At 38.7% G+C, this 123,688-nt stretch overlaps 5 protein-coding genes and 2 long non-coding RNA genes across 14 annotated transcripts; 4 read left to right on the forward strand and 3 right to left on the reverse strand.

Moving 5' to 3' along the window:
• The first annotated feature begins 2,911 nt into the window (after positions 1-2,911).
• LOC104595541 (uncharacterized) lies at positions 2,912-19,605 on the forward strand. Of its 4 annotated transcripts, none has more exons than XR_734900.3 (4): positions 2,912-3,191; positions 3,370-3,627; positions 18,543-18,985; positions 19,226-19,605. It is a non-coding gene; the product is annotated as an uncharacterized LOC104595541 (long non-coding RNA). The 4 variants fall into 4 exon arrangements; XR_734895.3 differs by having other exon boundaries at positions 2,916-3,191; positions 3,366-3,627; XR_016084672.1 differs by lacking the exon at positions 19,226-19,605 and adding an exon at positions 19,172-19,225 and having other exon boundaries at positions 2,919-3,191; positions 3,366-3,627; positions 18,543-18,830.
• Positions 19,092-20,596, reverse strand: LOC148800951 (uncharacterized). Its single transcript, XR_016084673.1, has 2 exons — positions 19,673-20,596; positions 19,092-19,506 (listed from the first exon to the last, which is right to left on the reverse strand). It is a non-coding gene; the product is annotated as an uncharacterized LOC148800951 (long non-coding RNA).
• A 3,403-nt stretch (positions 20,597-23,999) lies between these two features.
• On the forward strand, positions 24,000-27,740 carry LOC104595557 (xyloglucan glycosyltransferase 4). 3 transcript variants are annotated; one of them, XM_088900618.1, is made up of 5 exons: positions 24,000-24,109; positions 24,426-25,175; positions 25,859-26,167; positions 26,254-26,658; positions 26,750-27,740. In XM_088900618.1, the coding sequence occupies exons 2-5, from the start codon at positions 24,540-24,542 to the stop codon at positions 27,386-27,388; spliced, it is 1,989 nt and encodes a 662-aa protein (XP_088756744.1). In that variant the 5' UTR covers positions 24,000-24,109; positions 24,426-24,539; the 3' UTR covers positions 27,389-27,740. The 3 variants fall into 3 exon arrangements, with proteins under 3 accessions (XP_088756744.1, XP_088756745.1, XP_010254632.1); XM_088900619.1 differs by having other exon boundaries at positions 24,018-25,175; positions 26,750-27,218; positions 27,336-27,740; XM_010256330.2 differs by having other exon boundaries at positions 24,018-25,175.
• A 15,666-nt stretch (positions 27,741-43,406) lies between these two features.
• On the forward strand, positions 43,407-50,490 carry LOC104595573 (nucleobase-ascorbate transporter 6-like). Its single transcript, XM_010256357.3, has 14 exons — positions 43,407-44,468; positions 44,996-45,093; positions 45,187-45,363; positions 45,460-45,560; positions 45,942-46,017; positions 46,229-46,288; positions 46,463-46,644; positions 47,638-47,734; positions 48,366-48,452; positions 49,114-49,172; positions 49,266-49,357; positions 49,447-49,524; positions 49,624-49,784; positions 49,921-50,490. The coding sequence occupies exons 1-14, from the start codon at positions 44,348-44,350 to the stop codon at positions 50,134-50,136; spliced, it is 1,605 nt and encodes a 534-aa protein (XP_010254659.1). The 5' UTR covers positions 43,407-44,347; the 3' UTR covers positions 50,137-50,490.
• A 10,993-nt stretch (positions 50,491-61,483) lies between these two features.
• Positions 61,484-63,365, forward strand: LOC104595592 (uncharacterized). Its single transcript, XM_010256382.3, has 3 exons — positions 61,484-62,104; positions 62,209-62,357; positions 62,937-63,365. Exons 1-3 carry the CDS (start codon positions 61,843-61,845, stop codon positions 63,045-63,047), a joined length of 522 nt encoding a protein of 173 aa, XP_010254684.1. The 5' UTR covers positions 61,484-61,842; the 3' UTR covers positions 63,048-63,365.
• LOC104595584 (protein PLASTID REDOX INSENSITIVE 2, chloroplastic) lies at positions 63,126-79,533 on the reverse strand. 3 transcript variants are annotated; one of them, XR_016084388.1, is made up of 4 exons: positions 79,074-79,533; positions 78,790-78,888; positions 65,146-65,245; positions 63,126-63,666 (listed from the first exon to the last, which is right to left on the reverse strand). XR_016084388.1 is itself a non-coding variant. In XM_010256368.3 (3 exons), exons 1-3 carry the CDS (start codon positions 79,326-79,328, stop codon positions 63,472-63,474), a joined length of 549 nt encoding a protein of 182 aa, XP_010254670.1. In that variant the 5' UTR covers positions 79,329-79,531; the 3' UTR covers positions 63,126-63,471. The 3 variants fall into 3 exon arrangements, 1 of the variants encoding a protein (XP_010254670.1); XR_016084389.1 differs by lacking the exon at positions 63,126-63,666 and adding an exon at positions 63,673-64,259; XM_010256368.3 differs by lacking the exon at positions 65,146-65,245 and having other exon boundaries at positions 79,074-79,531.
• A 13,629-nt stretch (positions 79,534-93,162) lies between these two features.
• Positions 93,163-96,917, reverse strand: LOC104595600 (cyclin-D1-1). Its single transcript, XM_010256395.2, has 6 exons — positions 96,512-96,917; positions 95,884-95,970; positions 95,017-95,115; positions 94,712-94,913; positions 94,426-94,559; positions 93,163-94,336 (listed from the first exon to the last, which is right to left on the reverse strand). The coding sequence occupies exons 1-6, from the start codon at positions 96,752-96,754 to the stop codon at positions 94,127-94,129; spliced, it is 975 nt and encodes a 324-aa protein (XP_010254697.1). The 5' UTR covers positions 96,755-96,917; the 3' UTR covers positions 93,163-94,126.
• Between the last annotated feature and the right edge of the window lie 26,771 nt (positions 96,918-123,688).

Here is a 123,688-nt window from a genome sequence, read left to right on the forward strand (position 1 = left end):
TGTTTGTATTCTTGGCTCTGCCGCAGATTTGAAGCCATTTCCGGAAATAGATATGAAGTCACCGGCTTTACCATAGTCGAAGACACCTCTGGATGGAAATGCTTAATCGGAGAGCCAGTGTAAAAGTCTCGCTCATGGAAGGCGATTCTTACTCGACTTATAGAAGAGGGCGGAGGGTAATATTAGATTTTAAAAAATTATAAATCACATGGTGTCAAGGATTTTAACAGAACTTTAGCGGATGCTAAGAACAAGGTTAGAATTAATCAATTGCCGAAAACAATAGAAGTGGTTTAAGACAATAATTAAATAATAACGGTACAATTTATCGATTAACTAAACAGTAATGTAATTTAAGAAATTTGTCCTAATTTTGATCTGCTGTCTTCTGGTTGTTTCCATTGAACTGGAGTTTTACTTGAAGCATGTGAGGTAGGTTCTTTGTTGCGGAACACTTGAAAAAATTCAGTACTATTCCATCTTGTCCTCTCAATCGCCATTGCATTAAAAATTTTGTTATTCCTGTTCTGCCATAGTAGCCTAGCTATGTATTCTAGGATTAAACCTACCCTTGACATTTGAGCACAACCGTTTCCACTTTTAACCTCCAGGCCCTCCACTTTCAAAAATTACTTTTATTATGTATATTTATTTTTCATTACTTGAACCTACAACCTGTTAAGCTGGGTAAGGATTTTCTATCCTAGTTTTGCAACACCGGCTGAACTCATTCATCATCCATAGGTTTTTAATTCCCCACTCTCCATCACTTTTACATTTGCATTGGGGTGAATCAAGCCGAGCTGTGTCGAGTCAAATAATACAAGGTTCGAGCTCGGCTCGAGACTGTTTTACAAGGTTTGAGTTTGAGCTCAGTTCGAACTAGAACCTTGAATTCGAGTAAAAAATTTATAACATCGAGTTCGATTTTGAAAAAAAATGTTTTATAAAAATAAAAAATTATATACAAAAATATTTTTTATTTGATATTTAAAAAAGTAAGAATTATAATATTTTTATTATATATATATATATAATATGTACTCAAACCGGTTCATGAACCAAGCTCTAATAGGCTTGAGCTTGGCTCGTTTCATAATCGATCCAGTGAATTGGGCTCGAGCTCGGCTCAAAGCTCGGTTGAAACCGAGCCGAACCGAGCTCAAGTAGCTCGTGAAGAGCTCGGTGCCACCCCTATTGCATACAACATTCCATTTGATTAGGTGAAAAGATTTCTCATCGCTCTTGCCCCACAAGAATTTAAAGAATTTAAAAGCTATCATTACAAATTGTGGAACCATAAAGATAATAAATATAAGGAAATTGACTCTCTTTGCCAAAGGTTGAGTATTTCTCTTCCTCCCAGCTAATTTTGTATATTTTTTAAGGTGTTTTTATTGATCTTAAAACCCTCGAGATCACTATCTGCAGACATTTTATGAAAACATTAGAGATGATTTGTCTGGCCGGACGCTGATGCATATTTCTCCATGTTCGGAATTGGGACAAAATTAGAGGTGATATGGTACTTTGGAGTTTGGAGCAAGGTTTTTAAAATTGGATCGGACAGAGAATCATTATAGTTCGGTTCTTGGGTCGAATGGTCTGATTGTTCGGTCCGGACAAATGGTCTATTCTAACAAAAAAAATTAAAAATTTAAAAAACCCAAAAATGCCCAAAAATCATTCTCAAATCGAACAGTTGAATAATTCAATGGGTTTGACTTCCTCGATCAGTGGTTCATTGACCAAATCAACGTTTTTGGCCAAATAAAACTTTATCCAACTGTCTGATCCGGTCCGGTTCTGAAAACATTGCTTTGTAGTTTGGAGAATAGCTCGTTTAAGGCATGAGGACTTTTATTTTTGTTTTGGGCTTAATTTGCTTGGGCCGCTTGGCCCATCTCTGCAGTGAGGTGAGATGGACAGGTGGAGAAAGTAAGAAACAATACAATATAATAACTCATTTGGGCCACCTTCAAAGCTGATGTGGGCGGTCCCACCAATGATATTGAATTTGATTATTGTCCGTGGAATCTCTAGAACCATCTCAATCGACAGCATTACTGATGCTGGCTCATGATAAAGACTGGTTGTTGTTATTCAGAGTTTGAATTATTGGATTTGGAGCAAGTAAACTCCAACTAAAATAACCTCTCACGGTCTCACCTCACCATATATTTAATATTATATTTTATATTATAGTGAGAGATAAGCCCTCTCATCTCATATTCCCATACATCCATCACACATCACATGGGCCTGACAAACGACATCCATCAAATTCATACCTCAATTTATTGTCCCTGTCTCTTATAAACGAGGCAAGTCGTACTCTTTAAGTCTGATTTGGATATGCCAAAATTGCATCTACCAGCATGTCTAGCAATAGGGCCGGCCCCGCAATATATAAACACCCTTCTTGACTTTAATATATGCCTCAATTTAGTTTTAAATCCTTCTTTTATATATAGAGTCTGATCCAAAGTTTTTAAAATCAAACCGGACAACGAATTAATCAGGGTCCAATTCCTGGGTTGAACGGTTTGATTGTTCAAATCAAATAGATAGTTCGTTTTAATAAAAAATAAAAAAATAAAAAAAATAAAAATGATCAAATTATTGAACAGTTCAAACGCCTGAATAAATGATTTGTTGATCAAATCAATAATTTTTGGCAAAATAATGATTCTGGAATAAAACGGACTAATCACCTGACCGATCCGATCTGATTTTAAAAACCATGGTCTGATCTGATAGACTGATACTTGCCTCAGCCTCAGATCAGGCTCGTTAGTCAGTCCTGTGTGTACATCTGCTGCGATTACGGACGGTCAGAGCACTGCTTTGTGACTTGTGAGTCCAATCAAATACCAACACACCAGCGATGGAAATAAAAAGGGGGTAGTTCACGGGATATTTTGAATTTATTTCTATTGCTGGCGTGTTGATGTTTCATTGAAGGGAATCGCAGCAGATGGAACTCTCGTCCCAGAATCGTGAAGGGAGACGTTGATGCGTGTGGCGTCAGCTCATCTCAGTTCTCAGCTCAACTAAATGCTCCACTTCGCAGTTGGTTATTTCTTGCTCGCCATTTACATTTAGAATACTACGATAGGGGAAGAGTTCCAATGTCAGATTATCAGTTTCGACAGACATTCCAACATTCTCGTTCTTTCATATCCTTTACGGTACGAATTTCTAGGTGGTTCCATTACTCATAGATTTTCCCTTCTTCTTTTCTATAGTCCATTACTTTATTCTCTAACGAGCTTTCATCAGCACAGGAGGGCTCCAAAGCTGGCCCTCGTCGAAATGTTCGGTTCTTGAAAGCTAACTATATCAAAGAATTCATTCCTTTTAAGGCAGGAAGAAGACCCACTCGATGTAAAGAAATGCTACCTCGACCTTAATACTCTTCACGCCAGGGAGGAATCTGCTATAAGGTGATAGCGTTTTGGAGAATATGTTTAGTTTTTTTTTTTTACTTTTTTTTTCTAATCATGATTACAACGTTTTCATGAGAGGTTGAGAGGTGATCGCAGACAAGCAGAGATAGAGGCATAGGCGTGGGCGTTACAACTTTACAAGCGAGGCACAGAACATCTTCGTTGCCTTGTACAAGACGTAATTCTCTTGCCCTTTTATCTTTGGTATCATTTTCCGCAAAATTTAGATTTTCTTCTATTTCCATCCAACTTTACATCTTTTTTGTTTTAAACAAGAGCACGTTTGTTAGCTTTCTCATTTCCGGATGCATGATGTATTGATGACTTGATGTTGTGTTCCCGATTAATAAAGCGTAGCACAGTTAACTTCTTTCGCCCTGCGGTAGCCAATGAAAATGCTGGTCTTTTCTTTCCCTCCCCCCAAAACAAATTGTCCGGTCATTGGCTTTATTTGCAGTGCAAAATCTGAACCAGATACAAATTTTTATATCTGTTTGTTTGTAATTATGATTTGCACTCTTATCTGATACAAAATTTGTACTTTTTGACTCATTTGCACTCATTGGCAGTGCACATTTTGCATCTTAAAAACTGATGCAAAATCTGTACACCTTCCTCTTATCTTAATTTTCTCTCATAGAAAGTGGAGACCATATCATCTTGCTAAGCTCCCAACCAAATAACTCTCCTCCTATCTCCATTTTCTTTTGTATAATGTGGCCCCACATAATTTTACTTCTCACAAAACATAAGACAAAGACAAATGCTGAAGCAAAAATAATCCAGATTTTGCACTCAGCCTATTTGCACTCCCATGCATTTATACCAATGCAAAAGAGCATTGCATACAAAAGAGTGCAAATGCTGAACTGAAGCGAATTTGCACTCCAGTTCAGCTTTGTAAGCATTTGGTAAGAATATGTCCATACTGAAGATGATAGTAAATTTATTTTTTCTGACATGTTCGCATTCAAAACAGGAGCAAACTGGAAGTAAACTTTTTCACTCAAAGTTGATCAATGTAAAGAAGGTAGGTTCCACTCTTGGAATTCGTGCTTGCAACCAAATATGTTTAGTAAGAATATGGGATTTATTAATGCAAAGCTAAACCAAGTTTGCATTTTCATGAACCATACATATGGCCTATGTTGAGACCCAAACACCCCCTCCAGAACCCACTAGGGGAGTGGAGCAGGCCACCACCTATCAGCCATTCACAAGAAGACAGAGGAGACAGGCGGCAGAGCCCCAGAATTAGTTACACTCAGAGTTGGTTACTCTGCCACCTGAAGATATTCCATCCATGTTATCTGCCAGAGTTAGTTATCCAGAAATCAGAGGATATTCCCTCTGATATTACACCTGTAGGCCAGCTATATAAGGCCATCATCATATAATGAAAGTAATGAATGATTCTCCCTCAATTTTCTTCTCCCTGAGTCGAGTTTATTCCTTCCCTCCCTTCTCTCTTTTCTCTCCATCTTCTGTTTCAGGAGGTCAAGCCTCCCTCGAAGAGGTTTCCAAGGTGAGTGGAAACTCACCAGCCTAGCTTGGTGTAATGGTAAAATCTTGGTCTGGAAAGTGTGAGGATACAGATTCGAGTCTGAGGGTGGCCGGTTTGTGCAGAAAAAAATACCAGAGGTTAGGACCATACCCAGTCTACCCCCCCAAGACCCTAGATAGCTGGGACCAACATTGGGCAATTGCCTTTAGGTATTTACTACCTAGATTTTAGCAGTCTTTTTAGAGGCATGCCTAGGGTGTTTAGTCTCAAAGGTGGGGCTCGTTTTGTGGGTTGCATCTTACATGGATTGTTGCCATGTTTTGATGAGTTGACCTTGAATTTGATGTTGATCACACAGTTTAGCATATTATAGGTTGTGCCTATGATGCTTAGAGTTAAAAAAATTTAGCATACATACGGCCAAGGTTTAAAATGTCAGTGTTGGTGGTAATGTCGGTTATCAAAATATAGGAAACACGTTGGAAATGACATATGGAAATATTGTAAAAATTAGAGACATGGTGGAAACATTGTGAAATATGTGAAAATATGGTATGATATTTTATGAAATGATAAAATAAACATAGGTACAACCTTTTAATTTATTATTTTGTTCCAAACTATTAAACAAAGTTGAGAAACTAAGGTTAACAGACAAAAAAAATGCTGCGAAGTTGTCCGTTAAACTACATAATAGAATGAGTTCAAGCAAAAGTTTAACTTATATAAACTGCAAATGATTCTATTAGAGCAACCAAATAATTTATTATACAAAAAAAACCAAGATTTAACTTCTTGTTTGAGAAGAACTTCAAGTTGGCTCAAAGTGGTAATCATGTTCATTTGGCAGGCAATAATACTGATACTCTACATATCTACAATATTGTTCCAATTTATGCCATATCACCATCTCTTATGCTCCACATAACACTAGTTGTTTTCACTGGGGAATATGTTAATTCCAGTAATATTTTGTTTTGGGTTAGAAGTAAGTTGGTTAGGGATTCTTGTTGCAATGATTCAATGAAAATTTTAATCTGGAATGTGAGGGGTTTAGGAGGTGAAATGAAAAGATGTTTAGTAAAAGATACTCTTAAAAGAGAAAATCCAAATATTGTGATTTTGCATGAAACAAAAAAGAAGTTGGTTGACAGGAAATTAATTGAGGCAATTTGGGGAATAATAGGTAGAAAGTGGGCAGCTCTTCCTACTATGGGTACCTTGGGAGAAATAATTATTGCTTGGAGAGAAGAGGAGGTGTCGGGAATGGAAGTAGACATTGGGGAATTCTCCATTTCAGTTCTTTTTACTAACAAAAGAGAATTCAATTGGATTCTTATTGGGGTTTATGAGCCTAATTCGTCTACTGAAGGAAACATATTTTGGGAGGAGTTGGACTCCATAAATGAGCACAGTGATATTCCTTGGTTCATTGTGGTTATTTAATGTCACAAGATATTCCTTGGTGCACTTGGATCACTGGCCAATTACCCTGCAAATAAATGTGGTGAGAGCAGGAAAAGCACCATTTAGACTGGAGAAGGTGTGGACTCTACATGAAGACTTGGAAAAAGGTAGCTGTTTGGTGGGAGGAGTGTAGGGTGGATGGCTGGGTGGGGTTTTGATTTCTGTGAAAATTGAAGTTTATGAAAAGGAATTTAAAGGCTGGGGGTAAAGAGAAATTTAAATCTTTTGCAAAAGGAAAAAAAACAAAAGTCTCCTAGAGTTAGGTAAACTTCAAAGCAAGGTTCAGAGTATTGATACACTCAATATACATGAACATGTGCATTGGGTGTTTTGATACTACAAAACATCTTATTTTTTTAATTTTAACTCTAACATTTTCACAGAGGGGTCAGTTTTAAGGGACACTTAAAAATCTAAGTTTATGGAAAAGCCTTAAAGAAGGTGTTTTGGTCAGCCAACAATATGATAGAGTGTATTGTGTCGAAATTTTGAACCTTGCTTCAAAGAGCAGAATGGTTTGTTGGAAGCATAAAGCAGAAGTAGAAGGGCAGCCTTGAGAAAAGATTGGGAATTGATAGTGAGGAAGGAGGAAGTATACTGTAGACAAAGATCAAAAGTAAAATGGCTAAAAGAGGAAGACAACAATTCCAGATTCTTTTATAGATATGCTACAAGGAGACATAGAAATAATTACATCTAAAAATTAAAGGTTGGGCAAAGGGAAGTGGGGGACTTTGAAGAGATCTTTGAGGCAATCCTTAACCATTCCAAAGATCTGTGCTCCAAGGAAGGCAGGAGAAATTTTAAGTTAAGTAATTTGGAGGGTTTGATGCTGCTGGAAGATAAGGTGAACAAGAAATAAGGGAAGCTGTTTTCAATATGGGCAGGGACCAAGCTCCAAGGCTGGATGGATTTCCTTTGTTCTTCTACCAACTCTGTTGGGACGCCATCAAGTCGTATTTGTTGGAGGTTTTTAAGGACTTCTGCCAAGCTTGTATTGTAAACAAAGGCAATAATTCAACTTTTATCAGCATAATTCTGAAGAAAGAAGGTACTTTGGAGGCAAAAGACTTAGATCTATCAGCTTAACTGGAAGTACCTACAGGATTTTAGCAAAATTTCTAGTAGGGATATTGAAAGAAGTGATGGGAGAATCTCTTCTAATTGGTATGCTTTCATAAAAGGGTGCCAAATTGTTGATAACATATTAGTAGCTAAAGAGTGCAGTGGAACGGTTGAAGATAGAAAGAAAAAGGGCACTCTGAGTATTATCATTAAGCTTGATCCTGAAAAGGTTTATGACAAAATAGTTTGGGGTTGTTTGTTGAGATCATGAGGCTAAAAAGGTTTGTCTGAAGGTGGATTCGGTGGATGAAAGGGTGTATAAGCTCTTCTTGGTTCTCGATGATGATTAATGGTGAATTGAAAGGATAGTTTAATGCTAGTTGGGGCCTCAGACAAGGTTGCCCCCTCTCCCCTCTTCTTTTCACTCTAGTGGTTGACGTCTTTAGTTATCTTGTTGAGAAAGCAAAGAGTTTGGTGTTGGTGAAGGGTTTTGAAGTGGGGAGAGAAGTTGTGCATATATCACATCTTCAATTTGCATATTTTTGTTCTTTTGTTGGGTGCAAAGCTGGAAAACATTGGGGCTCCAAGTTAACTTCTCAAAGAGCAGCATTGTGGGAATAAATATCAATGATGGAAACCTTTTGGAAAGCTGAAAGGAGGTCTTGGATTGTAAAGTGGAGAATTTCCCCATGTCCTATTTTGGAATGCCACTTGGAATCCGAAGAGTCAAAACTTTTGGGACACAATGGTGGAGAAATGTTAAAAAAAAGTTGGCTACGTGGAAGAAAAATTACCTTTCAAAGGGGGCCAGCTTATCCTCATAGAAACTTCTATAGGGAATCTTCCCATTTGTAGAGAGACTGGGCTGAAGGGGCCCTAGTATCTATTCTTTTATTTATGTAGTGTATTATTTATTTTGTTTGTTAATGGGCCTGTTACTTCTTTTTATAAGTTTATTTTAAGTTCTTGTTTAGCTGGCCGCCCACTTAAGGGCATACTTGTAATTAACTTAGAAAATGAAGATTAACAAAAGGATTAGTGATGGGAGAGAGGAGATTATCGAACTCTTCTTCTTCTTCCTCTTCTTTTCTCCATCTTCTTCTTTTGTTCTGTTGTCTTCTACATTTCTTCCACTTTCTTCTCTATTTTTTATTCAAGTTTATATCAGTTTTAGAGGACTGATTTACTTCTTGGTATCAAAACAATTTTTTCCCTTCTCTTCTTTTTCTTTTCTCTTTTCCCATACACCCTTTGATTAGGAGAGTGTATGGAGAGATAAGTTCCCTATAGATAAGAGGATATTTTGCCTAGTTGGTAGAGGGTTTGGAGAGTTGAAGTTTGGCCGAAAAATGCCAAGAAGTAATGCTGTATTTTTTCTGCTCAAAACCCTAGCCAACTAGAGAGATTTGAAGTTATAGGTCAAGGAGAAGCTTTTGGTGTGGCGCTCAGTGTTTGGGAAGTGTATTTTGACTCCTAGAAGTGTGCGGTTAAGACTTGAAGGAGGTTGGGAAGCTCTGGTAGGAGCGGCTGCCTCTTCTCTCTCCTTCCCTGACAGCCGAGTGCAGTGAAACCATAGTTTTCAAGTATCTGGGTATTGTTTTGACCTCAGTTAAGTTTATAAAGTTTGAAAATCTAGTTTTTTGATTTTTGTTTGATCAATAGAGCAATATGGAAGTGAGTCCAAGCAGATGCCGGTATCCGGGCTTGGCCTGGTAGATTCCTTTTTGACTGGAGTGGCCACAATTAAGTTAGATGGAACCAATTACCTAGCTTGGGCATAGTCTATACGGATTTATGTTTGTAGTAGAGGTAAATTAGGGTATCTCATAGGCAGTAAGGTGAAACCTGCAGAGATAGGCCCTGCATATGAGAAATGGATGCAGGAGGACTACACAGTAATCGAATGGTTGGTCAACTCTATGCAGCCCCATATAAGTCAGCATTATCTTTGGATGTCTTCAGCCAAGGAGGTTTGGGACAATGCTACGGAAACCTATTCACAGAAGTTGAATGTGCAAGAGACTATAAGCTGAAGAGTGATGTGAAAAATCTGAGACAAGGGGAGAAGAGTGTAGCAATCTACTACTCTATGTTGAAATCACTATGGTAGGAAATTGATGTTATGGAGATAGTTGTATGGGAAGTACTAAGGATGTAGAGACTTTTAGGCAACTGGTGGGACAAAACAAGGTGTTTGAGTTTCTTACAGGACTCAACCCTAAGTTTGACATTACTAGGTAGAATATTCTGGCCAAGGATGAGGTCACTCTTGCCTAGGCATATGCTATGGTAAGCAATGAAGAGAGTAGGCGGCAGGTTCAGTTATAGATTCCACCTACAAAATACATTGCACATGTTGGAATAAAGCCGAAGGGTCCGACTGAGAAGAAAGAAGTGATATGTGAATACTGTAAGAAACCGAGGCATACTAAGGACACTTGCTAGAGCCTGGAAGCTTCATCCAGATCTTCTCTCGGATAGGTTTAGGAATAACAACAGTTTTAAGAAGAATGGTCAGACAGGAAAGCCTAAGAATGCTAATGTTGCCACAGTGCCTGAAGGAGGGAGTAAGGAGAGTGAAGAAAAGTCAGCCATGGAGCAGTTGGCAGCAGTGAAGGCATAGTTTGAAAAGTATGGAAGGTTATTGAATCACTTGGAAACCATTGCATCAACATCCCACTCTTCGGGCAACACATCATCATCCGCATTTGCTCACTCAGGTATTCGTGCTTCTACAAATCATGCTTCTGTTTTAGGTAATCATAAAATCCCTTGGATTATTGATTCTGGTGCATCAGACCATATGACTAGTTTGTCTAACCTTTTTTGTTCATATCATCTCCTCTCTGGTAAAGAGAAGATATCTCTTGCTGATGGGTCTCTTGCTCCCATCTCTGGCAAGGGGGATATTAAGACCTTTGAAACCCTTGTTTTATCCTCTGTCCTTCATGTCCCCAAACTCAATACCAATCTTTTATCTGTTAGCAGCTTGACTAAATCCATGAATTGTAGCATAACCTTTTTTCCTATCCATTGTGTTTTTTCAGGACTTGAAATCTAAGAGGACGATTGGGAGTGGCCATGAGGCGAATGGAATATACTTGTTGGACACACCTGATAGGAGTCTTGGACCACCTCATGGAGTAGCTTTGGAGTCTGTTTTGTTAGAGTCATGTTATGTCATTTCCGGTTTGGTCATTTGCCTTTTTCTGCTTTGAGTCATTTGTTTCCCGATATATTTAAAGGAATGTCTTTATCGAGTCTTCATTGTGAGTCTTGTGAACTTGCAAAGCATTGTAGATATTCTTGTTTAGTAAGCAATAAAAGATCTATTTCTCCTTTTCATATTGTGCACTCTGATGTGTGGGGGCCATATCATTTGCCTACTATGGGGGGTTACAAGTACTTTATCCTTTTTATTGATGATTATTCTCGTTACACTTCGATTTATCTCATGAGATCTCGGGATGAAGTACTGACTATTGTGTGAAAATTTCATGAACTTATCCTTACCCAATTTAACACCTGGATCAAAATATTCCATTCTAATAATGCTAAGGAATATTTTGAGAAGAACCTTTCATCCTACTTTGAGACTTTTGGGGTTATTCATCAGAGTTCTTGTTCCTACACTCCACAGTAGAATGGAGTGATAGAAAGGAAGAACCGCCATGTGGTTGAGGTTGCTAGATGCCTCCTTTTTGCATTTCATGTTCCTATTAAATTTTGGGGAGATGCTGTCCTTACTGCTACCTTTTTTATTAACCATATGCCTTCCCGGGTTTTGGGTTTCAAAACCCCATTTAGCCTTCTCTTTCCAGATGAGCGTGGAAGAAAAATTACTTCTCAAAGGGGGCCAGATTACCTTCATAGAAACTTCTCTAGGGAATCTTCCCATTTGTAGAGAGGCTGGGCCGAATGGGCCCCAGTATCTATTCTTTTATTTGTTCAGTGTATTATTTATTTTGTTTGTTAGTGGGCCTGTTACTTCTTTTTATAAGTTTATTTTAAGTTCTTGCTTAGTTGGCCGCCCACTTAAGGGCATACTTGTAATTAACTTAGAAAATGAAGATTAACAAAAGAATTAGTGATGGGACATGGGAGAGAGAGGAGATTATCGAACTCTTCTTCTTCTTCTTCTTCTTCTTCTTCCTCTTCTTTTCTCCGTTTTCTTCTTCTGTTTTGTTGTCTTCTACCTTTCTTCCACTTTCTTCTCTATTTCTAATTAAGTTTATATCAGTTTTAGAGGACAGATTTACTTCTCCATTTGTTATCTCTCAATGCTTTGAATTCCAGTTAAGATTAGAAATCAAATTAAGAAGTTGAAACAGGAGATTTTGTGGATGGAGGTGGTGAAAGTAGAAATCATCTAGTAATTTGGGAGCAAGTGTGTAAGCCTAAAGAAGAGCGTGGACTAGGAATCAGTCACATCAATGAAAGGAACTTGGCACTCCTTGGTAAATGGTTATGGAGATTCTCTCTAGAATCAAATGCATTCTGGACTGCTGTCATCAATAGCAAATATAGGATAGATGCAAATGGTTGGGACAGCAAGATCCATCTAAACCGGGTCAAAGCAACAAATCCTTGGAAAGGTATAACCTATACCTACTGTTATTTCATTCCTTTCATGATATAAAGTAGGAAATGAGAGTATAATACAATTTTGGATTGAACTTTGGTGGGGAAATTCCACTTTAGCAAATTTCTACCCTTGTCTTTTTAGCCTTTCCCAAAACCAAGAAGCCATCATCTCTTCCTGCCTTTCTTCCCCTGTTTCCTTACCTATAACCTAAACCTTAGAAGACCCTTAAGGGAGGTGGAGGTTGGAGACATTGCTGATCTCCTCCAGTCCTTAAGGGAGGTTTACATTTCCCCCTCCTCCCCTAACCAACACATTTGGAAACTCCACCCTGCAAGCAAGTTCTCTACCAAGTCCCATTTTAAGGCTCTGGTTGCAGATGAGCAAACCTTGTACTTCCCGACAAAGAAGGTTTGGAGTCCACACATTCCTACTAGAGTTTGTTTCTTTGTCTGGAAGCTTACTTGAAGATACTTAACACATATTAGAAGAAAAATAGGGGAAGGTTATGAATTCCTCCATGTTTGTTTATTATGTCTTCAAGATGGGCAATCGCTTAAAATCTTCTTATACATTGCCAAGAGACCAGAAAAATCTGGTACCATTTCTTAAATCTTATTGGTTGTAGTTGGGTTGCTCCCAAGCATATTTTGGACTTTTTTTGACAATGGCAAGGCAGAGGTCTTGGTAGGAGAGGTAAAATTTATTGGAACATAGTAGCCGAAACAGTGATGTGGGGGTGTAGGAAGAAAGAAACAATTGAATCTTCAAGAATAAGGCTAGATCTATTTAAGACCTAATTTCTCACATTTCATGCCTTCGTAATTTGTGGGGTGTAAACTCTGAGGCTTTCAAAGGAATGTCCCTGACTGGTCTACAAAGAAATGCTTTTAACTTTCTACACTCCTCTCTGATGAGCCCAACCTTCCCCCGAGGTATTGGAACAAGATTAGAGGGGATAACGAAATTAAACCTTGATGGAAAGGCTTCAGGTAATCCGGGTGTTACTGGAATAGGAGGTGTAATCAGAGGGAGAGATTGTAACTTGTGCTGGGCTTTTAGTGGCTCAATTGGGATCACAGTTTCTACCAAGGCTGAGGTCTTGGCAGCTCTCTCTGGGATTCGAATAGCTAGAGACCTGGGCAGCTCAACCTTAGCCATTGAAGGTGATTTTGCAAATACAATCAAATGGCTAAGAGCAAAGGGCGTTTATCCATGGAGGCTAGCTATCTGGCAGAGGCTAGAGATATCCTTTCTACCATGTCTGTAGTCCTTTTTTGGATTCCTAGGAATGTGATCAGACCATGCCTTTGTAATATTTAAGGAGTTTGCTTGTTTTTTCTGTTGTACATCATCTCATGTACTCCTCTTTCTTTTTCTAATACAAGTTATCTTCTCTCAAAAAACTTTTAGGAAATATATGGACATTTTATTGTGTAGGACTTGAACATACAAGGTTATTTTTTGATAATTACTTGAAAATACAAGGTTTGACCTTCATGTTAAAAACACGACACTCTAACCATTAAGCTAATAGACTTTTTAAAGTACTTTGATTATGTGTCTCGCTTTTAAAACACTGGTTGGGCATAGCATATTGTATTTTTTGGTCCTCTATACGCTAAATTCAGGAAATCAGGACACCTGACCACTTGTAAAGGTTAATACCCCTCTTGCAGATATCCTGACTCAATTCTTGAACCTTGATTATTTTCTAACTATATGTTTTAGCTGTTTGAAACACCCAATATGCAATTTTTTGCGTATTGAGCATATCGATACTTTGAACCATGAGAGAACCTCAGCTCCAAGGCCACCAACTTTTACAACAAGTGGAAGATTATTTATACATTTCTAGCATTTAGGTTATTTCTTGAGGTCCTTAGGTATGCCCTTTCTTACCCATCTTTGATTAACCTATCTTATTTGAAACTGAAAAAGACCGATCTGCTTGATTACAATTCTCATGGGGGAGAAGGGTTGCCTCTCTCAACTTTAAGAGAATTGGAACAAAGAGCTAGAGCTTAGCTGGCTGGAAAAAAATTTGCAGCATAAGAAGTGGAGCATGCTGGTGAGATGGTTCCTGTAAATGCTCCCAAGGAGATTAGACAACTTCCTAATGATTTTTTTGAGCAAAAGGTAAAGTCCACAAGATTTAGAGGAGGAAGGAGAAATGGGGAGGTGGGTGGGTAGTCTGCTGGTGACTAGTTTCTTTGCTGGTTCAGTCGTTTTCTGGTCTGTCAGGTTGATCAGAGGTGGACTTCTTGGGAGGGTGGTTGGCTTGTTTGTTGGATAGTTCATTCGTTTGTTCTGTTCCCCCTAGGTATGTTTAGAGTGGTAAATGTTTTCTGTTTTCTTTTTCTTTTTAAGTTGACCCTTCTATTTTTAAAAGCCCGTAGGTAAATATCATTCAACTTGACTCATTAGAGATTCTAGAGATGCCCCTTACAATAAAAGAAGATAAGAAATCTGGTAAGACTGATCACCTGTGAGGTTTTCATCAATTTTTCTCCCATGGAATTCTATGAGATCCTTATTTTCCGCTATATCTTCCTTCCTTTCATATCCTTCTTTCTGGCTGGGCTTCCAAACTAATATAACCAAGCACATTCTGCTGCATTAGAGGAGTACCTTGTGTAAAGGCAAAGATAGGCTATAGGGAAGCACCTTGTCACCTTGGCTTCCACCCAAGTAATGGCCTTTATAAAAATTGAGAAACTTATATCTAGTTTGCCTAGTTCCTTTTGATGAGTTAGTCTTTCTCCTAGTTGAAGCCGCAACCAAAAGCATACACAAAAATGTGAGAGAGACAGAGACAGAGGTTCAGAAAAAATAAAAAAAAAGGGAAAAACAACAATATTTTGTATGTGAAAAGATACAAGAGTGTGGGTAAGTATATATGTCTACTTGCAGAGAAGGGGGTAGAGACCTAAATGGATGTTCCATGCCATAAACATGGAAGACAATTGAGAGGTAATTTGGAACAACCTTTTTTTATCAGCAACATCAATCAGAATTTTACTACTATGGTCAAAGAAAGAGAGGGAAAACCGCTGATACTTAAAGGAGTTTGGTATGCGGGGAACCATCAAAAAGTTAGCCAAAGGCTGATAATCCCTCAATAGAAAGAAAATTTACAAGTTGGGTCCTGGGCCTCTCTAGAATTTGTGAGCATTTCCTGTCTTTATGTGGTGTTAGGCAGCTACTCCCTGCAGATGTTAAGCTTGTTCATGACCCAATTTTCTTCCCCTCCCCAACCCACCCAAGGAGAAGAGGTAAGATCACGTGGTCATTTTATGGACAAGATGTAGCTTCCAAATCTCATTGATCTATAGACATACTTTTCGAGAAATAGAAAGCATAACAAGGGAGATGGATGTTGTCTTTAAATGGGTGAGAAGATCAGCAAATGGGATGGCGGATGTCTTGGCTAAACAAGGGACAGCTAGGCACAAAATGTTTTGGAAAAATTAAATGAAAAAGTTGCTCTAGGGTGCAAAAAACCCCCACCTAATTGTAATATTTGATCTTGATATTAATGAAATCTCTTTTTTACTGATTAAAAAAGAAAAAGAGGTAAGGTCACATGGAGGTGTTTCAGAGCAGCTACCCTTTGAATAATATGGGAACAAAGGAACTTCAGAATATATAGATAAAACTGTAACTTGCTGAGAGGGTGGTATATCTATTTTCAGCCAGAGTGGTAAGTTGGCAGAAAACAAGAGAAATTCAGGCATTTTGACTTGGATAACATCTCGAGGGAATGGCAGCATTTCTCCTCCTCTTTCATCTCATGAGTGTCCATCAAGATTGGGAACCACCTGCAATGCGTAAAGTCGAGCTTAATTTTGATGGATGCAACCTTGGTAACCTTGGAAACTTACGAAATGGAGGCATTTTCAGAAACCTTTTAGGTGAGGTTGTAACAATATAACCGGTACCATAATACCATTCATGCTGAATTGTTCTATCATACAAGGGCTAAGATTATCTGTATCATTGAAACACTTGAAACTTGGAACTGGAAGGGGTTCTGAAGTTGTAATTGGCCGGCTAAGGGGTGATAGATCAGTTCCCTCCACATGACGGAAGCAGAATCTCTTTCAACTACTTTGAACATTTCATTTAAATGGATCCCTAGGAGTGTAGAGTCCATGGTTGACTCTCTGCATGGGAAGGGAATAATGTTGTACTGGAGCCCTGACTTGGCAAGCAGACAATTGTAACATGGAGCTGTCTTTTGGGTTTTCATGACTGTATTTTGGGTCTTGCTAGCTAGCTCTAAGCATGCCTTCTTCTATTATTAATAAAATTTCTGTCAACCTTTTTCTGATCAAAAAATTTGGGTCCCAGACCTGGTGCCCTCATAAAATGGCTCATCTCTACCCACCTGTCTTTGTTAAAGAGTCGGCAACAGCAAAGATGTTGGCTGATCTGGGAATCCACTCAAACAAGTAGTTCATGCACGAAATCCTATTCTTTCTTTATCATGAATGTAAGGGCCCAAGGCCTTGTGTGCATAATGATAGCCATCCATTTACCACCTGGCAGTCTCTTTCAACAATCACATCAGTCCAGATGGAGAAGTGTGTCAATTTTAATCCTTGGAGAAGGGCAAGAAGTTCATCCCTAAAAGACATCCCTTCACCTGCTAGACCTGAATAGCTGAGTGGGACACTTCCATCTTGGAACTATTATTGGGTTGGTTCCACACAATATTTTATAAATCTAAGTTTCATCTCAGTTAAAGACATTAATCATTTGGTTAAAAATTTATTATGTGCCTCACTTTCTGGACACTTGAGAGATGATTTAATGGATCCTACCAAAAATATCTTGATTATTATAATGTATTGAACACTAGACAATTAGCATTTGATAGTAGAAAATAAGCATTTTTTAGTTTCTTTTTTACGTGGCATGAATAATATACAGACACATGCATGCGAGTAACTATTTCACTCTTTTATATAGGCATTTGGTCTTTCAATTGATGTTGTCATCCTTTTTTCTATTCCATAACAACAATTTGGTCAGTTAAAACTTGTGATAAATTGAAAGTTAATCACAAATATGTACTATGATAAAATCCCATTTGAAAGATGATGAACTACACAGGAGAGAAAGTACCAAAAGGAAAGGGGGTGAGCATGATTAAAACCTCTATCATATCAATATCATGTCTGAGACTTTTCATAAAAGGATCCATCAACTGATGTGCTAACTGTTAAGGATACCAATGTAACATTTCTTTGTTGGAACATTCAATTAGAAAAACAGAAAATTGTCTACTCCTAGAATACCGATTAATTTACAACAACAAAAAAAGGGACCTCTAGAAATCTCTCTGATATTTTCCTAAAAATGCTTCATATGGATTAATTTCATTTGATTGTAAATTTCTTTTGGAATTTAATTATGATCTTTGAAAAGAATTATAATGATGACTGTTGCCTGTGAAGCTCACAAAGCAATAGATTTGAATAACATGAGGGGGTGGTATCCATATCCCATATCTTACACATATAAGACACTCACAAGAGGGGGGGGGGGGTGAACTACCACAACATAATTCAATTTTTTACGCATAGAGGACTGGATTAAGGTTTTGAAATGAAATGGTTTGTTTTTACTCTGATGAAGCTAAGGTGCCGCCTGTTATGCTCTTGCTCTGAATCAGTAAGATAATGGTTTTAGGACATTTGTTCACAGACACATTAGTGGAACCTTTGCACATTATAAATGTAGCACACCTTAATATGTCAAAGTGGAATTCTGGGCTCTCTTACATTTAAGGAGGAAATGTTTTATTCCTGATTAGTAGGGCCTGTGTCTGGCTCTGGCTCTGGCTCTGGGTCCGTCAACTAATCAACACAATTAGAAATCAGGGGTTTGCCATTTGTACCAGCAAGGTGCAGTTTTTAAGTATATAATTATTTTTCTTGTCTCTTCTGAATTTGTAATTATTTTCTTCCTTTTATAGTAGGCATTTCTTTTCCTTTTTTTGAGATTTTGTTGTTTTACATTCTTGGGTGTAGGATATCTACAATTGGTTAGGGTTGGGGCTGTCTCTTTCATAATTGAATTTAGTAAATTTCAATTTGGCTATTTCTAACCTCGTCTGAATTTGGAGTTTGTTGGGTTGGGCATTTTGTGACTCAACCAAACTTTTTTCCACCTTTGTAGTAGTTCTATGATCCATTTAGTTTAGAAGAGGGTCCCTGGAATGTGCTTGATAAGTTTTTCAGAAAGGGACAAAAGTCTATCAAGATTTGTGATCTCTGTTTTACTGCTGATATTACTTCTCATTCCCTTGGGGGTATTTATAGTATGTAACTTAACTAGGAATAAAATGAATTTTGTATTGAAGGTGCATGTCTTCCTTCTGGGATAATGTTTTATCAGAAAAAAACCATGACTTCATGATTACCTTGCATTTGTTTATTCATATATATCATTTTTCATTTTCTCGCAGGTTGAAGATGAGTCTTAACGTATATGCATGAAATAGACATTCACTTTACCCACTTAAGCTTAACATTGCATCCTTTCTATCAAACCCATGCATTCTGGTTATGCAATCTCCCTTTTATGATCAGGCTTCCATTTCACTGGGAAAAACTGTCATAATTGTGACAAACGAAGTGTGAGTTAGCCGTCCATATCTCCCTGAAAATGTTAGTGGAGCAACCCATGTTGCCAATGTGCGAGCAAAGAAAATAGTGAGGCTTATTGACAATGAACTGACATCGAATCTTTTAATGTGAGTAAACGTTGATGAGAAATTTTCCTTACTTTACCAATTTGTAGCTTGAGTTAGAAAGGAAGTGATTTCAATCCCATGGTCATGGTCAATGATGATATCTCTCCACTACAAGTCATACTAGATTTCATATGATGTGGTCATTGTGCCTTGAGGTATGTGCTGTGCCGGCTGGGTATTTTAGCTTGTAAACAAAGTTTACCTCAAAAGAAAAAAATTGCTAAGCAACCTTTTATTCACAGTCATAAACTGTATACAATATGCACCAAGTCACTTTTTTTTTTGCATAAATTTATTTATTCTTTCCTTTTGTTTTGCTCCTTCTGTTCTGAATATGACAGATTGTAGTATCTTGCCTGGGGACTCATGCAAGGCTTTTCTGACCTTGTTAACAGGTAGGTTTTCATAAAACGCAAATAAAAGGAGGGAAAAACATATCTTATTGCGCACTCATATTGTAGGTGCTAGATGGAGAGGTTGTTATAGCTTGCAGTTGTTTAGGTTTCCCTAGTGGAATTATCAGCTAAAATGAACATTTTTAGATCCAAATCCAGTTTAAGTGGATCCAATTTTGAACTCGAACTTGATGGATGAGATGACCAGGTAAAGTTGATAGCCTTAGTCCTTGGGCCAATTATCCATGATAAGTGTAGCCGCCCCCTGATCCCAACTTTTGCTGAAACAATAAGTGAACATATTGAATATGCTATAGCTACCAAAATTGTATGCCGAAATGAAAATAAAAAATGCAGTATTGGTCTGCTTTTCTCTTTAACTTGTCCAGGTGGCTAACACAGGTTTGAGCCAGTAATAATATCCAGAACTTGAAACGATGTACTTACTTGCAGAATGTTTTTGGCTTATTTCAGAAAAAAGTTGGTCCCGTCCCTGAGATCTGTGAACTTGTTTTCCGTGGTAGAGAGTGCTACTTCTCACCAAGCTTTGGCCATGGCAGACCTTGGGCGCAGAATCCACGGGTTTAGTTGTCATGCACTCATGCTCTATCCATCTGGGGCATTTTGTTAGTAGCCTACCTGCCTTCCGTTTTCCTTAACCCATCCACCCTTTAACATTATCTGATGTGCTCGGCTTCCATGCATGTGCGGGATCTTGAATTATGTCGTCTAATTGCCATTCTCCCATGTGCTTTGTTTTTGTTAGATTTTGAACATTGGCTTTGTTCATCTGGTTGACAATGCCCTTTACCCACTTTGATCTAGACTACAGACCACTCAGCACTTTCATGAAATGAATAAAACATTGCGGTGGCAACGGTCCATGGTGATGGTGGGATGCCGGTGTGGGTTAAAATCAACCAGTGATGTAACTTGCTGTGTTCCTCCAATTGTCAGTTTCAGTTTTATTGTTATATCATATGCATGGTTTCCATTCCTGAGGTTATATGCTCCGCTGCCCATATGGTCATGTTCCTTCAGCCACCGATACGGACCGTCAAAAGACTAAGCCGCAGCATGCTATGGACCCTCATCTACCAATTGAAAGGAACAAGAATATGGATTATGCAAAGTTTATCCATATTTGTTTTCATGTTGTAACATCCTTGCACCAATTCGCCTTGACTGTACAAACTAGTCTGACCTGAGTTTGCTTGTTAAAAGTAAATCAATTCCCATTTTCACCAAGGCAAACTAACTTAAAGTGAAATCATTGGAATTGGACAAGCTAAAGGCATGGTGTACCAACATGCAACTGGGTTGAATGGGGCAAGTTTTACATGAATAAGATAACTTAATGGTTGTGACATACGGAAATTTTTTTCCTCTTTTCGTGTGCACGGGTGTGAATTGTGATATTAAGGTCTGGTCGGGCATATCTTGGTTGTTTAAATAAGGCCTCGTTTGGCATGTCTTTTTACGTGTGCTGTTGGTTTTTTAAAAGTTCGGCAGTCTGTGTTTTAGTCTTTTTTTATTTGGTTGGGAAAAAGATTTAGCCACCGAAGGCTAAAGCCTTGAAAAAATACGAGAAACCCGTTTTGGGCTATTTTCAAGAAATTTCAAATTGAGCTTTTCGCCTTTTTTTCAATTCATCTTTATGCAGAAAGACACATCTTAACTAAACGGTCTTCAAGCTAGTAAGATCTTGATGCAAAAAACTCACATCATCTTTTGATTGTTAAAACTTCCAAAAGATCTTTCAAAAAAGACTTACCAAATGGCCCCTAAATTAGCAACCATACAACTACAAGTGAGGCGGTGGTTATTATTAGAACATTATCAAATCGAATTGGACCACTTGCCAATTGGTCCAGAACTCAGCTTCAGTCAGTACAAGGCCCGTTGGAATAGCCTTAATGGCATTGCATTAGGAATATCTCCCCATGAAATAAAGTATATAGGTACGGAGATATTCCTATTGCATGGCTGAAAAGGCTGTAGGAGAATGGATAAGGCCATCAGGAACAAAAAAATCAAGTCAAGGCATCCGACTTCATGGACAATGTATTTGTTTCCAAAATCCAATGGTGATGATGGATCATGAATGACCTATAGAGATATGTTCCCCATGGGCCATGCTTCATATGATATAAATGTCATATACATGTGGCCCATATGCCTATTGATCAAATTCAAGGCCGTATGTCTCTTGCCACTAGTTGGCAATCAAACTGTTCATCTTGATGTGCTGATGGATCAAAATATTAGATATCGTCATTTCTATCTTGAAGTCAACTCACGAAGCTTTTAATGGTCGTGTCTTATCTGTTATTGAGTTACCATGGGACTTAGAGTTTATTTGTCTTTGTGATGCCCATGGTCCAAATAGACAAATGTGTATACTAGGTAAATAATGCTAGAGTGCAGCAAGCAGCAAAAGAAAAAAAGGCTGTAAATAGTCAAAAACCACCCATGAATTTGATAATTCACCAGCAACAGCAGGTCACAGTACAACTATGACCCATCATTTTTACAGGGGAATGGCGCCATTGGCAATCTGCATCATAGTTGAATTGAGATGGTCACTTGGTGTCCCTTCAAATATGTAGTTATGAAATCAAACCTGTGTAACTGCAACTTCTCTGTGATAATTATTGGATAACATCAGCGGATCTCAGGTGAATAAAAGAGTCTAGATATGAATGTGCTGATCACAACGCATTACTGGCTAGAATCCGATGTACGACTGTGTGAATGTGGCAGCAATGTTTTGTTATCAACCCTACTCTGTACCCGCCCCTTATTCCTCTCCGATGTAAAACCTGTTTCGACTTGGACTCTGTACACGTATCAGACATGGCCAATCAATGTTGACTGTACAGCTATGTAGGCCGACTAACATGGTAGGTCATAACTCAAAATTTCACAATGCCTAGTCATTTTATTGAGACACCTTTAATCCAGCAAAGGTCTGTCTTCTGTGGGCTTCCCTTCACTTGACAAAAAACTTCGTTGATCGATGGTCAGCATTGAATATTGGCTTTCAATGGTCGTGATCAATGCTCGTGTATGTCATATTGGAGATGGGCAAAGAACTCCTGTGGGGTACAAAGACAAGTTTATATACCGAGTACATTATCATAATTCATACATCAAGCTGAGTATCTGAGAGCAGGAGATGTACAGACAAGGCTGGGGCAGTTGATCACTTGGGAGTTGTAGTAGGACAGGAATCCCTCTCATCCCATCATCCCATGTGACAGTACCAAAAGTCTAAGCCCAAAACAACTTCATTCACACCCAAACTCAAGCCTTATCCTCTCTCTTGTGGCAGTGTGTACGCTCAATGCATAGTTGCTAGGGTACATAAGTACATAAATAACCATCGCAGAACAACATCAGACCCCATCTGGTTAATAGGAAATTGATTGCTTTTATCCTTGCCTATGTAACGGTTTTCATTCTAGTCAAGCTAAGTATTCTACTGTTTTACCATTAGTGCTTGTTTCACCATTTTTGAGTAACCATCTAATAGAAATGATATTTTAGGCATGGTTTTCGAACCATCATTGACCTGGACGGTTGGACCGTTCAGCCCGGGAATTGTTCAGGCAACCAATTCCCTTTTATTTCAAACTCGGTCTTTGGCCAAAAATCATTGAAAAAGTCAACAATCCATTGACCCAGATAGTTGAACTGTCCATTCGTTTAATGGTTTTTGTCCATTTATTTTTATTTTTAATTAATTTTTTTTGTCAAAACGGCCGTCCATTCAAAACAGACGGTCAGACCATCAACCCAGAAATCGATGGCCAGAATGATTCCGTTTCAGAATATTTGAGATCGTAGGCATATTAACGTATATATATATATATATATTTTGTAAATAGTCCTTAGCCTCCATTTGGAAAGAGCCTAAATGTATATATACATTTATCAAGAATGCATTTGTGTCTTGACATTAACAGCAAATACAGATTCTAAGACATGTTTACAATCAAATTGAGAACAATGTTTGCAATTTTGCATCCAACCTTTACACTCAAAGTTGATCAATGTTAAAATGATATACTCCAGTCTTTGGGATTTGTGTTTGTACATGTCACAACTAAAAATCAATTGGTAAGAAAGTAAATTTATCAATGCAAAATTAAACCAACTTTCATTTGCATGGACCAGAATGTACTCTATATATTTGTCTTCGCGCTCTTGCCAAATGGTGCCTTAGGCCCATCCATTCAACCAAAACAGTGGTGCATTCTAAAAAAGGATGTACTTTTTATTCAACTTAGGCTGCATTTGACATTCCTTATTTTAAGGACTTATCTCGTTTCTGCAGTTAAAAACTTAGTGTTAACGGGGGCATTTTAACTGCAAAAAAGAAATAAATCCTTATAATAAGGAATGCCAAACGTAGGTTGCAAAAAGCAAAGGGTGGAGTGGCAGTCCCCACAGATTATTTACCATTTTCCTGCATAATGATTCTGTAGTTTTGAGTTTTGACTCAACGAGGGACCTACTCACGTGAATGAGACTAGAACCTTTCCAACCGTTAACGTCCATAACCACCATGTTGTATCCTATGGTTAAAACTTAAAAGCGGAACCTCACATATGGGGCCCACTCATGGTATTGGAAATCTCGATAATATTAATAATAGCAAGTTAGCAACAGTTTTCAGGGTATTGTTTGGGCCTTTGAGGGGAAGGGGATTGATTGATATCTGTAATTTGGCTGTATCTCCATCTTGCTGCCACTTCCCTCAGTTCTGTATTTATATAAATACCAATGGATGAAATGGGACCTTCCATTTCTCAACACTGGGAGAGTGAACAAGAAGCTACGCACTAGCTAGCTTTTTCACTTGCCTCTCAAGTCTCAACGGTAAGCATAAGCCCAGCAGATGAGGTTATTTTGTACTCTCTTGCTTTCAAGTTTCAGCTCTTTTCAGGCCTTATTTTTTCTTTTCCCTTGAAGCTTTGATGTTTCAGTTAACCAGTTCCTCGGCCACCCATTTGACAATCTCTCTCTCTCTCAAAGTTCAAAATCCAGATTCCAACGAAATGATGGACTTATCTTTGTTTTTTATTTTCTCTGCGGGAATCTTGTAACTAATTTCACCCTTTCCTTTCTATTACTTGTTCTCCAAGATCAAGTATGTACAGAAATTTTAACCCACATCCACTCGTATGTCTCTCAGGGATAATGATGTTTCAGGCTCGGTTTATACTCTAGATTACATTATCTGCTCTACAGCTTTTGTTTCGAAAAGAAAGTCATTCAGTTCTTTATATTTGGTACTTCTCTTGAAGAGATGGCTCCTTGCTCACTTGTAGTAACAATGGAGAATCCCAACAGCTTCTCTGTAATGGAGATCGATGGTCGTTCTTCATCAGTATTTCCAGAAAAAGCAAAGGCTAAAAACACTAAGCAGTTTACGTGGGTTCTTCTCCTCCGAGCTCACAGAGCTGCTTCTCGCCTTTGCTGGTTAGCCACAACTTTCTGGATAAAGCTTGCTACTGCTAACAAACGAATTGTCTTCTTGAGAAGAACAGAAGAGCCCAAGAACAGGGGAAGGTTGTTGAGGTTTATCAGAGCTTTTCTTGCTGTTTCAGTGGCAGCTCTCCTCTTGGAACTGTTTGCCTATCTCAATGGCTGGGATTTGGGTCTGATTCAATCATTGGAGGTTCAGGGAATCGTGCACTGGTCTTACCTGGCTTGGTTGTCTTTCAGAGCTGATTATATTGCTCCCCTGGTTATGGCGCTTTCAAAATTCTGCATTTTACTTTTCATGGTTCAATCACTCGATCGACTACTTCTCTGTATCGGGTGTTTCTGGATTAAATATAACAAGTTAAAGCCCACGGTAGAAGTAGATGCATTTGGCATTGAGGACCCTTCTGGTTTTCCTATGGTTCTTGTTCAGATTCCCATGTGCAATGAGAGAGAGGTAAGAAAACTAATCCAAATTGCATTCCTAAAATTTTCTTCTGAAAAGCATTTGTTGGCTCAGTGTATATTTGCCTAGTTTATGATCTCATAGATGTAATATAAGTAAAATCTGGTGAGTTCTGCTGTCCTTTGGTTGGTTTTCTGTTCTAGACTGAAGGAATCAGATTAAGAGGAAAAAGACTTCCAATTAGAGAACTTTGAATGAATTCGAAAATCTGTTACCTTTAAAATCTAGAACCCCCATACAGAAATATACTGTATCCTGGAGTTTGCAATAAACTTCTGGGTGGGTCTTTCAACAGTGAACATTTACTTTCAGTTTCAAACAGTGGTGTATTATAGAACAGTAGTTTGAGTTCCACCAACTTCTCAAATCTTTGTTTTTCAAATTAGAGTGCATTATAAACTTGTCCTTTTCGAATGATAGTTCATTTAAATCTCCTTGCAACATGCTTGCGGGCTTGTCAACCTTGACCTTTTCACTTTTATAGGTGAGTGTGTCTCTACAAATCTTTCAACTATAAACCTCTTTAAGGTGAAGTCCAGGAATCCTCTTATTTTAGGATTCCTGCTGTACATTTTTTTTGGTTGCTCACTTTCTTGTTTCCTTTACAAGTTGTCTTCTATGCCATCTTCTGAAATTGCTTACTGAAGAACTGATGAGGTTTGTATCACATGTAGGTATACGCACAATCCATTTCTGCTGCTTGTCAATTGGACTGGCCAAGGGATCGACTCCTAATTCAGGTCCTAGATGACTCTGATGAAGAGAGTGTACAGCTTCTAATTAAAGAAGAAGTTAACTCGTGGAACCAGAAAGGGGTTAAAATAGTTTATAGACACAGATTCATCAGGACTGGGTACAAAGCCGGCAACCTCAAGTCAGCCATGGCCTGTGACTACATCAAGAATTACGAGTTTGTTGCCATATTTGATGCAGATTTCCAGCCAAATCCAGATTTCCTTAAGCAAACAATTCCTCACTTCAAGGTAATTAATACATGATAAGCAATTCCCATCTCTGTGGTCTTACCAATGGACACATGCTGATTAAATTGTGACTACTGTCGCTCCAGGGCAATCCTGAGCTAGGTCTTGTCCAGGCTCGGTGGTGTTTTGTGAACAAGGATGAGAACTTGCTTACAAGGCTCCAAAACATCAACCTATGCTTCCACTTTGAGGTGGAGCAGCAGGTTAATGGACTCTTCCTCAACTTCTTTGGCTTCAACGGAACTGCAGGAGTGTGGAGAATCAAAGCTCTTGTGGACTCTGGAGGTTGGCTTGAGAGAACCACCGTTGAGGATATGGATATCGCAGTTCGGGCTCACCTCAATGGTTGGAAGTTCATCTTCCTCAATGATGTCAAGGTACTCTGTGAACTACCTGAATCTTATGAAGCATACAAGAAACAACAGCACCGTTGGCATTCGGGTCCTATGCAGCTCTTTCGATTATGTCTTCCCAGTATTATAACTTCCAAGGTTTTCTCGTTTTCATTACATTTGAAAACCATCTTTAACTTTAAAAGCCAGAAGATAAAATTCTGATCAAATTGTTTTTGTGTTGGTGCAGATATCTATTGGGAAGAAGGCCAACTTGATATTTCTCTTCTTCCTTCTAAGGAAACTGATTCTTCCCTTCTACTCCTTCACCTTGTTTTGCATTATCCTGCCACTGACAATGTTTATACCAGAGGCTGAACTGCCCACTTGGGTGATCTGTTATGTTCCCATTTTCATGTCCTTTCTGAACATTCTCCCAGCCCCCAAGTCTTTCCCTTTCATAGTACCATACCTTCTGTTTGAGAACACCATGTCCGTGACAAAGTTCAGTGCCATGGTTTCAGGTCTGTTTCAATTGGGAAGTGCTTATGAATGGGTTGTGACTAAAAAGACTGGGAGATCATCAGAGTCTGATTTATTAGCAGTGGCCGAAAAGGAATTACAAACTCTGAATCAAAAGCACCTACAAAGGAGGGCTTCTGAATCTGGTTTGACATTGTTGAACAAATTAAAGGAAACCAACAAGGTCCCTCTTGCAAGTAAGAGAAACAAGCTCTACAGAAAGGAGCTTGCGCTTGCTTTTCTTCTACTCACTGCATCTGCAAGAAGCCTATTATCAGCTCATGGTGTGCATTTCTATTTCTTGTTGTTTCAAGGGTTGTCATTTCTTGTTGTGGGCTTGGACTTGATTGGGGAGCAGGTCAGCTAAGCAGATTTTCTACTTGGAGTTCAGTGCCACATATATTGCTAGAGCTACTGCTGAAACTGTCGGATCCATTTCTAGTTACAGCACTTCATACTTGGGTTAACATTGGATTTCGGTAAATATAGTGATAATCAGGGAATATGTACGTATAGAGATTACACCACTCACCAGTTGGACTGATAGAAACCTCTTCCCAATCTATACTGGTTATTAATCATACAAGTATATCTGTATTTAAGAATTAAACCCGCTTAGATAACGAGGATCAATTCATATTGAAGAATGTATTGATGTTTTTTTTATTCCAAGAAAAGATGGAAATCAAACCCACTCAATGGGGTCAATTTCATGGGAAATCCCCTAAATGGTCTAAGATTTTGTTTCAAAATAGATAAGCCAAACCTTCTACAAAGATGGGGGTGCAATATCTGGTCCAACGGGAGCAATTTTAGCTTCAACTTGGGCTTGGGCTCCAATTGTTATTTTGCTGCACCACAAATGCCCTTTAAAATGTCTCTAATCAAAGGCCCTCTACGACTTGACCAATGCCTAGTCCCATGTGTGGTAGGGGTGAGCATGGGTAGGTTCAATTTGGTTCCATGGCAGAACTTGGAACCTACCTTATAGGGGTCGGTTCCAGGTTTTTGGAACTGGAACCTACCTTGTGAAGGTCGGTTCTAGCCTTAATGGTTTAATTTGGGGTTGGTTCCAAGGTCTACCCGTGAAACTTGTTATTTTTTTACTCTCCCCTTTCAAAAAAAAAAGAAGGAAAAAAAAAGGGAAACCTTGCCTTTAAAAACTTGATTTTCAATAGTGATAATATATAGTTTAAAACTTATTGTAAGTATATGTAAGTCAATAACATGAGGATCATAGAAGAAATCGTAGATAAGAATTGCATGGAGAAACCCTAGACGGGAAGAATGCTACAGTCAAGTCGGGCAAGACGATAGATAATGTTTAGGGTACCAAAACGACTAAGATAACTTTGCAACAACACAACAACACTTTACAAAGGCAATGCAAGGGTCATGCACTTGAGATGAGAATAAAATGTCATCTAGGACTTGCGATAAGCATAAAATGATAGTCAAAAAGTGTGATAATCATAGAACAATGTCACAGGCCTATGGCAAATGATGGGCATTGTTCAGGTGACTAACGCTTAAACACCTATTCACAGACAACTTACACTTCTTGCAGTCACAACAAGTTATAACAAGGTGTCTCAAGGATGGCTACTAAGATACCTAAACACGTCAGTCGACTAAAATTTTGTCCCTAACACATGGCCACAAGAGAACCCATGAAGGGATGTAGTCAACCCGTGTTATGCGATAATCCTCAGGGAAAATGAAACTTTATTCTTAAAAGATCTCATTAGATACCTGGTGAAACCCCAATGGAGTTTACTTGATGGTTGACGTGAGATGATCTAAGATCCCCTTCCCTAATGGGAAAAGATCTCTTTTGGACTCTTCTCTCTAAAGTCTTGGGATCTCTTATATAAAAGGGAGAAGATACAAGCCGCAGAACACACGAGAACCCTCACAATTCCCTAGCCGAAAACTCCCTAATTTTCTCTCTCTAGAGAATTAAGCCTACTCATAACTTTGACTCGAGATCAACCCCATCTTTGTATTTCAAGAAGACCATTCTCTATTGCCTTACCACCGTACTTACACTTATATTGTCTTTATTGATTGAATTGAATAATTTAATATGTAGATTATCATAATATATTAATATATGGTTCAAAATTTGTCATATAATTTAAATTTTGTAAATATTACCTTTTATATTATTTATTATACATATTCAAATATTATAATAAAAACAAATGGTCAAATCACTTAAGTAACTCAATGGTCAAGTGAGATCATGACTTCTGTAACATGAGTGTTTGGGTTCAAATCTTCATATCATTAAAAATATTTTGGGGTTTATTTCAAGTCAAGTTTGGTTTGAAGGCCAGTTCTACCAAGGCCAACCCTCCAGATCGGTTCCAAGGATTTGAAACCAGACTCTACCCTAACTAAAAATTGGGTAGGATCAATTCAAGATTGATTCCATTGAATTCCGGATAAAACCTATGCATTTGCTCACCCCTAATGTATGGTTATATAGGCTTATGCCTTTTACCCCCTCCCCTATGTGTGTAAAGAGACCCCTTCTCTCTTTTTTAAGTCTCCCTTTTGTCAGGTAATGGGGTGGCTCAAAATAATGAGACTCTACTAATTATGAAATGAACCTTGATATGGTTGACGCTAACTTCATGCATTGTTAGTTTTGGACTAGTCTGACCCATATTTTTCTCTTCCCAGTTATTACAGAAATGCTTCACATGTGCGCGTCTATTTTCACGCATCAGGACCTTAAAGACAAGGGCCCAGCCCATGAGCTGAAGAATGGAATTGAAACCGATGCCTAATAATTAAAGGATGGAGTGACCAAACGTTACTCGTTCTACTTAGTGTGGTCAAACCCTTTCAATAATCCAAATCCAACACCTTAATTTAGAGACAAATTTATGCTCGTAGAGAGACCAAATCAGCCCCCCACAATATTGTTCCCCACAGGCGGGGATGTGCTGTGGGACATTGTGGGGAGCTATCTTGTGGGGGCTGATTTGAACTCCATTATAGAAGGCAAATAATAAAAAAGGAAAAAAAATTAACCATTATTAGCTAAGGAATTTAGATTCGGTCTACGAACTTAATTACAACCCACTAACCCTTTTTACCCACCAAATAAAATGGAGAAGTCCTAGTTTATAAGGCCCAACCTACTTTACATTTTTTAGCCAAACTTGGGGCAAATTAATCGAGGCGAGGGCATTTGTTAGGATTTGCTTGATCGCATGGATGAAGATTTAGGGGACATTCTATAACATGAATTGTTTTTCTTGTTGCCGGTTTCAAAAGCAAATCAAAATTATTTAGTTTGAAAATAAGTCATTTCTCAAAACAAAAACACGAAAAGCATGTTCTTGGTTGTGTTTGTTTTAATTTTCAAAACTGAAATAAAAAACAAGTTCTTGAATCTGATTTCAAAAATATGTTTTCATCTGATTATTCAACTTCCTGTTCCACATAAATCATATAATTTCTATACTAAAAAATTTGTTTTTGCTTTAAAAATCAATATTATTTTTTGTTCCAAAAACATATACTAATTTTAAAACAAAATCAACTTGTTTTTTTTTTTGAAAAAAAAAAACAGAGTCTTTATTTATTTATTTTTTGCTGATATGACAATTCCAAAAACAAATAAAAACAAAAAACATTCATGTTGTAGAATGCACCCCTAATTGAAACAGTTTCTAATAACATTTTCCTTTTTAATTGGCCGTGATTTGTGCTGATAGAAAATAAGAGAGGAATAGAAAATTGACGGAAGGAAAAGTTATGCTATTGCTACGAGACTAGGTAGGATGCTTAGAAAGTAAGGCCTGGCTAGTCCTAGTCTCCCACGCCATGGTCCAGGGGTAAGTGGGTAACATGGGCTCGTCTGATCGTGCACCTGAATTTCAGGGTCTCCAGTCAGCAAATTAAGAAGGGCGTCTTATGGTATAAATAAATCAGAACCAATAGCATACAAGGATGTAATGGATGACGAAAGCAGAACAATACTTAAATTAGGAGTGTTTTCAAACCACGTTGATCCTGATGGTTGGACTATTTGGCTCGAGAATTGTCTAGACAACCTATTCCTTTTTAACCTTAACATGGTCCTTCGCAAAAAAAACACCATTGATTTGGTCAATGACCTATTGATCTGGGCTATTGAACTGTTGACCAATTTGATCCGTTCAATAGTTTTGACTTATTTTAATTATTTATTTATTTATTTTTTGTAAGTTAGAACAAGCCATCTATTCAAACCAGACAATCAAACCATTGACCTAAAAACCGATGGCCAAAACGGTTCTAATTCTAGATCATTTTTTAAAACCTTGCTTATTAGACATGAGAAAAGTGAGTTCAGTATCAACAGGCTTGGACTGGTTTGATTGGGCCGGATCGTTAGAATGCCTGGTCCACTAAAACCTAGACTATCCCAATACTGGGTTTTGAAGAGCCTGGTCCTCTACAGTCTAATACGCTTCATATGATTAACTATATTTAGACTTGAGAGATGTTATGCTACTTAAGTTTTTCTTTTACTGTATTGAGGTTTAATTGTCCTTATGTTTTTCATGAATTCAGATTTGCTCCTCATAAAATAGGTACTCACACCCACTTCAAGTTCACACCGGCACCCCACAGGGTGTGCCCTACAATGTGTCACAACACATCTCAACTGTACATTGAAAATATTTACCAATGACAAATATGGAAGATTTTTCCAATGCACTTTGAGATGTGCATGTAGAGCGTGTGTGGGGCGCTGATGTGATTTCACCCACTTTATAATTTTTGCAGCTGTACATCAAAAACATCTCTGTATTTATATGTTTTTAACAATTCTTGTTTTTGTTTTTAACAAAAACAAAACTATTCACATTAGTCTAACAACACTACACTTAGGGGTGCCAATGGACCGGTCCATCCAAGTCAAAATCCATTTGGACAGACCAATAAAATATATTGAATTTGGACGGACTGGACAGACCAATATAACATATCGGATTGGACCTGGTCCGTCCATAATGAATTTATATTGGATTGAGCCAATATCTAGTCCATTGATAGAAGATAAGAACATACATATCAATGGACCAGATTTGAGTTGAAACCAATTTAAATTAACAGGAATTTAAACAAATTTGGACAATCTCTGGACCGGTCCAAAATATTCATTGGACTGAATTGGATCAGGTCCATTTGTAATGGACTCATATCAGACTGGACCGGATTGGACCAAATCCAATCCAATTGACACGCTACCTACGCTGTAGGTTGCCATGGGAATAGGATAGCTCATAAAATAATTCAAGAAGCCAAATTTTTTATCTGACTCTTGGTGGAGGGTTGATAATAAGTCATTCGATTCCCTTTTACTTCTCCATATAATAAACCAACTGTTGACTGTTTTTCTTTTCCTTCTTTTGGCGTACCATAAAGTAAATCATAACCATGTGTTGAAATGATAACTAGGTAAAAAGAAGAACTCTTCTCTCCCTTGGGAATTATTAAGACATAGTTTCTTGAAATTTTCAATTTGAACCTCAAAAAGAATTACTTTAGCCCTTTCATGTTTTCTCACGGCTCCCTAACAGCATAAGAAATTCAGTAGATAAATTTGATCTGTTCAGGATGGACACTGCTGTTAATTAAGAGAGTGAATTTGGATATATTTGATTTGGGATCCTCCGACCTGGATTTATATATGAAAATGGCATAAGAAGGCCTATGAATGTTGGTCACAGCTATTTGGGGTCTTGGAAGGAATAGACTGGACACCATCTTAACTCTTACTTTGCATTTTCACGCTTATCAATGGCATATATATCAATACAATACGAGTTTCGGTCATATCGTATCGATACTTAGAAACAGCTGAAACTTTAGTTTTTTTTTTTACATTTTAATTTTTTGGGAAGCTTTTAGCATACCTTTTTCAGAAGATACGATACAATACGCCCCATATCAGGCATATCGTATCGATACTTTGAACCATACTCCTACATCAACTTTCTAGTTAGCCGAAGGTCCAGATCAAGTGTTTGACCCAAGGTCCAGAACAGTTTGGCCAATTGAATCGAAAAGGCAAGAAACCAAATAACCAATAGACTTGCTACTGCTGGACCCAAGGTCCAGAACAGTTCTATCTTCCATCTAAGGTTGCTTGAATTTGGAGGCCTTGATTATCAGCCTGGGCCCTGTGTTGTAGATCTAACCAGGCCCACGTTTGGCTTCGTGGACGCTATGCTTTTAATAGCCATGTAAAGCCCAAAAAAACAGAACAGAAAACACTCGTTCAAATATGGATCCGTTTGAAACTTTGAATCTTGGTCTAAAATGTGGATCAATGAGGAATCAGCCAATTTCGGCCTTGACCTACACAGACATGGTTGGTGTATGGTGTTGGTGATATCACTTTCATGTAAATCCAAACTCGAATGAACAAAGACATTGATTCCCTGCATATGTATGGAGATCACTAAGGCATCATTCTAGCTGTGATGAGGTATTAGGTACATAACATGTATGACATGTACGTATGAAATTAAATAAAATTTCAAGGATGGAGCTTTCCCACATGATACCTCCTATTTTTGCCACATGGACGGAAGATTCAGACCATCCATCAGATAGATGACTCACTAGATCGGCCACATGTTCAATTAATCCCAAAGTCAAAATATCATCACTATATCGTACCTTGTATTGATGACTAACCATTCTAATTTATAATTTTTTAATAATAAACATGAAGCTCACCTAAAAAGGACAAGTCATGTGTTCTAGACAAGCTTTCTTTAATGGAAATATTTTTAATTAAACATTAAAAATTAAGAAGGTTATTATTAACTAATCAATCTAGGATTGAAATAGGGTTGGTGTGGATTGGATTGCAGAATTAAATGCATGATCAATTCAGAGGATATTCTATGAATGGTCTGAACTCTGAATTGTCTGCATGATTCCTCCACATGGTTAAAGTAAGTAGGGCATGTAGTAGTGTAGGAGGTTCTCTACTTCACCATTATGAAGAAATCTTTCAATGTGAATATGTGATGTAAGCCCACATCTTTTTTCCCTTACCATTTTGAGACACAAGGGATTTGTTATATCAATTGAGAAAGAACAAGTTATTTAGATTTTACAAAATTAACACACAATTTACAAATTTATCAATATTGAGATAATTAAGGCACTATTTGGGTAAGCTTTTTCGCTTCTGAACTTCTGGAATTGAGCCAAAAGTGCTTTAAAAGTTTAAGAAGAGTTGCTTTTGAAAAGTGAAAACATTATAACCTGTGCCAAAATACTTTTAAGCCCCAAAGCATAAAGCTCAAAGTTGGGGTCCTGTACTTATGAACTTTGAAATTAAACACAAACCCTGAACTGAAACTCCTCCAAATGCAACCTAAACAAACAAAAGGGGGTCGTGAATCAGTAATGTAATGGTCTTAAATAGGTAAAATAAATGACTGTTTATCTCTCTGTTTTCTTTTGACTTTGCCGTGACTTTTTTCTGAGCATTACTCTGAGTTTATCAATGAATTTGGTCTTTTCAGGCTTCAAAAAGAATAAGGTTTCAGGTATTCTTTTTTCCCTTTTTCTTTCTGGTAATTCAAGCTTTAAGCATTATATAAAAGGGGACTAAAAGGAGCAGAAACAACTAGAATTCAAGAAAGTAAAGGTATGGAAGTCTGACCCTATCGATGGCCTCAACTCAACAAGTGGCCAGCACCATTATCATCCCTACCAACACTAATAATAAAGCAAGACTCCAAAGGCTGTAAAGTGTAAATGAAAGACGAGAATAATAACAAAGCCCATCTCTTCCCTTTCCTTTTCAACGCTGCAATCACCTCGTTATCAATATATTCTCAAATCTCAACGTTTGCAAGTAGTTATTGCTTCAGCCATGAGAAGAGAAAAGACATGGACTTTCCCTGCATCTTGGCAACGAAATGATGAACACCCCAATTCCCTTAACATCAAATCAAAGCGACTAGCCATTCCGGCTTTGAAGTTTGAACAGGAACAGGATGACGCACTAACAATATTGCATTAAGTTATAGTAAAGATGTACAGATTATATACACAGATGGGTGTCGGACTTGATTTTAATCGATGTCAGTTGCTGTGCTGAGCATTTAATGTCTTCTCTTTCCTTTTGCTGTTTTTTTTTTCAATACTAAGCAGTTCCAGTGTCTTCCCTTGAGGCTGATGAAGAAGAATAATGAATGTGCTTTCGTTTTTGGTGTCCTGACTGAACAGCACTATGCTCAGAATAAAGCTGCTGATGAATTGGGGGGGATCTTTCATCTCACTGTTTCATTTTGGAGTGAAAATTCCAGAGGGAAGGGAAAGAAAAAGAGAAAAAGAAAAAGGAGAATCAGATTCAGAATCGTATCTGTTATATTTATATCTGATCAGTTCAAATTGTTCAATCACTGGAAACACAGTCATCGAGTTGTTGCTTCAAGGGTCAGAAGGACTTCATTCTAATGGGGGACGCCCTGTAAGCTGTAGGTTCAAACCCCTGGCCCTGGGAAACAGAAGCATACTTTAGTTGTTACACTGTGGGCCGAGTGTCAATCTCTCTAAGTCGGCCCATTCAGCCCTTGTCCTCTTTTCTTAGGGGCCGTTTGGCAAATCTTTTTGGGAGGATTTTCTAATAACTTTGACAGTCAAAAGACACGTTGACCTTTTACATTAAGATCTGAACAGCCTGAAACCCATTTGATTAAGGCGTGTTTTCTACGTGCCTTTTCATGATAAGATGAATAGAAATAAACGCAAAATCTTCATTTAGAGCTTCTCAAAAATCATCCAATTGAAGCTTTTTGCATCGTTTTGGTGCATCAACTTTTGGTGGCTAAATCTATCGCAAAACAAACGAAAAAAACCGAATCATGATCTGTAAGACATATAAATAACGGACAGAATGCACAAAAAGATACATCAAACGAGACCTTAGTTATTTGAGAGTTGAATGTCAAGCCAGATGGTCGTACGTAGGTGGATTGGAGATTATCATCATCCCCTTTTGAAAAAACAATAAAAACATTTTTCATGATGGACAACTAAAATTAATGTTGAAAGCAACTATCATTAATGCAGAATAGAAGGTTCCCTCCACCAATATCTTGTATTATTTGAGGATATATGGTTATGACAAAAGAAAAAAAAAAAGATGGTTCTAGTGGCTCTGGATATCATCTATACCTTGGGGCTAATACTTTGTTGTGTTTCATTCCCAATTGTCAAAAGAAAATTCCAGCCAAGCCCACCCCACCCCACCTACTACTAAAATATTAAGAAGAAATACTGCCAAGAGCAGTTGCACAAATAAAAGCCATTTGCCATTTGTGTCTAGTGGGTTTCACTGAGGTGGGTCTAGTGTATATTATTGGAGCTTAATTCTTTCAAAGTAAATCAGAGTTGCACTTGTATACGGTTTAAAACGAGAGTTATTTTGCAATCAAAACCTTCTTTGCAACAAAACTCAGAACATGATGATGACCACCATAAATAATAATAATAATAATAAAATTAAAATATTTATGATTATTATTCTCACACTTGTACTTATCCTGAATTCCAGTTAAGAGATAGACTGAAGCCAGAAAAAGAGTTTAAGAGATAAACGGACAAAGAATGATGGGTTGGTTGCAAATTGCAATTACATATTTGGACCATATTCATTTGAACTAACGGTGGAAGAAATGTCTACAAATCATATGGTTACTGATATCCTTTTGTCATATGTTCCTGTCTTCTCTAACTGTTCTCTCTCTTTCTCTCTCTAAAACACTACAACCTTTCAAAAAGAAGAAGGAAAAAAAAAAAAAAAAAGGTTGTAAAGGTATTAATAATTGGCACGGAAGAAAAGTTCCACCGTCCTCAATGATCTTATATACCTTTGTATTGCATGTATTCCGTGAATATATAACTACTCTGTCAATCCAATCTATTCTCAATTTTCATTAATTTAGCAATTTGTATACATTTGCATTGTGCATGTACATATCTGTACTCGTTTTAAACTGAACCTTAAAATCATTTGGTAGGCTCAAATTAATAGAGGGCTTTAAAGCCCCAGTGGCCCACACTTTTAGATAAATAATACAAGAATAAGAAAGTAAAAAAAGGTTGATCCATCGTATCGATGGATGTTAATATATACATATTGTGAGCTGAAACGCCTCTTTCAAAAGGTCTCGCCAAGTGAATGGTTTGGATCTGTGATTTGATTTGATTGGGAAGGTGGAGGGGAGTCACTTTTAGTCTTTTAGGTGAATCCCTTGCCCTTCAACACAAGCGTCCATGAAACTGACCACCTAATTAATAATTAATCTTTTTTTTTTTGGTTTTGGTTTTTCTTTATTCCTCCTTCATGCAGTGCTCTTTCCTTTCCTTTCCTTCCACAGTAAATTAATTAAATAATTAAAACAAGATTTCTCTCTTTAGAAGGCTCTACTAATACACTTTTCCAATTCACCTCCATCTTATGCTATTATTCTATGTCAACCACCAATTAAATGAAATTAAGATCAGAGATGGAATGGGTGTTGATCAGATGGAGAGAATTTCCTTTCCAGTGGAATTCCCCATATTCACATATTGAGTTTTCTTTTGTTATATATTTGTGTTTGGCTTAGAAGTAAGAAGAGCATTTCTTGTTTTTGTGGCAAACACAAAAACAAGGCACATGAACAAATTGCTGAGTGGCCAACATGCATGTGGGAGCCCTTTAGGGCGCAACCTCAGCTTCTCCTCATTTGATATTCTTACATCTTAATTTATTCCACCTCTTGTTTACATATTTATAAAAGAAAAAGAAGAAAAGAAAAGAAGCCATTCGATATAGAAGTTGAAACCATAGTACCAATCTTTTGATCTTTCCAATGCATTGAAATTATACAAAATGTGTTTATTAGTATCAACATGCCCTCACAGTCACACAACCGACTCCATGCTTTGGAGTTTGGAACGTGTGGAATGATCTGTGAGATATCATGGGCTTGTGTGTCCACTCAGCAGGCAAAGTCAACATCTTGACCCTGATGAGCTCAGAAATTAAAATCGAGTGGGGTTGGATGGATCCAATGATCAATATAAAGATGCCAAATACTTTGGAACCAAAGGGGGCTCCACATGTGATCAAACAGTATATGATGATCCTGAAAAGGTGTGAAGTTTATTTTAACTTTTTGGGATAGAGGGAGTTGGTCAATCATTCAACAATGTGGAAGTGGTTTGAGCGTTAAATTGCACCTGAATTAGAATTTAGAAGAGAGAGAGAGAGAGTGAGCAGGAGAGAAAGAGAATGAATGAAAGTTTTTATTTATTTATTTTTTTTGGGAGAATGAATGAAAGTTGAACAGACACCAAATTTCAAATGCTCAAATCCCAAAATCTCCTCCCCACAATCCGTGATGAGTGATGAGATAGCTTAGGAAGGGAGGGAGGGAGTGGAGGAAGGAAGGAAGGAAGAAGCCACACAGCCCACAGGGCTTTTATGCTAGAGTGGGCCCTCCACGTGGGGGTGGGTGGGCATGGGGGTGCGGTGTAAAGGAGTGAAAGCAACACCCACGTTACTCTTTTGTTCTTTTCTATGGACTGGACGCTGCTCCACCCTCCCCCGCTCCCCTTTATTAATAATATTAATATAAATAAAATAAAATCCATGATTGCTCCTTATTTACCTCCAAATTTCAACTATTCCATGTTCATATATATATATATATATATATTGATTATGGCATCCGTGTTAAATCTCACACGTGTAATCTTTGATAAAGAGAAAATAAAAGTTGAAGTGATGAACACTTAATTAGAGTAGAGGGTCCATGTACGTGAGAAAGAATTAAAAACTAGGTTTGATATACAAAGCCTTGGGTGAGAAATAAAGAGTGGGGACACAAAAAAAGAATGAGGAGATCAATTGTAATAGTTGTAGATGAAAAAGAAAAGGTCTCAAATTCCATAAATAGGAAGAGAAAAAAATAATAATAAACTAAACTCTGTTTCATAATACCATACATAATGATAGTAACTGTGGATTTTATGCTTATTTGACCACCAACTTTTCTTTTCAGAATTCATCGGATGACTGTGGATCTATGTCCTTGTCAATTCTGACCTTCACCCTTTTTATAATTCATCCAAATGCACACAGATTTTTACATATTTTTCTCCTCTAATATGTTGGCTTTAAAAATAGAACAATTAAAATTAATTAAATAATAATAATAATAATAAATAAATGTTAACGCTAAGGGCATATAATAAACCTTCCTGCGCGTTAATTTACTCTCCTTCCAGTGTTCAGTGGTTATTAATTATTTTTTGTTTCATCAACGTTTCAATATCCACTTGTCACTTTATCTTTCTTGACCTTTTCTGTTGATTGTAGCAACTTGTTTTGTATCGTGAGTACGTATTTTGTGAATGATAATTTCCTTATAAGCTGAAAAGAGAAAAAACAATACAAAAAAAAAAAACGAGTAGAGGAGGACAAATGGCACCACTATACATGGAATTGTGCCGACAGCTGTTAGGTAATGTGTGACATTCAATGGCTTAACAACCAAATACCGTGGACAAATTTGCCACCAACCAGTGGATGCATTGGAGCGTTGTCAATTATTGCACCATCTCAGTATCTCAAAAAGAGTAAAACAAGGACGAACAACTTAATTAAACTTGTGTAATAAATGTAGAGAAGGAAAGGAAAGGGAAATTGCATACGGTTTCAAATGGAGTGGACGCTTTGTTTTTAATTTGACTTAGAGGCACTCTAGCTATAACCCTTGTATGGCAATCCTTATCATCAGAACTATTGTTATAATCTGACCAAAAAATCAAAAGGCTATAATCTCTTGAAATGTTTGCATTCAGTGGTGGTGATAAATCACTAGCTAGTTGGTTGGTTGGTTAGTGATCTTTATCGAATTTACATCGATCCCTTTATCATTGATTGTTTGTGTTCAAAAATATTTTTTAGTATCTATTTATCTATATATATATATATATGTAATTAATTTGTCCTAATTAAATATCACGATTATAAAAGAACTTTATTCTAGCTAAGATAAGCAATACATTAAACCAGATTATTGTCGATTCTAATAACATAGATTAATTACCCATATGCAATGTTAGTGTGGACCGTGGTCTAGCGTCACCGAAGGTGTTAAATTTTAATTCATAGTAAAAATCTATATTGAAAGAAATGGTCCCAGCCTAGCTAGTACTAAATTCATGTTGTTTCTTAATTCAAATTAGAAAGTTGGTTGATATCCTTTAGCCACAAGTAGTTAAATCTAATTCTGTTTTATAACATAAATAAATAAATAAATAAAACAATATTGGAAAGGTCTTCAAAAGGTTATATTGATGTATGTCCCAATGACATTAATCTTTCTCTTCTACATAACTAAATGGAAATTAATTATGTTTAAGTCTAATTTGATCTCCTGAATCGAACTCCACAGGCATGATACGATACGTTTCTTATCGGACGTATTGTATAGTATTTTTATAAATGATATCGTCCAAAATGCCTGTTTCCAGGGGTTTCGGACCCCATTCTTTTAATAATAAAAAACACCTTATAATCTTTCTAAAAAACCAAAGTTTGAAAAAAAAAAACTAAAAAAAAAAGTGTTTTGGTCGTTTCTAAGTACCGATATGACATGACCGAAACTCACTCGTATCGTATCGATACTTTGAACCTTGCCCACAGGTACAAATGCTATCGTTACTTTAATTTGTTATAAAGTTGTAACCAACCCTAGTTTGGCTTTGGCACCCTAATTCCAGGTAGGTGTAGGTCCCATCCCATACACTCATGAATTGGGATATGTTCCTCACGTAGCACTTCTCACAATGACCTCATAGGCTCATCTCCCCTATGGGAGATGTTCTTAATGTATGGTGGGATGCATCTGTAAGATGGGTGTGAGGTGCCATGTATATATTAATATAGAATAAGATATGTTCCTCACACATGGGCGCCTCACAAGTACATCCATCATGCATTGAGAACATCTCTTATGAATAATAACTTATTAGTACGATATTCCATTCATAAGAGGATATGCGTGTGAAGAGACATGTGTGAATAACAGATCCAATCTCTATTAATATTAGGGAGTACTGGCTGGAGGGCTAGACTCTAGGCTTTTGCGTGCAAAAATAAGTGGCTAGTCTTGGTCCTGATCGGTATTCATGCTAATGGTACTGAGCATAGGGCACCCCTATATATGCGCGAGACTTAAGACTAATCTAGTTGGACAAGTGGTTTTCATTTGCCACGTAAGCAATCCAGCTTTTGCACATGCAATCATACTCAGCACGCGATATAATAGATGTGTATATACTGATTGCATTGCATCATCATGTACAGCGGGTTTGTAGATAGCATGGGAGCCATGTATAGCAAGCAGATACCAAACAGGGACTAGTAGTATGACCACATATTCAATCCCACAATCAATGTCACCCCTATCATATGTCCCACCACCAATTGCTTTGCTGGTTTCCACAATTAACATAATATTAATAATTCAATGTTTTCATTTTTTCTCATATAAGTGTTTTTTTTTGTTTTGTATTGAGGCAATTTTTTTAAGCCTGTAGGTAGAGAACTGAAAGATATTCTTTTTGAGCTTAAAAGTAATCTATTCAGGGTCATCTCACTATATACTGGTCTCAAGTAACGTGTTCACCCCTAACTTTGACATAATCAGATGAAGTGCATTTTAATTTGGTGGCGTCTGATAACACTTTTCAGACATCTAAGATCTAAAATCTTTGTTTTTCAAATGCCACAAATTCATATTTGAATTTGGTAAGACCTAGTTTTATGTCTTATCAGAATCAAACTCATTTTAGACATGATAAAATGACATTAGTGCCCTTATCATTGTCATCTATTTAACAATGATAATAATAATTTATTTAATATTATTTATTTATTTAAATAAATGATAATATTAGTAATAATATTTATTTTAAAAAATAATAATAGTAATATTATTATTTAATAATAAATAAATATGTTACTATTAAATAATTATTATTATCATAAAATTATTAATGATATCATTGTAATATAAATAAATAATAAAATAATTATTTATTTCATAAAAATAACAATGATATTTATTTATTAATAAAATACTATTTTTATTTAATAGTCCTTTTATTATTTATAATATTATCAAATAGTCTATTTCTAAAGGTAAAATAGTAAACTTCACAATTTCAGATGTTGGAGAATTGCTCAAACTCAAATGATCTTATCTTTTTCATAACCTCTATAAAGCATAGAACCATTTCTACTTCTTTTCAGATTTTTAAACCTAAATAATAACTTTTTAACTTTTCAAACATCAGACTTCAAATTTATGAAACGCCACCTTTAGTCTTCATTAACTTCTTTTTATACATGTTGGGGTTCAACTATAATTACCAATAATACATAGAGTTCACTTAGCGTGCCCCAAAAACATCTCACAACACATCTCAATGTGCATTGGAAACATCTTCCAAACTTGTCATTAGGAGATATTCCCAATACACAGCCGGGATTGGTTGCGAAGCGTTTTTGGGGCGCACCGTGTGGGGTGCAGATGTGAATACATGATACTAAAAAAATCTATAATCAGTGGAAAGATGTCATAAAAGTGGTAACCAATTAGACGGTATTTATTGGTGTTTTAAAAATTAAAAATTGAACCAAACAAGGTGCCTCCAACTCTTTGAAAGAAGTAGATTTTAAGAAGTTACCAAGACCATCTCAGTATGACAACTGAGCACACACTTATGTCCTCTAAAAACTTTGCTACACATGCAGTGTGTAAACCACGACCCAATTAGGAGGTTGAACAGATCAACGGTTTAATCGCTTGGGGCAAATGGATTTTCACCAAATGATTTTTTTTTTTTCTGTCAATTTGTAGAGTTTAGAAAAGCTGAACCCATAAAAAGAGATTAGGAGACGGTTCAATCGGTTCGATCATGGGAGTCTAAGTCTAACAATGGGATGAAAACATTGATATTTTATTTCGAACCGTTGATCAAAGCCCTTAGGGTATAATTTCGGATTAAATAACCGGGGCCCATGTATTTATCAATGACGTGGGGCATTGTCATTGGTTCCACAGAATGCTAAACAGCTCGTACGTTCAGTTAATCCCATCTCGCATACCCCCTAAAATGTTCTACCAAGCAGGTTTCTGTTTGTCTATTGTTCTGCTTTGTTGTTGTTGGGCTCTCTCCTGTAAATTTGTAATATAAAAATTTTAATTCTATACGAAAAAAAAGCTTTTTTTTTACCATTTTTGAAACATTACTCGTTATTTAATGACTATTTTATTATTAGTAGTATTATTGACAAACGGGATTTCCTACTCAGAGGTTCAGAGCTCAGCTGCTCTTTATTTGTTACTTACAACCAACTCTGCAACAGTAAATTGAGTCTAACAGAATAGTTAGGAGACAGCGAGGAGGGAGGGAAGAAAAAAGTGTCGGTCGGGTTGTCGTTTTTTTTTAATATTTTTCTTCAAAAATCAAAATCTTGATTGCACTTGAAAGGAGTGTGAAAACTACCCTTTATCCTCTCTGTCTCGGTGTGAAACAGAACAAAGAGAGCTCTTACATCTTTTCTTTTTTCATTTGTTTTATTTTAATGTATCAGTTCCGAGTATTTATTTTTGAGAAAATAAAAAATACGAGCTTATGAATTGTAAGATTATCTTTATGCACAGTGAAAGCAAAGGAAATTAAAACTTAATCATTAGTTCATTTTTTAATGATTATAATTAGAAATTCCTTAGGTTGAAGGGAGGTATTTTGGTTTCTTTCTCGCTTTTGGTCATTTCTCTCGCCTTTTCTCACTCTATTCTCTCGGTTTCTGGAGTAGGTTTTGGGCTGTAAAACCTTTTTTGCATCTTTTCCTCTCTTCTTTTTTCGGTGAACTTCAAGGCGGTGTTGTTGCAGGGGTTTTTAACTCCAATGCCTGCCATTTGATATTTTTCCTCGAGATTGTTCTCCGGTTCCTTTGTTTTCTTCTTTAGGTGTCTGAGTTTCTGTTTGCATTTCAGTCTTTCCTTCTCTCTACTCTGGTAAACTTTTAGCTTTAAGTTGGTTTATGTAGGAGTGGTAACTGACAAGAGAATGAGATTTATGGGTGCTATCTATTTGCCTTTCTCTGTTGGCCTCTGAGAGATTTGGGCTTTGGGTTGTCTTGATATTTAGCTTTTGTAGTGTGTGGAGGTTGATTGCTCGTTATTTCTAGAGGAAGAGAAGAAGAAAGGGAGGAGGAGAAATCATGGCTGGAGGTGGTGGTGGAGGAGCGGCGCCGCCGCCGAAACAGGATGAGTTGCATCCACATCCGGTGAAGGATCAGCTGCCGAATATTTCTTACTGTATCACAAGTCCGCCTCCGTGGCGTGAGTCTCTCCCCCCTTGTGTAGTTATGTTGTTATTTTCTTCTTTTTTGCTTAAACTTCTACTAATCTTGTACTTCTATTTTTTTTTTCCGCACTGTATGATACTGGTATCTTTTTCATTTTTGTTTTCTTTGGTAATGTATATTGTTGCTGCTAGCCTGAGACTCATATCTGCTTTTCTTTTGTCATGTTTTGTAACTTTTGTTTATAGTTGGATTGGTACCTGATGTATTTTCCATTTATGGTTGATTATTTTGGTCTCTTTACTTACTATTGTTGGCTATCTGTAAAGTTTAGTGGCTCCTTTGCCTTTTCCTGGTTTACTTCTTCTTGTTCTGTGTTGGAATCACATATTGTATTTGTTTCATTTCGATGAATTTTCTTATGTTTATAGGATTTACATTGATTCGGATTTTTTTTTTTTTTTTTGGGGGGGGGGAGGAGCTGAATTCTGCTACTCTTGTGTTAGTTTTAGTTCTGGAGAACCTTTTTTTCTATTATTTACATTCTTTAGTATTCTAATACAGCCGAAGCCATCCTCCTTGGTTTCCAACATTACCTTGTTATGCTGGGCACAACAGTTATCATTCCCACTGCTCTTGTTCCGCAGATGGGTGGAGGAAATGTAAGCTCACGCATACATATCTACAAAATAATTTTCTTGGTGTTTTCTCCAGGTTTTTCTAATCTTTGCTATCTGCACTATTGTTGTTCTTAGGAGGAGAAAGCAAAGGTGATTCAGACACTGCTTTTTGTTGCTGGTTTGAACACACTTGCCCAAACATTGTTTGGGACCCGATTACCTGCTGTCATTGGGGGATCTTATACCTTTGTGGTACCGACCATTTCAATAATTTTGGCAGGTCGATATAGTGGTATTGTGGACCCCCATGAGGTATTATGATTCCACTACCACTTTAGTATGTCAAACTGTCAACATTTATGTATATTTTGTTCTAACCATGGGATCTGTCTTCCAATGCTGCTGCAGAAATTTGAGCGGATCATGAGGGGAATCCAAGGGGCCCTTATTGTTGCATCAACACTTCAGATTGTTATTGGTTTCAGTGGTCTTTGGCGTAATATCACAAGGTTACTCTAGGGTATTAGAATTTAGAAGATATAAATGTTGTTTTAATGCTGACCATATGACTTAATTGGGCCTTTTATGTGTTAATAGTGCAAGGCACTGAACTTGAAGGTGTATATTTATCATTCAAACCACAATTCCTTTTGGTTTAGTGGTGCATTGCACTGAAGAAGTTGCTCCAAGTCAGCATGGGTCCCATGTCTTTTCATGACAATTTGTGCACCGACTCATCCAATATCTTCTGTAGTCAACTAAATTTTGTCTCCAAAAGATTGGCATAAAACAACTGAATTTCAAATACTTGCTTGTCACTGCAAAATTCCATTAGAGCTTCTGCAATTTATGTTTATTAATCTCATAATTGTCTTATTTTGTTTGCCCAGGTTCATAAGTCCACTTTCAGCTGTACCCTTGGTAGCTTTAGCTGGATTTGGTCTCTACGAGCTTGGTTTTCCTGGGGTAAGCATTCTGGAAGAGCTTTAGAACTGGAATAAAGGAGACTTAAAAATGATTCCTTTCATGCCAATGTTCATACCATGTCTTATATTTTCACTCTTTCCAGAAAAATGATGTTTCACCTTAGCTTATGATGTTTCTAAATTACTATTTTTAAGCTCACCTTCATCGATACGAAATGACCTTTAATGATCATTATTTCCTTGATCTTTAGGTTGCTAAATGTGTGGAGATTGGTCTGCCACAACTCATCCTGCTAGTAGTATTCTCACAGGTATTATCCTTGGATTTTCCTTATTAGAAACTTGTAGCAATTGTAGTCGTATCATGTAGCAACTCGCCAGTTTTACTTATTTGGTGGAAAGTTCAAACTGATTACTAATGCTTCATTTTCTCCCTGGAGGATTCTTTTACATAAATAGCATTAATGTTCAATGCTTGTTTGCAGTATATACCCCATGTGATTCGCACGAGGCATGTTTTCGATCGCTTTGCTGTTATTTTCTCAGTTATAATTGTGTGGGTGTACGCTCACCTCCTCACTGTAGGTGGGGCCTATAAGAATGCACCACCAAAGACTCAATCTAGTTGTCGCACTGATCGTTCAGGGCTTGTGGAATCTGCTCCATGGTAAGACTTTCAGTAATATCACCATTTTGTAGTCATTATATTTAGTTTTCCTGTATAGTGTTTGCATGCCATGAAAACTGGATGCTACTTCTCTGGGCTTGGATTAAGATAACTGGTTAGCTTTGTTTGTAATTCCTTGTCATCAACTAGTGGTATACTTGAAACTGTATGCACCATAGCATATGTTAGTAAATAATGTAACAACTATTGATTAATCATAACAGGATGGGAGCGTTATTTTGGATTGCTACTTGGTTTATTTATGCAGTTTGCATATCGAAACCACATGGTATAATTTTTTGAAAAAGTGGTTATGTATTGTATCAGTGAGAAAAACTCTGCTTCTATTTCACAATAATTGCCGAAGTGATTCTCAGAATCAGCTTCTTCAATGTTATTAAGGTAGAAGTGTTCCATGTATGTATGTCTATCTACATCATGGTTTTCAAAACCGGACCGGACCGGATGGTCGGACCGTAAAAAGTGGGAACCGGTCCGTTTTCCCCCCAAAACCGTTGATTTTGGTCAGTGAACCACTGAACCGGGCAGTTAACCGTTCAAACGGTTTTGACTGTTTTTTATTTTTTTGAACTTTTTTATTTTTTGTCAGAACGGGCCAAGCGTTTGGTTCGAAACGGTCGGACTGTTCGACCCAGTAACCAGACCCCTGACCGGTTCGGTTTTAAAAACCATGATCTACATGGACATTTCTCTTGACATTACTAGTGTTTCATGTATTCTTGGCAAGCTTTTGGTCCTCTTTAGTCCTTGTCCATTTTAGTTGTTGCTTTATCATGGAAAATTGTGTGCACATTTTATTGCTAGATCTATAAAAGTTAAAAAGAAATGCTTTGTTTATCCAATGCTTAGGCAGTATAAATTATTGATGTTTTAGTTTACACAATAATCATGTGGTGGCAGCTATAGCAATAAATTCATATAAATGTGTACAAATTGTTGTTTGGATGTGATTTATGTGGTTTACAAATGCAGGATAAGAGTTCCATACCCATTCCAGTGGGGAGCACCTACATTTGATGCAGGAGAAGCATTTGCCATGATGATGGCTTCATTTGTGGCCCTTGTCGAGGTCTACTTTTCTCAACAATGATTATAATCATGTGGTGTCTTGAGAATTTGAATTTATCTCCTGCTTTTTATTTTGGTTGGAACTCTTCTATCTCCCTATCATTTTTAAGTTCATTTTGCATTCATTTTAGAAAGGAGAAAATGTTCTTTTCAACAATAAATAACAAAGCCACATAGACAATATCATGAAAAGTTTAAGATTCTCTCAAACATTGGCAATGTGGCTCTTTCATCAAGTGTAAAGTGAGCATTCCCTTCTTTCTAGATGGAGCAGAAGTTTTTTTTATAATTATTTTCCTGGTTCCCTTGCCTATGTTACATCATTAAGTTGATAAAAAGGAAACAATTGTTCTACATGACATTCACCCTCACCCTTTAGATTTCCCACATTTTCAACAGAAAAATACACATTAGGTTTCCTCTGGCTTGCAAGTAACTACAGCTTGTTGGGCTAGCTGGGACATGCTCCAATGTGGGTATTGTAATATGTGCTGCAAATGCACAATAAGTTGTTATCTAATAGTTTGTCAGATGCATAATAAATTATTATTTAATCTTTACTGATTAAAAAAATATTATTTGGTCTTTTCAGCGTTTGTTAGTTGCTTACAAATAATTTGTTATCGATGCAGTCAACTGGTACTTTCATTGCAGTGTCAAGGTATGCAAGTGCAACTCCTTTACCACCTTCTATTCTCAGCCGTGGAGTTGGTTGGCAGGTAATAATGGTTAAAAGTGTACATCTTGCCCTAAAAAATGCTTATGGGTGTCATGTCCATCTATTTCTTTATAGTACATATAAAATCAGCAGGATTTGAGACACAGTATTTATCCCTGCTTTGCAAGAACAGGATGGTGGGTTTTAATCCAGGTATTACATTCCTCATCCCTGTACCCCTGCCCCCAACTTCAGAGAGGGAGAGAAGAAATACACAAATAAACAAGTTAATAAAAGCTGGGATGTGAAGTATTGATAAAAAAAGCAGGATGTAAAGAACGTGAAGCATCTAGTAGAACAGATCCAGTGAAACTTTTTCCCTATACCTTTCATATGAGCAGTTCATTCATTAATCTTGTCAGTTGCCATTCCCAAATAATCATACTAGTAAATCCTTCATCAAACTGGAACAATCTGTATATAATATCCAGATGGCAAGTAAATCTTTTCATTGATATTAGGAGATTTCATGCATTGTCTGTAACAATAAAATAGGCTATAATCAATCAAAGAGGTTTTCACTGATTGTGCTGCTTGTGGTGACGTGTACAATATCAGAAGGCAACATGAACTTCCATGATGCATGGTGCAGCCAATCGTTCATGATTTAACTATAGTTGGATATTGTACTTGTTGGCTGAGTTGGTTTCTTTCTGATTCAGGGCGTTGGAATTCTCTTCTCTGGCATATTTGGAACTGTAAATGGATCTTCTGTGTCTCCGTAAGATTTGAGGAAAACTTTTGTGCTTTATGAGCGTTGTACTTTTTATATAAAATTTTCTGACAGACATGAGGAATCCACTGTCTTCTGCAGTGAGAATGCTGGTTTGTTAGCTTTGACACGTGTTGGTAGCAGAAGGGTGATCCAAATATCGGCTGGATTTATGCTATTCTTTTCAGTGCTTGGTAAGTTAGAGTTAGCCTTGCACTCGCAAATAATCATCATTTTCTGCAATTTTAGAAGTGTTTGAGTTCTGACAGCAGGTTCTATGTAGGAAAATTTGGAGCAGTGTTTGCTTCAATTCCTGCACCAATCATTGCAGCCTTCTATTGTGTGTTCTTTGCTTATGCGGGTACGTTGTGTTGAGAAAACTTGGCACCCTTTGTTCTCATGGGATAAATTTGTTTAGATGAGATTAACTAATGTCATGGTTATATTTTGTCATGAGCAGGTTCAGTAGGTTTAAGCTTCCTGCAGTTCTGCAATCTCAACAGCTTTAGAACGAAGTTCATATTAGGTTTTTCTGTTTTCTTGGGTTTGTCGGTGCCTCAATACTTCAACGAGTACACAGCAGTAAATGGTTATGGCCCAGTTCACACAGGAGCTAGATGGGTATGACAGAACATAGAAACACCTCATCTTATGTTTCTTAATCTGAAATCAGTTAATTGATTCACATGCTGGCTTGGGACTTGGTACTTGGTAGTTGGTAGTGGATCCACTTAACAAAATGTGCCTCATTTTGCAGTTCAACGACATGATTAATGTGCCCTTCTCATCGGAAGCATTTGTAGCGGGGTTGTTGGCATTGTTCTTGGACATCACAATGCACAAGGACAGTTCAACCAGGAAGGACAGGGGGTTGCATTGGTGGGACAAATTCCGGTCCTTCAAGACGGATACAAGAAGTGAGGAATTCTATTCCCTGCCCTTTAACCTCAATAAGTTCTTCCCATCAGTGTGATCTCTGGGACTGGTGAATGGGTGATTGGTCCTCAGTTCTGAATTGGTGTAATCAAGTAATGCTCGCCACCTCACCTCGCCCAATATCTCTATTGGGGGAGAGACCGAGAGGGTGGAGGCTGGGGGATTGGTGGACTATTTATCTCTTCTTCTACCTTCCATTTTTCCTTTTCTTTATATTGGTCAAGTGGTAAGCGGAAATGGTGTAAGTGTAACGATCCGGCCATTTTAGTATTACAGCATGCATCAGAATAAATTTGTTAATCTTATTATTTCTAATTCCCTGTAAATCCAAATGGATGAAATGAACTTTGTTAAGTTTGAACTCTGAAGTAGGGAAACAAGTTTAGCTCTACCCACCACTCTCGGTCTTGTATTTTGTTCTGTATGGGGCATGTTATTGCCAATTTGCCATGCGCCCATGCTACTGCCACTCTTTTGATACTTGATCTACATCCAAATGCGATTTTTTTTTTGTTTAAATTAACATGGGAAGTCAGTAACGAGTTTTGTTTGGTCATGCGAAAATGTATATAAAATAGGATCTCTTGAAGGTTTAACTGGGAGGTATCATTGTCAGAGAGAGAAAGAGAGAGAGAGCGCATATATTATTACCCTGGACGCGCATTAATTGAGCCTTATCTGTCGAGTGTCGACGGTAGGCTGGTCTGGACTGGATCTGAGTTCTGAACTTTGAAGTAATAAAATAAAATACTACTGAATTACTGGTACATGTGTTTGATGTATCTACCCTCGACTTTACCTAACAACTTATACCCTCTTTGACTGCCAACCATTACTGGTAAAGTTATAGTTTTATTTTTCTGTTTGGTGATAATTTATACAAGCACACTTATTTATGAACACTGGCTGCGGATTTATTTATTTTAAATATATATTTTATGTGAAAATAATTGTTCCATTCCATATATGCATGGTGAAAATAATTGTTTCTGCCCACGTTTATCGTAGCCATACATGGAGAACATCTCATCCTCTGCATAGTATTATCTAGGGGGAGATGTTCCTAATTCACGGGGGTAGTGTGTTGTGGGTAGACGTGGGCAGGAGATCCGAACTCTTATTGGAGTTCAGATCTTCTGCTGTTAATTGCAGCCACATATGGAGAATATCTCATCCTCTGCATAGTATTATGTAGGGGGAGATGTTCCCAATTCACGGAGGGTAGTGTGCTGTGGGTAGATGTGAGCAGGGTTCTCGTGGGTAGAAGATCCGGATTCCACCTGCCCACGTTTATCGCAGCCACACATAGAACATTTCATCCTCTACATAGTATTATGCAGGGGGAGATATTCCCAAATCACGGGGATAGTGTGTTGTGTGTAGACGTGGACAGGGTTCTCGTGGATAAGAGATCCGAACTCTTTTTATTGTTCAGTCCACCTCAGAAATCTTAACCCCACCGTAGAGGTGGGATGAATCCTGAATGTGGATGGATGCCAAATTTACAGGCAGGATGTGGTTTATACTTTATAGGGGGGCTACTAATAGACTATGAGAGGGCTGTAATTTCAGATTTCTGAATGGAGTGCAGTCTATTTATCCCTAGAATAATAATTTTTTTACCTAAAAAGGGTAGAATGAAACATTAAATGCTAGGTGAAAGCCAAGGGAGTTGTTAGTATTTGACCAAAACTCATAGGGACTAGTCACATTGTATTTTGGTCTATGTGGAATTGGGAGAAATTAAGAATGGCATAGCCATCCTCACCTGTTTCCAAGGTTCAAAGTATCAATAGGTATTGGCTGATACGTATCATTTCGGGACCTTTCCAATATGCTTTTATAATGGGTGTATCAGAGTTCTGACCGGTTCAGGGGTGGAGGAGCCCTAAACCGACGCATCTGAACCGATTTCAAAAAAAAAAGTGTCGATATTGTCCAATACGCCCCTACCGGCATATTGATATTTTGAATTCAGAATGACTGGATAAGGATGAGGCCAGTCATGAGTCATGACCACGAGTAACAACTATCAAATGAGTTACTGGTAATTAAATTAGGAATAAATAATTTTGTAAAAAAAGAAGATTCATCTTCATGCTATAACAAACATGAAACAGTGGATACTGAATAGACATCGATTGCTCAACTCCACCAGCTTTATATAATTGAAAATTCCGATGTTTTGTCTTCTTCACCGATGGGGGCAATTCAGTCCCCTGACTGACAGAATCACATTCAAATATGCTTTACGTATTTTACATTCTTTAATTATTTATTTGGCTCCAACCCCAACCTTGGCTTTTGGGGGGCACCCAGCTATCCAAATCCAAAACTTGAATCCGGGGTTTTGGTATGAATGTGTTTACTTTCTGATTTGGATGAGATTAGTTTAAGCATATCCCCATTCCCCGGTTAAGGAATTTCCGTTTTACAACGTCTGTATCACTTGCTACCCAAGAAAGCTTTCTGCTTTCCCTTATCCAAGGGGTTTTGTTCATACTGCTACCAAGTACCAACCAAAGGCCAGTGTTTATTTGATGACTAAGTTTATTTTATAAATTAAAATCAAAAGATAAAAGAACTAGAAAATGAAATATGGTTATATCTTTTGCATTTTCTTATCAATCAGGTGTAGGTGTAGTCCATCAATCTTCTCGCTAAGAGCTCAAATGCTTCGCTCTACTGTTCAACATCAACGAAAATTTGAGTCCGAGGCCATAGCTTGTGCCAAAATGTCAGGTATCACTCTTCTAATTATATACAGCGAGTAAAGCCCGACTGAACAAATGCAAAACAACAACAAAAGAAGGTTAAGCAAACTGGACATTAAATCATCTATAAAAATTACCTGGACCTCCACCAATATCCGAAAGGAAGGGAAAGGAAACTAATGGGGGTGTTTGATACTGTTGTCCATCACAGAATGGGGTGTTTGGTTTCATGTGGACCGTGCCTGCCCACAAAATAGCGTGGACAACAGGACAAGGACAAACCACATTTCTGTTTATCGGCAACCGCATTTTATCATGGATGGGTCACACCATGGTGTGGACAGTTTGTGAGAAGAATTCAGTGTAATGCAATTGTGTTGCACCAGCTTAATCACCCTCATTTTTGTGATCTTTTAACATATTTTTATTTATAATTAAATTATTTATTGCTGAAGATAATATTATCATAATTTTTCTAAACATTGAACTGTTTTTAATTATTTTTATCACCATTTTTATCCAACAAAGTGGTTTTATACTATTATATAAATTCACATAATATACATTTTATCTTCTAATAATTGACATAAATGACAAATATATTTATTTTATATTTATTTATCCATTATTATTTCAAATTATTTTTGGATTAAATTATGATTATTCATAATTGATGATGTGCGTTTTGGTAGCTCCCGGCTGGCAGGTAACTCGGATGCCTAACTGAACAATCCCTAACTGGAATGTGGCTCAGATGCCTAGCTTAACAATCCCTACCTAGAATGTGGCTTGGATGCCTAGTTGAACAGTCCCTACTTGGAATGTGGCTTGGACACCTAACTAAATGGTTCGTAGCTGAAAGGTGGCTCGGATGCCTACCTAAATGGTTCCTACTTGGAAGGTGTCTTGAACGCCTAGCTGAATGGTTCCTAGCTAGAAGGTGGCTCGAATGCCTAGCTGAATGGTGACGAGCTATATAGCTTATTAGGGCGACTTGCAAAGAACCAGTGTCAGAGTGCCCGAGTTGCTTTACTCGGGGTGGGCACTTTGATGCTTAAGTCAATGAGTTGGAGATTTTTTAAGAGAGCTAAAAACAAGATAGAGAGTTGTGAGAGCTAAATTGCGCATCTACTTTCTGAGGTTGGAGGTAAGGCCTTTGTATAGGCATTGTTTGGCATGGGCATCATGCACCGTATCCAAGATCCCTGGGAAGACGTGCCTAACTGGTCCAAAGTCTTCGGAGGTAGTCGTGCACATAGGCCAATCTTTGCACTTTACTCGGTTTCCTCTAAAACATTCAATGTGAGAACTGACTTCCGAGAGTCCCGGGAGTGATGGGATGCATGCAAAGTTGGTCGGCGAGCACGTCTCGCAGGTTGCTACTGGACCTCAATCAGGTTGGCAAGTCCTCGAGGGAGGTCTCTCCTCACGTCAAGGTCACTCCAATCAGTATTGACGAGGTACCACAGGTCGGCCCTGGATGAGGTGATGCTAGCCGTGTACGTCACGGTGCCTGAGTTGTAGATGAGGTCGCCAGGTCAACGGGGGTAGGTCGCTAGGTCGGCGGCGGAGGTAAGTTGCTAAGTCGATGGCAAAGGTAGGTCTCCAAGTCGGTAGAGGCAGGTTGTTAGGTCGGCGGCGGAGGCAAGTCGCCAGGTCAGCGGCAAAGGCAGGTTTCCAAGTCGACGACAAAGGCAAGGAAGTCGCCAGTTGGGACTCCATCATTTTGGCTAAGGCCAATCATCGCCTAGGTGATGTCGGGGTGTCATCCAACTGTTCTAAGATGCCATGTGTCATAATGTCAATGGATGGTCAAATCTGCATTCATCAATAATCAACCATGTATGTCACAAATTGTACGTGAGATGTATAGAATCAATAAGTGTGGTACTTGTAGAATGCCCATGTGTAGAGATGGCAATTTGATCCGTCCCTGTGGGGCTCCAGCCCAGTTGGGGCGGGTTTTTTTTACCACAATTCGAGGTTTGGGGCGAGTTTGGGGAAAACCCAAAACTCTAGGGGTCGGGGACAGTATTTGTCCACCCTGCCCTGACTATATTATATAACATAATACATATAAAATTGTTAATATATGTTAATGTATATTATATTACATAATATAAAATAGTTCTAGGTAGGTTTCAAAAAAATAAATAAATTTATAAGTATACAAGTAAGAATAACCGGGGCGGGGCAGGGCAAAGTCATGGAGGCAGGGACGGGGCGGGGAATTCCAATTTGGGGTAAGGTATAGGACAGGCAAAACCCAGTCCCGCTCTACCCCATTGCAATTCTTACCCATATGGGTGTAGATAGTTTCTCTCTATACAATTTTGTCCATAATTCATAATAATTGTGAAGAATGGTGTGGTGTGAATTGATCATTACCACAAAGTGTGATGTGGACTAATTGACATGCACAAGGTGTGGAGAGTGCCTGTATAGTCATGTGACATTTATCTGGATTGCTTCCTACCAACTTCGTGCCATAAGTATAAAATGTATGTTATCGATTGATTTCTGATTTGTGCATTTGTAGAGAATCATCCAAAAGATAGAATGATGCAGAATGGCAGGTCCAGGATCGTCGCAACACACAATCCGGACCAATCCAAAAGATAGAATGATGCAGAGTGGCAGGTCCAGGATCGTCGCAACACACAATCCGGACCAATCCAAAAGATAGAATGATGCAGAGTGACGTGGAAAATGATAAGAAAACAACACGCATCTACCTAACGGGTACGGGTGGTGAGGATGTTGAATACAATTTTAAGGACAGAGCTCAGAGCACAATGAATATAGTGATAGACCAGGCCCATCCTCAATACTCGGCCCAAAATACACCTCTGAGCCCTAGATAAAGCCCATAGGCAATTTCATTGCACCAAAACAATTATAATAACTCAATAATCATTAATCAATCTGTTTTTTTATATGCATTGTCATATATGACGTCTACGTAACTTGTACACTAATAATTTACAGTCGCTGCCTGTTCTCATCCTTTGTTTACAGTATGTCCGGTTGTGGACCAATGGCATGGGTGTGGGTGTGTGGGTAAGATAGGGATGGAGTCATGGAGAGGGGTAAGAGAAAGATAAGGTTGAGAGAATGATAGGGAAAAAGGCATGTGTTGTGTGTATCTTAGAGAGAGAGAGAGAGAGAGAGAGAGAGAGAGACAATTCAATAATTCAAATGGTCGGTCCCTTGCTTCTTGTTGAGTCATTGCAACACTCCAAATTATCACTTGGGACTCGATTGATCTAGTTCACTCAACCAAGTTCGCATTCATAAAAAAAGTTTAGACTGGAGACCAAACCACATTATTGAAAATGAGATAAAACTACTAATGACATACGGTAGCAGTGTAAGCATTTAGATCGATCGACTAGAGTTACTGAACTTGTTCCTTTCATTTATATATTCAAGTGCTGGATGATTCCTTCACCTGTTCTTTGCTAAACTTGATCTCAGCAACGAAGTGGCGATCATCTCACTCTATAAGTCTCCAGTTGTTTGAAAGATTCATCTAAGCCTTCCACTGAAGGTTGTTTATGGTCATGTCCACTGCAACTTTCGTACAAATTGATGTGCGATCAAATGGGGCACAGTGGGTCATCTTTCTTGGAAAGGTTTGAGCTTTTACTAAGTTGTTACATACATTGTTGTGCCATTTCCACAACTGTTCTTCTCTGCTTTGTATTACATAGCTTTATCTTAATGAATGAGATGGGATGGAACATCATCTTTAGCCCCTATATAATTTAGTATATAGGCCCGGCCCATATTGATGATATACAAATCCTAATGTCTGAAGACACGACCCATGTGCAGAAGATGAGGCCCACCTCAAAAAGTTCCCTAATGAAGTATACCTGTTTCTTATTGAGACGATAATTGTTGAACATACTACTGTGGCTACTATAGAAGAGAGATGGTGATTTCAGAAGTGACAAGGGACCCTGCCTTGGGACTGGTCTGGGGAACAGGATAAATATCTATGGTTCCCTTAACTTGCCACCTGTCTAATGTTTACCAATGTAATAGCTATGCCATGCCCCCCCCCCCCCCCCCAAAAAAAAAAAAAAAAAATCATGCTTAATTAGATGGCTTCTTTTAATTATTTGATTTGGGATTATTTTGCAAATTAACTTCCAGGGAATGCATTAAGATAAGCCTTCCATGATTTTATCATATCATATTGCACCGAGATAAGTTAAACTATCCATGAGAAGCAGATAATTTCCCTCTATCTACCTCTTCTATTGTATTGAAGGGAATTGATTTATAGCAAACCATTTCAATAAATTGAAAGAGCCTTAGCTGTGTGAAGGATCAATCTTCCAAAAAAGGAAAGAGAAAACAGATGAGTGGTGAACTGATGAAATCACTTGGATAGGCCAAAGTCTGAATGCTAGCTTCTGCCACACTTTAGTTCAGTAGTCCACTATTATCTTCTATGTCTAAAAAAAGACTAGTAAAGGGGCAGCTAGCCCCCACAAGGGATGAGGAATGTGATATGATCTTAATGGCCAACTCATTGTGACCAACTACTATTTGAAAAGTGGACTGGCTTCACCCATAATTCATTCATTTCAAATGACGAGCTGTCTTTTTGCAGGCCCTACACTTAATAAAGTGCGTATGTGGTGCCCTACACTTGCCATTTTAATGCGATTCAAAATACTATAGTCCATGCTGTATAGAATTGTTAAGTGGTATCTCTAATCTAATATGAGACCAGACCACACTATGAAACAGAGTAGTTTTGAACGTAATCAACCCTAAAGATTATCTACATATGCTAAAGCAAAGCAATCAAGACCTCCACAATGAGGATATTTTATATGGAATCACGGGATTTAGTACCTAAGAATCTCTCAATTTTTTGCCAAAATGAATTACTTTCTAATTTTCAAAGTTAGGATAAATTTGGTTTTCAATTGGACTCGAAATCCTTCATAATCGAAATCAGAATCAGAATGATCTATTCCCATAGTCTATTTGGTTCAAATAAGAATCAGAATGGGGATTGAAATCAGTTAGAATGAGAATTCATTTCCAAAGGGGAGGGAGGGAATGACCATTCCCTCAAAGGGGGAATGATATTTCAGAATGGGATTTTAATTCTATCCAACCAAACAGTTGGGATTGGAATGACCCATTTCCATTCCAGTTCCAAAACCTTACTCCTGTAAACCAAACAGGCTCTAGAGTCTTGATCATTCATTGTTGCTTAAAAATGGTTTTAAGGCTGTGTTTGATTAATTTGGTATGTAGAAAATAAGAGACAGAAACTCAGAAAGCCCCATTGTCATTGCATAAAGAAGAAGTCATGGATCTGCCGTTCATTAATTTTAGGTCAGCAAATGTGTGCCAAAACCCAAAAGTGTTACTAGAGAAAAGGGAAAGAAAGAAACTGAAAAAAGAAAACAAAGAAATCTACCCCCACTCCACCCACTTGGTACCATTGTAGACTGCAACAATTAATTGTTTGGTGAACAAACTGTAACAAGGAGTGACCAAGCCAGCTCTTGAATTTAATTGTAGCCCAGCCATCCAAACCGTCCAAGGCTAAAAACCCTTGACCCATTCAATCATCAGCGCTCACAAGAATGGAGCATTTGTGATAGACTCAGCAATGGAGTCTGTTGTGTACCAACTACTTTAGTTAGACAGAACCATCAGGCTACTTCACCTTGAAAACTTTTAACTTAACTGACTTGAAACCAGACCATTCTCATAAGAATAGTAGAATACTCTCTAGCTGCTATTCCAGTTTGGTCAAGAATGCAGAATTCTAAGAGTTGTAATAAATCTAGGTAGAGTGGAGGTTGTGGAGCATTGACCTTGTGGGACACGACGGATCAACTGAAATGAAGAGGCATTAATTGGGTTTTAATCTTTTTATAATATATTTATAAATCAATATCACCATCACCATCATTATCTTCCTCATTAATATAAATATTGGTCTATGATCAGTGCCTTATTTCTCTTTCATTTGTGGTCGATTCAAATGTTCATTTGGGGTTGGCCATCATCATAGTCGTCATCACTCATCATAGTCCATGACCAGGACTGACTAATTGGAACCCTAACATCCTAAGAAAATCACCTAACTTTGTGGTTTTTATTTTAAAGGGAAGAATGTTATCTTCCTCAACAAGATCACATCAAATTAGCACACCCCACAAGAGAAAAACCAAAAAGAAAAAAAAAAAAAAAAGCCATGTTGTTTGGTGGGGGTTTGATGAGAATGCTAAAGCCAAGAAATTGACAATTGGGGTTGGGGCCAAGAAATGTTGCCCCCTCAGGGCACAGTGCTACAATTAATGAACAAAAGGAGTGGAATACTAGCCACTTGTGAATTCCAACCATTGAAAAATAACGTCTTTGGTTAAATATTACTGGGAAGAGTTTAAGAGAACATTCATTTAATATTAATGGGAGTCATCTCCCCTCAATCCCTCCCTTGATATTTCAACCTGTTAACCCAAAGATGTCCAGCATTTTCACATGGCTACGTAGACCGACATTTATGGGCGGAAGTTTTACTCGTGAATCAGAACCAAAATAAAATTCAATAATACAGCCAAACTGCATCGAGTGAACAGCAGATTTACAGGAGTCAAAGATCTTCGGGATCAGCTAGATCACTCTTCGTACTCAAGTAATCAATCCAGCTTTGCGCATAATCCAACGATAAACATAAAGAATGGAGATGAACAAGGAAATTCCGTTTGTCTAGCTAGCATTTCATGGGGGGTGGGCCTCTCTGTTGCAGATGCAGACAAGACTCAACCTGCAGACAACCCAGTAACTACCGGTTTGTCTACTGCGACCCTGAACTGATCTCATCAGTCTTGACGGTCCGATTGTTGTTAAGACAAGGACTAAAAATCATGATCAACTTGGCAAATAATGAAAAATTTTGTTAGAGAATAAAACCCATTCAGACCCTCATCTAAGAACTTAAGCTTTTAGGTTAAAACGTTAAATGGTTCTTAATTCGATCAAGTGATCTAGTGTTTTATCCTTGCTGTCATTATTGTAATTAATTAAATTTTAATAAATGTATGAATGAACAAGCGATTGTCTGTACTTGAAACCTGATAGATTGAATGATTCCTTGAAAATTGTTTGATTGGGCGGAATCAGAACCTCATTCCGTTTGAGGGAATGGTCATTTCCTCCCTCTTCCTTGATAATGAAATCTCATTCTAATTGATTTCAATTTTCATTCTGATTTCTATCTAAATCAAACATATTATGATGATAAACCATTCAGATTTCAAATTCTGAAAGATTTTGATTTGGATTCTGACCTTAAACCAAACTAAATGGATCCAATATATATATATTTTTTTTAAGTTATCTTGGTCAGAATAGAGATTCCCATGATCTGTTCCACATCAATGTGCAAAGTGGAAGACTGATCAAATTTTTATAAAATCCTGCTAAAGGAGAAGTTGCTTATGTTTTTAGAAGAGCGTCCTTATGATATTTTAGTTGTTTAATTTTGCAATTCATTGGAGTTCGAAACTTTTACGCAAATCTTAAAGAAAAAATAGAAAGAAAGAAATCAATCCCGGCGCTTGTGGTTTAAAAATTAATTGATAAGATATTGGTTGTTTTGTTTGGTAACAATTTAATTTAATTAAAGTTCTGGAAGCAAGAGGTGTTTAGAGATTTGTTTTAAATATTAAATTTCAACCAGCGATTAATTAATTATTAATTAACGAGCAGGGAAAAAATGTAAGGTGTATAAAACCGTATACAAAACATATAGTGGGAATCTATAGAAAACGACAAAGGATTCTCTGGAGATTACAATTTACAAGGACGATACGGTGGGGCAGGGCAGGTCTAATGGTTATGGGGCCCTCTCGCTCTGGTCAGTCTGGTGATATGAGAATTTCGATTCGATGAGTAGTCCATCACAGGATGGAGCACTTTTTATCTAACAACGCCAGATTGGAATCCGAAATGGTGGGACCTAATTATGTCGCAATTTATTTTATGGGTTGTTCATATACCATTCATCCTCACACAGACACAGTAAACTGAGTAAAGAGAAGAGGGACTTCATATCAAATACAAACACACAAATAGGACAGGAACACCAGATTATTCCTCGTACGTATGCAACAATTTAAAAAGAGAAGGAAAAAATAAAAATAAAAGAAAAGAAAGGAAGGGGAGAAGGGAATAATTAAAATCTTGAACAGAGCGTAGCTTTACAATTACAACCCTTTTAAGTTTTAACGGTCGCATACACGCAGCACACGGAATGCAACTAAGCGCAGTGCGGAACGCCATACGACTCACGCGATAAACGCACTGCGCTAACGAGAGAGAGAGAGATGAAGATAAGGTGTGGGGGGAGTGTCAAATGTGCGTGTGAGACGGGACCCACCAGAGCAGAGCTACCGTCATGGTTTTATTATGGAATCTCTGACGCATCGATAGGCAACGAGGGTCTCTCTCTCTCTCTCTCATAAGTCATTAACATGCCGATGCCGTCCAATATCAGTGGTTACGGAATGATGACGCGTGGCGAGCATAGCAATATCCAAGGGATGCTGTTGCCCATCAGCCATCACCCATCGTTTATGGTGCAATTGTATATTATATGTATATGGGTGGGGTAGTTTTGTTTGTTTCAACTTTCTACTTGGTTGGGGTTGGGGTTGGGGTTGAGCATTTAAAGACTCATCAACGCTAGTAGTTAGAAAGTGATAACCATACTACTCTCTACCACAGTAAGAATGATCAAATTTTTGGTTGATTTGAAGTTTGGGCTTTTAATTGGGAAGGGAGGTCGGCACTGTCTGATGCATACAGCCATGAACCATCAACACCAATTATCAGATTATATGTGCTGGATGCTGACCACCTCCTGCTACCCAAATTAAACAAATAATACTGTTGCTTTTCAATCTTACAACTCAGACTTCTTCTTCTTGGTGTTATTGTTCTTTTTCTTTCTTCTTTTGAGTCAGTGAGAGAAGAGAGACAGAGAGATGGGGAATTGCCAGGCTATAGATGCAGCAACATTGGTAATACAGCACCCAGGTGGGAGAGTGGAGAAGTTATATTGGCCTGTTACTGCAAGCGAGATCATGAGATTGAACCCAGGTTACTATGTTGCTCTTATTATCGCTTTCTGTCTCCCAGAGGAAGAGGACAAACGTCAGGACGCTGTTCGAATAACGCGTATCAAGGTGCTCCGCCCAACTGATACTCTTGTTCTTGGCCAAGCCTATCGTCTCATCACCTCTCAAGGTTTGGCGGTTGGCCTCCTTCTATCATTCTCTCTCTGTCATTTCTAAATGTTGAATTTAGTGTTTAATTCCTTTGCTCTCTTCTTCTTTTTTTTTTTGTTGCAGAGGTCATGAAAGGACTCTGGGCAAAGAAGTATGCAAAGATGAAGAAGACTCAAGCCGAATCCATTGAAAGACCACTAAGAATGACTGACAAGCAGACTTCAGGAAGTGAAGTACAAGGAAGAATGCCTGATTTAGAGAAAACGAACCAGGTGAAACTCATTTTTCCATTATTGGCAACCCTCAGTCGGGATTTTAGCCGGTGTTCCAAATGTTTGCATATTTAGAGTTCATAGGACCAAGTAATCCATACAGCACTGCACATCTCTCTGCCTCTACAGATCCAAAACACCACAACACAAGCAATTTCCCTTCCCTTCTCTTTTTCTCTTTTTGTCTTTTTTTCCGAGATACTCTTCCGTACTACTCAGATGCTGCATGAATTAATACAAAATAGAAAGAAACTTCCGAAGTCTATAATCCAGGACAAAAACCTAAATAATGTGTACTTGTTAAGCTATTTTCTTGAGAAGAAAATTGGGCTTTTTATTAACTGGAATATATTCAGAAGTTTGGTCTCTTCATTCTTACACACGCATGCATAATGCATTAGCGCCAAGATTTCCTCAGGAAATGGAAATGTTTGCTCCCTTCACACGGCATGTATTAACGCCAAATGTTTCCTCAGAAAATGGAGAAACATATCAGCTATCAGCTAAAACTGATTACAAATAAAGCTACCCGGTTCTGTTCATCTATGCTAATTGTAAAATCATGTTAAAATATTTCAGGTGTCGAGACATGAAAGACATCAACCCAGGACAATGTCGATGCCATCCACTTCTTCAAGGTCAAGACCATGGCGTCCTTCGTTACAGAGCATATCTGAAGCCAGTATCTGATGATGTTTCAACAAACCCCCACAACTATTACAATAGTCAGAATGATCAAAAAACAAAGAAATTGGGGCTTCTCAACCAGAGACAAGTCCATCATGATAGTATTCTCAAACATGGGATAATAATTAGCGTGTTATGTCTACGGAGGTGGGTATGCTTGCTAGGTGATCCCAAAACTACCTCCAAGCACACAGCTCCCACATCCCTACTGGTTCAAAAGTAATACACCTCTTGTATACCCAAGAAAAAGAGCTCACGCATCCCAATGCTGTTGTAATCACACTATTATTCTGGAATGAAATTAGATCTTGCTTTACCATATGTTGATAATTCTCTCCCCTTGGAATCTTTGATAAAGCAGAATTCACAAACTTGTAACAGCATTGATTATATTCCAACATGTATGAAACGAGTATAAATTGTACAATCATTTGGGTGGTTTGCAGTTCCATAGCTCCCAGTCCTTATCAACATAGTTTTGAGCCCATAAGATAGCTGCTCGTGCAGCCACGGGTGCTCCTGGCAGCTTCTTCTCCCTGAGAGCAACCAACATGTCTGTGAAAGGTTCCACAAGGAGGGTTCCTGGGCCACCATACTCCTTATGCAAGAAATCACGAAATATCTGCACTTCACACCCAAATGCAGATAGTATATGGAAGTAGAAAGTAATGACATGTTTACACAACGAGTGGGTCTTGTAAAAGCCAAGTCAAACCATCAAGAGATGTATCTATAGAATCGAAGACTTTGTAAAGAGTTAGCAGTAGAAACTTCAAACTTCTACAGTGTTACATACCAACACTAGATCTCATAGACCGGTTAAAGCATCAGTACAAGTATATGCCAAATCCAAGACCTTGGAATCATTTGCCCAAGCAAACAACAAAAAAGTGAAAGCAGCTGATGGAAGAACAAAGTCAGTTTTGGAGTCGCTCAGTGCACTTGAGACTAAAAAAATTGATTTTAGTGGGGCATGTGAGATGTGATTTTGGTGGAGGATGTTGATCAAAGATGTAAGATGCAATTAGCACAAGTGTCTCTGTCTGCTCTTTACAGAACCAAGGGAGATGCTTTTCTTCTTTTACTCTCTTTTCATCCCCTATTTGCCAAGTAAAACAGGGGCATTACATCCAGCAGAACAGAAGCCCTTGGCGTCATCCTTATCTAGCTTGGACAAGTTACGTGTTTATGTCTGTCTGTCATGTCTGACCTGCACTGGACAGTGTTGAAGAAATACCTTGATCTAAGCATGATAATCTAGTTTAACAGGTGATAAAAAGATTATAGTTAATAGTTTTACACTTTCTCAAGATTTGAGAAATCTTGCAATCTCGGAAACTGAAAACAATTCAAACAATAAGTTGCAAGCCATGGCACACATTTATGGCTTCACAAGTGGAAATTACGTGCTCTAAATTTCCACTGCCTCATGAATATAGTTGCCAAATGGTCTTTTAGTTTGTACATGTAGTTCTCAATTTCCCTACTAATTAGGTGTATGCAATTCCACATCCTTTTTTCCCACACAAAAATTTCTTCTTGGATAAATGAATGCATGTTTAGGTGTCAATAGTACATCTTCAAAATACTCCTACTAGCAGAACTAGTCAGCATACTTGAACTGGTTGTACATGGAGAGCCCAATAAGTGTCTATACTGTGGCAGAGCGCCAGTGGCTCTGCTTCAGGATTTACTCTTTCCATTTCCTCTTCTGTTGACATCATATACCAAATTATTCCTTGGCTTTTATAAAACCAGGAATGATATTTTTGCTGCTTACAGTAAGGCAGCCCCATAAACCTTCTACACTCGTATCCAAATAAGACCCTAAAATTTCAATAATACAACTTTCGGTTGCACCTCCTATTGTATGAACATGACTATAACCTCGAATGCTTAATGATTCTAAAAAAACCTAAACAGTCCAAATTATCTGATATAATACTGAATGGAAAACCATCAGCATTCTCAACTTGGAGCATCTCATACATACTTTTATGGTTTCATTATTTATCAAAGAAAAAAAATCAAAACATGAAAAAAGATATATCAATTCAACTAATGAAAAGAATAGAATAAACTATATTACTGTTTATCTTACCCTTTGTGTAAATTATCGTATCAACATGTTTTTAAACCTTGCCACTGGTTATTTCTCAAACAACTCCTTCCAGAAATATTGGCATATTTCCCTTTGGTTCCTGAGATAAGGAGAACAGGTAAAATCAATTGTTCATATCTTTTATTTCAGATTACAATTTTTACTCATCAATCAGAGTATCCACTGAATGGAGTTGACAAACCCAAAAAAAAAGGCATGGCCTAGGGGTTTCTCACATTTCAGCTTCAGCCAATCTACCATATGATCCATTCATACTTCTTTCTCCATTGATGATAAGGACAAATAATGCCTTGATAACTGACTCTAGTTTGAATATATATTCCTCCTCCTCCCAAGAAGCAGCCAGTTTGTGCCAAATTGTGACAATGAATTTGAGGAAAACATCAGGATCATCCACCTATAATCTTCCTGGTCCCACTTATTTTGATATTCTGCATATTCAAGTTTTTCTGCACTTAATCACAGAATTATTGATTTAAATAGGAAAAACCATCATATCATTAAGATCCGTGGTTGGGAAACATGTTCCGGTTTCAAACCTATCAGTTTGGTACATAGCTTATATAAGATCATTGCTAAGATGCTCTCTTTGAGGATTAAGAAAGTTCTCCCACATTTAATCTCCCTTAACCAAGGGGCTTTTGTGTAGAATAGGCAAATCATAGACCAAATCTTAGTTGCAAATAAATGTGTGGAAGAGATGAGAAGGAAGGGTAAGAAGGGCTTTATCTGCAAATTAGATTTGGAGAAGCTTATGATTTAGTGGATTGGTCATTTTTGTTGGAGGTTCTGTGGATTCAGGGATAGATTGTGCAAGTGGGTGATGGGATGTTCATCAACTTGTCATCATTCAATTCTAGTCAATGGAAGAGTGGTGGATTTTTTTTCAAGCCTTCAGAGGGATCAGGTAGGGGGAACCTTTGTCACCATTCTTGTTCATACTCATTGCTAAAGCTCTAAGTAGAATAGTTACTAGGGCTGATTCGAGAAATCTAGTGGGAGGCTAGAGAATAGGTAGGGAGAAAGTGCCAGTTACTCATTTACAATTTGCGGATGACACTTTTTTTGTGAAGGGGATGATATGAACTAGGCTAAAAAATTGAAAGTTGTAATTCAACTCTTCAAACACGTGCCAAATCTTGACAAGGTCAATTTTGACAAGAGTTGCAATGCAAGAGTAATCTGAGAGGGAGTTGGAGGAGTTTTCAATAGTTATGGGGTGTGAGATAGAACTGTGGCCAATTATATATCTTGGTCTCCCTCTTGGTCATAATCCTAGGTGTGTCAGTTTTTGGGACCTGATGGTGGAGAGTTTTGCTAAGAGACTTGCCAACTGGAGAAGAGTTACATTTTTTAGGTAGAAGGATTACTCTAATCAAAGCTACCCTTGCTAATCTTCTGGTTTATTATTTGTCAGTCTTTAGGGCCCCCGGAAGTGTGACCGAAACTGGAGAAGATGATGAGAGATTTTTTTGTGGGAGCCAGTGAGGGGAGAAAAGATCACAGAGTTTGTGGGGAACATGTCAGCAAGAGCAAATCTTTAGGAGGATTGGGAATATTGAAAGAAGTTTTCTCTGGTGGGAAAATGTCTATGGAGACTTCATATAGAAAAGGAAAAGCTTGTAGAGATAGGGATAGTGAGGGTTAATATTGTAATTTTTCTTCTTATTGTACATATTTTTTTCATTCTTTCACTATGTATTATTCATCTTGTATACTACGAACAGATTTGTCCTTTTACTTTTCATTAATATAAATACCTTTCACTTGGTGTGGTCGACTCATTTAGACACACCACAAAAATCTGTTCAACTTCTCTATTTCGAACTGCACTGACAAAGCTATGGGTAAAGATTGTGAAGATTATTCATGGGCTCTCAGCAAATGGATGGGACTTTGGAACATTGGCTAGGAATTCATGAGCTTCTCCTTAGAAAGATACCAGTGCATTGTTGCTAGCTTTCCTTCTTTATATCGGGTATAAGGTTTGTAATGGGAATCATGTCAAATTATAAGAACATCTTTGGGTAGGGGACTCTCCATTGAAAGATCAATTTCCTTCTCTATATTTTCTTTCAAATTTTAAGAATCAGCCTGTTTCCTCATTTTTCTCCCACTTTGATTCGGATTCAGGGTTGGGTTGGGATTTGGGATTTAGAAGGGGTTTGGGGAAAAGGTGATTTGAATGGGGTGACTGAACTCATTAATATTCTTTCTGGGGTTTTTGTGGACTAGTTGAATCAAGATCACAAAATTTAGACCCTCTCCCTAGCTGGCTCCTTTTGTTGTGCTTCATTTTTCAAAGCATTGTCTCATTCATTGCCCATTGTCGGTTTGTCCTTTTCAGTTAAAGAGATTTGGTGCCATCCCATTCCTTCTAGAGTTGGGGCCTTCTGTTGGGAAGTTTTTTTGGGGGAAAATTAATACCTGTGACGTGCTTCAAAGGAGAGCAAACATGTGCCTACCTCCACAATGGTGTGTGTTATTTAAAGCCAACGGTGAGATTGCCACCACTTATTAATCTCCTGTCCTTTTGCATCTTGCATTTGGGATTAGTTTTCTTCCTTGTTTGTGTGTAGGTGGACTCCCCCGAATGATTTGCAAGAATTACTTTCTTCTTCTTCTCCTTTCAGCTTGCCAAAAAAGAGGGTGTTGGGACCCAAATACCTTCCCCGAACCCAACAAAGGGAGTGGAGCAGGCCACTACCCATCAGCAGTTCTCAAGGAGGCAGAAAGGACAGGCAACAGAGCCTCAGAATTAGTTACACACAGAGTTGGTTATTCTGTCGCCTGCCGCCAGAAGATATTCCCTCCATGATATTTTCCAGAGTTAGTTATCCTGCAAATCAGAGGATATTCCCTCTATGATTACACCTGTAGGCCAGCTATATAAGGCCATACTCTTATAATGAAAGGTGAATGAATATCCCCTGTTTTTCTCTCACTGAGTCCTTTTCCTACCTTCCCTTCTCTTCTTCTTCTCCATTTCTGTTTCAGGAGGTTAAGCCACTCTCGAAGGGGCTTCCGAGGTGAGCGGTATCTCACCAAGTTGGTATCAGAGCAAGGTTGCAGACCAGCTATGCCACAGACAAGATCCTCTACCATGGAAGATAGAGTCGACCAACTTGAGATTGGGTTCCACCAGGTACTGAACGAACTCAGAGATCTCAAGGTGGTCATCTCTAACCTCGCCTCCCAACAACAATCCGGCGAAACCAGTCATCCAACAGGGGCCGACGCCTCTGTTTCCGGTAGCTAGGGAACTGGGGGTTACCCCACCGGAAAGGTTACTAAAATCAAATTTCCCAACTATTCCGGTGGAGATCCCATTCCTTGGATCTTCAGAGCAGAGAAATTCTTCGAGTATCATGAAACCCCTGCACACCAGCACGTCGCCATCGCCTCCATTCACCTAGAAGGAGACGTTATTCTCTGGCTCCAGTGGTATCGACAAACCCGTCCTCAGGTAACTTGGGCGAAGTTCACGGAAGCTCTGTGCATCCGTTTTGGGCCGACGGCGTTCGTGGATTACGACGAACTCCTCACTCGACTAAAACAGACCGGGACAGTAGCAGACTACCAGCTCAAGTTCGAAAGAATGGCGACCATGGTACATGGATGGCCGGAGAAGGCCTTGGTAGGGTGTTTTGTGGGAGGTCTCAGAGAAGACATCCGCCTGGAAGTGAGAGCTCTTCGACCAGCGACAGTCATGGCGGCGGCGGGTATGGCTCGCCTGCAAGAAGAGAAGATTGATAGCATGCGCAGGACCAGCAAGCCATCCTACTCGAATGTGAGGGCTCCCCAGCGGGCCGAACAGCAACCCCTGAAACAAGTTGGGGATTCTCAGAAGCCCATTTTGCCCAAGCCCACTATGCCTTTCAAGCGCCTCTCGTGGGCTGAGATGCAGGCCCGACGCGAGAAGGGCCTCTATTACAACTGTGATGACAAGTTTGGGCCGGGCCATAAGTGTCGGGTCCAGCGAGTGTTTCTCCTTCAAACAGAGGAAGAACCGGAGGGGACAGAACTAGAGCACATCGAAGACTGTGAGCTGATATCAGGCGAACCAGAACCTGTTGGAGCCGAGATCTCCCTACACGCTCTCATGGGCCTCAACCCTCTTCAGTCCATGTGAGTAGAAGGAAGATTGGTTGGCCGATCTGTGATGATTTTGATTGACAGTGGCTCTACTTTGAACTTCATCACTTGTCATTTGGCAAAGCAACTAGGTATGACTATACACCCCACTCCTCTCTTTTCGATCCATGTGGCTAATGGGAATCAGATGTTATGTGATGGTGTATGTAAGAAGGAAAAGATCCTCATACAGGGCCATAATTTCGTGGTAAATCTCCACCCATTGGAATTCTCGAGGGCTGATATTATTTTGGGAATCCATTGGTTACGTGGCCTAGGTCTTGCACTGTGTGATTGGGCCAAAATGACAATGGATAAGATGGACAGACCTGCCATTTACAAGGGGCGTGGCCCCCTAGTCCCCGAGGTGATACTTTAGCCTCTATAATACAGGCCTCCAAGGATGCTGGACAGCCCTTGTTTATGCACTTAGGCATTCGGCCCACAGTTCCAATTTTAAACAATCAGGACAGTGACCAACCCACGGAAGCCCAACACAAGGCCCTAAGATCGATACTCGATCAGTTTGGTGACATATTCAAGGAACCGAACCAGTTACCTCCACCCTGGGCCCATGACCATCAGATACCTCTCTTACCAGATTCCAAAGCCAATGTGAGGCCATATAGATACCCTTATTTCCAAAAGCTGGAAATTGAGAAGGCGGTAAAAGAGCTACTGGACAAGGGGCATATACAGACCAGCACCAGCCCGTTTTCATCCCCCGTACTCCTAGTGAAGAAGAAGGATGGTAGTTGGCGTTTTTGCGTAGATTACCGGGCTCTGAATCAGATTACAGTGAAGGACAAGTTCCCGATACCCCTCATTGAGGAACTGCTGGACGAATTAGGGGAAGCACAAGTGTTCTCCAAACTAGACCTGCGGTCCGGGTATCATCAGATCCGGGTTCTCCAAGCTGATATCCACAAGACAGCCTTTAGGACCCACGATGGCCATTATGAGTTTCTGGTTATGCCGTTTGGTCTTACCAACGCCCCCTCCACCTTTCAGACCCTCATGAATGACATCTTCAGGCCATTCCTAAGGCAATTTATTCTGGTATTTTTCAATGACATTTTGGTTTACAGCAAGGATTGGGGCACCCATATGAAACATCTGAAACTTACCCTCACAATTTTGAGAGAGCACCAGTTGCATGCCAAATTGACAAAGTGTTCCTTTGGACAAAGACAGATTCGGTACTTAGGCCATGTGGTTGCTGCAGGGCGGGTCATGGCAGACCCAGAAAAGATAGATGCCATCCGAAAATGGCCCAAGCCCACTACTGTAAAGGCGCTTAGGGGCTTTCTTGGGCTTACCGGTTATTATAGGCGCTTCATTAAGGGGTATGGGCTTATGGCCGCCCCTCTAACGCGCCTGTTAAAGAAGGATTCTTTTGGGTGGGCTGATGATGCCCAACGGGCCTTTGAAGACTTGAAGACAACAGTTTCTAGCCCTCCAGTCCTCACTCTTCCGGATTTCTGTCAGCCCTTTGAGATAGAGTGTGATGCATCGGGTGTCGGAGTGGGGGCCGTCCCGATGCAGAAGGGGCAACCCATTGCTTATTTCAGCAAGGCTCTCTCAACAGCTCACCAAAATCAGTCCACCTATGTCAAGGAATTGATGATCGTGGCAATGGCAGTACAGAAATGGCGTACATACCTATTGGGGCGCCAATTTATCATAAGGACAGACCAACGAAGTTTGAAGTACATAGCAGAACAAAGGGTGCACACCCCAGAGCAGCAAAAATGGCTTAGTAAACTAATGGGATTCAACTACCACATCGAGTATAAACCTGGGCCTGCCAACAAAGTAGTTGATGCCTTATCACGGGTAGAAGAGCTGGCCCAACTAACCTGCTCTCAGCCCAGTTTTCCCTTGTTTGAAGCTATACGGCTAGAAGCCAAATCTGATCCGCAGCTGCAAGACATCAGGGAAAAGTGGAAACGTGACCCTTCTCAGGTTCCGGGTTACCAAATTGTGGGACCTGATCTTTTCTTCAAGGGCAGGTTTGTGGTTGCTCCAAATTCCACCCACAAAACTGAACTGTTAAGGTTGTTTCATGATTCCGCGTTGGGAGGACATTCAGGGGTGCTACGGACCCTAAAAAGACTCAGCAGCCACTACCATTGGGTAGGAATGCACAAGGATGTGTTGCACTATGTATCTGAATGCCAAACTTGCCAACAGCAGAAATACTCCTCACAGTCACCCGCGGGCCTTCTACAACCCCTCAAGATTCTAGAGCAAGTGTGGGAAGACCTCTCCATGGATTTCATCACGGGACTTCCCCGTTCTGCAGGGAAAGAGGTCATCATGGTAGTGGTTGACCGTCTCACCAAGTATAGCCATTTCTCTGCTTTGCCTCACCCTTACACTGCAGCAATGGTGGCCGACATCTTCATACGGGACGTGGAAAAACTGCATGGAACACCAAGATCCATTGTCTCGGACCGTGACCCTGCCTTCCTAAGTTCATTCTGGAAGGAGTACTTCCGATTGCAAGGAACCCAACTGCACCCATCCACCAGCTATCACCCGCATACTGATGGACAGACTGAAGTCATTAATCAATGCTTAGAAGCCTACCTTAGATGCTTCATAGGGGAGAAGCCTAGACAATGGGCCCACTGACTTTCGTGGGCAGAATACTGGTACAATTCAACTTATCAGTCAGCTGCAGGAATGACACCCTTCAAGGCCCTATACGGCAGAGAACCCCCTCCCATATTACCCTATGAATATGGGTCGTCCAAGGTGGCAGAAGTAGAGACTCGCCTACTGGAAAGAGACGAGATCCTTAGACTGCTCAAGGCCAATTTGATAAAGGCCCAGCAACGAATGAAGATCAGCTATGACTCTCACCACCGCCCATTAGAGTTTCAGGTGGGTGATTTTGTCTACCTTAAGCTCCAACCTTACCGCCGGGTCTCAGTGGTAAGACGGGCTTGGCACAAGCTAGCTCCCATGTATTATGGGCCCTATAAGGTGCTGGAAAGAGTGGGCCTTGTTGCTTACAGATTGGACCTCCCTGTTACCTCAAAGCTTCATCCGGTGTTTCACATCTCTCTTCTCAAGAAAGCTGTGGGAAATCATACTCCTATCTCATCTAACTTACCCCAATTCACTGAAGAAGGGGACATTTACACAGAGCCCATCAAAATTGTGGATTTCCGATGGATCCGACAAGGTGGGCAGGTTGTACCAGAAGCCAAGGTAGAATGGGCCAGGCTCCCCCCAGAAGACGCCACTTGGGAACCTTATCTAAGGCTGAATGAGAGGCTCCCGAACCTAGACCTTGAGGGCAAGGTCAATGCTAAGGAGGGAGGAATTGTTGGGACCTAAATACCTTCCCCGAACCCAACAAAGGGAGTGGAGCAGGCCACTACCCATCAGCAGTTCTGAAGGAGGCAGAAAGGACAGGCGACAGAGCCCCAGAATTAGTTACACACAGAGTTGGTTATTCTGCCGCCTGCCGCCAGAAGATATTCCCTCCATGATATTTTCTAGAGTTAGTTATCCTGCAAATCAGAGGATATTCCCTCTATGATTACACTTGTAGGCCAGCTATATAAGGCCATACTCTTATAATGAAAGGTGAATGAATATCCCCTGTTTTTCTCTCACTGAGTCCCTCTTTTCCTACCTTCCCTTCTCTTCTTCCTCTCCATTTCTGTTTCAGGAGGTTAAGCCACCCTCGAAGGGGCTTCCGAGGTGAGCGGTATCTCACCAGAGGGGTAGGGTGTTGTGGAGATGGGGGGGAGAGAAATTCTAGTGTATGGAGGAAAGGAATTCTAGTGTATTTACTGAGAAAGAAAGGAGCAAAGTTGATAACATAGACATCATCATGATCAAGATTGCTCATTGGGTGAGGACAATGGATCTTTTTTCTTCATTCTCAGTTGATGACATTATGTTTATGCTTAATTGGGAGGAGGTGGCTGAATCTGCACCTGTGTTTACAACATCTACAGTCAACTGGATCCCTCCAAAAAGAAGTTTCATCAAATCAAACTTTGATGGGAGTTTCTTAGGCGATCCAGGTACTTCTAGAATAGGAGTTTTAAGAGACAATGGAGGAAGGGTGGTGGCTCTATATTCGGGATCACTGCCGATTCTCTTCAAACTGAGGTATTGGGCCTATTGGCAGCAGTGGAAGGAATCCAAAAAGCAGCCTCTCTAAATATTACAAAGTTGATAATCGAGGGGAATTCAAAGCTGGTGGTTAATTGGCTGCAAAAAGAAGAACTGACCCATTGGATATTCAATAATGAAAAGAAAAAGATTAAACGATTAATTCAGAATATGGAAGTGAAAGTTCAATGGGTGAAATATGTGCAAATTCATTTGGAGTATTACAAGGTAGATCTCATCTTTTTTTAGTACAATTGTAATTGATTTCTTGTAATTTTCTGATTTTGGGGAGAGATAAGAGAGGTTATCTCTTCTTATTTCATTTGATGTAATCCTTCTAATTATCAATGAAATTTTCAGTTACTAATAAGTCCGATTTGGAGTATTACAAGGTATAGTCTATGTGCAAAGATGGATGCAGTCTACAACTCCATGTGGCAGAGCTATGAAAGCATACACCTGAGGTTCCAGCCACTCACCATATGTCACTTGTAGGGGTGGCCACGAACCGAGCTCTTCATGAGATACTCGAGCTTGGCTTGGCTCGGTTTCAATCGAGCTTTGAGCCGAGCTCAAGCCTAATAAAGCTCAACTCGTGATTTATTTTTATATATAATAATAACTAATTATTATAATTCTTAATTTTTGAAATATCAAATAAAAAAATATTTTTATATGTAATTTTTTTATTTTTATAAAACACTTTTCTCAAGTCAAGCACGAGCTTACGAGCTTTTGACTCGAGCTGAGCTCGAGCTCAAGGTCCTAGCTCGAACCGAGCTCGAGCTCAAGCTCGAGCTTGAGCCTTGTACTACCTTGGCGAGCCGAGCTCGAATAGCTACTATTCGGCTCGGCTCGGCTCGTCTCAGCTCAAATCCACCCCTAGTCACTTGGTTCAGTTTATTCCAATAATCTTGACTGGGTCTCTATCTCAAGATGCCACTTGATACACTTCATTGAAATTCACCAAATGAGTGGTCGGTGAAAGCCTTTTTAAAATGCTTAACTGGATCTTACCTTTTTAGACTAATTTTAAGCAGTGGACAATGACGTACATAAGTTGACCTAGGATCCTATCAATCCAATGGATTGGACTACTTACCACACCAATAGGATTTTAAAACATCAACTTTATGTCATGTCAAAAACCTGTCCGATCAAAAGACTATCAATTTGTTGACTTTCATGTGTCCTTGTCCCACCCCATCAAGCTGCATCCATTTTTTACCACCCCACTCAGTTGCACCAACACTTTTAACAATGTAATTGGCATGAGAATGAAGCACCGAAGATTCAAAATTGACCCATTAATTGATGAGGTTTGCATGAGGGTACACATATTGAAGGTTGCCTAATGCCCTTGTAACTCCTTTTGGGAACATATTTTTCCAAATTCTAGCTTAAAGGAAGGTACAATAAGCAACTACCTCTCAGAAAACAAGCTAAGTCCCTTTATTACCTTCATTGTTCTTATTATATCAATGTCAATGTCTTTTGGAATGGCAATAAGAGGTATGAGAAAACAGCTGTAATAATTAACAATGGATTTATGAAGAAAACTAAAAAAGCAATGGGAAGTGTCTTGATAGTAAATTACAAATTAAAAAAAAAAAACAATGAATACAACTCTGTTCTTTTGACACTTTGTAAATGTACAAGACATATGGCATTCCATGAATGTGACCCATAAAATTCTCAAGAAAAACATATTTTGTTGTGGAATATTATAGGACAACATTAGTGATAATGGGAAGTGTCTTGATAATAAATATATTCAGATTATGCAACTATGACTTTTTTATCAGTAACAGAAATTTTATTAATGAAATAAAGTACAACAATTACAGCCTCCTAGGGAAGGGGTAAACTCTCTTAACCCTTCCCAAGGATAAGCATAATAATAGAAAAAGCAATTACAAATTGTTGGAAAATTGGGGTCACTAAAACTTGGGGGAGAAGCTCTAAGGCGTGTCTGAAGACACTGTCTTTAGAACGTTATTTGCCCCCACTCAGTTCCACTGAGTTTGCTTTTGGGTTACAGGAAAATCCGTTCCCAGGATACAACAGAACCTTGGGCGAGAATCTGCAACCAGCAAAGTTGAAGAGTCTCTGAAGAAACCTTTTGTGAGACAATAGCAGATCAAACTAAGAGAGACAAGAGTGATTTCGAAAAATTTATGTTCAATTGTTTGATTCACGCTCCTTAAATAATTTCTAAAGAGTCATGGAGCAGAGGAAGATGTTGGTTCAGAAAAGGCACCTTGAACAGTCACAATTTCAAACCTTGTGACTATTAAAAAGGTAGTTAACAGTTAATGACTGTTAACTTTGAATAGTGCCCCTTGATCACACCCGATCAAATCATAACCGTTGATATTTCAACGGCGAGCAAAGTGCACCTCATTACACCGCACACACGCGCTCACATGAGTGCATGCGCGTTGCATGGTAGCAAGTCTCCATACTCTCCTCTTATATTTCCAAGGAGTGTAAATAAGCTCCAATTTAAAAACTCAAAACAATTTTAGTAATTTTCCAATTTGGGACAAGTTGAAAATTGGTTTTAGTAAGAGAAAAACCATTTTCCAAAATATGTGTGCATGTGTGTTTTTCATATAATTGATCAATCAAATTCCATTGTTTGGCTAATGCATCTACAAAGGAATTTGCACTCCGTTTGATCCACTGACTTGCACGAAATCAATGCAAGCCTACCATACTTCCATTACAACATCAACAGGTATATCCCATCTACTCAAAGGCAAAGAAACCAAGTAGTACAAAGATATTAAAAAAGAAAAAACTAAGTAGTACCTCCCGATCAAGTGGAAATCCTTTGACATATGAGTTTGAGCTTAAGGAGACAAACAGGTCTAAATTTTATCATGGAGATGTAGTTGAAAGAAGTTTCCATGGCTTGAGCTTTAATTGCCTTTTAAGAAGATATTTTATTAGAATGAATGAATGAACAACATTAGCAAATTGGGGGTTATCGGAGTTGCAGAGAGCGAGCAAAGCGAGGGGCGTGAGAATTAAAGTTATAATAAAATGTCTTCTTAAAAGGCAATTAAAGTTATAAAATCATTATTTTTTATGTGATAATTAAAATTTTAAGACCCTAACATGGACTTGTTTGGGCTTGCCTCGAGGGGCATGGTACAAAGGCGGCTCGTAGAATCAGGAATGCAATATGTTTTACATCACATTAGCTACTTGAAGTAATGCAATTGAGGAAAAAAAGAGATTGTGGGTTTTACATGCTTGAAAGTGCTTTATATGTTTGATTTATTTTTAAATTTTCGCTTGAATATGTTCTACATGTTATGTTTATGTATTCTAATTTTAGATAATAGGTTTTTTAAAACATTTATTTTAAATTTTTAAGTTTATATATTTTTATTAATGTTATGTTTAATATTTTTTTGAATTTTCTGATATTTCTTTATTTTTTTAGCATTTTTTTATTTCTCCGCCTTGCTTCAAAAAGGTGTGCGCCTCAAGCACAAATTGCCCCTTGCACTTTTAAAACACTCAGGCAAGACTGATCATACCTATGACACTATGCATGAGACCAAAGGCCTTATTGCAATTATTTCAGTTTTCATCTATAAGGAAGAGGGATCAATTAGCCTGTCCTCTAATTCCATAAAATTCAAGTTTATAACGTTAGCTTGTCCAATTTGAGTCTTTATTTTCTCTATCCACCCACAATTGTAACATCAACTACAACAATGTCAGCTGGTTTTGTATGAGCTCTCAATCTTATATCAAGCAAATTTTAAACAAAAGGTTTAAACAGAATCTAACTAAACTCCTAGGACCAAATCCTAAAGAGACAACAGATTTATTCAACATCAAGATTGTTGAATCACCAAATCCTCAGTCAATGACCCAATGTTTTGAACTTATGGGTCAGCTTTTGAACTTTATTTTATACAAATTCAATCCATCTCCCATAAAAGCGCTTAGGCAATGCACAAGGTAGCCCCAAGGTATCTTGCTAACAACTACGGATGTTGCAGAAATTGCAGTTCTGTTCTGATGGGGCTTTAGTTTAAACCTTCAGTTATATTGCAAGTCCATTCTATGGATTTTCCGGTGACAAATTAAAATTCATCTGTACTTTCTACAAGAGTGCAATATTACCCATATATAACAAGACACCATACAGCACGATCTTCCTAACTTCTCAAAAGTAAGAACAAAAGGAAATTGCCATCTAGATAGTCATGAGGAAATCATAATTTCTTTAGCAGTAGTCCATCTTGATCAGCCTTTCTTTATATTTTTAAGATATATTCAAGATATAAAAGGAAAAAAAAGGCAGAACTGAAGCTACTTTTAGAACTCTCAGCTTGCATCAATCTTCACACTCTTGCTCCCCTAGTTTAGTTTTGTATTCCCATAGAGTAAGTTAGAACTTTTGCTGCCAGAATAAATAATAACCTCTTTTAGTGTCTTTAACATATTCTTAAGACATATTCAAGATCACAAAAAGAAGATTTGTGTCATAATCTTTCAAAAGTTTGATTATGTATCTCTTATGGATACCATAATGTGCACAACAATGCACACAAAGAGATTGTTTGATATGCCAAATTCCTATTCTGAAATGTATAATATCAGATAGTCACACTGGAGGAAAGGTACATAGCCATTACTAGGGAGCTTTTAGGTCAAGTGTCTAGGTTTGCAAGCATTCTATGGTTAAGATGTTCCAAGACAAGACTAACAAATCAGCTTTTCTGCCAAGCCAATAAAGCCCCTTTCCTACCTTTTATAAGGGCCCTTTAACGCAATATAAATGCATTAACTAGTATTTTGTGAGGAGATAGATTCCCATCAATTTAGCTGGCTAAATAACATTCTACAGAGAAAAAGAAAATAGCACCATCTTTTAATTTGGGAATTGGGATTAATATGCCCGCTAATATGCTCAGAGTCTAACCAATCAGTTTTTCTCCGAAGTGAATTCACACCCATTAACTGTTTACTAAGGGATATTCCCAACTTAAATGCATGGATTAGTATTTTGGGAGGTGATGGCAGGACATAAACCAGATTGGTCAGGGAAATTCAAAAAATAAACCAAGAGAATCAACTATACTTATAAAATTAAGCAAATCATGCATTATACTTGATACGCAGAAGTTCAACAGAAAAAACAAAGTTTATGGAAGCATAAGAGATTGAGTTAGCCTAGGTAGCATATGGTTAGACCCTCCCAGCTTCGCAGCAGAAAAATCAAAGCAAAAAGCGGCTATTCTTGGAAAATACTATTTTCTTAACTGGAGAACGTCTTTACAACAGGAACCGTGAAGAACATAACTCGATAAAGTCTGGAAGCATTACCTCCACACAGACATCTACAACCGTGTGAAGGTCATCTCCAAAGGTGGCCTTGTCCTTGAGTAGCTTCTTCAGAAGCTGATCCCTGAACTTCTGAGTTTCCTGTGAAACCATAACCCCGTTAAAATACACTTTCATGTCTGGGTTGGTGTGCTGGGGGTGACTCCAGATATAGAAGGAAAAAAAAAAACGGACTCAAAAGGAAGAAAATTATCACTAAATGAACAATCGAAGAAATGGGAAATCGAGAGAGATCGAGAGAGAGAGAGAGAGAGAGAGAGACTCACAGCTTCGGCAAATTCCGGAATTGGGTCGGGATACACGTATTTCTGCTGCGCTGTTGCTCTGAGGAGTTCTATGGAAATCTTTGCGGGGATGGGTTTTCGAAAGCAAGATGAGGACAAGTTTGGAGAATGAGTATGCAGGAGAAGAGAGAGATTTGGTAGATTAACAAGAACGCCAGAACATCTGCTTTTGGTGAGGGAGACTGGAGAAAGGGAGACGAGAGGGGGAATGTAGAAATTTAAAGAGTAGAGCGCCATGAAATTCAAAGACTAGCGCCGTGGTGCCAGATACTGCAACATTATAATTTACAATGACGTGCCTCGCGCTGTTTGTTACAAGCAGATACGGACTCGGGAGTCGGGACTCCGGTACAATCCCTTCAGGTTTTCAGCTTTCACTCTTTCAGGTTGCGGGAACGGAGAGATATCTACACCAAACCGGTAAATTGTGGTTTGATAAATTTTCAACAAACCATTGAACCAACCTATTCTATTATAGTATAGATTTTTATTTTCTTACGGAGTCCGGATCTGATCCTCAAAAAAAAAAAAAAAAAAAAAACATTAAGCATCTCGAGTCCAATGTGAGTCCATTTATAAATGGATTGGATCCAATTCGGTCCAAATCAATACAAATAAAATCTAATCCAATCCATTAAAATGTAAATTGATTGGATTGGATCCAATCCAAACCAAATGAAATATCAAAAATTATATATAAAAAATAGAACATATAAAAATTATAAAATTATATTAAAATGAAGAAATCTGAAAATTACAAAAATATACACTTTTGGCATTAAAAAAGCACTTTTATAAAAGTGCTTTCATAAAAGTACTTTCATATAAGTGCTTTTATAAAAGTACTTTCATATAAGTGCTTTTGTAAAAGTACTTTCGTATAAGTGCTTATGCAAAAGTACTTAAGTACTTTCATAGAAGTGCTTTTGTAAAAATTATTTCATAAATGTACTTTTATAAGTGCTTTTATAAAATTACTTTCATAAAAGTGCTTTTATAAAACTACTTTCATAAAAGTGATTTCGCAAAAATGCTTTTATAAGCACTTTTGTAAAAGTTATTTTGTAAATGTGCTTTCGTGTAAAATTACTTTTGTAAAAATGCTTTTATAAAACTGCTTCCGTAAATGTGCTTTCATAAAATCACTTTTGTGAAAGTCTCGTAAAAGTACATTTCATAAAATTATTTTTTATAAAAGTGCTTTCGTAAAAGTGATTTTATATTGTCTCCAGTTTTGATCGGTTTCAAATTGGACAAAGGTTTGAACTCGTGATTGAGTTATTTGAAATTTGGTTTAGATCCAATTCAGAATAATAAAAATATAGACCAATTTATTTTAAATTGACCCAATCCAATAATTATACAGATTATCCAAATATGATTTGATAATATTTGAATCGGATTAGAACCAACTCAAAACCGGCCATTGACACCCCTACTCTCTAAGAAGCAGATTAGGGTTGTTCATAACAAGACCCAAATTGACCAACTTGGTCCGATCCAACCCAAGTTGGCCGGTTTTTCTTCAGCACCGGTCGATTTTGGGTTACAAAAAAACATAAACCGATGGTTCGATTCGGTTTCGGTTTTCATGTGAAAACCGAAACCGAACCGACTTAGATATATTATATATATATATAATATTTCAGATATTATATATATATATATATATATATATATATATATATATATATATATATCTGATATATTTCAATTTTAATATATATTTCAGATATATATTTGTGGAAATATATATATTTCAGCTTTATTTCAGAAATATACATATTATATATAAAATTTATGATATATAAAATATCAATCATTTACCGTTCACACCGAGAGAATCATTCACAAAACCGACCCAAACCGATTTAAACCGATCAAATCGATTTTATTTTGTATTGGGTCAGTTTCAATTTCATTTATAGGTAAACCGACCAGGTCGAATCGGTTGAAAAAAATGCCAATAAAATGACCCAACCTGACCCATAAACAGCCCTAAAGCAGATCCCAATTTTACACAACGGGATAACCCATTCCCCAACCCAGTGCAGACGGGATTCTATTCCAAGACGTCTCCGCTACAACCTGTCAAACTATTCTCTAATGATATTTATTTTTACTTTATGACAGTTAAAAAGGCTCGTTAGGTTAGGCGGCACTACATAAGCCAAAGTCAAAACAAATGGATAGCTTCCGCACAATCTAAGAAAAAAAACTTTCTTGATAAAAGGTTTAACCAAACAACTTTTCAAGCTCCATCAAAAGAAACGCTAATTTGGTGATGAGTTTGCAGGTTTTCTAATAAACAATAATAGAATCAAATACCATATGTATTTGGTAGAGCTTTCATTTATTAATTAAACATTTGTATTTAATTTATCTTCAAAACCAAGAAAAATAATAATGCTAATCATTTATGACAAATAGGCATCACATCAATAAAATAGTGAATAAATGCCTAACTCTTGGGAAAAGTGTTAAAATGAAGTTTCCCCCAATGGTAGATATGCATATAAATCAAGACTAACTTTTGTAAGTATCTATGCATATGGATCACCATGATGAGCTAAATGTTGATTTGACGATGGTATGGCAGTTTTTTGATAAAATTGAAATGCAATATTAAATGAATATGTACATATAGACATAAATATATATAATTTCTCCTAAAAAGTTAAAAAATATAACCTGAGAAATTGGCAAATTAATTTCAATTTGGTTTTGGTGTGATTTGGCAATCTAGACCATATAATGAATACCCTATTCAAGGTCGTGGGTTCTGAGTTCAGATTCTGTCAGGGCAAGTCGGTGCTTGCACCGTTCGAGCAATCCCTTGCAACCATGCATTGGGAATATCTCCCATGAAATAAATCACACAAGTACGGAGTTATTCCCAACGCAAGGCTGTAAAGGTTGTTGGAACAGGTTTTGCCTTTACCGAAGCTGGACTCGCAAGTTCCCACTTTGATAATTTCCACAACTACAAATTGGATATGCTCCAAACGGACATGTAAAACTGGCCAGACATGAATAAACACGTGTAGCAGCTAGTAGGTAATATGATAATGTGAATTGGGATCTGCTCCTCACAAAGTGCGTCTCACACTGACCTCAATAAACACGTGTGATTTGGCAATCTAGACCATATAATGAATACCCTATTCAAGGCCGTGGGTTCTGAGTTCAGATTCTGTCAGGGCAAGTCGGTGCTTGCACCGTTCGAGCAGCCCCTTGCAACCATGCATTAGGAATATCTCCCATGAAATAAATCACACAAGTACGAAGTTATTCCCAACACAAGGCTGTAAAGGTTGTTGGAACAGGTTTTGCCTTTACCAAAGCCGGACTCGCAAGTTCCCACTTTGATAATTTCCACAACTACAAATTGGATATGCTCCAAACGGACATGTAAAACTGGCTAAGTAACCCAAACATGAATAAACACGTGTAGCAGCTAGTAGGTAATATGATAATGTGAATTGGGATCTGCTCCTAATAAAGTGCGTCTCACACTGACCACACAGCCACATCCCACCTTGTATTGGAAACATCTCCCCTTAAATAATAAATGCAATTACGGGATATATTCTCAATGTGTGGCCAGGATATGTTGTGAGGTCAGTATGAGACATACTTTGTGAGGAGCAGATCTGAACTCTAATAACGCATCACTGATGTTAGGGGTTATCACATTCATGGATTAGGCTTGGGCGGGGCTTAGCATCTAGGATTAGGGGCTTAACCAAGTTCCAGGCCTAAGACCCAGCCCAATAAAACCTGGGCTAGATTTTTGGGCTTTAGTCTGGGCTTTAAATACATGTCATATTACAATTGATTATAGACAGACATACTTAAAGTTTGGGACTGTTCCAAAATAAGTGCTTATTCAAATAAATACTTGTTTTGGGTTGAGACAACACATATAAGCACTTATTTGAGTTTGGGAAATAAGCCTAAATAAGTGTTTATTCGTAAGAATAAACACTTAAAAATAAGTTAAAAAATTGAACTTATTTTTAAATGATTATTCAATAAGGGCTTATTTCCTTTTTGGTCTATCTTGACCTGCCATATCATTCTGAAAATGATCATACTTGACATAAGTGTTTTTTCATCAAACACTCATGCAAATTTATTAGAATAAGCAGAATAAGCACTTATTTTTAAGTATTTATTCAATAAACACTTTTTTTTTTTTAAATAAACACTACCAAACTCAGCGTAATAATTTGCATGAAGTAGCCACCTCATAGCCATCAATTGGTAGGAACTCCCTTTAGGCGTTATCCCTTAGGCTAGGGCCTTGAGTGTGGCAATGGGCAAAATACTGATGATGGTGCGATTATGTGGTGGTCTCTCTCAGTTTGCGTTTTGGGTTGTGGGTTGAGCTGGGTTCAATTAGGCTATGTTTGGTTTGTAAGAAAATGCAAGGAAAGGAAAGCAAAGGTAGAAAAATCTTTATAAATCTTGTATAGGTTTTTCTGTTTTTTCCTTCCTTTCTCTATCTTTTCCTTCAAACCAAATATAGCCTTATTGTCAATTGATTGGCCAGAATGCCAGAACCAGCTACATGAGTTTTTATTTTATTGCCAAAGAGTAACTTGTTCTTTCTTCTTCTATGATGGAAGGAACGGTTGGTGAATGGTATGATTTACATCCATTAATTAAGAGTTTAGCTATATAATCAATATGAATACAGGTGGCAATTGGGCGGGTTGGGTTGAGTTTCAAGTCAATCCATCTAACCTGTCAACCCATTAATGACCCAGTTATATAAAATTAAATGGGTTGGGTTCAACCCAAACCCACTTTAACACAATCCAACCCGCCCAAATCCATTCATCTTATATTTATATACTTAAAAAACAAACTCTCTCTTTCTTAACAAATAAGTTGGTTGTAGCTTGGTGGTTATTGTAGTTATTATTTACATAAGTGGTGAAAGTTCAAATCACATTACATGCATGTTATTTTTACACAAGCGACAAGCCATTTGACCATGTTTGGATTCTGGGTCTGACCGAACCGTTTAGGTTCAAACCGGACAGACCAACTTAAACCACTTAGTTCAATGATGGTTGATCCGTTTAGATCTGGATCAATCCGGTTGGACCAGACCGTTTCAGTCAATGGTGAATCGAATTGAATTGGACCGGACCATATCAGGTTTGTGCACGGGGTCAAGACTGGACCGACTGACCCAAACTGGGTCAATGTAGCTAAATCGGGTCGATCAGGATTCGGGTCAGGTCTTGTGGATATTGGTTGAATGGATGGTCCAGATCGGGCAAAGCACATGGAGGTCGAATCATCCTGCCCAAAACCATTTTGGATTCGGGTCGGCCCGGATCGTTGGAGTGTGTGAATATTGGTTGGATCAGACAGAGCAAGCGGCACTGAGACATTCCGCCCAATGTCTATTTCGGATTCGGGTCGGCCCAGATTAGTATGTGCTGGATCGAGTCAGCCTGAGTTGAACTGGTTCGGACTCGGGTCAAATTGATTTGGATTTATGTTGGGTGAAGTGTATTGATTCAAGACAAAACTAAATTTAGTCAATTATTAATAGAAAATTAATGCATTAATTATAAATTATTTGATTTAAATGAAGAAAAAAAAAAAGATAAGGATTAATACTTGTGTCTATAATAATTAACCCAATTGTTATCCACAACCCAATCCATTTAAATGGGTGAATTGGATGATAAATTGACCACACAATCCGCCAAGTAAATTGGCAGGTTGAATGAATTAGATACTGGGTGGATTGGATGGATTCAGCGGGTTGGATTAAAAATTGCCACCCCTAAATATGAATACAAAGAGTAGGGGGAAAAAATATGCAACACCTTGAAGTGACCAATTTGTTGGTGCTTTGAGCCTTTTAACTGTTTTTGTTTGTTAAAGAGACCAGCCATTCATGAGCGAATATATTCTACCGACTCAACACATGTGCAATGTCCCAAGAGAAATCACTTTCACTTGATGGTAGATTTCTTCTTCTTCCTTCTTTTTTATTTTTGGTTAATAAATGTGTAATTGTAGGTTTTATCTTTTATGGAGACAATAATCAATAGAAATTCCCAACTACAAGATTTATATGGTTTGACAAAATATGAACAAAATGATTTCGGCAATGATTATAAAAGTTATACAATCAAAAGAACTACTTAAAAAAAAAATGATAGAGCATATAAAGCACCCAGATATCTTAATCCAATTTAGAAGAAAAGCAAAAAACACAAGCACTCAAATTGGTTCTAAAAATAATGAAATTGAAATTAGTTCACTCTCAAAATGGAAATCACTCCATAAATCAATATATGCCATTTTATCCACTATCTACACAACATTCTTCAATCAAAACCAAATATTAAAGGAATATTGTTAAATGCTTTAACTTGTTGGATGTCATGTCACCCAATCAGACTGAACAGCTTATATACACAACCATTTTTCTTCTTGGTCAATATCTGAGAGGTGACAGTGGGAGGGGAGAGAGAGAGAGAGAGAGATGGGGGTAGATTAGTAGATTCATGAGGCCAGGTGCTTTCTTCTCTGCTGTCTTTTTTTCTGGTGTAGTTTTAAGAATTTTCACTGCAAGTGACTTTGATGTATGTCAGTTTTGATTGCCATTTGCCAATATTGCTGACTCGTTTAATTAGTTGAAGGTATTCTGCACATGGAGGTGGCCAGTTGGGGGCGTATTACTTTTTTTTTTTTTTTTCTTTTCCGGGTTTTGGTTGGTTCTGTATATTCCTAATGGGTTTTGTATGCCACTATACATGGCATTTTAGCAGAGTTTTTGTGTTACACTGAGGTGGCAGATTTTCTAGTAGTCAAGTAGCTCTGAAAACACATTTAAACGATACAGGAATCTCCCCCTTGGCATGCAACATGATTGGAGGCAGACAAGGCCCCATTAATTTATTCTTTTCTCCCTCATCTCGGCCCACGACCATTCAATTCCAAGTAAGGATTAAAGAATTGTAAGACAGATCCCAGATTACAAGGGTATGCCGGAAGTCCATAAACCATGATCATTTGAAATTCTAACCCATCTGGATCTCTACATTAATTTTAGGCCAAGGTAATAATCCATATATCAATTGTAGGAAATTATGATGGAAATCTAGGTAAGCCCAGTTGACATTATTAGGTTAGGTGTTCAACGTTTATAAAAAGGCAATTTGCATCTCATGAAGTGATTCATACGGCCCCAACATCAAGGATATATAGTCTACCCAGTACCCCCACATTTGAAATACCATTGAAGTTTCTTGAGAGAGAGAGAGCCTTTGACCTGGATATCAATCACCAACTTCTATCCTTCCATGAAACATGCAAGCGTCCATCCAAGTGCTCCAACGACAAAACTCTAATGGAAACAGAGTAGGTTGTTTCAGGGAAGCTCCCCTCCTTGCCCATTACAAATTTCCCCATTCACTCGCATACAAACACAAACACCTTGAAAACTGTACATTGGTTCTGGGTCCCATTGTTGTGGACAAAGGGTGTTGTTTTACTACAAATCAAACCTAATTAATCTCCTATATCAAATTAAAAAGATCTGCTTAATTAGATGCTTGTAGCCCCCTTCCAAACAGAACACATGTACTCTGAATATAATTGCTTTTACAATTTTGAGCATCTTCAAGTGATTCATACATCTAATGGAAGTCCTATTAGTAACAAATCAGATGATATATCTAAATCCGATCTGACAGAAAATCACATATGATTCAGATCATTTTATCGTATATTCAATAATCAAAATGGGCCCTATTTTCCGTCCGACCCAATTCGAAAATCCTACAGGGATGCCTGAATCTAGAAAAAACGTATCATACTTGAATTTGGGTCGGATCATGATCCTGTCTGTTTGCACCTTGTGCTTTGTAGAAGAGGACGATCTTGGTGTTGTATTGCCTTTCTTCTCTTTATTGGAAATTAGTGTTTGGCTCACAGGGAACTAGCCACGTGATGTGCAGTGCTGTCTCAGAGAGAGAGAGAGATGGATTTGACAAACTAGTATATGAAGATAAAGGTGCTAAAAGGCTGAAAAGGGGGTAGGTTATTTAGGTTTTGTGAAGGCTCCATCCACAGTGTGCCTATCAAATCTAGATTCCTCCACACTCCACACTACAAACCACAACAAAATCGTTAGATTTCTTAAAACTTATCTTCTGCACTTTATAAACTAACTAAGCACTCTGCGATTGTGGGCTATATGCCTATATACACTTTACAACAGGCACGAGACACAATAATTGGTCCTACAGTCCTTAAAGTGTAACAGATATCAAATGCAGCTAATTGGTTAGTGCAGGAAATTTAGAATTGTCAAAAGTTATCATGTATCTTAGGCTCCATTTGGTTCGGAGGAATAGGGGTCTGGAATGGGAATTGGAATGTGCTATTTCGATTCTAATTATTTGGTTGGGTGGAATCGGAATCCCATTTCTATTTCTGTTGAAGTGGTATTCCCCCATTTGAGAGAATAGTCATTCTTTGCCCCCCCCTTAAGAATAAAATCTCATTCCTGTTGATTCTAATTCCATTCTCATTCCAGTCTGAACCAAACAGACTATGAGAATAGACCATTCCGATTGTAATTTCGAATGATTCTGATTCCGATTCTAACTGAAAACAATACTGACCCTTAGATTTACACATGAATAGAACTAATATTTTTTGAAATGTATGTTTAATTTTTTTTCACCCTATATATTTTCTATTTCCCAGATGTGTACTAGCTTCGCTGGAACTTGATCTGGATACGGTCAGTAACCTTTTTAATTTTTGAGTTGTCTGGTTTTGAAACACTGATGCCATTAAAAAAAATATTTTATTATCATACCAGTAATAAGAAAAGTGGGGAAAGGACAGATAAAACTCTATCCATCTGATGTATGGCAGGCACAGTAAATAAAACATATGGCAGATAGAACAAGAATTTTTTGGAGATTTGTCCTGATCAATGTTCAGAACAAAATTCCCATTTAAAAGAATATCTATTGGTTTCTTTAGAGAATTTTAAATTAAAAAAAAAAAGAAAACTTTGGAGAAGGTATCTTTCAATTCTTTTTTTTTTTTTTTCCTTCCATGGGGATTGGAGACTTTAGAATGCAGATTTGACCGCTAATTCTGCATTTGGTTGCAGTATAAATTTCATTTTTCACTGGTGTAAATGCATGGAAGTGTAGAAGGAATGAGTGTAAATTTTGATTTACTTTGTCTTATTTGTTTGTGAGAAGTAAGGGAAGGCTGGAAGGAAGAAAGTGGTACAATTAGCATGAGAAAGAATTGACTATTGATGATGTAGTGCTACAATTTCCATGAGAAAGAATCGACTATTGAGGTAGGAACAAAAGTGGTGCAAATTTTACATCAATTTTTAGGGTGCAAAATTTGCACCGCCAATGAATGCAAAAGAGACAGAAAAAAAAAATGAAAATTTTGTATCTATATCATATAAATCAAATATTTGTTTTGCTTTTGGTGTAATTCAATTTAATTATATAATATTATAACTTATAGGTAGAAATATAAATCATAATTACAAACAAATGAAAGCAAAAACTGTATCGGCTACTGATTTGCAGCCGGTCAAGATTTGCGCTGCAACCAAATGTACAAGTGTAGAACTAACCCAAGGCCTATTATGGAAATGCCGTCCCCAAAGTGACAGCATGATAGGTCCCCTTGCAGGCAGGCGATAATTAGATGTATGTCAGTCCCTAAGACCACGATTACTGTTAAAGCTCGACAGGCTTGTCAACTTTGTTTGTTGAAATCGAATGATTATCATTTAAAACAACAACAAAAGAAACAGGCGTTCGAGTTATATCTACTATTACAATTTACATATGAACAGAGAAGATACTGGTATTCTCAACTCCCTTCCAACACATTATTAGTATTTAAGTGTTTGTCTAATTAACCTGAAGTTAAACCAAATTTAAGAAGTTGATAAAGAAATAACCCCTACAAATTACAAAACCAATAATTCCACCAAATTGGTAGACATGATAATCTCTACTACGTACATATCAACAAATTAAAGCAAATTCAACTTTAATGATCCATTAATTCTATGTTAACTTCTATCCTTGTTGGAAATGAGGGCGTCATCTCTCTCTCTCTCTCTGACTTTGCTTACATATTGCATCACTTTGACAGTGCCATTGAACTACCACAGAGTTTCCAGCTAAAGTGGTTTGGGGTTTGGTGTTACAATTTTGCCAAGAAAAGAAAAATAGACACAGAGGGATAGAGGGAAAAGAAAACATGGGTTTGATGAAGAGATGTGATTCCTGATGATTGAACAGATGACCTTTTGTCTCCACTCCCGGATGAATGAAGGGTAGGGACAGTTACCACAATTCACACAAAAGCAATAAAGAACAACACGACGCTCAGGCTCCCTCCAGGAACCCAAGAGGGGAATGTGAGGTGGAAAGCTCAGAGTGGGGCCAGGCAGACGATGAGATGCTTAGGTTCCTCAGTGGCTGAAACACACTTGTTCATAAATTGATAGTAATGATAATTAAAAAGAGCATCAATATCTTTGTAGGGCTAGGTGAGTCGATTCAGAATTTCAGATGGTCCCCTAAGTGAGTCATATACAGACACTCACTACATGATGTATTGCTTACTTTCCTCCAAACAGTAGGCCAAATACCCAACTCCACGTGTGTAAGATTCCACATTCCAGTACTTTATGCTTATGGAATTCCATTGCCTTCTTTCGTTATTTCTAGCTTACCAATAATAATACCAATCACATGAGCTTATTAGTTATTATGAATGAACAATACTTGATTAATTAATTATAATGGAGCTTGAGACACGGGTTTTTGGCATTCTGTGTGTGTGTGTTGTTCATTATGTCTTTATTATATATGTGTCATTATAAACCTTGTTGTTGTACTAATAACTACTAAACCAATTACAATATATTGTCAAATCTTATGAATCCACTACTAAAACACTATGTGATTCATCGGATTCCAAAACTGCCACCCTCTACCTGTCTAACATAGACAAATGCAATGATTTTAATATTTATATAGATAGGAGCTGTATTGTTGTATATATGCACAAAAGCAATATTAATTAATTATAATCTCTGCATTCAATTCCAGCTTAATTAAATCATGAACAGCAACAGTTATGTATATAGCCCATAGGTTATCACACCAGTTTGTTTCTCCTTGAAATACAAAGTAATTGTTGTTAAACATAAACCTGATGAAGCAGAAAGAACGTTGATTCTGTTTTGTTCCATGTGTTATTCTGAAAAATGAAATGTGCTGGGGGACAGGGACATCTGATGAGAGTAGAGAGAGAGGTGGTGTCTTGCATTCCGCATAAAATGGATTGGGAATCATTCCCACTTTTGACTACACTGAGGACATACGTATGAACCCCACGAGCATGTTTTTACAACCAAAAGGTAAGAAATCTAGGGGTCCTATCCCACTTTGTCATGCCCACTCTCTTTCCCCTGGAAAGAGAGTTTTCTTGGTAAATAGTTATATGATCTATATATTGGTACTTAAAGAGGACTAGATTCTGCTCCCCTCCCCCTTCCTTTCATTGCCATCAAAAGTGTCTTTGGCTTTTGGGTTTATTCTTAGGATTCCTCTCACTTTGAAGAGCAATTTGATGAGATAAAAAGGTAAGTGGGGTTGCTCCGATTTGAGTACCAATAAAAGAAAACACTCCCTCTCATTCACTTCCTCAACCCCAATTTCTTTATTCAAATAATATTAACTTGTATAAATAGAATTAGACATTGGGGTCCTCTCCTCTCTCATTACTTTTTTTTTAATTTTAATTTTAAATTTTTTCTGCCCTTGAGCATGAACTTAATGTTGGTGAGATTACTAATTCTGTGTATGTGTGTGTCTGTTGTGATAATAAAGTCAATATTGATCACCAACCCCAACTTTTAATTATCCATCCAGTGGCCTTTCTACTAGGAAAACACGCTGGTCCCACAAAATTTTATGATCTCATTACTCATTAGTAATGGATTTGTTTGGGTCTCATCTTTGTTTGTTCTCCCTTTAATTATCAAAAAACTTTCCCCACCAATTCCTCCTATAAGCGGATTATCATCACCAACTCTACAAAACTTATTAAATGATGGGGCCTACTTTGTAAGAATAAAAGATCCAACTATTGCCGGTCCCACAATTTTCGACCCAGTAAATAGCTTAATGGTAGCCCATATGATGATGTAGTGGGTTCCACAGTACCGCATACCGCGTATGGTGGGCCTCCAGGTTGAAAGTTGAAATTAACTCAATCCACGGGCTACGGCCTTAATAAGTAGACAGTACTACACTGGGGGATCATATTTGATAATATCAAACTCAAAATCATGATTTACCAAAGATTTAGGGGTTATCTAATATCTACTTATCTTGTAAACACAACAGGCGACGTGGATGGTTCTTTAATTTTGTAGATGCAGCAAGCACAGGCCGCCTATATATATCTTTGATTATCATCGCACTTTACCCTTTTTATTTCAATTCATCATAATCAAAATTCAAAATTGAACACACAGACGTAGTCTTCTGAGTTAGTGTCCATGGTAGCCCGTAAACTGTCGTAATCCGGTGGTCCAAACTGTCGTCGATCAAACTGCGAATCGTCCAAAAAAGATATTGAACAACGCAGTACAGAATCAACGGTAGAAAAGTGCAGATTGATTGTTAAGATTGTCGCAGTGTAGTTGTTTTTCCTCCTGGGGTGGAACCCACGGATCGGTGAATTCTTGTCTTGTGGCTGATGGCCATGTGCGCAAGGCCAATTAAGGACACCAAGAGACGGTACGACTTGTATACACATGAGGAGGCACGTAGCCATCGTCGTCCTTGAATGGAGACGACAAAGTCCACAGAGTAGCAGCAATCAGGACCGTCCGTTAACAAGGGTTATGGAGCCAGGTTGGCCCTCGATGATAACAGCAGATGGTGAAGTATCATGAGTTCACCTTCACACTTCACATTTCACAGTGCTGGAGTCTTTAGTCTTCATCAGTCATTCACTAACACTTGTATTCAATTCCCTTCCCTGTCTTTTGGTTTACTACTTCGGCCCGTGATCTGTTAGGTCGCATTGCACGGCGACTATGCCGTGCCCATTTCCCACAACTACAACGAAATTAATCTAAGTTTTTGCTATTAAAAACTTATAGCATGGACCCATGGAGCGCTGGGCCATTTGACTGTGCGTGTCATTTTATTTAAAACAATAGACTGTATGTCGGGGAATCTTGGGCAAGATGGCTCATTTTCTTGGTGGGTCATTCGAGAAGCACATTGTATATACAACTCTCAACTCTACCTCTACGTAAGTACTTAATTAGTAGCTCCCTCTCTTTCTCTTTATGACAAAAACAAAAAAGACTAAGAAACTAAAAGCCTTTGACATTTTCTCAAGATTCCTAGCTACACATTCGTATATGTTACACTTGGACGATAGTTTGATAGTTGCATTCATAGACCATTTAGGATTGATCAAAGTTTAAATCTTATTAGACGGTTGAGATTCTAACATCATGCATCCGCTATTGCTTATTGCCATTGGGTTGTGTTTCACATTTAATTTGGAGCTATGAAGATGTAGTATATATATGATGCAATAGTAGTTTAGATGCATTAATTAATATAAAAATCAATTAATGTAGAAGATATAGTATTATTTTTCTTCATGGACTAAATGGAGAATGATGTGAAAGTATGAGGTAAAAGTTGATAATTAATTAGGAGGAATTTAAAGCTGGGAAAAGTTATAGTGAGAGAGGACATGCACATGTCCATGGATTTGTCTCCCGAGGGCTGACGACGACCATTAATTTCCTCTAGACAGGAGTCTTATCTTGTGAGCTGCAACGGGACCAGCTAATACAAATGCTGCAATTGGCCATACAAGTCCAACACACGGTGAATAAAACAAATGGCAAAGTTACAAAGAGTCTCGTTGTCACTCACATGCCATGCAACACAATATACAATGAGAGAGAGAGAGAGAGAGTCAGAGAGATCCAGACTGAAAGAAATAATTATATGTAATCAACTATAAAATTCTATCCTTATATCAACAAATACAACACGCCTAAAAGGCCCCAAAGACCTTTCTATTTGTTAGGCCAAACTCCGGCCTTCCCAAGAGGGACTTCCTCCCCTCCCAAGAAAAAGAAATTAGAAAAGCAAAGAAAGAAATGAATACACGCTCGTGTGGAAAACCACTCCGAATAATAAAAAAAAAAAGAGTCTGGTATAGTTAGGCCATGGCCCGATTTGGGCCATTCCCGCCAAATAAAACACACATACACTCGTGTGATCACGCAACCATAAAACATGGACACACATATGACATACCACTCCCAAAAGTATACGTGGAGCCATTTTTATTTTCCTTTGTTAAATTTCTGTTGAAGTAATGATGGTTCCCTGAATGAGAGAAACTGACCGACCATTCATACACATCACCAACTCAAACTTCAATTCCTCCTTACTTTGCCAAATGCCAACCCACTTTGATAGCTTTCTCTTTCATTCCCTCCATCTCCGAATGGCCCCTCCATCCCCACCCCACCGTCTCTTCCCTTTCATTAAACAATCGATGCTTCCTTTGAATTCAATCACCCACTTCATACATACTCCATGACTCCAGTCCACTTTTAAACTTATCCCACTCTCTAAAAGAAGAAATTACAGATTTAATAAATTCCCATCCCTTGGGAATCTGCACTCCTATCACCAAACCATTTGATCAATGGCAACTCAATCACTCACACTCTCACACACAAATTAAAGAAAAAAGATCCCCAGCTTTCAAAGCTCTCATACATCATCTAAACTAACATTTTTCAAGTCAAATTAATCTCTAAATCCTCCCAAAAATAATGAGGATTTCGGACAGGCGTGGACCACCCACCAAATATTATTTATTTCCTTTCTCCTCTCTCTCTCTCTCTCTCTCGTTTCCATCCATTATTCCAGTGGTTCATCTCAAAGTCTGTCTTTGTCATCATCTACCCATAAGCAGTTATTCAGTTTTCTTCTTTTGTTGGAGGATGAGGAGGATGAAGAAGATGAATCAGCAGAATCGATTCCGGTGGGAGTCGTTACTCGGAGCTGTTGTAGGACTCTTGGGGGCTTTCTCCGGCGATTGTCAACCACAAGTTGTTGCATTAACCTGTAGCAACTGACAATCCTTTCCTGCAAAAACGGATACGTTCTGGAGTTGGCACAGCTGTTTTGTTTTAAACACATGCCCAAGCCCAACCATAATCATAATGCATTCTTACTTTGCTTAGTCCATCGCACCACGATACAGCAATCCCAGGGTTAACAAGAAGAGATAGATTTGGAATTTCTTTGGCCGCACAAAGTATGCCAGCTGCAGCTACTGATGACGGCCAATAATTTAGAAAACTGATCTCTGCATCGTATTAAAAACATGGTATGTTCTATTTTAGATGGATTTGTAGAGAACAATTAATATGTCTTGATTTAATTTTAACTATACATGTACACAACAAAAATACTATAAGTCATAGGTATAGATATATATGTAATTTAATTAGTAATTACCTCGTATAATGGCTAGGATAATTTGTGTGGCTCGTGAAACAAGGAAAGCAGTAAGGCTCCCAGTGGAATCAACTTTGTAGGCAAAGTAGTTAATAAAGTTGAAGGGTGTGATGGACCGTAGCCTCCAGTCCAAGGCGGTAAGGACAAGGAGCTCCATCCTTTGTATAGTTCTTGGTTCGAAGATAAACTTTGCACCTTCAACCTACCGGAAAAAAAGAGAAAAATAAAATGATTTTTAGGAGTGTTGGAACTTTAAAATAGTTTTTGTCGTGTCCTTGCGAGACGTACATGAACAAGGTAAGTACCTGGAGATCCAAAAGGGAAGGAACAAGGGGTTCCTCCATCTTAGCAGCCAATGACAAGCAGGCAACTGATAAAAGTTGTAATGGCCACCCCTTTGCTTGCTGAAACCAATAAAATGAATAATATATATTAGCCCATAAACGATTATTAATCTTTATTTCTATCTCACTTCTGTGGCTTGTGATGTGTCTACCAAATATATATTACAGGACTTAACATAAATTAGGGTCCCAAAACAAATAGAGTATGAAATTGATTTAGTAATTCCTTGAAGAAAAACGCAAAGTGATTTATCCTCTAAAAGCAGTAAAAGAAAGGGGATTTTTTTTTTTATATAAATATGGAGATTGGAGAATGATATCAAGACAACGACGATGGCATAAAGCATTGTACACCCCACCCAAGTGGGTGGGCCATTTCATAATTGGACGATCCTAGCCATCCAATCAAATGTAAAATGAATCTCGCATACATCATTAAAAATTGATGTATCGAAGTGATAGGGCGACAGTTGATCGGTCCAGATCTGTCGACATCATTTATAGAATTATAGACAACATACGTAGATGGCTTCACCGGTGTACTCGTGTAGACTCTATACTGTATCATTCTATGTACACAATTATACATTATTGGCCAATGCCTAAGCCTAGTGGATAAGCATTTAATAGTTAATAGTGTTAAACCCAAAAAAATAGAAAAAAAAATGGAACGTGTTTGGGTGGATTTTTTCATCTTTGATTAAAAAAAAAAGTCAATAATATCGTCATTAAATTAAATAATAAAACCTAGGAATTAGGACTACGAAGTTCTTTCTAGTTCTATTCGAACTACTGGTTAAATTAAACAGACAGTGACCGAAAGCTTACCGGGAGGCGATCAGAAGCTAGAAACCGATCCAGATAATTGACGGAAAGATACGCCGTTACTGGATGGAAATGGTAGAACGCATGTACCTGTACAACAGTAGTGCCCCGCTGGTCATGGCTTCTATTTCAGACTAATTCACATAATATACATTACAAAAGAAACCCCGACACTCCAGAAGAAATTAACTTGCTCCTCCCTCCGGCAGTTCCGGTGGGCCCACGGCCACCGGACGCCGTGGATCCGATTGATGAAATCATCGGGCTCCGGTTAATGCATCAGCCCGAGTTAATTAGCAGACTCGGAAGATCAACTGTATGATGAATGATTCTCATCGCGGCATGTAGCTGAAACCGGATTGCGGTTTGCGACGCACAGATCTCCTGCTCCCGACAGGTGACAACGGCCACCAGCACAAGTTAGCAGGTCGAAGCGTCGAACGATACAATCTAACATGCGCGTTCTGATTTCCCGCGCAAAACCAGCATGCGATGGGCGATGGCATTGGGGTGGTAATTATACTTAAACTTAACATACGCCTCGTTGTCCGAAGCCTCGCCTGCGCACGCAAGCGAAGGAAAAGAGAAGTGAAAATAAAATAAAAGAAAAGTTCATTGGATTCCATGGTACCTTGAGGATCCATTCAACGGACTCCTGCCTTGCTGAAGCATCCAGCAATCGAGACTGAAACCTGGCGAGGTAATCGAGTTCCGGCACGTAGTCTCCTTCGTCTTCGACGAAACCGGCAATGGACTCCTTGGTATCGGCAGGATATTCAATTTCTTGAGAGTATTCCGGCGAGTCTCCGTCCAAGATTCCGGCATCCTCGCAACAAAGGAGGTCGGAGGAGCAATCGGAGTAAGATAGAGACATAATCGCGGGCAAATCCTCATTCTCTTGCCATCTCCAACGAATCCAAAACACCTGAAAATTGAGATGCGATATTGGATAGATTCAGAAGATGGCGGGGAAATCGTGAAAAAATCGGCAGGAAATCCTATTGATAGGAGGAGAGAGTCTTGAGCTGTCTGAAACTTCTAACTTGTTTCTATTGATATATAAATTATATAAGATGGTATTTTCGTAATTTTATAATGAATGAGATATGAGAAGAGAGCAACAAAATTGGTTCCTCTTCTACAGTTCTACTAGTAGTCTAGTAGTAATTTTTCTTGGTATTATACTATTATTTTTGGCATCGTCGGACCAGACGAAGAACGGAAGAAGTTCAGTATCAGAGTTATATACTTATAGAGATTGTCAAAAAGGTATTAAGGGCTGCCGTTTGATTACAGCTGAAGGCTGAATTGAGTTGGTACCGGATCTTGTAGGCACAACCTAAGTAAATACGTTAAATAAGCACTTAATAAGTACTTTTTTTGGCTTATAAGTATTTTGACAATCGTCAAAAGTGGATTTTAATTTTTTTTAAGGGTGGGCTGAGGAATTTCAAGCACAAGTGTCAAAAATATTTTCGAGTGTTCATTAAACGTGATCCGAACTGAAATTGAATGCTTTCTATTTTTGTCTTTTAGTGCATAAGTCATTAAGGAACCGTATGAGCATGTTGAGAAATTGGGTTGATTACTTTTATCTACTAAAAGAAAAAAGTAATAAACAATTCAGTTCAGCCACCTCAGCTTGTCAAACGGCTTTCATTAAAAATTAGAACAGTAGATAGAAAGAAAATTGAATTTTGGAAAGAAAAACATGTAAAACATATCAAATCTACAGTCAGATGCACTTTTTTGCCAAATTCGATTATGGGTTCTTGCCGCTTACCTTCCAGGTGCAGTGCATCTCCGTAACTCTACCAGTGCAATTATACAATCAAGAGGAGGTGATATACGTGGGCGGATTAACCGGAGACAAAAACATACACACCCGGCTGAATTACTTATCACGGTTGGATACGTCAGTGTTCAATACAACCGAGTCTCAGATGGGATTCACAGTGAGTATTGATGTATTCAACTGTCATAGGTAATTCAACAGGAAGGCATATCGGCCAGTATCGGCCCTTTTTTTTAATTTCCACTTTTTTTTTTTTAATTTTGGTTTAGAGGAGCCAGTTTAAGTCTCCGACTACCTTCTGAACCAGGTGCTGACCCGATACAATCCCTATAAGGACATATCGGGAAGGGCCCAATATTATATGCATCGATTGATACCGGCCAATACGTAATAGTTTTCTGATCATTCGCTGTTAACATTTTTTTTTTTGGTTGACAAACATCATCAACAAATGAGTAAATGGCCAGAAAGTAATTTCGGTAGGTGGACAATGGAAAAAATGAAACAAACCAGCAAACTGTTTTACTCCACAACAAATGAGTAAATGGCCAAGAAACGCAACATTATTTGGAACTGGTGTTTAAGAAAACAGCCATGCCTTGGAATTTACGAAAGCATAGTTTGAGAAATGTTGAATTTGGCGTTTTCTCATTTTCGTAATCATTATTGCCAACAGTGTCATGACGTGATATCAATGTGGCATTATATAAACCATTAGATATGTAAACTAATGTTTGAAAACAATTTTAAAATATTGATATCAAATAAGACTGTGCCTTACCCCAGTAAACATCCCATGTGACAGCATCATGCCAAACAAAAAAAGGGACCATTTTCTGAAATACCCCATTTTCTCAGAAAAATGGCTCTAAAGCAATGCATAGATGCCAAACAGTTACTATTATTGTTGGGTACCCAACCCATCCTAAGTCTCTCCCTTGTTGGGTTACCTAATCCACCAGACCCGAGACTAAATGGATACAACCCAACCCACCAATTAATGGTTTGGTTGGGCGGGTTAACGGGTTGGGTTGAAAAAATTGCCACTCCTACCCTGATTTGCCGGATCTCATCCTCTCCCAAAGTTCTAGTTTGGGATAGGGGTGTCCACGGTTCGGTTAATCGAATCATGGCCCTTTTTTGTAAATCGAACCGGTAGTATTGGTTTTTTATTTTACCAAACCAAAACCAAACCGGTACCACTGGTTAATCAGTCCACCGGTTTTGGTTTTTTATATTTATAATATATATTATATAAATATATGTATAATATTATATTATAAATAATAAATGATATATAATATATTATAAATATTTTAAAAATATATAATATATTTGTAAATAGATCATTATAAATATAATATAAGTATATATTTATATATAACGAATATATATTTATATAAAATTCATAGAAAATATGTGACATATATTAAAAATATTTATAAAATATACATATAAATATATATACCGATCGATTTGATTAACCGAAAACCGAATCAATCCTTCGATTTTTCAAAAATTTCAAACCAAAACCGAACCAATCGATTCCGTTAACCGCATTTTTCGATTCAATTTTCTCGGTTCGGTTCAGTTTTTTTTATTTTTCATGGCCACCTTTAGTTTGTGAAACCAATAAAGCGAAGAAAAGTTACTTTATCCTGGACTCGAATCCAATGTGTACGCCAACGGATGAAATCATGGAATATTAATATATGTCAGAAATTAAAGAAAAAACAACAAAAAAAAAAATTTGATGAAAATCACGGAAAATCGGGGACGGAGAAGAGTAGACGACACATGATATTGTTGCAGAATACAAATCAGATCTCACCAATCACCATACACTACAGCAGCTAGCACCAATTTTTCCCGCCACACATCAACGAATCACTGGCTTAGGTGGCTGGAGAGTTTGGAACAAGGGGGGGCTCCTGTCGAAATTATAGGTTTTCCACTTTTCTTTGCCAGGACTAGTTTGGATTTTGGAGGAAGCTCAACCCCCTTTCTCTTCTGCTGCCCGCCAGTACAATAATAATCTCAGTGTCCTAATTCCTCTGTTTGTATTTCACGTGAAACTAAGTCATTTGGTTTTAGTTTTATTCACGACATTTGAACCCACAATGTCGTCTATAATATGGGAAACATTTCCTGCTGTTAGGAACAACGGACTTGAGTTGATCTCCTCCAAAACCCAATATTCCCCTGTTTCCCTTTCAAAGGAAAAAAAGGACTATTCCTTTTTTTCTTTTTCTAATTAACAACCAGAAATGGTCCCGCCTTTTTCGCTTAATTAGATAGCCAACTTCTGACTCTCAATCCTATTATGCAACCAATCAAAATTACATTCACATCTTTCCAGCTGGAATTCAACACATTTTGTGTTTAATTTATCCTTGGATTTATTGAGGGGGATTCCAAAACAATATTTATTGGTTTAATTCAATAAAGACCTCACTCTTCTTAAAACCAGAGCCCGTTTGGTTTACAGGAATAAGGGTCATTCCAATTCCAACAGTTTGATTGTGTGGAATTAAAATCCCATTTCAGAGAACGGTCATTCCCTCCCCCTCCCTTAAGAATGAAATTTCATTCCAATTTATTTTAATTCTAATTCTAATTCTAATTCTAAATCTGATTTCTATCTAATCCAAAGACTGAAAAGAAACCATTCCGATTCCAACTGCAAATCTAAATTATTAACACTAAACAACTACGATATGGAAAAGATATGATATCCCACCAATAATAGTGAACATGATATTATTTATCAAAATCTCACGAGTGGGTTTTGATTGGTCAAAACCCTTTTCATACCTTATCTTTTCTTCATCATAGATTTTTCCAAAAATAAAAGCCGTTCCTTTTCTTAGGGTATTTTTCTATTTTATATTGTGAAGAAAAAACAAAAATAATAATGAAACGTGGTCAGCAGACATGGACCCATATTATATATCTCATGAAAAATTGACGGCGAGGATTGGACACATTATCATCGTTACGCCCATGAGGGGGATTGACATGGAAGACTCATCACAAGAAAATGTTTATCAGAGAAAGAAGAAAGTTGAAACTTAAAACGATTGGACTTTATAGCAAAAGCAAATCGTAGGTACACCTAAAGCTTGTTGAGCTACGTGCTCAAAAGTTAGTTATCTCACATTTTTTGCTGCATTAAGAGTTTAAGAGCTCTTAGGGCTGTAAACGAATCAGATTCCGGTGGGATCCAGAGTAACTATTGGATCACAATACGTCAAGTGTGCATATGATCGATTAAAGTCGAATTTACTATTTGAAATCAGATTAATGGGGTCGGATCCAGATAATTAATTGTACTGTAAAGGCAAAAGTGGTGTTACTGTTTATCAAAGTGTAGTCAGATCTTGCTATCTAATTATACACAACATGTACACATGAAGAGCTTACTAATTACTGTAAATTAAACGTGTCTGTTTGCTTTAGCATCTATTAATTGGAATATTAGAGTAGGCAAATTGATTATTGAGTTGTTAATTTAATCCAAGTACTTGGACAATGGATAAAAAAGGGTTAAAGGTTAAAGAAAGGGTGGACATTAAAAGGCAGAGATGAGATGAGTTAAAGAAAGTAATCTTTAATTTGACCACCTTATCATCCTGAGCTTTGGCCTTTGGTGGAACAGCTTTTTTAAGAGGGAGCCACTCAACCAGGCCAGCCGTAAGCCATTTCAAAAGTGGATGTAGATGGTAATATGGTATATATAGGAAGAAGTCATAGCGCCCTAAACCCATCTTCATGTCCTGTAGCTCCGACTATGTAAACCCAATTCCGAACATGAAGAGTCTGTTTGTGTGTGTCCATACACTCTACTTTGCCCGACATGGGGCTTTCATGCAATTAATTTATATAAGGGTACATTTGGATCATCCTCATGCCCGGTGTCTTTGTCCACATCGACTCCACTATATGCTCAGACAGAGAGAAAGTGATGCATATAGATTTGAGGATGTTGTGTTTCTTAATTCAAATTATTAGACTCACAAATCAAAATTTTCTAATTCAAGTAAGATTCTAATTAAAATTCGAATCACAAGCTAATTTGAATTAATTAAAAAAAAAAAAAAAAAAAAACATTTTCAAATCTAAGTATATGGTGGAGTTGATGTGGACAAAGACATGAGGCGTGCAGATGATCCAAATGTACCCTTATATAAATTAATTGCATGAAAGTCCCATGTCGGGCAAAGTATAAATGTTTCACCATTTCGACCTCGTGTTAACAGTCTGTCTCTGGTATACCAGGTTGAAACCAGAAGTACTTTTCATACTTGATACTTGACAGAGAGAAGAAAAAAGTAGTCTCCTGGTCATAAGACCAAAAATAATATATATATATATACATCCTGTGTGAAATGATGCTTTTGTTTTATAAGAAAAATCCAAATTAAAACGAGATACATCATTGTTTTTTTTTTTTTTTAAATGTGGGGTGAAGAGTATAAAGTTTTATATCGTTAATTGACGTAAAACTTTACAATTGATATAGCAACGTAAAACTCTGTTTCATCCAAACGTATGCAAAGCTGAAATAGAATGGAGTTTTACGTTTATCATGATTATACTTTCTTTTCAAATGTAAACAAAATCAAATCAGTATAAATTTTTATACCATTCTTGATTAACACCGATTCCAAATGCAGCTTTGATTGTGTGATCTCTTAAATTGGAACCACTAGCAAGATGTCTGAATCATTTCTAGGGCTTGCAAGATCAGAATTCCATTTCAATACCCCCCTCCAAAACTCATTTACGAAGAAGTGGAATTCATAGCCTTTGTTTGTTTGGAATGTAATTCCTTTCACAATAGTACATGGAATTGCAATTGGAAAAAAAAATGGACTTGAATCATTTGTACTCCTATACTGATAGTGCGCGATTTGGATGTTCTTAGTTGGAGGGTAGTTCAGACATCAGTCCGTTTTATTGGCTGGTTGAACTACAAGAAAAACACACTCAGAGGACTCGGGGTTGTTTACTTGGTGTGGGTGCTTCGATGCTTAAGTGAGTACTCTTGGTATGCGAGCTAAAAACTTGAATACTAGAAGGCTAGTGAGCAAATAATTGCATGTACCTTGTGACGTTGAGGTTGGTGCCCTTATATAGGTGAGTTGTAGGTTTTATGAAACACCTCTGAGATCCCCAGCCTGTCTTACTAAGAATTTGTTCCGCATTCGGAAGTGGATTTCGTGTGAACTAATAAGGTTTATCGAGTCCGTCCGATCCAGGCGAGATAAGGATAAGGCTTACAGATGTGTGACATGATTCCGAAGAAGTTGGGGACAACTGGCTAGATTTTAGAAATTGGCTACATATCACCTCGGCAAGTCAGGCCATCACGAGTTGCTCAAACCTCAATCTTGGCCGAAATGCCTGAAGTACCCGAACTAACCTAACTCGTTGAGGTGATAGAGAATGTTGAATCATCATCCAATAAACAGATCGCTTTCATGTACCTGGGTGTCGATAAATCAGACTAAATTACCCCTCATCACATATTTTTGCACCAGTGCCATTGGAATTGAACCGTAAACATACAAAGGCCAAAAGGCCTATTAAAAGAGATGCCTCATCAAATACTCGTTCACATCAAATTTTCTGTACCGGAACAATAGTAATCTACCACATTATTTAAAAAAGTTATTTTAATTTTGAAATAAGAAAAACAGGCTCGTATGGCAGATTGCTATTGGTCTGATACAAAAAAAATTTCTGTACCAAGGGGACAGACGATGCAAATTAATTCCGTTGGATATTTTAATTTAGTTACCGATACCGTGTTTCATCAAGTCCCGATCAAGTCCAAATGACCAAAACGTGACATCGTCTTCACTCTTTTTCTCCTTTCACATTGTTAATTAAGGCTATATTTGGTTTGAAGGAAAAAGGTAAGAAAACCTTAATAAGGTCTTGACGAATCAAAATTCATATGAACTCTCTGCTTAAAAACCTATAAGTGCAATAAAATTATTGTTCACAAATTAAAAGCCTGATCTCAAAAAAAAAAAAAACAAATTTTTTTGTAAACATTTCAAAAAAACAAGTTAAATTCTTTTGACAACGACTGAAGTTGCCGATCTGAATAATTTTGCTTTGACTTTTCAGCGACAAGTCAATAAGTGATTAAATGGGTTAAGAGATGCTTAACAGCCGTTTGGAATGTTAGCTTTTCAGATATTTTGTTAGGTGAATGACACGTGGCCTATATATCACCAATTGAACATGTATGATTATATATATATATATGAATTGTAGTGAATTCTCTCCCTCTCTCCCTCTCTCCCTCTCTCCCTCTCTCCCTCTCTCCCTCTCTCTATATATATATTTGGATTTTAGAGGAGGGGCCCACTGTTTTGGAGGCAAGATTCATTTTCACCACCTCTCTCATCTTTTAGGGCTCCTCGTAGTGGTGGCAGACTAGTAGCATCATCCATTTGTTGCCTAATTGCCTTTACTTACAGAGTCACAGTCCATCTGTTTCTTCTCTTTTTTATTCAAAGTTCAAACCATGATCATTTTCATTTGCATTTGCCCTACTATTAAATGCCTACCAGAAGGCGACTCTACTTAATTAATTCTTATACTTTGTTAAACAAGGCTAAAAGGTGAAATCGACTCGACCTCTTTGATGCTGCTTCAAAGTTCAAACTATTCAAGTCTTATTTGGGGACCATTATTAGAATTAAATTCGGGTACAAGTTGCAATCCTTGACACACATTTCCAATTACCAAGACCAGAAGAAAGAAAGAATGATATGGTCCACTTAGCCCTTACATCTTTCTTTCTTTCTTTCTTTTTTTCTGGGCTTTGGTCGGTGAAGTAGATCGAGACAGAAACAGCTCCCCACCCCCACATGATTACTTAATAAGATGATCGATGGCCTGAGTTAGACATTAACTTAATCAAATGTCATTTATTGCATTGTTTTAAGTAGCTTAGAGTAATGCTGGTATTTGAGTGAATCATACAGCCCATCTTTATCAAATCATGCTAATTGCTAGATGTGGACCCTACAGTCCATGCTTTTTTGTTTACTTAGTGGACCCATCTGGCGTCTTAAAGGCCGCCTCTGGCTTCTTCTATTCACTAGGCAAGAAGGCTACCTAGCACTAGCAGGATGGGCGGGCTGCCCACGCTTTTGCTTTGCGGGGTAGGGTGCTTACTCTCGTGATAAACTGGCTTATCAAGTATATATGATTTGTTGCCCAATGTAACTTGTTTTGGGCTTTAAAACATGCACAAAATCAAGGGACAACTCCTTTGGATAAATTATTAAATAAGTATATAAATAGGTTTTGAATAAAATATAACATGCAAACTTTAAATACGATCTTCAACCACTAGGCCATATTTGATCTTGTGATAATTAATGAAATAAAATAACATTTATCCATTCAAACATCTAAATGCTATCCCAATAAATAAATTATATTTTTGTTTAACATCAACTAAAGATGAAAAAACATTATTCAAAATTACTATTTTATAAAATAATAGAATAATGATTTCTCATATCCACATTTATATCAAAAAGTTGTTTTTAATGTCGATAAATTTACATAAATAAAAATATTAATTATAGAATAATTATTTTACTATTTAAAGTTTGTAAATTTGAACATGATATGTATCTTAAAATTTTTATTAATTATTAATTAGTATTTTAATTTACATTAAATAGCAACATATATTATTATTTACTAAAAAAATAAAAAAATATTATTTATAAAATACTTGAGAATATAATATAAATTGAGTTTGCCAAATCCACTAATTTACTTTCACATAAAAATGATTTTTTATTTCATAAAATTTATATAAATAAAAATATTAATAATAGAATAATTAGTTTAGTAATTAAAAACTATGAATTTTAATATGATGCCTAATATATTCGATATATTTTAAGATTATATGTTTTATAAATTATTAATTGAAATTTTAATTAATTTTATAATAACATGTTTATTGTTTATAAAAATAAAAATATTGTTTACAAAACATTTGAAAATTAATTTTACTTGACTTTTTGTTAATGTTAAAAACTAAAAATAGTAAAACAGGAAATAATTGATATAATATTTCACATATAATAGTTGCATATGTTTTGTGCCTTCAACTTCAATACAAAATAGTATAATAATAGCTTTTGTGCATGTATTAATTTGAAAAAATAAATATAATATATTCTATCACTCTTGATCGATACATTATTAACAAAATTGTATGATTTTTAGGTATCCCGTTATAATAATTGTAATATATATTTACATATATCATTAAAATATATATTTGCTTTGTATCTATACATCAATTATGGTTATTTTGACCTTAAATATAATGTTATTAAATATATTGGTGGAATTTATATGCATTTTTCAGCGTATCCAAGCGTTTCTATAATTTTTTTGTTCGTATTCATATATTTTTAAGACATATCCATATCCGTATCTAAGTAATCCGATACAATACTCAACAACACATGTAAAGAAGCCAAAAATAGCTTCACACACGATGCTAGAATCTTCATTCTGAAATTAAAACCACTTAAAAGCTTTTCTTTGTGTCAATCGATTGGAAAGATTAGGACTATGAGGAAAGCTATAGTTACCTAATGCCAAATATAAAATGATGGATGGAACCCCTTCCCTGCATCCCAGCTGCCATGTGTGTCTCTTTCGAGGCTCTTGACATTAACCTCTAGTATTCCGGAAGGTAGGTTAACTTGAACAATCTAAACAATCAAATCCAAGGAAAGAGGTAACCAGTAATGAGTGAAGATAGAAAAAAAAAAAAATTCAAAGAGGAGGATGGCCTGCGGTTTTGACTGGTGCGACTGTTACTTTGAGTTCATTCCATTTCACAACCATTAAAAAAAAAAGAGCTCTGAGCATAGATGGGTCCTATCCTAAATTTTATTGCATGAAGTATTCAATGAACAGAAGCAGCACCCTATTAACACTCTGGTACACTCATATGTAATTTTTGACAGCACAGCTAGAAAAGAAGAGTTACATCTGTCTAGTTGCGACTTTTGGAGCTGTGAATCCTGTAGGTGAGAGGAGACGCATTGAATGATCCCCGCCCCTTACCTTTTAACGTGGCATATTAATCTGCTCTGAGACCAACTGTTTTCATTGCTAGTGACTGTTTGTATTTGGTTTGATTTATTGGTTGGGGATATATATAATAACTTTTTAGTAATTAACTAGCAACTGCTCGCACAAACCCTACCATCTTTTTTTCCCTGTATTAGTTCTGTTTGCTTAACGAACTGGGGTGGGGAAGCCGTTCAAGCAGGTAAGCACCGACATCGCCCATGTAGTTCAGGGCTTAAAATCTAGAGTCCTACCATCTTGGTTTAGCGTGAGGCGGTGAGGGAAAACAAAATATACTCTTATCCCTTCACTGTTTTTTCAAACCTTGACCTGCCTGTTGGCTGCTTTTTACGGTCTAAGTCTTTTAATTAATTGGTCGGGGCCTTATTTTCTTTGTAACCATAACTAAACCTATGGCCCAGCTCAATCATGATGACGTCTGAATTACGCTACTGACTTTGTGTTACCGCCTGGGCAATGCTAGGGTTGCCTGGATTCCATTTGTGTATGCTACGACGGCAGAAACATTAAGGCCCGTTTAGTTTGTGGGAATGGCAGAAACACCCCGTTTGTTTTGTGGAAATAGGGATCTGGAATCATAATCAGAGTTGGTTATTCTAATTTTAATTGTTTGATTGGGCAGTATCAGAATTCCATTCCTATTCCTGCTGGAATGGCATTTCCCCATTTGAGGGAATGGCCATTCCCTGCCCCTCCTTTGAAAATGAAAATCAAGTTCATTCTCACTCACTTTCATTTCCATTCCCGTTCCTATCTGAACTAAACAGATTATGGGAATAGGCCATTCTGATACCAGCTGTAAACCAAACAAATCCTAAGAATTAAAAATCAAAAAATGATTTTTAAAAAATAATCCATTATACAAGTTAAACACTAAATCTACAATAAATCTAAAAAGCATCCAATCAAGTTAAAACACTGGATCGCATGATTTGATTATTTTTCATTGATTTATGTTTTTGACTTTAATATGGTTGAAATTTGAAAATATCACCCATAGGATCTTACTTTATCATTGATTTAATTTTTTTACTTCATTTTACAATTTCTATATTATAAATTTTGTAAGTTGGAGAACAAGTAGTTCCGGCATCTAGATCTGAAGACATTTTTGCATCTCAATACCCAAATAATGCCTTTTCAGCTGTGCATGCTTATTATTAATTATTTATTGTTACTTGCAAAACCCTAATGCTTGCTACGATCATTAATCTCCTCCAGTAGAATCAACAAACTTTGGCTGTTTGGGCTGTTTTTCAACTTCTTGCACATGATACATTATGTAACCTAGTTCCTTACTTTTTTACCCCGCACCATCATATATAATTTATTATGCACGGAAAGCTCACAAACAATCCAAAATGTTTAGAGTCCGGAACTATTACCCACAAAGATATCATAACCACACATCAGGAACATTTCTCTACCAATGACAGCATTCAAAGTATCAGAGTGTTTGGTTGCAATGCAAATAAATTTGCATTGTTGCGAAATTATGGTGGTGCAAATGATTTGAATGTAAATTTTGATACATTTTCGTTTTAAATTTTAATTTATTTTGTTTGACTATAGTACAAATAAAGTAAATTTAGATACTAAACAGAATAAAATAAAAACTCAAAACAAAATTAAACAAGAATTTACATTGTTTTTCATTTACACTCCCATACATTTATACTAGTACAAATAAAATTGCACTGCAACCAAGCACAGCTTTATGTGTAGCTACAGTGCCTTGTGGGTAAGTGTAGGAACTAGGAAGCATTCTTGTGAATAGTGGATTCAAGTACGGCTGTTTTTTCCAATTTTCCAAAACAGCTGAAAGTTTTCCACTTTAGAACACTTTCTTAATCGAAAACCCAAATTAGGTTTGTTTAACTTGCATAAAAACAAGCCTAAAAAGGGCCTTAGATTAATAGTAATAATAATAATTATTATAGTAAGCTAACTGAAAAAAAAATATATATATATATATATATATATATATATATATATATATATATTAAATAAAAACCATGATACCAAAGGATAAATTCAAGATTGTCAAAGTCAGACATTATTAAAGCAATTAAAAAAAGAAATCAAAGGCTACTTTAAAACCAAACTGTATATATGCGGCAAATGATGTGAGAGAAACCGTGTATGTACGAGAATTAACGTAGCTATTCAACAATCTTAGCCAAACATATGGAGAGGGGGGATCAACTGAATTAGTTCGTAAGTTAAAACCAAAATCTATGTGACATTAAGCCATTAATAGTGGACAACATAAAAAAACACATTTAGAGACCCCCTACAACTAAGGCTAACTTTGATATATTTCTTTTAAATTTATTTATAAATAATAAAAAAAACAAAGGCCGAAGCATCGGGGTGGCAAGAGATAGCAGTTATCCCAACAGGGCATCCACACTTAAGAATCTAAAGTTGAAAGCTTAAAAAGAAACTACAGTGTTTCTTGGTGCATTAGGTTGACAATTGAAGACACATGGCTCATTGCAAGTGCAAAATTTCGACTGTCCATCGACAGCCTGTGCTGCCTAGTTATAGACTCTTTCTACATGATACTTTAGGGGATGTTTGGATTCGTGTCCGTTTAAAAAAAAAATGGTGTTATGTCAGTTCCATATAAGTGTTTCAACAAATGCCCATATATTTTATTGTTTGGTTTAGACGTTTATTAAAAAATCGAGCATGTCTCGTAAATTGGGACCTCACCGATGCATAAAACGTTAAATTTGGTGTTTCATGCATCGGTGAACCATTTTCCCCAACAGATGACTGATTGGCGATTACGTATATCCTATGTGGTGCTTACCTATCAGTACATACATGAAAAACGGTGATGAAAATCACCTTACCAAACAGCATAGTGTTGCTCATTGCCTATGTGGCAGAAACACTCCCAAACAAAATTAAAACATTTTTTTTTGTGAAAAATAGGTCTTAAAAGTATGAACGTTTTTTCTTGAAAATCAGTCCCAATAAACGCCTTAATTTAAGTCCACACAGCCGTGTCATATGTTACTGTTGAACAAACATACTAATAAAAAATAAATAAATAGAATTGTTCATACTACCATAGCTCACGTTAACAAAAATCTACACTTCATTCACCAGTACCGTGAGGCATTCAGATGCAGATGCAACTATCCAGTCTATCCTAATACATAAGAAGTATTGACTCATGGTTTTAATAAACGCTTTGGAAGCGACCAACAACCAACAAAATACACAAAAAAAAAAAAAACAAAAACAAAAACAACAACAAATAAACAAACAAAACGTTCGCGAATCCAGTAATCCTTGTCTTTTTGTCTATTGCAGAGGAATCAGGAAACCGAAGCCCATTATTCCTGGCTTAGGTCGTGGGCAGGGCCTTTTTGTCAAAATTTCCTACCAAGCTTCAATAAAATAGAAATTGCTGGCTAAATCCTAAATTTAGTGATTGTCATGAACAGGGCCCAGCCCGGGTTTAGCACTTGTGTTAAGGGCTTTAGCCTGCGCCCAGGCTCAATTAGGCACGGGTCAGGCTGGGCCTAATTCCAGGCCTAAGAATTTGTGATTCAATTTGAATGTTAAATGCGCGATTTATTTAAGTTAGGAAGATGAAAAGATGTTAAAATGCCTTTGAGATTTTGATTTTTTTTTTTATTTTAAAATTTTAGATGCCTCTATAGAATGTATGCGTTTTGGATAAGAATTCCACTTAAACAAATATAAAATGCACTCCAATCCATTGGAACAACTAGGGTTGTTTCAAATTTCAAATACCAAGTTTAGGCTGTATTTGGTTTGAAGGAAAAAGGTAGGAAAAAGAAAGGAGGGTTAGGAAAACCTATACATGGCCCTCCCTTTCCCTACCTTTTCTTTCAAACCAAATACAGCCAAGGTTTGTTGCACATGTGGCCCATAGTTTCCAGGTCCATCGTTCAATTCTATTCAAATCGTGCTTCCTATATTGATTAGTCAATGTGAGTGCCCATAGTGAACTCAGTGTTAATTTGTGACATTTCTAAACAATAAGATTTTAAATTTACAACATCCATTTATTATTATCATTTGGATATTTAAGTATGTATAATTAACAAGTATATAGAAAAAGAAAAATCTATGATATGGAAGAGTTTTGAACAATTAAAGCACCCCCATAAATTTTGATCAATATTGGTATTTATTGATTGGCTATAAGATGTTTTGGTATCATGTCTTTCCTGCATCATAGCCAAAACCATATAAAAATAATAAAGCACAGAAAATATATAGTTATACATATAGAATATAATGTATTTAACGATACAGACATTCATGGATGCCCCACATACACGGATACATTTTTTTATGAAGATGATGATAATGGTAAATAATTTGTTTTCAAAATTTTTTACATTTTTTTATATTGTTTGTATGCTTACTTTTTTTTCGTTCTTTATTATTATTTAATTATGACATTAAGGATTGACACATTTAATCAAGAGGTTGAAATGTTGAGAGTTGCAACCAAATGGGAAAACAACTCCATTTTGGATTAGGTTTAAATTTGTATTTTATTTCTATCATCAATAAAAATAACTATTCTTTGTTACATTTATTTTTCTTTAATATGGTTAATTAATATAGTATTCAATGAAAGAATGGAGATAATGTTCTAAATATAAGATTTAATGAGAGGGAATTGAATGCAGAGATAAATGGTTATTCAAATTACATTATTGGCCTTACAATTAAAGAGAATGACTAAACTAAAAAATTAAGATATTTTAGTCAAACAAAAGTTTCACTCTCATTCACACTTTTAATAATAATAAGTATATAATATAGATATAAGGATTATTAAAAAAACCAAACCTTAAAAGTTAGAATAAAAATATTGTAATTTGTACCACATCACCCTGCTTTAGATTCAGGGGTCTGACCTGAACTAGTATCATCATCTAATAATGGGTTGAACAGTTCAACCACGCGGGTCAATAATGGGTTAAAAACACTGTTCAACTGCATTTTCAATTTTCTTTTGTGCTCTTTTTGTTTGGCATTTAACGATACAGAGTATGATACAGTTTTGTGAGCGTTTGGTTTATAATAACATGAAAATAATTGTAAACTCGACTGCATTTTCGGAAATATATGGCGGTGTGCCTTGGCTCTGTTTTGATTTAGACAAATGGGTTTATCGGAAAGATCCAAAAAATACAGTTTCAGTTCTCGAACCAACCAGCATTTGATTTTTATCGAGAAGCAGAGTTCACAAGTAAATAGCGTTTATCAAATTTGGTGATTTCAACACGAACACCCAAACCAAAATCTAATTAATTCACAAGTTACAACTTCAATAACGGAAGAACCATTGTGAGTTTTAGCAGCTTTCTGTGACAGATTGAAATTGATCAACGACTCTAGTTGCAATCTAAATGAATCATTACGATTGGCGTTGACTGTAGAATGAAATTCTCAGAAACTCACTCAGTCCTGCTAGCTGAAATCACTGGATTTTGTTCTCCTTTTTCTTGCATTTTCTCTCTGCAAAAGCAGAGTTCAGTTGTTGAAGAAGAGATTTCAATTGTTCATTTGTTGGGAGATTCTAATATTTACGGTCTTGATTTCTTCCAAAAAAATCAGAGGAATCGACTATGAAATCCCTTACCTTTCAGGAAATTGACGTAGAAGCCACATGTGTAGCAAGGAGTCATTGATCGTTGGTTCGATTTGCGGGTTTGGAGATCGCCAATGGAAAATAATTGAGACCGGATTTCGCCATTATAGTTGCTTTTCCGGTGGAGTTCTTCGAGGTGGTCTTAAAAGTGTACAAACCACAAGGCTTGTTTACATTGATAAGAAAGAGTGTAAAAGTTTACTTCGATAAAATCAAAATAAACTTTTACGCTTATATCGATAAATATTCCGACATATCCACAAATTTACATTGATTTTGGAAACATATTTAAGCCATAAACAAACAGTGGGAAAATTGGACTAGTAAATATTTACATCGAACCGGCATTTGCATCGTAAACAAACGCAGCCTAAAGAAAAACAGAGTAGACTAACAAAGTATATTGACAGAAATCTGCCGTAGCAATAGCTTCGTTAAAGTTGTCGGTAATAGCTGGTCACAACAGTCAATAGAAATGAGAGAATAAAAAGGGAAAATAAGGAGAGAAGGAAGAGAATAAAAAGAAGAAGAAGAGTTTGACGTCGAGATACAGATTGCTTGTTCTGTTGAATGATTTTAGATGACCACCAGTTGATTTTTTTTTTCTGCTGTCAGTAGATTTTACATTTAACTTCACGAACACCGGTTGATTTCTTACCGTCAGCAATAAATTTTACGGTTGATTTCACGAACATTGGTTTGCAATTAGATCGCCGGTGAGCTTCTGGACTATGGCTTGGTGGAGATACAGAAGAAGAAAAGTTTGACGTTGAGATACAAATTCATTGAAACACCATTGACAAACAGATAACAGACCACTCTATTTCAATCTTCTCTTTAATTTATTTTAACTTGTACCGGTGAAAAAATATTATCAACAACAGGCTGCTGCAATGAAAAAAAGCATCATCACTTAGGCCTAAAGGGAATTACCCTGATCAAGATCTGATGGTATAAAGTTTTAAGTGTCGCTCCAATAAAGGGTCCCGCCCAAAAGATCCACTGCATCAATTATAACCCAAATTTTAATCAAATTCAAACACTTGTAACCATTACAGAAACAACAAGAATTTTTAATTAATAAAGCAGTAAACAGCTTCTTACGTGGTCATGCCAATAGATGATAGCAAGCAGCACTCAGACTCCTAGCGTGGGCCTTGTCGAAATGAAAAGGAGAGGAAAACTCGGGGTTTTTCTTTTTTTTTTCTTTTTTTGTCTTTTTGAACCGAATACTTTCAGACTTTCAGTTGATGGCCAAAGTTCCGTTAAATTATCTTTTACTTTCCGTGGACCCGTGGGTGCACTGTCCGAGTGCACCCTCCAATGAGAGTCGACCACGTCGGTTGGGTGAAAAGAAACTAACGTTAACGCTTCACATGGCCGTTAACTGAAGTCACCGGTTGAACCGGATACAATCGAGTTCTCTCATTTGGCACGATCGCAGAGAGATGCAGAGAGATAAACCGCCCGTCACCTCCGCGTCGAATTCCGGCGGATTTCCTGATTTCTTCTTCTTCAGCATCGCCATTCTACTACTCTGGCTTTTCCGGCCCTCGGATTCTAAATTCCATATGTGTTTTACCGCCAGCTCCTTGCCGTTCCCCAAAATCACCTTATAAACGTTCCCAGACCCTCCCTTCCCAATCAAATCCTTTTTTATCGAATTCACTATATCTTTTCGCTGAAACTCAACACACGAAACGATTTTACGTTAAGAGTCTTTTGACAACAACGGTCTTGTTCATCATTTCGTCTCTTGCTTATGAAAAACCCAAGCAATGTTATCAATACAGCAATTCCCGCTACTAAGCAAAATACAAGTGTAAGAAGCCCCACTGAACTGCCAGAATCTGACGAACAAGGACCAACGCAGCCACTGTTCGGACCACAGAGTCCGGGGCCACCAGCGGAGCTGCCATTATAACCTTCCAGCGCAAGAGATTGCGGTCTGCATCCCGTTAACCCGACTGGAATGTTTCTGGTCAATCCATTGGCATATAACTCAAGCTGCGTGAGATTTTTAAGATTCACGATATCGGCGGGAATATTATCGATTAAATCATTGCTAGAGAGTTCTAGGTTTGTGAGCAGTACGAGATTCCCAATACCTATTGGAATTTGTCCTTGGAGACTGCAATTCGAGAGATAGAGCCAATGCAGCTTCCGGAGCTTCAGAACCTCCAATGGGAAAGGACTCGTATCGAATTGATTGTCTACGAGACTCAAGAAGGCGAGATTGGTCAGGTTTCTAGTGATTTCCATGGAAAAGGACCCAAAAATCCACTGGCATTTAGACTAAGGAGCTGTAATTTGCTGAGAGGAGAGATCGGGCACCCTTCCGGAGAAAAGATTGAAACCGATATCCAAATGCTGCAGTCTAGTGCAATTGTTCAAATCCTGTGTAATGGGTCCGTGGAGGAAATTGTTTCCAAGGTAGAGCGCCCGCAGGGATGAAACCTGACAGATGGAATCGAGTGGAAGGACTCCAACCAAACGCTGATTGGGCAAATTAATTTCCGTCAGGATCCATCGGAACCGCATAAAACTCCGGTGAATTTGCAAGGTGCATTTCCCGCTGTCCAAGAATGGAAAGCATGTGTATCAGAAAAATGAAGAGTGGCTTTGAATTTGAGTAGGATATCAAATTGGGCGTCTCGATGCGCCCTTCTTCGTTGGGCGACTTCCTGGAAATTGAGCGAAGATTTGGACACTCTCGCCGCCGGTAGCTTCCGAGTGGACGGACGCTGGTGTGGATTGAGCTCGCTGGTGTGTGGGGTAGGGTTCGATGGAGAGGAAAGAGAAAATGGGAGGGAGGGTTACAACTGACATATTTTTTGGGTAAATTTACGCTCGTGTACTATATGGGACAAAGACCTGTACTTTGTTTTGCGACAAGACCCCCTACTGTGACCGTGAGACAAAACTCTCTTCCGTTAGCCTTCCGTACAAAAAAGCTGTTGTAATATTTTTTTAATTTTCTTACTACCTTTATAATAACTATTTTGAATGAAAAAAATTCTATTCATCTTCTCAGACATAAACATAGATCGAAGTATCGAACTGTGTTCGGTTAGGACAAATAAGCATACGACCAGTCCCCATATCAAAATCTAACTCAGTTTCGTCGAAGCACCTCTTTATCAAGAGGCCAATATAATATCAAAGAATTGCGTCACTTCAGGCCGCCGTAGGAGCAACCGAACTGAAACTTTCACTTCTCCGAGCTGTGTTCTTCCACTAAACGAAGAAAATGTCGAAAAGGGTAGATGGGATCGTCGTGTGGCTGGAACTTTCACTTCTCCGTCCCCCACTTCATAACTGGCTTAACATAAATAAAAGAAAGAACAAGTAAACAAAACTATTCACTTACATCCCAGATACGTAGCTTGGAGTAGTTGATGACATAGTAAGCCATGGCAAACTGGATTTAGTTCTCAGGAGGGTAGATGGGCTCGATTTCTCGGACGATGCAACCTTGAGACGTCAAGATCTGACGGTGTTCTTCGGGGACATCGGGCAAGATGGCCACTACCAGAGGGTACGCACTCTTGACCTTGCGCAGACCCTTAGCTAATCCAACAACTCCCTTCACGTAATCACCATTACCGACTAGGAACGTCATGTAGGCCCTCTTGGAGTATCCCCTGTTGGGGGTCGCGACCTTGCCGCCGGTGCCTGTGAATGCATCCACCGGCACTCATGGGGCCATGCTTAATTTCAAGTTCTGCGATTAAGGATTGGAGTTGGAGGAGAAGAAGACTAGGAAAACTGTTAACAATGTCCTGACTCCTGAGACTGAGGTGAGGAGTGTTGGGAAAGTAAAGCTAGCAACGCTGAGGATGCCAACCTACTCGCCTTTTGTTCCTGAGCTCTACAATGGCTCCTGATGATGCACAATCTGGTCGGTCTTAGCTGTCAATGATCTTGCCTCTGAACTGAGTAACACGGACTTGAAACGGAAGGAGAAGAGAAGCTCCGGGGAGAACCCAGCGTAAAGGCTCCGAAGCTCAAGTTAGAATCCTTCAAAGGCAAAATAAACCAGATAACGCGAAAGTTAGCATACCTCGTTCCTAGGGGTAGAAGCCTTTTATAACCACCTCGCGCACTCACTTCCAGGCTTCCGTCAGGTCGGGCATGATTACTTCTGAACTCCTGCCAGTTCGGATGTCATTTCCTCTGGCCGGACAGAACCGCCACTGTTCCTTTTGTCGGAGCCATCTCTGCGGCTAGTTACGACGGTTGCTGGTGGCGGTAACAAGAAGCCGTTTGAAATGCGGCTGTCAGGCGTCAGATCCCAAATCAGTCAGGTGCGTCGCCCTTGGATACGGACGTCCTTGGTGTCGGGTACGTTTGGTCAGCCTGGTGTTTCGGAAGCGAAGTGTTGGAGTGGCGAGCGAGGTGTCTTGAGTTCGGTTTGGAGTGTTCCGAGCTGCCATGGGCCAGCTCGGGTCAGCTTTGTGAGGCTTGGGGCCCAGTATAGTTCGTGTTCCTTGCAGGGAGCTCAGGTTCAAAGTAGGGAGCTCGCTCTTAATAGGGAGCTCGGACTCCCAGTAGGGAGCTTGCTCTTAATATGGAGCTCGGACTTTAGGGAGCTCGGGCTCTTACTTAGGAAGCTCGAACCCTTAACAAAGAGCTCGCTCTTAACAGGGAGCTCGGGCTCCTAGTAGGGAGCTCGGACTTAGGGAGCTCGGGTTCTTACTTAGAGAGCTCAGACCCTTAACAGGGAGCTCGCTCTTAACAGGGAGCTCGGACTCAGTACAGCGGTTTGGAGTTCGGGCTCGGAAGTGAGCTTGGACTTGCTTCCGATGTTCGCTTCGGGCGCTCTACTGTCCCGAGCTGCTTGCCTTTGCCACGTGTCGGGCGATCGCGAGGTCGGGCCAAATTTCCCTTCATCAATTGCTCCCCACTCCCTGCGACAACGGTCCCGTCTTGGCGCGGGGAGTTTGCAAGGTAGCAGGAGGGTTTTGGTCCGTGCTGAGCGCGCTTGCTCTAATTTGATTTTCAAAAAAGGGCGCGCGTTTGGGAGTCGTGACGGCAGTTGTTCGGGAGTTGCGTTGCAGACGCTTTTATTGCGAGGATACGTGCGCCGACACCCCGTCAGTTTCGGGAAGACGCGTGCCGACACCTGTCCTCTAACAAGACGTGCGCGACGCTTCGTCAGTTTCGGAAAGACGTGCGGCTTAGCGTGGCTGTGGGCCGTTGGATTGGCTTCGATCTGGGTCGTCGCTTTTCCGGCCGCTGTGGAAATAAATAGTGCGCGGGGGGGGGGGGGGGGGGGGGGGGGCGTCCTTGCTACTGTTGTACATCTTGAGCTCGCGCCTAAGTTTCAGTTCGCGTCCAGGCTTTTCAGCTCGCGTCCCAGGTTCCTTGCTTGTTCGAGCTTTCGTGGTCTGCTTCAGTCTTCTTCCCGGGTGAGTGCTTTTGGAATCCCGTTCCGTTTCCCGATGTCTAGTTTGGAGGGTTCAAACTGTTCAAGCGGGTCTGATGTAGGTTCTACGAACCAGTTTGCGTCCCCCGGTAGTTCAAATGAGCCTGATGTAGGTCCTGAGGAAGGGGTCGGGCCTACAGCCCGAGGTGCTTCGGGTAGGTCGGCGTCCACCTCCCGTCGTGGCCGGGTTGTAGATTAGTTCGGCCCTTCGACTATGACGCCTGAGGAACTTCAAACCCTCGTAGACTACTACGATTTGCCCGGGGAGCACGGTTACTTCATCCCTACGGGCAGCTTCCCTTGGGAACACGGTCCTGATGAGATCGTGATTTTCCGGGAACATCTCGCCGCGGGGCTGCGACTGCCCTTCCACCCTCTTCTTGTCGAGGTCCTAAACCACTTCGGTGTGACGGTCGGCCAGCTTCACCCGAACTCTATTAAGAACTTAGTGGGAACAATCTCTTTATTTTGCGACGAGAACTTTCCTCTGGATTTGGAGATTTTCTCTTCCATTTTAATGCTGAAAAAGCAAGCGGGTCCCCTTCCTGGGCGTAGGCGGGCATACTACCCGTCCCCTCGCCCGGGCTTCAAGCTCTTACACGGACTCCCTAATAAGGTCCCGGCATGGAAGCGGGACTATTTCGGGGTGCAAAGTGCGCTGGGGTGGCCGTTTCAGACCGGCTGGGGGATGGCCGCTCCCGATTCCGGCATCATACTTGATAAGGAGACGGGGAAGGGCCTCCGGCAATGGGCGCGGCTTGGGCTGGATTGTCAATGGTATCTGACGGAGGCCAAGCTTATTGCTGCGGGCCTGAGTTCGGGTAGGTTCTTTCCCTAGTGATCCTGTCTTGCTCTTCTTTTACGTGTCTTACTGATGCCGAACTCCTTTTCGCAGGTACGATGGACTCTCGAGGGACCCGAGGTGGGCACTTGTTCCAGGGCATGAAGAGGAGAAAGCGGGTGGCTAAGCGAGCTCGCGCCGAGCCATCCCAGGGTGCGGAGCCCAAGGTGCCGGATTATCCGGCAGAGGAGCCCAAGATGGTTCCTCCTATGCAGGAGCCGGCGGGGACTCCTTATGCCGAAACCACACAGACGGGGGCTCCCGCCTATCCCGAGTCTGCCCATATGCGAGCTGGGCCGTCGGGCTCGGAGGCCCCGGGGACTTCAGGAGCGTGTTGTCGCCTGTTCATGCTCTTCAACGGAGTAAGGAGGCGATGTTTCCCGAGGAAGTTGCGGCGTGGACCGAGCTCCCTCTGCACCAAGTGGCTTGCCGTGCTGTTACTCATGCCATGGTGGTAAGTGCTCCCTTCTTTAGAGTTCGGCTTTTATTCTTTTATTCGTTTCTTTGATCCCGTTTTCCTTTGATAGGTGAACTCTTCCATTCACGCCTTGGCGAACCAGGTGGAGAGATGCTCGAGGCAGGCGCGAGCTGCCGAGGAGGCTGCTCGAACTGCCGAGGAGAATGCTCGTGCTGCTGAGGCTGCTGCTCGCCTCGCGCGGTCTAGGCAGGCGAGGTCTCAAAGGGACGCCGAGGCCGTGGGAGTGGTGGTGAAGCGTATGGCGGAAATAAAGCTGGACCTGGAGCACCAGGTCGAGTATCTTCAGGAGGATATCAGGGAGAGGACTCAGATCTTCTCTCAAGGCATCGAAGACGCGAAGGAGAAAGCTGTTAGCGATTACATTGCTTCGCCGGATTTCGATGATCTGATGGTAGACTCCTACAGGAGGGGTTTCAAGCTAAGCCGGTGGATGATCTGGAATACGTACCCCGACCTCGATACCAGCGCCATATCCACTTCGCGCATCACTCAAGAGATGGCTAATGTTGCGGATGCCAAACTGGACTCCGAGGGGGAGGCAGGTCCTTCGGGCGTTGTCGAAGTGGCTTCTGATAATGATGAAGTGGCCCCTGGCTTGTGAGATGAAATGTACACTTTTTTTTTCGAATGTACACATCTATTCTGAAATGAAATGTCTTTTTGTTCATGTACTGGTTGTCCTGTCATCGAGCTATATTTTTTGCCGAACTGACCGTTTCGGTCATTCAGTTCGTTTTCTAACATGAAATGGCTTCGAGGTACTTGGTGGCCTATAGGTAGTACCTTCTTAAGTTGACAACGTTCCATGCTCGGGGTACTTGTTTTCCTTATAGGGTTCCGAGCTCGTATGCTCCCCCACTGAGTGCTTTCTTTACTCTGTAGGGACCTTCCCAGTTCGGTCCATGTTTCCCTACGCCGGGTTCAGGCACCATGACCTTACGGAGAACCAGGTCGCCGACGCGGAAGTTCCTCCTTTTTACTCGCGCGTTATAATACCGAGCTATCTTTTGTTGGTAGGCCGCAGTTCGGATGTGCGCGAGGTCTCTCACTTCGTCCAGTAGGTCGAGGTTGGTGCGTAACTCGCCCTCGTTTGTTTGTTCGTCGTACGCTTCTAGTCGCAACGTAGGTACTTCGATTTCCGCCGGGATTACTGCCTCAATGCCGTATGTGAGGTTAAAGGGGGTCTCACCTGTGGCGATTTTTTCCGTGGTTCGGTGTGCCCATAGAACACTTGGTAGTTCGTCTGCCCACAAACCTTTGGCTCGGTCCAATCACGCTTTCAGTCCGTGGATGATGGCTCTATTCATTACTTCTGTTTGGCCATTTGCTTGTGGGTGTGCGACCGATGTGAAGTTCTGACTAATTCCCATACTTCAGCACCATTCTTGGAACTTGATATCTTCGAACTGTTTGCCGTTGTCAGAGATCAGTACCCGAGGTAGCCCGAAGCGACATACAATGTTCTTCCAAAAGAAGTTTTGTATGTTTCGGGCTGTAACTATTGCCAGGGGTTCAGCTTCTATCCACTTTGTGAAATAATCTACTGCCACCACTAGGAATTTTCTCCCGCCTGTCGCTGGTGAGAATGGCCCCAGGAGGTCGATCCCCCATTGGGCGAAGGGCCATGGGCTGGTGAGGTATTTGAGGTCTGCGGCGGCTGATGGTGGATGTTGGCGTGCTTCTGACACTTGTCGCATTTTCTGACGAGTTCGATTGCCTCTGTCTTCATCGTTGGCTAGTAGTATCATTGTCGAAGTGCCTTTTGGGCGAGGGCTCTGCCCCCCAGGTGTCCGCCGCACAAGCCTTCATGGATGTTGCGGAGTACCAGCTCGGCTTCGGCTGGGCGCAAGCATCGCAGATAGGGGAGCGTGTAGGATCGTCGGTACAACCGTTCGTCTATCATGATGTATTTGGCTGCCTGGCGCTGCACCCTCTTGGCTGCGTTGCGGTCCGCGGGGAGGGTTCCGTCTAACAGGAAGCTCGCGAGTGGGTCGATCCAGCTCGGCTCTGCTTCGGTGACGGGAGCGACCTCTTCTGCCCCACAGAGAATGCTGGGCCGAGGTAAGTCCTCTACGTACATGGTTCTCCTGGCGTTGTGGCTCGTGCTAGCCAGCCGGGACAGGGCATCGGCCTCAGCGTTCTCTGACCTCGGGATTTGCTTGATGAAGTGTGACTGGAAGTTGAGCAGAGCTTCCTTTACTTTTGCCAAGTACGCAATCATAGTGAGCTCGCGTGCTTCGTACTCGCTTGTAACTTGGTTGACCACGAGTTGGGAATCACTGCAAATAACCATGTGCTTTGCTCCGACCTCGTGCGCTAGGTTTAGCCCGGCAATCAGTGCCTCGTACTCCGCCTCGTTGTTGGATGCCGCGAACTCAAAGCGTAGTGCGTATTCCAGTTTTGTTCCGCTCGGGCCGCATAGCACTATTCCAGCCCCGCTGCCTTATTGGTTCGAGGAGCCATCTACGTGAAGGATCCAGGGCTCCTCATCCCAGTTCGCGCTTGGTCTAACCAGGAGGGTTGCCACACAGACTGCTACTTCACGGGGTTCGGACTCGTTTGGCTTGGGAGCTCCGAGTTCGCCCGAACTGGGGATCTCGGGCTCGACCGGCTCAGGGGCTTCGAGGCTAAACGTGCATTCTGCGATAAAATCTGCAAAGGCTTGGGCCTTGATGGCAGTTCTTGGCTTGTACTGGAGGTCGTACTCGCTGAGTTCGATGGCCCACTTCGTCAGCCGGCCGGAAACCTCGGGTTTGAGTTAAACTTGTCTCAGAGGTTTGTTGGTCAGGACGATGACGATGTGAGCTTGGAAGTACGGGCGGAGTTTCCGTGCTGCTACCACCAGGGCATACGCAAGCTTTTCTATCTACGGGTACCTTGTCTCTACTCCCTACAAGATTTTACTAACATAATATATGGGTCGTTGGACCCGGTCTGCTTCCTCTACTAGTACCGAACTGACCACCTCGTCGCTAGCCGAAAGGTACAGTTCTAAGACTTCGCCTTCGTTGGGCCGAGCTAAGGTTGGCACACTGGCGAGGTATCATTTTAGCTCGTCAAACGCGATCTGACAGTCTTGGGTCCATTCGAACCCTTTGCCTTTGATTATTTTGAAGAAGGGTAGGCAGCGATCTGGCGACTTGGACATGAAGCGGCTTAGAGCGGCTATGTGGCCGTTTAGCCTTTGGACTTCTTTTATTTTCCGAGGTGGTCTCATATCTAGGATGGTTTTTATTTTGTCTGGGTTGGCCTCGATGCCGCGTCGATTGACAACGTAGCCCCGGAACTTGCCCGAGGTGACGCCAAAGACACATTTGTTGGGGTTCAATTTCATGTTATACTGACGCAGGATTTGGAAGACAGAATCTAAGTCTTGTATTAATTCTTGCGAAAACTGTGTTTTGACGACCATGTCGTCTACATAGCACTCTATCTTTGTGCCGATCAGGGGCCGAAACAGCCTATTTACAAGTCTTTGGAAGGTTGCCCCAGCGTTTTTTAACCCGAAGGGCATGACCTTGTAACAGTATAGACTGAACTCGGTTATGAAGCTGGTTTTTTCCTCGTCGGATTGGTCCATCCGGATTTGGTTGTAGCCTAAGTAGGCATCCAGGAAGCTTAGCAATTCATGTCCCGAGGTCGCGTCCACTAGGCGGTCGATCCTAGGAAGGGGGAAGCAGTCTTTCGGGCAAGCTCGGTTCAGGTCAGTGTAGTTGACGCACATGCGCCACTTGTCATTCGCCTTTTTTACCAGCACAGGGTTGGCCACCCAGCTCGGGTAATGGACTTCCCTTATGAAGTCTGCCGCGAGGAGCTTTTCGACTTCCTCGTCGACCGCTTTCCAGCGCTCTGGGGCTAAGTTCCGTTTCTTCTGTCTAACGGGTCTGACTAAAGGGTCAGTGTTAAGTTTGTGAGTTATAAGACTAGGGTCAATACCAGGCATATCGGCCGCGGACCATGCAAAAATATCTAAATTTTGGAGTAAAAAACTTACCAGTTCGGTCCGTAGGGGTTCTTTGACAGAAGCACCAATCTGGATTGCGCGAGTTGGGTCCGTAGGTGAGGTCGGGATCGCGACTGTTTCTTCTGTTGGCGAGGCTCGCTCTTCGCCTTGCTCCGTAGGCCGCTCCAAATCGAGGTTGCCGGCCGGCTTGGACTTTCCCTTTAGGGCGGCAACGTAGCATTTGCGGGACTCGAGCTGGTCGCCCCGCACTAACCCCACACCGAAGTCCGTAGGGAACTTCATGGCCAAATAGTAGGTGGAGACCACCGCCCGCAAGATATGCATGATTGGCCGCCCTATTATGGCATTGTATGGGGAGGGGGTCGTGACCACCAGGAAGTCGTGGTTGAGTCTGATCGCACAAGGCCACGTGCCGACTTCCACGGGCACCGTTATTTTTCCAAGGGGCTTGACTTCCTCCCCGCTGAAGCCCACCAGGGGAGTGCTTGCAGGTTTT

The sequence above is a fragment of the Nelumbo nucifera genome, chromosome 3 (genome assembly GCF_055504915.1).
Source record: "Nelumbo nucifera cultivar China Antique chromosome 3, China Antique-T2T, whole genome shotgun sequence".
Lineage (NCBI taxonomy): Eukaryota > Viridiplantae > Streptophyta > Magnoliopsida > Proteales > Nelumbonaceae > Nelumbo > Nelumbo nucifera.

Excerpts from the sequence above, each read along its gene's own strand:
- LOC104595557 (XM_088900618.1), top strand. The coding sequence starts at position 24,540 with ATGGCTCCTTGCTCACTTGTAGTAACAATGGAGAATCCCAACAGCTTC. Across the intron at positions 25,176-25,858 it reads CCATGTGCAATGAGAGAGAG|GTATACGCACAATCCATTTC; the intron begins GTAAGAAAACTA and ends TATCACATGTAG. Across the intron at positions 26,168-26,253 it reads AAACAATTCCTCACTTCAAG|GGCAATCCTGAGCTAGGTCT; the intron begins GTAATTAATACA and ends CTGTCGCTCCAG.
- LOC104595573 (XM_010256357.3), top strand. The coding sequence starts at position 44,348 with ATGGCTGGAGGTGGTGGTGGAGGAGCGGCGCCGCCGCCGAAACAGGAT. Across the intron at positions 45,364-45,459 it reads GTATTGTGGACCCCCATGAG|AAATTTGAGCGGATCATGAG; the intron begins GTATTATGATTC and ends ATGCTGCTGCAG. Across the intron at positions 46,645-47,637 it reads CTTGTGGAATCTGCTCCATG|GATAAGAGTTCCATACCCAT; the intron begins GTAAGACTTTCA and ends TTACAAATGCAG.
- LOC104595592 (XM_010256382.3), top strand. The coding sequence starts at position 61,843 with ATGGGGAATTGCCAGGCTATAGATGCAGCAACATTGGTAATACAGCAC. Across the intron at positions 62,105-62,208 it reads TCGTCTCATCACCTCTCAAG|AGGTCATGAAAGGACTCTGG; the intron begins GTTTGGCGGTTG and ends TTTTTGTTGCAG. Across the intron at positions 62,358-62,936 it reads ATTTAGAGAAAACGAACCAG|GTGTCGAGACATGAAAGACA; the intron begins GTGAAACTCATT and ends AAAATATTTCAG.
- LOC104595584 (XM_010256368.3), bottom strand. The coding sequence starts at position 79,328 with ATGGCGCTCTACTCTTTAAATTTCTACATTCCCCCTCTCGTCTCCCTT. Across the intron at positions 78,889-79,073 it reads TTCCGGAATTTGCCGAAGCT|GAAACTCAGAAGTTCAGGGA; the intron begins GTGAGTCTCTCT and ends ATGGTTTCACAG. Across the intron at positions 63,667-78,789 it reads TTGTAGATGTCTGTGTGGAG|ATATTTCGTGATTTCTTGCA; the intron begins GTAATGCTTCCA and ends TGTGAAGTGCAG.
- LOC104595600 (XM_010256395.2), bottom strand. The coding sequence starts at position 96,754 with ATGTCTCTATCTTACTCCGATTGCTCCTCCGACCTCCTTTGTTGCGAG. Across the intron at positions 95,116-95,883 it reads TAGCTTCTGATCGCCTCCCG|CAAGCAAAGGGGTGGCCATT; the intron begins GTAAGCTTTCGG and ends TATTGGTTTCAG. Across the intron at positions 94,914-95,016 it reads CTTCCCTTTTGGATCTCCAG|GTTGAAGGTGCAAAGTTTAT; the intron begins GTACTTACCTTG and ends TTTTTCCGGTAG.